The 106,294-nt window shown below is 43.1% G+C and overlaps 2 protein-coding genes across 4 annotated transcripts; both read right to left on the reverse strand.

Annotated features, from left to right (window-relative positions):
- Positions 1 to 20,392: 20,392 nt before the first annotated feature.
- PLEKHS1 (pleckstrin homology domain containing S1) lies at positions 20,393 to 44,891 on the reverse strand. Of its 2 annotated transcripts, XM_076009775.1 has the most exons (13): positions 44,424 to 44,891; positions 38,696 to 38,742; positions 34,162 to 34,250; positions 33,942 to 34,048; positions 33,182 to 33,316; positions 31,754 to 31,829; positions 30,712 to 30,816; positions 28,896 to 29,021; positions 26,579 to 26,685; positions 25,872 to 26,081; positions 24,980 to 25,081; positions 23,254 to 23,389; positions 20,393 to 20,664 (listed from the first exon to the last, which is right to left on the reverse strand). In XM_076009775.1, the coding sequence occupies exons 2-13, from the start codon at positions 38,721 to 38,723 to the stop codon at positions 20,485 to 20,487; spliced, it is 1,401 nt and encodes a 466-aa protein (XP_075865890.1). In that variant the 5' UTR covers positions 38,724 to 38,742; positions 44,424 to 44,891; the 3' UTR covers positions 20,393 to 20,484. The 2 variants fall into 2 exon arrangements, with proteins under 2 accessions (XP_075865890.1, XP_075865891.1); XM_076009776.1 differs by lacking the exon at positions 44,424 to 44,891 and having other exon boundaries at positions 38,696 to 39,102.
- Positions 44,892 to 62,669: 17,778 nt separating this feature from the next.
- CASP7 (caspase 7) lies at positions 62,670 to 106,048 on the reverse strand. 2 transcript variants are annotated; one of them, XM_012772302.3, is made up of 7 exons: positions 105,925 to 106,048; positions 96,144 to 96,253; positions 72,163 to 72,299; positions 71,624 to 71,752; positions 68,473 to 68,648; positions 67,974 to 68,103; positions 62,670 to 64,434 (listed from the first exon to the last, which is right to left on the reverse strand). In XM_012772302.3, exons 2-7 carry the CDS (start codon positions 96,251 to 96,253, stop codon positions 64,208 to 64,210), a joined length of 909 nt encoding a protein of 302 aa, XP_012627756.1. In that variant the 5' UTR covers positions 105,925 to 106,048; the 3' UTR covers positions 62,670 to 64,207. The 2 variants fall into 2 exon arrangements, with proteins under 2 accessions (XP_012627756.1, XP_012627752.1); XM_012772298.3 differs by lacking the exon at positions 105,925 to 106,048 and adding an exon at positions 105,322 to 105,634.
- Between the last annotated feature and the right edge of the window lie 246 nt (positions 106,049 to 106,294).

A 106,294-nucleotide genomic window follows, 5' to 3' on the forward strand; every position in this document is an offset into this window, starting at 1 on the left:
GCTCAGAGCATTTGAGGTTCTAAGTGGAAACCAGTGTGTGTGGGGTGTGGGAGCTCAGGGGACAGTGGTGTTGCTGGCAGCGGTGCTATCATCCAGGGCCCGGCTGACTATGACAAGGAAATTGGGTTTTGTGCTAAGGGTGATGGAATGCTCTCAGAGCTCAGGAAGTGACCCGATCCACATATTAAAGATATAAACTTGTTTCTCAAAATTCACAATAACTATAGATCGAATTGGAGGAAAGTATAATAGTTCATATTTTGTTATCTTGGTTTTTTTGCTTGGTCAAATACTTATTACCACTAATCAATTATATAGATCTTGTATTATTCTGAAATAAATAATTGCTTAATGCAATTGTTAAGTAAGTGGTAATTGCATTATCATACTTTGGGGATAACTAAAAATGTAGCCAGCAACTAGCACGGGACCCCAAGTCATAATAATAATAAATTAATATATAATATTAATTATATATTAATTTATATAATAAATATAAACCAGCAATGTCTGTAAAACATTATCAAAAGGACACACGATGAGGAAAGTGTGATCACAATGAATGAAAACAACAGAAAATGTTGTCATAAAATAGCTACTGAATTTCAGAGTTGTTAACTACATATTGTTTTTTGAGTTACTCTCCCCGAAATTATTGACACTCAGAAACCTAAAGAAAGTTAAGTAAAAATATTCTAACTAAACTAGCCTCTAATTTATCCAGTGTAAAAATGGTCTTTGACAGTAACACCAAGGGATGGAATTTCAGTGCTATACTATTTCCAAAGGATTAGAGATGCCCTTCCGACATTCCTAGTGTCCTTGAATAAGCCATTTGGTTGTACCATCCAAGAACCAAGATTTCTTACACTCATTTATGTTTTCAACCTGTAACTCCTGGTAGAATGAGGAATTCCTTAATTTTTAAGCATTGAGAAATTTATCTTAAATTTAGTCCTCTCAAATTACACTTTCAAAGTATCACTACTGCTCTGCTCTCAGTCTCTACTGAAGCTTCGTGGCCCAGTGCCCTCTCTTTCTGGGGGACATAGCAAGGAAAGGGGAGAACACTATCTTTTACCCCTAGAAGAGAGGTGGGGTGGGGAGGGGCATTAGTCACACACAGATCAAAAGGAGCCACTGATTACTAATGGATGCACTCTGGACTCTCTAGGAGAAAGAAAACAAAGTCAGTTTTATGAAAACTTCATAGAAAAGTAGTTTAGCATAGTCAGAGGCTTGGGAATCTAACACCCTTAGTTGGAATTCTTGCCCCTTCATAGCATGTTAGTTAACTCCTCTAAGCCTCAGTTCCTTCTATAAAGCGAGTTAATAATTTCCTTACTACATGGGGTGACTGAGTAATAAGTGAGAAGACTCATGCTTGCTAGGTGCTTAGCCCAGAGCAGTTGCAGTCAGCACCCTGGAAGGTTTGATTGTCCCTAGCAATGCTCTCGTCAAAGGCCCCTCCAAACTTTGATCCTGAGGAATCCTGATATGAGAGCCCCAGAGACCCTTCAGGTGCAGTTCTGATTCCTCTCCAATGGGTCTTGGAACGTGGCAATTGAAATTGCCTCAAAGATTCTGAGTACACTACAGTTTGTACAGAGTTTAGTTTGTACATCCCTTCCTGAGGATGCTTTACATTTCATTGCCATTTGGTTTTAGTTGCAGTACTTTGTGCTTGTGCTCTCAGAAAACTCCACAGGAACAGCCGAATTCCGTAATTATTTAAGCCTATTTTCCTTGTTCACTTGCCTGCCTTGAAACTTTGTATTCTGGCCATTCTCAGAACTCAGTGAGCTCTTCTGCCATTTTTTTTATTAGGTTGGCATTTTGCTTCTAGCAAACTTAGCGTGATGTACAAACTTGGAGATTTCAATTCTGAATTGCTTATAAAAACAGACTAATTCTAGCACAAATGCCTGGGATGTCATTGATATTTGCAATTTTTCTATTCAGAGAAGAATCATCATCCATCTATCCCTAATCTTTGATTGAGTTCTCCCTTCTTCTGGTCTGGATTTATTTTGTTTTAGGTATTAAATCCAGGGGCCAGAGCTAATTTGCATATTAGATTTAGATAGTCTTTCCATCTGTATCTGAGATTTGGCTTTTTACACAGTTAGTTTTTGGCTCCTGAGATAATTGTTGGGAATAAGTGCATCTTTGAGTTAGATCCCCAATAACACACCAATTAGCTGTTCTTCTAACTGTCTTCATGCTGGGCATTGTACCAACCCGGAGGTACTGGGTGTTATGCTAGGGAGACATGAGTTACAATCCTATTTTTTTTACTATCTTTACTACCTCAGAAGATTTCTTGTCATGAATCAAGCAACAGAGCTAAAATGGATATTTAACTTTATAAACTTCCAAGTGCCAGAATTCTCCAAATCACTACATTACACAAGGATTACTTGCAAAGCTATCCTTCTGTTTTGTCAGCTTTTGAAATATTAACCATGTGTGGATTTGAATCCAACAAGAGAGATGTGTTTCCTATGTACCTTGGAATTAGGAAATAGCAAGGGAACTTCACTTATAGCAAGTTGGGTCTTTCTTGTGATGAAGGGAACAGTGTGGCCATTCTGCATTTTAAAAGCCAGGATTTAATTCTGTAACATTCTTGGTTCTGTTTTGTTCTGGCTCCAAATTCCAACAGTTCAAACAAAAGCCAAGCCTTTCTTGGATTAAAATAAATGATGGGCAGTGATCTCCCTCTTGTTTGTCTAGTGCTTTATTATTTACAAATCTCTGTCCCAATCATCTCACTTAGTCCAATCCAGACCAATATGTGCAGATGTCCTGAAAGCCCTTACTCAAAGCTTTGGTAAACCAGTTTGTTATTCTCGTTCTAGAACCAGGTCTAGACCAGCTAGGAAGGTTCCTGGAGGCAGGTTGGGGTAGACTAATTCTAGCACAAATGACTGAGAAGTCACTAACATTTGTAGTTTTTCTATTCAAAAAAGAATGTTCCAACTTTTTTTTCATATCTTCATATATACTCAAATGCCATGCTTCTGCTTTCATGTGTTCTACTCAGACTTATAATCTAGTGTCCTTCCATCATAGCAGACCTGCCAGGAACAGGGAGGAGAAGAATGACTCTACATGTTTTCCTCCTTTTCAATGGCAGCATTTCAAACCATCAGATCTTTGAGCTTCTTAATGTTCCTTACTGATTCATCCAATAGATCTGGGAGCTGGGAGTCCTAGGTTAAAGTTCTTATTTTGCTACTAATTGAATAACCTTGGGCAAGTCTTTCAACTTCCTTGGGCCTTTAAATCTCACTCTCTAGATAAGGATGTTAGATCAGATGGTCTGTCACACTCCTTCCAACACTCCATGTATTATAGAGACTCTTTGAGTGTCTGCTATGAATGGGACAGAAGTCCTGGTGTCTGCTCTTCAATAATGACAGTGCAGTTGGGGAGTTAAGGCATGCAGACGAGTCAAGTGTTATCAACATAAAGCTGTGTGTTATGAAATGCCCAGGCAGCTGACTCTGCTGAGGCTCACAATTTTGATTGCAGAGCTTGAAAATAATACTTAAAGTAGTTTGTAAACAAATCTGTGAGCTCTTGGGAGGCCAAATATCATCAACAGTCTTTTGCAATTTGTTAGGGTAGGGACAGAGATGTCTGCAAACTGTAGATATTTACATAGATCAAATACAATCCTCTAAGGGGATTGTACTGTATCTCAGTAAAAACGAAATGTCCAGTCACCATATTGTAAATTTAATTCCAACTGGAATCTTTATTAAGCCTTTTGAGGCAAGAGGACATGGGGATATAAACATTTTAAAAGTCGGCTGCTCTCCAAAAGCTAGCATTCTAAAATGCAGCAGCTCTCTTTCCAGTTGCTGAAAAGATAATGTCCTATTTTAGTCACATTTAAGTAACTTTCATTGAACCATTAACTCCTTATTAGCTAGTTCTTAAAACATCAAGACAAAGTCAAGGCATGTACCAGTATTTAGAACAATGGCTATAGTTTTGGTGAGTATTCTTAGCCATACTTGATAATGCAACAGGGTCCTCATTAAATAATAGCTTTTGGTTTAAGGCTTTGCACATAAAAATTATTGCTAGGGAAGTGATCTTGAAATTCCAATATACCTGAAAGCCAACTTTAATTAAAAAAAAATAACACTTGCACACTTGAACATTTTTAAAGTAGTTTGCATTTTCATTATCTTTCCATCTAAACCCCATTTTACAAATTAAAAAACTGAGACTTATAGAGATTGAGTTGCTCAAGATCACATTTTCATAGCATGAAGATTCCTCTACCTTTAACTTTAAATTCCATGATTCTTTCCAAAGTTCTAATAATTTGAAACATAGATAAATATAGACATAAATATAGATGGATACAGATGTTGGTAAAGGGTCCAAAGTTTCAGTTAGGAAGAATAAGTTCTGGAGATCTGCTGTACAGCATGGTGACTATAAGTAATAATAACAAATAATATACTTGGACATTTCTAAGAGAGTAGATTTTAAATGTTCTCACCATAAAAATGATAAGTATGTGAGGAGTATTAATCAGCTTGGTTTAATCATTCCACAGTGTATACATATATCAAAACATCACATTGTGCACCATAAAATAAATAGACAGACAGACATATTTCTCCTAATAATTTTGCATTCTTTGGAGCAAAGAAGTCCTTGAAAAAGAAAAATTCTTCTATTCTGTGATTTTCTCCCTCCCCACCCTTTTCCAGGCTTTCGTAATCCTTGCCTTGGTTGCATGTATTGAGCTTTCCAAATAGCAGACCCAAGTATAAATTTTAGAAGAAGCCAAAAAAACACATCCTTGAGAATAATTTTTAAGAAATTCTTTAATCCTTAAAATCTTCTTTTGGTGCCCAATGTGCATTGGCCAGGCTACTTAACCAGGCCTGGCATCTGGCCTGCTTTTAAAAATTTCCCTCTACTGCTATCTGCTGGTAGTAAATTTATAATGGCATCTTTCAGAACATAGGCCATATGATTATTCATATTTCTGGGGTCAGACTCTCTGTAAGACTTAAATCAACGATTCTTAACTCCAGCTGCATATTAGAATCATATGAGATATTTTCAAAAGTATTGATGTCTAAGCTCCACACTAGATATTGTGATTCAATTTGGTTTGGGGAGGGTCACTGGTATTTTATGAAAACCTCACCAGCAAATTCTAATACATAGCTAGGGTTGAGAACCCCTGACCTAAACAATCAAATCTCAGTAGTACAGGTTAATAAGTCTAATGTAACCAAGAAAACTCTGCATTCAATTTTGTCATATCTAGACCAGTTCTCTAATTTACTTCACACCCTTAATACAACTCACTTTAGCTCTATGTGATTTTTATGGATTAAGAAAAATTGAAATCAGTTATTTCCTCTGCAAACTTTTAGGCTTTTCCTCATGTCTAAATAGGAATCCAGCCTAAAATAAATCAGCTTTATTATTTTATAACATTTCATATTATAAGCTATGATATAAAACATACTAAAAATAAAATGAGTTAAGAAAAATGTATAATTCAGAAAGCAGTGGGCTTGCATTTTATATTAACGTTCTTGTAAACTTAGCATTCTTTTGCCACGTGAGTGCCATGTTAGACTACGATATCAGAGTCTTACTTTTATAAGCAGGTAGATTGAAAAGGCAATTTATTTGAGATTGAATTTTTGTCTAGTCATAAGGAAAACTGAAAATTTGCAAAAGAAAATATATAAGCTTTAACCACACACATATCACATCATATATAGATCATATGTATTTTCACATATTACATATGAGTGGGAATAAGGATTTGATTTATTTGGAAGTGAATTTAACAAACAATTGAAAGAATATCTATTAATATTAAAATAAGCAAATGTTAAGGTCAGAAGCATCCCAGACCCCAGCTAACCCCAATCTCAAACAGCCCAAACGAAAATGTAGCGTGCTTATTCTCATAGAGCCTCATAACCATTACAGTGCTTTCTACCTTGGTAGCATAGAATGTCATTGAGACTTTTTATCATCGCCCATACCTGAAAGGCCCTGACCCTCTGACCTGCTGGACCCCCTGGTATTAGGGACACAGCAGATGCAGTATTTTCTTCTTAACTGTATGAGCTTTCTGGAAAAACAGAAACAAAAACAAAAACCAACCAACCAAACAAACAAACAAAAACCTACCTGGAATCTTTTAGCCTTTATATCTTTTCTTAGCTTTTTAAAATTTTAGAAACATAAAAATTCACAATCTTGAATGATTTTTCATTTTGATGAGGAAGTCTTGTCACTGTTAGCCTCAATGGCAATTTCTACTGGAAAAAAAATTTTAATAATGAAATATAACCCATTTTTTTAACAAGATGGATCTGAAATTTTCTCTGAACTTAAAAGATTTCCAATAAAACAGCTCTTAGAAAATTAAAGGAAATGTGAAAAAGAGGCAGAGTAAATTCAGTTGTTTTTGACTTATTGACTGATTTCAGTCTGATTGAAGTTCTGAAATTATTGTGCAATTATTTATTTTCATGGCTGAAAAATGAGTTGCAAAATTAGGGAGATATGATCTTGAAATAATTTGAAAACAACCTACTGGCCCAATCTCTCACCCTTATTTTATCTAGAAGATTAAATTATTGTCCTGTGAATTTCCCAATATTATAATTTTGGATTTAGCCAAGATTCCAAATCTGATCATTTGGAACAGATCTAGAGAGGGTTATGTGATTTAAAAATTTCTGTTAAAATTATTTTGTACAGGGAAGGACATCCTTTTTTGGTGCCCTTTGATACCGAAAAGTAAACAGCCAGTTCTAAATTCCTAAGATTAGTGTCACTATCAACCAAAATGTTATCATGGAAATGAATTTTTGTACCTGTTTCTATTAATAACAAACAAGATTACTCACAGAAATCTAGTCTGCTAGATGTAATCGTCAAATTGCCGGGAATGGAAGGCTCATTATTTAGAGGCCAGACATAGGTTTAAAGTGGAGATGGGGGAACCTAGAGAACTTACAACATATCCAAGTTTAAAAAATCAGACAAAATCCACATGTTTTGTGGTCACCCAACACCCTACTGCCTCAGGAACCCCTTTGTTGAACACACTGGTAACATTACACTCATTGTAGTTTTTTTGACAAATGCAAACTTCTGCAGGTTTTTAACCAATTTCTTGCCTTTTCCAAACTGTGCATTTTATCATTTGAATGTTAAATTCCAGAGCTCTTTATATCCAAAAGATGTCTCTAGGAAGTACCTGATAGATTCCAACTGCCTTGCAGAAATGCAGCAAAATAATGAGGCAACAAATATTTGAGCCCTTTTTAAGGGTACACATGTGGGATTGCTATTTCTCAGGACAAAAACAATTTATTAAAGAGATTATATTTGTCAGGAAAAAAAAAAGAAAGCCAAGATTACTCTGGCAACAGAAACTACACTCTGGCAAGACCCAAGATTTTAGGAATAACAGCAAATTCTCAAAAGGATTTTGATGTTGTCAACATGTTAAATATATTTAAAATTGTTAGATGATTAATTTAAAATATACATATTTAATCCATAGTATAATTATACTCAATTTTAGTGTAAGTACACTATTAATTTTTAAAATAAGGGCATAATTAACTTAAATAGTAACCAGAATACATATTAGTCAAAAAAGTTTATTTTCAATTCAGATGTCAGTCTAAAAAAAGTTTTTAGATGCCTAAAAAAATTGGCAGAAAATATATAGTCTCTTCACAGCTTCTGTGACTATTTAGAAAGAAAAATAAATACATATAAGAAAATATGCAGTCTCTAACAACTTTGTATGGAAAAGAAATCTAAACAGATCTATTATTATAATTTCTATGCTGGAGGTAATGGTTTTACCAAAATGTAAACTCCATGAGAGCAGCAATTTTGCTTCTTTTGTCTGCTGTTATAGCTCTGGTTCCTGGAATAGTATCTAGAGTGTAATAGGTGCTAGAAATATTTGTCGAGTGAATAGCTTTTCTTAAGCAGATACAAATTGGTTAGCAAGCAGAGAAGGGTAAAAATATGGACGATTTCCCAAGGTTAAAGGGCATTTAACACTTGGACCGTATCCTCACTTTCAGGTGTCAATCAGTTTGGGAGTAAGGAGGGATTTTGGTGTTGATTTTCTTTTTCCAGATTGTCAGCCCATATATTTGCAGCCACGTGCACACCTTGACAGATTGCAATGCCAGAGATGGCAACGAAGAGAAGAGTTAGGTTATATTTAATCTGTCTTTATGTCTTCAGGGTGTCTTGCACATAGTGGGTATTCAGTGCCTATTTATAGAGTTGCATTAGAGTAGGCAACTTAAGTTTTAAGTGTATCTTTCTATTTTTCTTGACAAATGTTATTCTGGGAAGGGATTGACATAAGGACTGAACACTTAGACATATTGTTATTCAGTCCTGCCACAATGATTAAGTTTGGTTTTATTTCTAGACCTGAAATGAAAAGCAGTTACCATATGGGAAAATGCTGCACAATTCCTCTCCACCTGCCAGTCATTTTCAAAGAAAGTGCCATCTGCATGATTTCCCATGTGGTTTGACAGTGGCGATCTGTCGTATTAAGGTACTTTGGTTACTAAGTATTTCAGTGTGATGCCCCTTCGAGAGCCAGGTGGGTTGATGCTTGCTGGCTAAGCTTTCCCTGTGCTGCCCCCTCATGTCACACAGCTGGGGAGACCTCAAGGCTGAATTTTCACCAGAGAGCACCACGGGGAGTTGGGCACTCGAACAGAGGGTACAGTGAGTGTACTGTCCCACCTCCTCATGACACTTTCCTCTGTCCTGCCAGTGCTTACTCTTCAGAGTGAGTGCACTGATTATTATTACTGAATGCTGACTTTCACCACACTTCCTTTTCAAATGGCAATCTTCATGGCTAGAGCCATGGGATCCAGAGTTTTCCCATCTGGAAAGACTTATGTTTTTGCTGGGTATTCATTTTGATCTTTAATAATTGGCATCCCAAGAAAGTTAATGCAGTGTGTAACAATAGCAGCTTTACCTGATGGTTCTTGAGTTTTTAAGTTATTCTCTCCTACCACACACTCTGGACACAAACCTTGGTACAGCTTTTATGTCGTGAAGTTGGGGGACAAGTTGCCTGACTGTTTTCCGTTGCAGATGGACAAAAGCAGGTGCGGATCATCCAGCTGTGGTAGTTGAGTGGTTATTTCTGAACCTCAAAGAGTCTATGACCAAAGTTGGCTTAACTTGAAGCAAGATCACTTTCAGACCCCTGAAGTCACATGGTCACAGCATTTGAGTCATTTTGTGGAATGCAGTGAGGAATTGACTTCTCAGATCATGTCATTTCTATATTAGAGGTCTAGCTTTAAATTCTATTGTTTTTTTCTTTGATACAGAGTCTCGCTTTGTTGCCCAGGCTAAAGTAAGTGCCCTGGCGTCAGCCTAGCTCATAGCAACCTCAAACTCCTGGGCTCAAACAATCCTGCTGCCTTAGCCCCCCGAGTAGCTGGGACTTCAGGCATGCACCACCAAGCCCGGCTACTTTTTTTCTATATATATTAGTTGGCCAATTAATTTCTTTCTATTTATAGTAGAGACAGGTTCTCGCTCTTGCTCAGGCTGGTGTCGAACTCCTGACCTGGAGTAATCCGCCTGCCTCGGCCTCCCAGAGTGCTAGGATTACAGGCGTGAGCCACCGCGCCTGGCCTAGCTTTAAATTCTTGAATTGCTTGGAGCACAAGGACTGACTATATGGTAGAACGAAAGCCTTTGGCCTCTAAATTCTCTGATACAATAACATATAGAAACATGTATAGTAGTGAAAGGGCTCAAAAAAAATTAGCAAAGGATGAAAAACCTGGCAGAAAGAGATAGAGGTAGAGTAGGCACATGAGAAAACGAGTCTAAAATTATAACAATAGCAAAATTTGGAACTCTCTGTTAAGCATAATAAAATTGAAAGAAATTTTGACTATGAACCAAAGACCTTGAAGAACTGTCTTCCTTTAAGAATCCCTGGGAAATGTGTCTTTGGAAAGTACTTTATGTGGCTGCCGTCTATCAGATAGAATTAAGGAAATAAATTTGCTTATTCATTGACCAGACAACTTCTCATTATTTTTCTTTCAATACAGAACAATAGACAAGTGATTAAGTTACAAGGTATTATATATTAACTTTTAAAGGGGGAAGAAATGATAATTTTCAAAAGGGAAGAAAAGTACATATTGGAAACCACCTTGATTTTATGTTGGCATCAAGATATAACAGACGAAACATGAAATCTATTGACATTGGCAAAAATGACGCGGTATGGTGAATACCCAGGAAAGGCCAAATCAAATGAGTTGTATTTGTTGGTTCACCAAAGGATAGGAATCTGGGTGAGGCAGTGCATCTCATAATGTTTTGTGTGGAAAGTTAGTTCCCATGGACTGATACTCCCAGTGACCGTAGAAGCCACCTGGATTTCCATATTCTGCCCCACAACTTCTCCCCAGTATATGCAGTCCTTCCTAGTTAGTCAAGAAAGTGAAGTCAGACCTTAGTTCTACAACTTAATAACTGTGTGACCTCTCTGAGCCCTACTTTCCCCATCAGTAAAATGGAGATAATCTAACACTTAACCTCATAAAAATTATTGGGAGGATTAAGTGAAACAAGGCTTACAATGGGCTGGACACAGTTCCTGCTGTATAGCAAGCATTCAACAGATGGTAGTTCTCATTAACATTATGTGCAGTGGTCTCTTCACTGTCATCACTATCATGCCCATTTTAAGTCATTTTCTTTGCTGTGCTCAACCTCCTCTCTCCCTCGTCTTTCCAAATGGCATTCATCCTTTAAGTCTCAATTTAAGCCCTGTCTGTTCCAAAGGGCCTTCTCTGAGTACATTAGCTTATATGCATGTTCTGTTTCTGAGGTTCTTGCATCACTTGTGGTTTATATGGTGGATTTAAGCATATAAATACAGTCTTTCTTATGTGTCATAATACTTCTTTCATGATAATTAGTCATATCTCCCTGAATGGATTTAGAATGATAGGTCTTAGAGTTTCATGAGTTCCTTAAAAGATTACAATTCCATTGTGGCATTTCCATTTTACTGATTGAGGCCTGGAGAAGGGAAGTGAATTTTCTAGGCCAAAGATCAAACAGCAACTATCCATATCAGTAGAGCTTGTGCCTTATGTGTAGTGCGTGGGCCATGGAGGGAGGCCATCTGTGTTTGGATCTATGACCTTCAGGTAGTTACTTAACCTCTCTGAGTTTCATTCTCTTTACCTATAAAATGAGGTTGACAGTACTTACCTTGAAGAGCTGTTGAGGAGATTAAATGAAATAAGTCACATAAAGCTCTTAGTACAGAGCATTGTTGAGAAGATGCTCAAAAAATCAGACCCCTTTCCATTTCTTTGTATATCTTCAGAATGAAGACAGTATCTCCTATAACTTCTAAGCTCCAAGCTGGTATTAAGCAGCACTGAATAAATACTGGGTTTATTGATGAACGAGTAAAGTGGAGGACTTTTGCTAGTGACAAATATTAGAACTCTGTTGTCCCTAGTGTCTCTGAACCACACAGCTCTAGGAACTCACCTATGTAAGCAAAACCAACTGGAAACCTGGTGTACTTGTGAGCATTATAGTTGCACTTTGAGGAAGGCTTTGCATTGTGAGATTGTGACCTCCTATTTCACTATAATTTGACATGCATTTATTATTATTCTGAGCACTCTTAGAGACTCTTAAGTTTAAATGTGATCAAGATACGACTTTGCCCACAAAGAATCCACAGAATTGTGTTTAATTAACAGATATGTTAATATTAATAAATAACCTCAATAGATTCACATGCTGCAGAGGAGTGGATATGAAGTGATGGGGAAACATGGATGGGACAATCAGTTTGGCCCAGGAAGGGGAAGCAAAGAGAGCTGTTGAGAAGGGTGGCATTTGAGCTGGACCATTTGGGTTGAATGTTTTTTAAGTAAGTAAATATTAAAAGTATCCATAGTGCTGCGATTTGCTTTATCCTTATTTTCCATTTAATTTCTATATCACAGAGAGTTAGGCAATTCTGATACAGCTTTAATGATCTGGATGATCTACACTCTCAAATCCAGCAAATTGGGAGAGAAGAATTGCAGGGGAGGGGAGGGTTGTGGATATGAAAATGCTTTGAAGATAATGAATAATGTGCAAATGCCTAATAGCCAGCATAAGACCATCTGAAGGGAAGCATCTTGCCCAAACTGATGGTGAACTAGTATCAAGTCTATTTGTATAGCTCAGTGAATAAATACTGCATTAAAAATGTTCACAGAACTGCTTAATAAATCTACAATTCAGCTCAAGTATGGCTTATGTAAACTAGTAGGAATCTTGGCAGAGTCCTTTGCAGTTTTACCTACTTTGTTTGGAAATGTAAGATGTTAATTAAAAAGAAGGTAGATGACAGCATCCAGGATGATTTGAGCTGGCAGCATCTTGCTAGCTATATGTAATTGGTTAAAACCAATTTCTTCCTAAATCTCCCTATTCGTGAGTTTGAGCCCACGCCTCCTCCACTTAGCTTATTGCGAAAGCTTCTGGTTTGCTAGCTAGGGACATCATGATTTGGTCATTTTTTAGGCTTTTCGAAGCCCTTTTTTTAAACCACAGAGTTAAATTTTATGTGGCAATATAACAGATTGCAAGACAGCCTATGAGAAATCAGGGTTGGATTAGCATATTAGGAAAAAAAATTGATCAAGGAATTACCTTTCTTTGGAGCGCAGGAAAATCGTGTCAGTCCCAAATATGCAAAAATAGCAATCACATTTTCTCAGCAATTTCTAGAAGAAGGCTTTGGAAGAGGAAGTGTAGTTTCTAGCTATGTTAGCCAGTAACCATAGCTAGCTAACAACTGATAAGTTGAGAAATACATTATTTGGCTTGGGTGCTCACTTTATTGGCATCTTTCCTTTTTCTTTATAGTCTAACTCTGCACATCCCGCCCTCATAGGCACTAAGTGCCCTTTTGTCTTCTCTTGCCATCCTTCTGCTTAAGTTAAGATTCATGCACTTTAGTGTAAATGAATCTTTAAGCCAAACCCCTGATTGTTGGGGTAATTTTAAGATTTGATGATTGTAGGAATTATTACCTGTAAAGGAGTTAAATATTCTTTTTAAGCAGGCAGTCAGATGTTTCTTATACAGGAAAAGTTTTACCAGATTCACATGAAGTAAGGTTTTAGAAAAGGGTACTTAATCAGTTCATAAGGAAGCTGCTCCTACTTTATTCTTTATCAGCTGTAAATGAAGCTGATCTCCAAGGTTGAAAGATGCCTTAATATCTGATTTCCCTACCCAAGTTTAGAGTCTATGAGGAAAATTTTTCTTTTGTATTTTTTGTACATTTACATAGCATCCTATTAAAATATACAATTCAGTCGTTTTTAGTGTATTCACAGTTATACAATGATCACCACTATCTAATTTCATAACATTTTAATCACCCCCAAAAAGAAACACATTAACAATTGCTCCCCATTCTCCCTTTCCCCCATTCCCTGGCAACCACCAATGTACTTTCTGTCTCCAAAGAGACAGAAAGTATATCTATCGTAGACATTGTATATAAACAGAATAATATAATACATGGCCTTTTATGCCTGGCTTCTTTTAGAAACACAACATTCTCAAGGTTCATTTATGTTGTAACATGTATCAGTACTCCATTATACTTTATAGGTAACTAACGTTCCACTGTATTGATATATTTTATTTATCTTTTCATCAATAGCTACTTTTTGGCTATTATGAATGATGCTGCTATGAACACGTTCAGGTTTTTATATGGACATATATTTCAATTATAAAGGGGAAATTTTTATCCCTAAACCAATTTTTATACCTGTATTCTTAATTAGGCTATCACCTCCCTTAGGGAACATATTTTATCCTTGTTAATATCACCAGTTCTTGGCACAGTGCCCTGAACTCAAAAGGTGTTCCAGAAAGTGCTGATGGTGACAACTCGGAGGGATTAGGAGGTCTACAGGACCCTTGAGAACTTCTTTGGTGCTCCAGCTACATTCCGGTGGCTGTGCACTGGGATTTTTGGTCTGTTCTAGAATATTAAGTGAATTCTATTCATTCTTCGAGATGTGACATTCCTACTACCCCAAAACCCCCTTCGAATATACTACTCCCTTGAAGCTTTTCCCAAACCAACTGGATAGGATTATTCTTTAAGACTTTTGTATTTGTAAGATTGAATTTTTACTTTAACAAAGGCTTTGGGATAATCGGACTTGCCTTGTATTAATAGTTATGTACGTGTTTATATTCTCCCCACTTGATGCTAAGGTTTAAAAGTCAAGGACTGTTTCTTATTCATCCATTGTCCAGAGGATGCGCCTCATGTCTTTGCCACCAGAGGGACGCATTCATTGCTTGTTAACTTGGACATAATTCAGAGCCAGGTGGCCATCTAGAAAGGAGGATGCAAAATGTGCTAACCAGTCATAACAGGAGCCTCTGTAGAATTCCACTGGTTTCTGGAGTATAATGTATGGGCTTTTGTAGTTATTGGGGTGGGGAGGAGGAGAGGCCCAGAAGATGAATGTCTGTTACTGACATAAGAGATGTGTGAAAAAGCTGAGTCATTCTACGCATTGGTTGTTTTCACTCGCAAGGTGCACTCCGTGCTTGCACCTGCCTGCACCACCGTCCCTTGCTGACTCATCCTCTTCCAGGGCTCAACTTCATCTCCCCTCCCAGGAGTCCTCCAGTGTAGACTCAGGCCTGTGGCTCTGAAGCCAGTCTGTCTGGTTTGCATTCCCACTCTGTAATGGATTAGCCACAGACTTGAGCAAGTGATTTAACTTCCCTGTGCTGTGGTTTCCCCATCCAAAGACCTGGGACAGTTTTGGTCTCACAGGTCTGTTTGTCGTAGAATTCAGTAGAGTGTTTGAATGGTGTCTGGCATAGAGAAGGTGCTCACCAAATGTTAGTCATGGTTAACATTTCATTCTATCACCATTTCTTTCCTTTCTGAACTCCTTTGTCACCACATGGTTTGGTAGCTAATTGTTCTCTAATTTTTCTTAGAGAGTGATTTTACTTGGTCCTTGATCATTTTTCTGGTGGTCTCGCCTATCTGAATCACACCTGAGAACCACAAGGCAAGCAAATGACAACACCTCCACCTGCTACCACCATCAAGGCAACTGAGCACCCCGAACCAGGGTCACAGAACCCCAATATCAAAAACCGATGTCCTTTACTCATAAAACCTTACCCCCTCGCTCATAGCCTACTGACTGTTAGCGTGTGCCTAGTTAGAACAAGCTGCGTCATCTGCTTCCCCAGCCCACAGCATAAGCAAAGCAGTCCAGGGTCGTTTGGCATAGAGGAAAACGGTCCTCAGTGCTCCTTAGCAAATACTTAAGAGTGTAGCAAACCTTTAGAATGCCCATAACCTTGTCCCTGAGGGAGAGGAGTTTAAGAATGCAAGAAAGTGTCAACCCATTTTAGAAAGATTATGATTACCATTATCTAGAAATTAAACTTACATGATAGTGCCTTCTCAAATGACATCAAATGAACAAGAGATCATGGTATGCTCATTGTTTTTCTTCCTCACCATGTGGTAAGCTCTTGGTTGGAGGGTTTCAGATCTTGCATTTTTTTTGTGTTCCCATCACAGCTCCCAAGTCTACGGACTACTCCGTAGAATCCTGTTAATTCTTGAGCAAACAGTTTACATTAAAAAGGCCTATACCTTGGTTTTCAAGTGAATTAGATCTGACTCCCACCCCAAATATATATATGCCTGTGTGTGTGTGTGTGTATAATCAGAGTCATTGGTGTGTATATTTTACTAGAAAACATTATCAAAATAGAATGTTTATGAATTAGCATTTAACACAATATTTAGTGATCCCTTCTTTCAACATATGTTTATTGAGCACTTGTTATGAGATATACACCGTATTTGTGTGCTAAGAATGTGGTGGAGGCCAGGCGCGGTGGCTCATGCCTGCAATCCTAGCACTCTGGGAGGCCGAGGTGGTATATTGCTCGAGGTCAGGAGTTTGAAACCAGCCTGAGCAAGAGCAAGACCCTGTCTTTACTAAAAATAGAAAGAAATTAATTGGCCAACTAAAAATATATAGAAAAAATTAGCCAGGCATGGTGGCACATGCCTATAGTCCCAGCTACTTGGGAGGCTGAGGCAGAAGGATCGCTTGAGCCCAGAAGTTTGAGGTTGCTGTGAGCTAGGCTGACCACAGCACTCTAGCCCGGGCAATAGAAGTGAGACTCTGTCTCAAAAAAAAAAAAAAAAAAGAATGATTTGGTGGTGTAAGACCAATGTGAGTTGTTCCCCTCTTGGGGGCCTGACACTGGAGTTGCTCTGTCCACTGGCACTGACTGTGGTCATGGAAATATTTCACATCTGTGCCATCCAGTGCTGCAGCCACTTGCTGCACAGGGCTCTCGAGCATTTCAAATGTGGCTAGTGCAACTGAGAAACTGAATTCTAAATTTTATTTAACTTTAATTAGCTTAGAGTTAAATAGGCACATGCATCAGTGGCTATCGTGCCTGGAAATCCAGCTCCAGCATCCAGTGCTGTGACTGCAATTTCACTTAAGCCCACTTAGTCTTCCAGAAACATCCAGCCAGAGTTGATATGGAGAATGGCCCTAAAATCCTACCAGACCCTTGATCATTAGACAAAGATTTCATTAACTCAGACATTTTAAAGAGCTTTTTCAATAAAACATATTTCTTGCATATCCACAAGCTCAACTTCACTAAAGAACTCTGAGTTAATCCAGCTGAATCTGAAAGACCTCTCCCTTTGGGCCTGTTTATGATACTTTAAATTCTTATCATCTCAAGGGAAAATCACTTGGCACAAACTCGGAAGACAAAGAGGGTTGGGGGATCATGATGCTTTGGCTTCTCAGCTTATTGAAAGAATTATTGTGGGTCCCCACCTGTCTTCTCCACCCCCATGTGCATATCCACACACACTTATGTACATGTATGTGAATGCACGGTGGTTCGCTCTCTGTAAAGAAGAATGCCTTCCTGGAATCTGCACTAACATGCTGACAGCTTGAAGTAAGGCTGGAAGGATTTGGCCCTGTGCATGTATTCCATATCTCACCAGCTGCTTCTTAGATTTCAGTCTGAATAGTTTGCAACCTTAGCCAACAGAACAAAGTGGAAACATACAGACTCCCTCTGTGGCCTATTCTAGATCTAAGAGGCAACCACTAGGAAGAGGAGGAAGGCTGGTGACTCCAAAGGCCATGCTGAGAAGTTGTGCAAGTGCAGAAAATGTGTTGGCCTGGGAGCTGGAGGCATGGCACAGAGCCGGGGAGCCCAGGTGAGTCTCTCTATGTTTCTGGGCTCTGGTTCCTTCCCCAGCAAGACTGAAGAACTGCACCAGATTCGGGCCATGGAGGTGATCGCCAAGAATAGTTCTAGTCTATTACTCCTTTTCCTCCAGAAATCTGCCCAGATAGGGCCATCCCCGGCAGGGACAGCTGGGCCAATCACTCTGCAGTTCCCAGCTCCACGTCAGAGGGAAGCTCTGGGAGGTGAAAGGTCCGGATGGCATTGTGTACCAAGGGTAAGTATGGATACGGCTGTAGTGGGCAGAATGTGAGGAGGGTGTGTTCCACCCTCTTAGCTCTGGGGAAATGATACATATATGAGCCATACATCTTTTTCTAGTCTTATAGCTCTCTGAACCATGTAATAGAAGAGGACCCCAAAACCTGGGGTCTGAGATAAATTCCTTGATTACTGCACTTTGGGGCCAGTTTGGTTATGTGCTTCTGTTGGGGCCACTACCATTGTTGTAGAAAGAGCCCAGGTTGAATCCTGGGGAAGTGTGGCTGGCCTCCAGCTCTGGAAAAGGGGAGGCCCAGAGGAATGAAACCAGGCAAGGAGGAACAGAAGGCAGATGTGACTTTGCCTAAAGCCAAAGCTATGGGTCCCTCTCTTGCCTCAATGGCTCAAGAGTGCACAGCAGCACCTAGTCAGGAAGGCATCACTTCTTGCAGGCACTGGTCATCCTGGTCCCCTAGTAGCAGAGAGCAAGGAGTGAAAACCAGGCTTCTCCCTTTGGGAAGAAGGCTCCTTTTTGGAGGTAGGGTAGGGAGTGATAGTCATTAGCGTCTTTCAGAGCTGGTGAAAACTACGGGCCCTCTCCCGTAAATGCCCCTGTGGAAACCCCAAGTCCTGCAGCCTTTCAGAGGACTCACATGGGTCTCTGTGGGCCCCCTGGGATGATGCTTCCCAATGTGTGTTCCCTGGTCCATCTGCTGTCAAATCCTCTGGGCGGGGCGGGGGTAGGAGTAGGGTTGTTAGAATGCAGATTCCAGGGCCCCATACTGAACCTACTGAATCAGAATCTTTGGGTAGGGGAGATCTTGGAATCTGCCCTGAGAGTTCCTTTGGGAACAAACCCTCCTGTGAGAGAAGTTCGGGGAGCAGACTCTGCATAACAAGTACCCCAGCTGCAGGTGGAAAGGTCTGGGATTAAGGGAGAATCAGGAGTAGGCTGGCTGCTCTCACTGCAGCGGGCTGGGAAGAGCCTGGGGTCGGGAGCCAGGGGTTCTGTGTTCTGCTCCCAGCACTCCCGGGAGCCACAGAAATGATTCAACTCCTTAGGCCTCCAGCCATTTGCCTCAGTGATGGGGTGGAAGGAACTGGCAACTAAGGGTTGTCCAGCTCTCCTTAGCATGGGGGTGCAGCCTGCTGAGGAAAGCAGGGGGAAGGCTCTTTGGGCTTGGAGCAGTGTATCCATACACATTGCTGGTTGCCAGATGGTTTTGCCTTGATGGTTTTTTATTTCCTTCGCTGTGGTGGCTTGGTTTCTCACTTATGAAAGTTTAAAAAAATACACATACATACATAAATATTTTTTCACACTTGTATATATTTTATTATAAAAGTGACATATGCTCATTGCAAAAAAAAAAAAAAATTCAAGCATTACAGAAATGCCTCTCCCTCCATGGCCAACCTTGATCATATTTCTCAGATAATTTTTTTTTAATAATTTGATATATTCTAAACTTTAATTCAAAAAAGCATGTCAGAGCAACAGTAGCACAATTAACACTACATATCACACAATGTGCTTAAATTTAAACCTCATGACAATGATGCAAGGTATCTCTCTCCCTGATTAGAGTTGGAAACATTTTATCTATACATCTGCACAAACAACAAAAATCTATTTTTTACAAAATGAGATGATATAATACTGTGCTATAACTTGATTTTTCATTCTTAATATATCGTGAATGTTTTTCCATAACTATACATGCTGAACTTTTTAACATCTACAGTGTTCAATTATATGAAATCATAATTAAGCAATCCCCAAGTGATTTTTTTTATTATTACAAACAATGGTACAGTAAACTTTTTTTTTTACAGATATCTTTGTGTATTTGTGTGAGTATTTGTGTAGGATAAATTTCTAGAAGTAGAAAAAGTAGGTCAAATAGGACATGTAGATGAAAATTTGTTTATACTTCCCTGACAATCTGGGTAACAGAAAATGAATTGTATTTGAATGTCTCTTCTAAGTGCTGAAGGTCTTTTCTAATCTAAGTCTAAATACAAGGTGAGGATCAGGACACTGGTTTCCCAGAGCTGGTTTTGGATTCTTGGCGCTGCCACTCAACAACTATGAAACCTGGAGCCCCAACGCGGGCGTGTCTTTCATCATTCTAGGCCTTGATTTCTTCACGTGAAATGACAACATGGTATGATACTGTTTCTGAAGGCTCCTTTTGCTCTAACATTTCCCGATTTGATTAGTGCTTTAGCTCTCTGCCTTTGTTTTCCTATTTATAAAAAAAGGGTTTGATTCTTTTGGCTTCCCAAGATTATCAGTTAATGCATCCATCAGTTAAGAACTATCAGACTTTGAAGTGCTAAGTAGTTGTCTTACTGCTTGTACAGCAGGCAGCTCTTTGCTGCATGTGACCTAAAACTTCCTTGACTTCTAAAGCTTCTGGGTCTTTAAGAAAACAAGATACTTACTGAATCCAGGAGGCCACTCTGTCTCAGCAGTCTGGAGGGGGTGATGAGAGGCAGGACAGTGTTTGGGAAGGCTGATCGGGTATCACTTCTCTCTTGGGAACCTTGCCTTCCTGGAATGAGTATTTCCAACTGTACGTTCCCTAACAAAGAAGGGATTGTGTGGACCACGACCTCATGGAACACGCAGCATGTATTACGTGAGGGGCTGACCCAAGCTGCATTGTGGCGTTTGGGACAAAGTCTCAGATAATAAGGCTTTCCATTTTCACTGCGTTCCATAGTCACTATCCCACTGAACCCTCTCAGCATTTCTGATGCAATAGCCAGAGAGGGGACACTTATCCCCACGGTTAAGATGCAGATGCAGAAATTCCGAGAGCAACGGCTTGTCTCATATCTCAGGGTGGCATGTCACTCTCCAGTGCTTTTCCGAGGGCCCTTTTTAATGCCTGGACCCCTCTTTAGCGCCCTCTCCAGTCTAGATGTATCCAGTGGAGGAGGTGTGACACCTTGATACCTTAAGGGGCATGTACAAGCTACAACATGGAATTTCTCCGAATTCGGGATCCTCCCGATGGTGAGTTTTACTTTCTAAAACACAAGAAAGAAGAAAATTATATGATTAAAGATTATCCTTTACGGTGGTTGGTTCTCAGTCTGTCCTCATTCACACACTTTGAAGCTGTTTTTGAAGAAAATCCTGTGATGAACTGTGACATGTGGGCCACAAGCAGCCAGGGATGACTTGTGTATTTGGGTGGAAGGTGGGTTATTTTCTGGCGTCCACTGGCCTGAGCCTTTAGGGCAGATTCCAGAGGGCATCGATGGTGTCCAGGTGGGCCCACTTGCGCCAAGACTTAAAAGAGCCTCTTGAAACTAGTGAATCAAGATGAGACCACCAGACAGGACCAAGCCCAGACAAAACTGGGAGGAAATTGAAGTTTGATGAGTTTTGCAGGAAATCTAGCTTGTTCTGCCCTTGCGCGTGCCCCCCCACACACACACCCACGCGCGCGCTCCCCCCCCACACACACACACACTCCTCTCCCCGGCCTTCTAATATCTCACATTCTCTCCCTTCACTGACCCCAGCCCATCCCCACTCACCCTCCCATTTATCTCAACTGTAGCCTGACAGGAAGGAAAGCAAATGTGATGGGCTCGGGGACTTGAAAAACATCAGGGGCCCTTGGTTGTTCCTTTATTGGTGCCACATTGCCCTCTTCCAACTTTTTCTTTCCAGGGATCAGATGTTTGAATTTTAACCGAGGATTGGATATCCATTTTAACATAAAGAAATAAGCCAGGAATGGTGGAAGTGGAAAAGTAGGGGGATTTTCTGATCTTCTGGACAGTCATGTCAGTGAGACCCCATATTTCTCAGTGGCATCCAGGAGTTGTTATCAAATAGAAAGGAGGAAGGCAGAGCCCGCACAAGAGAAATGCCGTCGCCTCCCTCCTGTGCAATGACTCCACAGTGTAGAAGGGCGGTCATGATAAACTGCAGTCAGCAACACCCAGGGAGAGTTCCTGGATCAGCTCCCAGGCAAAAACTCTTTTCTTGATTTCTAAGCCAATGTCTGGATCTTTGGGTCAGAGTACTGTTTGGTAGCTTTCAGAAGGGCTTAAAAGATTATATTGGCCACTTGGCTCCAGTGTGGATCTTTGGCAGAGAAAATATGCAACAGTTACCAGATTGTTAGACCAGGTCCCTGAAAGCTACCTCTTTTCCACCAGGCAAAATCCTATCCAGTCTTCAAAGCCCAGTCAAACACCACCTCTGAGACACCCTCCTGGCCTCCTTCAAATAGATTTACTCCCATCTACCTCTGTGCTCCTGTGGCCTCTGTTCATATTATCAGGGCACACACTGTATTGTAAGTGGCACATAACATGCTGTTTTATGCACTGATCTATGAGCTCCTTAAGCTCAGGCTGAAGCCATTTTTATAGCTCTCAAACCTAGAACAGTATCCAACATTCAGGAAATGATCAATAAATAGAGAATGAATGAATGAATGAATGTGTATATGTTCTGCCACTAACTAGTTATGTATCGTAGACAACTCACTTATCTTTACTGGTTTACTCATTTAGATAATAGGGATAGTAAAGTTTGTTCAATAGAGTTATTGTGTGATATAGAACAGATAAGATATATTCTTAATATAGATATGCTAGGTAATCATAAACTCTTAGAGTTGGGAGAAATTTGGGAGATCATCTAGTATTATGGATTTCAACAATTTTAAGCCAAGAAACTGTTTCTTCCAGAAAGCTAACAGGAAAGTCCAATATTTTGGACTTACTTTTTTTCATAAAAGATCAATGGTAAATGTGAACTTCTCCAGTTGAAGCCCCAGCAAACTGTTCCTTTCCTCTCCTCTTTTTTCACTCCCGTCCCGGGGTGCAAGAAGTAGTTTGAAAACCAACCCTCTCACTTCAGAGAGAATAAAGGGAAGCCAAGGGAAGCCCAGGGAAGGAAGGGGTTTTTCCAAGGTCACAGGGCTAGTTAGAAATAAAAGTAGACCACAGAAGGAATTAAAATGGAAACTGCACTGATGTCCAGGACAAGAGCCAATCCTTTATAAACACACATACTCAGTGCATACCCACATATAATGTTTCATTCTTACGATAACTCTAGGAAGATACAGCTATGATGATTTCTGAGATGAGGAAACTGAAGCTTAAAAAATTGAACTTGTACAACATTCCATGGCCAGTCATAGTAGAAATAAAAGTAATAACTATTAATATATCGAGCACCTAATACGTGCCAGTTACTGTTGTAAGCATGTTATTCCCATTTAATCTTCCAACGAGTGCTGTCATTATCCCTGATTTTTCATAGAGGAAAACTGAAGTACAAATTGGTTGAAGGAGTCAGTTTGCAAGCCCTGAGCCAGCCTGATTTCACATAAGCTCTTTTTGCACCTGAGGTCCTGAACCCGGGTACCTGCTCAGTCTCCTAGCCCAGTGCTCTCTCCAGACACTACTCGATGGGAAAGAATTCTGAAAGAGTCCTTCCTAAAAGAACATTCTGTTATTTATGCTCAGTGGCAGAAGAAGGAAGAATCCCATTTGTGTTCAGAGTATTTCTCAGACTCCATCTAAGACCATGATCTTGTTCCTTCTGGCACTGACTTGCCCGGACCAGGGCTGGTGAGTAGCACTCACCTCCTTCTGTATGGATCGGCTGAAAAACAAGGAAACCTCCTCCAGGCTCTGGGGCTTCAGGTCATTCACCGCCAAAAGATGATCTCCATGGTAAAACAAGCATCCCAGGCGCGGGGGGCCTTCCCACTGAGCCACACTGCGGCGGGAATACGACACGTGAGACGGAGGCCAGCTGGGAGGGCAGGGCACGCGTGGGGCCTCGCCCTGAGCTTGCTGCAATGCCTCTGAAGGAGACGACCTCCTTCTCCTGTTTGGAATATTCTTTCCTCTATCCCTGCTATGGGAGCCTACCCCTTCCCCCAAAGCCCAGCTCAAATCATACTGCCTTTACCAAGTCCTACGAAGTCCTACATTCCATTCCTTTGCTGTAATTAATGTCCCCTTCCCCTGGACTTCTATTGTATTATATGAGTACCTTATTTATTATATTTTAAATAAAATGCATTTTATATTTACTTGTTTATGTAGCTGTCTTTTTCACCAGGCTATGTGACCCTGGAAGTATGGTACCACCTTTTTGATTGTTTTGTTTTTTTAATTCTTATAGTCCCTTAGCTCCAAATAAACAGAGGGTGCTCAATAAGTATTTGTTGGAAGTGGGTACATATGATTATATAATGAATATCTAGTGAACAAATAAATGAATTGATTGATGAGCAACCCCAGTCCTAGAGAAGTCCACAGTCTTCGTCAAGTATTTATTGAGCCTTAGAGAATGGCAAATTTGGAAAAATGGAAGGTTGTGGTTCCTCTCCACTTAGAAATTATAAGATAAATAATGTGTAGCATTTACTGTACAGTGAAGGGCTTTCTTCTCTTACAAAAATGTAATCTTCCTTCAAAATAAATTACAAAATCTTTAAAAGAATGTAGAATCAGGCCAGGTGTGGTGGCTCACACCTATAATCCTAGCACTCTGGGAGGCCGAGGTGGGCGGATTGCTCAAGGTCAGGAGTTCAAAACCAACCTGAGCAAGAGCGAGACCCCGTCTCTACTATAAATAGAAATTAATTGGCCAACTAATATATATAGAAAAAATTAGCTAGGCATGGTGGTGCATGCCTGTAGTCCCAGCTACTCGGGAGGCTGAGGCAGGAGAATTGCTTGAGCCCAGGAGATTGAGGTTGCTGTGAGCTAGGCTGACACCACAACACTCACTCTAGCTTGGGCAACAAAGTGAGACCCTGTCTCAAACAAAAAAAGAAAAATAAATAAATAAAAGAATGTAGAATCAAATAAATAGTGATTAAGAAAATTCTCTGTCACACTGTCTTTTGTGTCTGATTCCCTGACAGGCAGTTTTTTACCTTCTCTCTGGAAGTCTTAGACCCTGACATGTATGCCTTTTTTCTTTTAGATCTTTGAATTTTGTTAACTTCATTAATTTTATTCATTCCTCAAATATTCATTATGTGACGATTGGGAATGATGTCTTTGGACCATATGTATGCCTGCCCATTCTTCTTCATCTTTGAGAAGTCAGAACTTGACTGCTTCCTGGACTTTTGGGTCCTCTTACACACCTTCCTCCAACCCCACCTTCCAGCTGACTCTCCTAGACAGCAATACCCTCATTTCTGCTTCAAAGACCTTCTTGTAACAACAGCAATATGGTAATCCAAGCCCCCTGGTCAGTTTTGCCAAATACAGTGTTTCAAGATATAATTATTCTCGTCGTCCTTTCCAACTCCATGTATAATCAATAACAGTCAAATCGCCGACCTACCATATCCGTCCTGAGGCTTCTATGAGAGTGAGATAGTTTATGATATCGGAATGAGAAAGGAACACATTCAGCTTCTTCACTTGGCTTTCATCAGGGATGTTGCTAGGAGACAAGACATTTGTGACAGTCATGTGAGGTGACTGGCCCTGGCTCTGAGCTATACTTTCTGAGTAGACTTTTGGCCTCCTATTTCTGAGATGATATTAAACATTTTCTAGATTGTAAAGGTTGTCCAAAACATTTGCAAGAAAAGTATAAATTTAAATTTCTGAAAAGTACTCATTAATGTCCTTCTCTACCCATCTTGGGATGTGGTAGTAGGTGGTAGGCAACAGGAAAGGAGGCAAAAATGGACTAAATTGGTTACGTAACTGTCCACATCAGGTCAGTTTGTGCATTTCTTTGCCGGAAATGATTCCATAGAAGAAGACACAGAGAAGAGTTAAAATTACAACAATCATATCAAATGCTCTTGGTATCACTTAAAACCTAAATACCCCTCTCCTGGTGGATGATGAAGCCTCACGCAACTTCTGGGTCCATAATCACACTGATGTAAAAAGCTAGGTGACATGCTACTTAGGTCAGTGTGTGTCCAAAGTTCCAGGACATGAAAGATTGCCAAAGGACAATTTTTAAAAATAGTTGAACTTGCTACGCCCAATCCAGGGACTACTTTCCCCAGCGAAAGAGAGTTATTTATTCACTCTCCTTGGCCACAATGACAGGGAGAAGTTGGTCAGATTCTTGGCTGACTTGGAGATTTTTAGGAACTGCTTTAAAATTTAAATTATACGCAAAAAAAAAAAAAAAAAGAGAGAGAGAACAAAAGCAGCAGTAGCAGCCTGCCTTGCTCTTAGGGCCCATAAAGTTTTAGAAATTAGAGCTTTACTTGATTAATATAGACAATTGCACAACAGTTAGTGAGGTTGATCTCTTCTGGTCACTTGCGGCCTGCGCTTCCGTGTTGGCAGGTGAAAGACACGAATCACTTCCTGAGCCTCGTTCTTGCAGGCGAAGCTCCTCAAACTGAGTGTTTGGAAGGGTCTGGGGTTCCTTTTTTCTGCTCTCTGCAGATCCAGGGGATGTCTCTTGGAAAAAACTACAGTGTAAGAAGTTAAAACAAACCCTTTTTTAGCATGTCTATTTACAATTTTCCGCTGTGTGTGTCAGATTTAAGCAGCTAGCAGCCATGTGAAAACTAACAAGGTCTTGAAGTCTATCCAACCACCATCAGAATCCCAGCCATAGTTAGAATCAAATCCAACAAAATTTCCCTTCTGAAAATGGATATGGAATCAAAATAACCCTTTACAGGGTTGGGAGGACAGAAGTGAGAGTGTGAAAGACATAAATGCAAAATAGAAAATAACTTCCCTAGGAGACAGAAAATGTCCTGAGGACATTACTGATGGTTTTCTGTGGGTGGAGAAACCACTGCCACATTTTCTTGTTTTGAGATTACTGAATTAAATATGTTGAACCTTGTCTGTGGTAATGTTTTGCATCAATTTATCAGCTATTAAAATGAACTGGCAGTAATTATTCCATAACAGCAGATTAGCTAAAATCAGTTTTTTAAATGGCAGTTTCACTTACCCGGATTTCATTGACACGTAAAGACGATCAATTCTTTTGGAGATCTGGTCTGGACTGCCAGGTTCAATGGCTTCATCAGGATTGTTGGCAGCAATAATATTATCCAACTATAGATAAGAGGAATAAATGTAAAGATACAAGTCTACCAATCAGGTATCTTCTTGTTCCTGGTATTATGGCTCTGCGCCCTGAAATAGTAAGTGTTAACATATCTACCACCGACCGGATGAACGTGGTTCTCGTTTGGGGTATATGCACCAACCTTACCAGAACCAGCAAAGCCTCTGGCAGACTCAAAGTCAGCTTTCTTCTCCCGAATCCCCCATGTTCCTGATACAAATGTTCTTTCTATTGGACTAAATTGCTATTTACCTTTCTGTTTCATCATTAGATACTTAACGACACGAGAGCTTTTCCCCAATCAATTCTACCACTAAATCATGGCACTTGGCTGGGTCTATGACACAGGCTACTGTGCTCTCAGGCAGCCCAGGTTGCTTGGTTGGGAAGGAGGGTGAGGGACCTAGAAGGCATGGCCCTTGGGAGGCTCTCAATAACTCCTTTAGAACGAAGACAGTCACTTGCAGCAATGGTTGTTCAAAACCCCTGAGGCCTCCTAGCAAGTTCATTGTTGACCCATCATTGGAATACTTGGCTCCAGTCAAGCCAATCTCCCGATTGTCCCCTACAAACAGTGCTCTTCCCGTCCCCACGTGCACCTGCTTCCTTTACCTGGCATGCCCCTCTTCCCTCCTGCCTGTTGGAATCGTGTTCGGGCCTGGCTGACGTCCCGCAGCCTTCTCTTCTCGCTTCAGCTACTGCCAAGTTCTCCTTTCTCTGGATTTCTATTGCCTAGTTTTGTACTGTTTTTTTTTTTGTTGTTGTTGGGCGGGGGTAGGGGGTCTTTTAGCTTAGTCTTAGCTGCTTTAATTAGACTGCATCTCACGAAGTGCCTAAAAAATGCCAGGCTTAACTGGTGCTTGACACACACCTGACTGCTTGTTGGGACTATCACAAAAGACTGCGTCCCAGGAAACACGAGCATGAACGTATTTTTGGTGAAAGAAGGGCTCTGCGCTCAAATGAGCCTGGGAAATGCTGTGCATTGTATCAGGCCTGGCTCTTTATAATGCACCACTGCATACTAAAGGCTCTGAGAATTCTGCTGCTAAGAAGCTTGTTTAACCTCCTTTAACTTGGTGTTTTCAGACCTATTTGGCCAAGAATGCTTACTCTGTAGAAACACATGTCACCATCTTGTAGAAAACCCCCAATTTGGGAAACAATGCCATCCCTTCACCCCCCTTTTGTCTTTCTATCTCTCACTTCCATTCTTTTCTCGAACTCCTGACCTCGAGCAATCCTCCCGTCTTGGCCTCCCAGAGCGCTAAGATTGTAGGCGTGAGCTACTACGACACCTGGCCAGCCATTCTCTTCTCTCTGTAGTCTGCCACAGATGTAGCTGCTAAGTTAATGTTAGTGAAAGTTAATTCAGGTTTTGCAACCTCTCAACTATGAAGCCATCACTGCCCCTATGCTACCCACAGAATGAAGTCAACTTGGCATTCAAGACCCATCGTGTTCTGACTCTTTTTTATTTTATTTCCCACTGTGCCATTCATGCACTCTCGGTTGCAGCCTAACTGAACTATTCACCGTACACATATCAATTGCCATTTCATCTCTGAAGCCTTCCCTGCCTCTGGAAGAGAGAGAAAACCTGTCCTTTTCTATTGCTCCCCGAGCCCTGTAACCATACCTCTATGTCACACTGTCACACAGCGACTGAGAGGACTGTGATCTCTGAGGGCAGGCGCGACATCGGATTCATCATTGTAGGCACCATGCCTAGTACAGTCCAGTGCCGGCGCGCAGCAGGCGGCCAGGAAGGGCTTCCAATGGATCAATAGACTGATACACGCCACCCAACTTACCACCCAGGGACCTTTGCTCATATTATTCTTGCTGCCAAGCATGCAGAAAGACTTCCCAAGTCAATCCCCCACATCCATATTTTACCAATCAAGTAAGGTCAAATCATCTCCCCTGAGCAACCTTCCCTGACCTTTTGTCTGGAAGTCAGCCTCTCTCCCCTCCCCCGTCGTGCACCCTGGGCATATTACAAGCATCTGTTCTCAGCATGGAGCCCTTTCCGTCTTGTATTATAGTCAGCTCCTATCCAAGTGTCAGCACCATGAGCACATCACTTGATTTACCTGTGTTCCCATGGACGCCACCTAGTGCCTCGTGAACAGTGCATGGCAGGGGTGCAGGAAATATTCGTAGGAATGCATGATGGACAGACAGAAGGGGTTACCTCTAAAAGAACAGCTCGAGGACTAAGGTAATGACTCTCTTCTTTTGTATCTTTAGTGGTCTCTGACAAGAAATCATATGGTAGATGAGCTGGTCTGAATTCTGGAGAACGTTTTTCCATAAAATGCTGAATGAAAGGGAGAAAAAAGAAATTAATCCTTTTTCTTTTCTTTGCAAGAGATGGAATTAAATCACACGCTTTCTGGAAAAGCCATAATAGATTATTAGTTAGGTTGAAAAGACCAGAAGATCTTCCAAGGTAATATCCAGAAGCCCACAACTTGAACTTGCCTCTGGAGTCTGGGTCACCACTGATGATATAAAAATATAAGCACATCATTCAGCCTTTTATTTTTGTTCTACCATCTGGAGCTGTAACTTAGAACAAGTGGTTTTCTCCCAGGGTTGGCATTCTAAGTCCCTAAGCTCTGCCATGGAGTACTCCCCCCCCCCCATCCTTTTCTGGTTATCATCCAAAGCCATCTGAGGAGGTAATTAACTCAGAGACACTGCACCTTTCCTCTTCCTGCTCAATATTTCTCTTTTGTGTTCTGCTCTCATACTTCTTTTGTTTCCATAGCAATGTACTTTGGTCATGTTGATCACGTGATAGGGTGAATTACTGGTTTCAAGGTGATCTAGGTTCAGCTAATTATTGCTCTCCCTTCCCCAATAGATACATGATATTCTACCACAAAGTAGCTGCTTTGTATGGTAGGAAAATTGTTATAAGTACAATTTAATTCATCCAAGAACAATGCCTTCGAGCAGGGGGTTTGGAAAAGACTCAGTATTCTCTAGGAAATCCTTGAAATAAGGTGATAAATAAAACACAAACAACCAGGTGTATTTAAGTTGTATCCATTTTTCTAGCTCCAAGCTCATGGAGCCAGATCGTCTGAGCTGAGGGTAAAGAAAGGTTCTCCACTTAATTTAAACAATAACAACAACTACCAACAAGGCAAATGGTACTCAACTGGAGCTGGTTGAAACATCACTGGATCTGAATACATAGTATGGAAAAGCAAACTGATCAATAATATTATCTCTGGGGGGGAGGGGATATCATGAGTGAAAAGCAAGAGGCACTTACTGAAAAGGATTGGCCTTCCTAACTGTTTTATGCCACTGTTTCTACTCATTAAATGAATAACTAGGATGAGATGTTTGGCGTGGTGAATTTGATATGTTACAAAAAGCTATTAAAATAGTTGGAGAGCTACCAACTGGATAAAATAGGAGGCTATGCTTCATTAGATGAGCTTGGTACCCACAGACAGGGGTAAGTCAGTGGCTAAGTCTCTAAGGGAAGAAATATTGATAGTATCCATGCAGAAGAACAAAACCACTTAGCCAGTTCATTGCTGATGTCTAAAGTTGGGAACATTGCAAATCCAAGAAAGCTGAGAGTCTGCCTTTGCCTGTGCAGTACAGACAGTACGGCAGGAAATCAAGTTGTGTTTGGGGAATCTCTTTACAGAGGGATTTGTGTGCTGTGTGTAGAAGGAAGGAAAAAGCTGCCAACCAGGCTGTGGTTTAGCCAAGGGATCTTAACCTCGCAGCCCCAGACGCACGGCAAGAGCATCTGAAATGAATGTATATATTGAGAGGTATCCGGCCAAGCAGTGAGGCTCATCTTTGGTATGGAAACAAACTACACACAGGACAACTGTCAGGGCTTAGGATCATTCTTATGGTCCATTAGGCTTTGGGGAAGGTGGGCATGGTCCAATTCAACTGCTAATTGGTGAGATTTTGAAGCATTAGCTGACTCCGAAGTGTGGTGTTCTGAGAGGGAAATAGGTAAGTATAATTACCATGTCTGGGAGACTATTTCTTGGCCAGCCGGAGTCCTGTGATGAGCTTAAAGGACCAAGGAGAGTGTCTGAAGAGGGCCTTTTATCACCCCATGAGAATTTCTCCTGCTTACAAGAAAAGAACAGTGTAATCAGGACACAGCTAATCTCTCATCTGGACCGAAGCAGCAGCCCCTCCACTAGGCTCCCTGCCTCCAGCCTCTCCCCATGGCTGTCTAATACTCATGCTGCCAGATGGCTGGTGTTATCTCACTAAAACCAGAGCTGACCTTGACTCTCTCCTGTTCCCAGCCCCTCGAGGATGCTCAGCCTGGCCTTCAGAGATGACCCACGTTTCCCTCAACCTATCTTCGCAACTGTGTCTCCCTCATGCCGTGTTCTCTTTGCTTAATCATTTGAGTCCACTTGCAGACATGCTTTGCTTTCTCCTCCCTGGCTTTCGCTTTTGCTGCAAGCATAGAACAGCCTAGAAAACATGTCAAAAATAAAACAAACAAACAAACAAAACAAACAAAAAACCCCCAAAAACCTAGAGACCAAAATTCCATCTATAAATGTCTGCCCTAAGAAAGAACTTAAAAAATTAGCAGAGGTCCTCGTAAATTTAAAATTTAAAGCTACTAGCACTTACATGAAAGAGACATTATATTAAAAAATGCAAGCAAGATGAAAAACATTTTTATAGAAACCACCCCAGACTTAGTCATTTGAAAGGAAGCTTATTATGTACCTTGAATAACAATGATTGAAAGTACTGTAGTTCTAGCTACTATTTAAAAATATTACAGTTAACTTTTCCTCCCCCCCACCACAATAAAGAAAATCTGAAGTGTCTGTATTTTAGCTCTCTTGCAAAATGCAAAAATAATTTTTTTCCTATTGTTAATCATAAAAAAATAACAGGGACGTACATGTTCTCACTTATTTGTTCCTTGTATTAATGCCAAGTTGCTAAGGAGAAAAAAAAAAAGCTACCGTTGTTTCCTGTTGAAAGAGGGTTGTGTTCAGTTACCCTGTTATTTTATTAGCGATATACAGTCACCTTTTCATTCTGATGTGGTGCTTTTATATTCCGCCAATATGATGACAGGAAGGAGACCCAGTCTTCAATCTTCTCCCTGTTGATAGGAATACACTTTCAGCCAGCGCGTGACAACAATAGCACCTGCACTCCTTTTGAACCAGAGAGGGACTCTTTTATTAACGTTAGAACAGGCAGTGAGAGCAGGTACCAGGGAAATAGGATTTTTCCTAAGTAGTTTAAATGGCCCACCTCCACGTTTGCACACTAAAATTACCTCTCATGCCACCTTTGTGGGGGAAGCTCAGAGAAATGAGCAGTAAAGTCGGAAATAACAGTAGTAATCACAGGGTTTGGGGCTTTTGGCTTTGATGCCGATTTCTTTTGTGTTCTTAAGTGAGCCCCCCAACATGTCAGCACTATTTTTGTGTAACTGTCCAGGTGTGTCTCCCCTTAAGGAATACATGTGTTTACAAATAATGTGCTTGAATGATGTTTTATAAATCACATCTTCTTTTCTGTTAACTCGCCCGGCAATTTAAAAGAAAGCATTGGGTCAATCTGCAGCAGAACAAGGTTCTTCATACTTTGGCTTTAGCATTTGTTGCCATTCCCCCACTCCCCCAAAACCAACTTTGCCTCTCACTCAAGCAGATACTTATCGATGAAGAATCCATTAGGAACCTCTGCTAGTGCCAGGAGCCTCTCTTGAAAACTGAAGATTCCATTAGGGGTGAGCATAGTCCCTCCCTAATATATGTAGCTTGCATGGATGTTGGTGTATTGGGTTCTTTTATATGGAATACATCTGGGGTGATGGTGACTGTTATGCACTGAATTTTGCACCCCCCCCCTTCACATGTTCCAGTTACAATCCCTAATAACCTCAGAACGTGACCGCATTTGGAAATAGAGTTGTTGCAGATGTGATTAGTCAAGATGAGGTCATACTGGAGTAAGATGGGCTCCTAATCCACTATGACAGGTGTCCATATAAAAAGGGGAGATTTGGACACGGAGACAAGCACACACCAAGAACACCACATGAAGTCTGGATTATGTGGCCACAAGCCAAGGGAACTACCAATAGTTAGGAGAGAATAGATCTGCCTGGAACAGGTCATTCCCTGGCACCTTCAGCGGGAGTGTAGCCCTGCCAACACCTTGATTTCAGACTTTCGGACTCCAGTACAGTGAGACAATAAATTTTTGTTGTTCTAAGCCACCCGGTTAGTTTATGGCACTTTGTTATGGCAGCCCTAGGAAACTAGTACAGTGACTTTTCAAGGTAATTAACAAGTAATGTAGACTGACAAAATGGCGTTTGAGGCTGTGGCATGGGTCTCTGTTCAGAGCATGTTTGTTGTTTATTGGTTTAGAATGTTTTGGTCTCTGGGTTGCTTTTGTGTTGCACACAGGAGATGCTCTGTGCTATCTGACTACTCTCACCTGTCATGGCTGATGAGGAAGTACTCCCTGTTAGTGGTTCTGATGGACATCACCTCATCAGGCTGACATTTGAACATCTTCTGTACAGATTGCAACTTCTCCTGGCTACTTATGCCGACTTCTACACTGGAATTTCTGTTGGATACAGACACAGAGTATTAAACCAATGACAATGCAAAAATAGAAAGAAAACGGACTACTATTTTATACTGTGATTCAAATTGAATAAAACTTTAGATCTACTTGATACATGTCTTGAAGATTATCCAATAATTTTAGAAAATAAGTTTGGATTTTGGATTCGGTCTATCATTAATTGGAAATACTTTGGTTAGCCTGAAATTTAATTCAAAACTTTCTATTTTGTTTGGATTCCGGGTGCCACAAATGATTATCTTTGCCAATTTTTTTGTACATAATTTCTTAAAGAGAGACAGCAAAGCTGATCTAAATATTTTTAAAATGCATTTTTGCCTTTATAAAATGGTAATTTCATCTGCTGCATCTTGTCCACAAATTACATGAATCAAAGACCTTCGCTGAATGCTTCTTAAAGATTTATCAACTATAACATATACTATAAAATGTTTATCTTTTGCTCAAAGTGTTTACTATTTTAGCTCCTACTCAGTCACAAATAATAAGTTTGAAACGCTTGGTTGCTTTGGTCAATGATTTAAGTTTCAATTTGTATGCAGCTTGTTAGTATTTGACTTTATAGTAGTTGTTGTTATAAAACGTTTCCTGCTTGGATACACACCGATCAATTTGAACGGAGCCTCGGTAATGATGGTCTTTGTAGTAGAAGAGAGTAAAGCCCTCTCCCTTATTCTTTAACAGGATGAAAAACCGCTTTTTCCAAGAGTTCTGAAACATAAAATAGATTCTACATCTCAGTTAAATCTCAGAGGAAACGAACGGCGTTTTAAAAATGCTCACGAGGCTGGTGGGAGGCTTACTAAATCATAGTGAATACTTACCACAGAGGAGAAAAGCGGAGGAGGTGGTGATTTAATAAAGTGATCTTGTTTGCAGACTTCACTTTTATAATAAAATGTAAATTGTTGGCCTAATAAAAGAGAGTGAACGGGACCCAGTTTGTTCTCCATTAATTTCTGAAAAGAATTGCTCTAATTGGAAAACATTGTTTATCTCTGGAACAGTCTTCAAATTATTCGGTTATTGGAAAGAACACCCATAATAACTCAGGAAAACAAAGGACCAAGTGTATGATTCTATGATTCTTATTTACTCACAGTGTGAGGCCTTCATTTATACAACATTTAGGACACCTTAATTCAGCCCGTGCTGTCTGGCTCTCTATTTCTGAAGCCTGGCATTGGCTCTCTACATATGAGCAAAGGTGGTCTCATTTCCATCGCAGCAACATGATAATTCTGCATTGCCCTTTGGCATAACAAACCAAGTAAAACCAGTTGCTATTAAAAACGAGGTGGCAAAAGGCTGTTTTGCGAAGTGGGAGCAGGTGGAGTTGCTGCAGAAGTTGGGGAGGAAGGGATGGAAAGGACAGCTACCTTGCCAGAATTACTACGTACTATTCTAATAGTTCCAAAAGCTGTGTTATTTAATACCAAATCCTGACTCTGTTTTCACTTCATAAAAAAGCTTTAAGTTTGATAATTTTTTTTTGAGAGAGTCTCACTCTCTTGCCTAGGTTAGAGTGGTGTGGCATTAGCCTGGCTCACAGCAACCTCAAACTCCTGGGCTCAAGCAATCCTCCTGCCTCAGCCTCCCAGGTAGCTGGGACTACAGGCACGCGCCACTGTGCCTGGCTAATTTTTTCTATTTTTAGTTGTTTGGCTAATTTCTTTCTATTTATAGTAGAGATGGGGTCTCGCTCTTGCTCAGGCTGGTCTCGAACTCTTGAGCTCAAGCAGTCCTCCCACCTCGGCCTCCCAGAGTGCTAGGATTACAGGCGTGAGCCAAGAAGCTTTAAGTTTTTAAGTAAAGGCTGCCTTTTCCAAAACTAAGGACAAACTAAACTCACCTGGATGTGAAAGCAAAACCAAGCTCAACAAAACCAAAACCCAAAACCCAACACACGTGTGTGGTGAAACTACCTGAAGTCAGAGAAAGAACCATTGATTGAAACAGATTAGAGGGCCATAAACAGTGCCTGTTCCATCACACAAGACTGGAAACACTTATAATTTACAGAGCATTGGGCAGAATACTCGGGAAGGTCTTGCCTCAGTAGCGAGGGATAATTAGCCCTTGGCTGAAGACTGCTCCAGATCCACCTAACAAATCACAGAAGCAAGACTTAAAAGAACAAGGACCCCTTGGTTACGACAAGGGGTCCGTCCATCCTCTGTGGCAAATGTGTCTTGCTCTTGCTTTGTAAACCTATATCTTGCTCTTGCTCTGTAAACTTATCTTGTCATTCCTCAATAAATTTGGTTTCATGCTTGCCTTAAAAAAACAAAAACACAAAAACAAGGTTGTTTGCAAGAAACTTAATTACATCCCAGAACAAAGCTCAAGATTTATAGGAATGCAAAAATATCCAGGACCTGACAAGGTAAAATTTGCAGTGTCTGGCAATCAAAGATTACCAGGCATGCAGAGAGGCAGGAAAATATGACCTATAATGAGGAGACTAATCAACAATTAAAACAGATCTAGAACTGACCCCGATGTTAGCATTGGCAGAGAAGATCATTTTTAAAGTTATTAAAACAGTTATTATCATTGTATTTTCATGAAGTTAGGTAGAGACATAGAAGATATAAAAAAGACTCAGTGAAATGTTAGAGATGAAAACTACAATGTCTCAGGGAGGAAAAAAAACCACTGATGGCTGGCCGGGCACGGTGGCTCACGCCTGTAATCCTAGCACTCTGGGAGGCTGAGGTAGGTGGATTGCTCGAGGTCAGGAGTTCGAAACCAGCCTGAGCAAGAGCGAGACCCCCGTCTCTACTATAAATAGAAAGAAATTAATTGGCCAACTAAGTTGATATATATAGAAAAAAAAATTAGCTGGGCATGGTGGCGCATGCCTGTAGTCCCAGCTCCTCGGGATGCTGAGGCAGGAGGATCACTGGAGCCCAAGAGTTTGAGGTTGCTGTGAGCTAGGCTGACGCCACGGCACTCACTCTAGCCTGGGCAACAAAGCGAGACTCTGTCTCAAAAAAACAAAACGAACAAACAAAAAAACAAAACCACTGATGGGAATGAGAATAAAGGCAGATTAAATATTGCAGGAGAAAAGTTTAGTGAACTCGAAGGCATAGCAATAGGGACTATCAAAATCAACAACAGTGAAAAAAGAATTCAAAAACATAAAAAGAGCACCAGTACACTGTGGACAATTTCAAGTGGCCTAATACACATGTAAGAGGAATCCTTGAAGTGAGGGACAGAGACAGACAAAACATCCAAAGAAATAATGCTAAAAATGTTACAAACTTAAGCTATAAACCCAGAGATCTAAGCCAGCTCAGTGAACCCCAAGATAGGATAAACAAAGGAAAGTACACCAAGGCTCATCATAATGAAATTGCTAAAACCAATGATAAAGAAAAAAAATCTTAAAAGCAGCCAGAGGAAAAGAAAGACATGATGTGTACAGAACAAGGACAAGGAACAAATATACTGACTTCTCATCAGAAACAATGCAAACAAGAAAAAGTGGAACAGGCCGGGCGCGGTGGCTCACGCCTGTAATCCTAGCTCTCTGGGAGGCCGAGGCGGACGGATTGCTCGAGGTCAGGAGTTTGAAACCGGCCTGAGCAAGAGCGAGACCCCGTCTCTACTATAAATAGAAAGAAATTAATTGGCCAACTAATATATACAAAAAATTAGCAGGGCATGGTGGCGAATGCCTATAGTCCCAGCTACTTGGGAGCCTGAGGCAGGAGGATTGCTTGAGCCAGGAGTTTGAGGTTGCTGTGAGCTAGGCTGACGCCATGGCACTCACTCTAGCCTGGGCAACAAAGCGAGACTCTGTCTCAAAAAAAAAAAAAAAAAAAAAAAAAAAAGTGAAACAATATATTTAAAGTAGTGAAAAAAATACCATCATTCAAAATTTCATATTCAGCAAAATGTATTTTAAAAATGAAGGCAATTTAGACTTTTTAGACTCATAAAAGCTGAAAGAATTTATCACTAGGAGGCTTGCGTTGTTAAGAAATATCAAAGGAAATCTTTCAAACACAAGGGATATGCAGATGGAAATCTGAATTTATACAAAGGAATGAAGAACACTGAAATGGTAACTACAAGGGTATATATATGAAAAGTTTTTCTTACTACTTAAAACATTAAAGAGTCAATTGATTGTTTAAACAAAAATAATAACATATGTTATGCAGATTATAACATATGTACAAGTAAAATGCAATCTGATGGTACTATAAAGGCCAGAAGAAAAAAATGGAAATACATTTTTGTAAAGCTCTTATATTATATGTGAATTGGTATAATACCACTGGAAGTTAGACTGCACTATGTTAAAGACATGTTTAAAGCAATCACTAAAATAACAAAACAGACATTTACAACTAATAAGCCAACAACAGAGATAAAGTGAAATCATAAAAAAAAAAAACAACCCTCAATTCCGACTCATTCTGAGGCCAGGATTACTCTTCTTGATAAAACTCTTGGCAAACTAGGAACAGAAGGGAATTTTCTCAGCCTGCCAAAGTGCTGGGATTATAGGTATGAGCCACCACACAAGTTACGATCTCTTTTAAATCCCTATTCATCTTATAGGGTCTAGCTCAAATCCCTTCTCCATAAAACCTCTCTGGATTCCAATAATTATTAATACTTACATGCTTTTTCTTCTTCAGACTCCATAGCATTTTGTATTTATTTCATGATTCCTGTCATAGCCTAATTATATGTGCTGATGTTAACTTCCCAATACAGCTACTTGCTTAACTTCCTAACAAGATTATAGACTCCTTGCAGACAATGCCTCTTATTAATTAATCTGCATATCCCTGTAATATAAAGCACAGAGACTTACTAGTAATGGGTGCTATGTAAATATTTTTTAGTTGAATTGGATAATTTAACTGATGAGTGACTTTATCCTAAGTTCTGCTCTTCTAACCACTCGCCTACAATGAGCTATGTGAATAAGCAAGAACATTTGAATACTGTACCTTGAGCTACCTCATAGTAAATCCTGTTAACAATTTAGGCAGTTTCTTTAAGAGGGAGCAACATGTAAAATTAAGGAAATACTCGCCAGTCCTTGCTGGGTCATGGTTTTTGCTATTAGCACTGTCTTCAAGCAAAAGATACAATTTGGGGCCCATGAAAAAACAGAAAATGTTAACTTTCTAGACAGGTAAACTCTTACACGATAATTAACTGAATCCAGGAAGGGATTCCTGCTACATTCTCAAACCAAGAATCATTGTCACAGAAAGCCACCCATTATTCCCACTAAGACCAATTTCTGTATCCTGGTCAGCTTAAAGGGAGTTGTTGGTCATTTTCAATAAAAAGATTTCTCCTGAGATTATGCCTGTTGGGTACCTGGACTCTTCTGAGGTTTGGATTCCATGCTGGCTGGCTGTTCTCACCTGTCAAAAAGAAGGGTTCAGTAGGTCAGTCCCCAGACAACAGTGTGTACGCTTCATTGATTAGCCACTGAATCCCCGAGCACCACCATGGTGCTCATGATGCTCATGAGAAGGGTTATGGGTCTCCCGCCTTCCATTCTCTCTTTAATATTTCCCTGCCTGGCCCTGAGGCTGAAGGTGGCCCCCGTGACGAGACAAATCCAAGCAGCTGTGCTCATGCAGTGGGTGGCTCTGCGGAGGTGTTTGTTGTACAGATGACTGAAGGCGCTGTCTTCCTTAGACTTTCTCTGTGCCTGCTTCCTAAGTGGCTCTGACGAGAGCCCTGGGGGACAGCAGCACCAAGGAGGAGAGGTAAGAACAGGGCAGAGGGCAGAACAAACACAGCTGCCGGCTGAGAGGAAGCCCAAGTCCCTTTCCATGCCAGGAGCTCACTTACTCCAGAGGGAAACTTAGGAGCCAGCACCAGGCCACCCCTGTTCTTTAGCTGCCTCAGCCACCCGAGCGGGCCCTCCTCATGCTGCCCAACCCTGGGGGCTGAGGGCGACACAGGGAAACTGAATGTGAGAGGCCAAGTCCTCGCCTGGACAGCTGCTGGTGATCTCGTGACCAACACAGGGTCTAAGAGAAGGGGACTCTCATGGGGAAAGGGCTCCAGGGAAGGGGAGATCTTTGAAACCAGGAAGGTGTTGGTGTTTAACATATACCTTCAGTTAGTAAGTCCCGCAAAATAGAAAAACAGAAGGGAGGAGCCAGGGAAACCCCAGGTACAATGGAGAGGAGACAGAAGCCCTTTACCATCCAACTGACATGGTGTTATGTCCTGGTCTTCAGCATAAACTCACTCATTCCTCCTAAGATATAGATGGTTCGTAGTGATTATCTAATATTTTATACATATATATGTATATATATACACACATTTACATACACATATATATATATAGAATTTTTTAAACAGATATGGAAAGTCTCATGATTAGGACAAGATCTCAAGTTCTCAAAGTATACTTTGGGAGGCTGTCAGAGAATCTGGGAGCTCTTTGGAGACCAGTGGGGTCCTGAAATCATACCTACTCTGCCTAGGGAAAGGTTTTCTCTCTTGAGGTGTGCTGTATAATAAATAACAGTAGTGATTATTTGAGGAAATTAGTACTTTTCTGGGGCATCTTAAAGCATATATTCAAGAACTGGTGCCCTTAGCCCTTACCCCGTGTGGTGGGCACACTCAGATGCGTTCAAGGAGCTGTAATGCCCAGGAAAGATGCCAAGCTATTGAAGCCAAAGGCTTTTGTTTCCTGGAAAAGCAGGTCTGCCAGAGGAAGAGAAATATAACCATGTTCAAACCTTGCCCACTCCCCAAAAAGGATGCACAATATAAGAAAACATTACCCCTGAGGTTTTGTATCAAATTCATGAGGTTCTTTCCAATTTCAAGAATTTTACTGCCTGAAGAAGAATGGGAGACAAGTGGTTTGCAGCCCATGACCTTTCCCTCCTCCACCCATGCTATGGGACTCTGCCGCTCCTCCCCCGCAGCACCGAGCCTCGTGAGTAACAGCACTCCAAGATCAGATCAGAGCAGTGTGCCTGAGAAGTTAGCCGTGGGTGACATATTTTAAAGCCGCGTGTTTACAGCAAGCTATTTTGGGCTGTTCTTTGTCCAAAAGCCCCAAAATCATTTTTTCTGGATAAAATCCTTAATTATTTTTAAAGTCTTTATTACAGTTTACAAACTGAATTTCCATACATTATTTCTTTTGTGTCTCAGAATGGTCCTGTTCTGAGATAGCTCGTTTTGCAAATGAAAAACTGCATCTGCAGAGAAGACTGAAGTGACTCACGCGTAGGTCCCCCACCGAAGCACCATATGATGTTCACAGACAACCCCAACCACATTCATGCTCCCTGTGCATGGCAGATGGCAAAGTCCACTTTGGAGGACGTCTCTGGCCTTCCAGTGCTCGTGAAGGGCTCCCAAGTCACGTGTCGGGACCACGCCTCCCTCTTCTCCCCACCCACCATAAAATGAGATAACAGATAAGGCATGGGGTGTGGTGGCTTCCAGTGTAAACTCTGGGGTCTGGGGTTAAGTTTCCTCACCATTTAAAAAAATTTTTTTTTTATTTCAGCATATTATGGGGGTACAGATTTTAAGGTTTCAATAAATGCCCTTTCCCCTCCTCCCCCCACAAGTCTGAGTTGCCAGCATGACCATCCCCATTATGAGAGCTGTGACTTTGGGTACATTGCGGTACCTCCCTATGCCTCCATTTCCTCATCTGCAAAATGGAGGTGAGAGTATTACCATGCTCTGAAGATTGCTGCGAGCAACACTTGAGATCATCTGTTGATCAGCACTCAATATATAACAAGAGCTTGATAAGTGAAAGTTGTTAGGTCCTTTCCAGCTTATTCTATGACTGTTTCATAATGGCTAGTGTTCACTGAGTACCTAATACATTCCAGGCCCTTCTACTCAGTAAGTCCCTCATAGAGCTATTGTTACTGAGAGAGGAGAAGGAAAGAGAAGTTTATTACTTTGCTAGCAAATGAGAAGGATGGAGATTCCTGTCTGAAAAATGCCATTGTCTTAATAATAAGCAGAAATACTGAGCTTCAGGCAATCGCTGTTCAACTACAGTTGATGATTCTAATGGTCCCATCCCATCCCAAGGTTGAAGTCAATCCTGTGACCTCCACCCAGGACCTCCCTCCACCCAGTCCAGCTGAGCCACCACCTGTTGTACAAACAACAAAAGACTTACCCTGCCCCTCCCAACCACTGGCCTTAGGCAGGGATGCAGGTTTTAGTTCTCAAAAAGGAATAGAGGATGTTTTAAAGAGAGAGAAAATATTTTTGCAGTTTTGTCCAGACCATACCCTCTGTTACAATATGAAATCTCATCAGATCCTCATAACAATACTATAAAGCTTATACTATTTTTAAAATGATACAATACCCATTTATAGACAATGAAATAGTTATTAGCAAGATTAAGTAACTTGCCTTTGATCACATAATTAAAAAAAGGCAGAGCCAGAATCCTAACTTGAGAGTTGGTCTTAACCACTTTGCTCTTCCTCCTATCTAAGAAAGAATTAAATCTTTTCATAGTTCTGTTTGCATTTCTTGTCATTGTCCCCAAACAAAACAAACAAATAAACAAACGAAACCTTTCCCTCTTTGATTTTATTAAGGAGAATCTCCCCATAGTCATTGCCTAACCTGTTCTTTGTAACATTATTTGAGATTTGATGAGTATGATATACTAAGTGGTCCTATTTCCCTCTGACTGTAGTATAGCCTGTTAATGGGAAAGAAGCCAAACTCTGTAAAATAATTTAAAAGAGGTTTATTCTGAACCAAATTTGAGGACCATGGCCTGGGGCCATGCCCAAGAAGCCTTGAGCAAGTGGACTCTCTGAGGTTGGGTTACAGTTTGGCTTTATACATTTCAGGGAGACAGGAATTACACATAAAGTCATAAATCAACACATGGAAGGCATACATTGATTTGGCCTGAGTGGTGGGACATCTCAAAGCCGGGGCTTACAGGTTACAGGTGGATTTAAAGACTCTTTGATTTGTAATCAGTTAAAGAAATGAACCTTTGCCCAAAGGCTTGCAATGTTTTAAGATAAAGAAATCTGCTAATTAGAAATAAGCCACCAGCCATTTACCCCAGACTCAAGTAATTTGTTATGCAAATTGGGGACAGGTTTGTCTTGTAGACTTAGGCCTGTTAATGAGCAACAAAGGATTTCTGGGGGTGGGGCATGACGAGGCATATCTGACCTCCTTCTCATGGCCAGTAACTCAGTTTTAGGGTATACCCTTGGCCAAGATGGGGTCCATGCAGTCAGCTGGGGGAGAGCTTAAGATTTTATTTTAGTTCATGAGTCCAAGAAATTTATCAAGAAAGAGCTCATAACAGCAATATTGTTCTACAAAATTTTCATTTTTCAACTTTGCAATTGCTTAAATTGCAAAAAAGCTTTTAGGTAGAATCAACATAGTTAAAATGTCCATACTGCCCAAAGTGATTTACAGATTCAATGTAATCCCCATCAAAATACCAACATCATATTTCACAGATCTAGAAAAAATAATCCTAAGCCTCATATGCAACCAAAAAAGAGCCTGAACACCCAAAGCAATCTTAAGCAAAAAGAACAAATCTGGAGGCATCACATTACCTGGCTTCAAATTATACTACAAGACGTTATAGTAACCAAAGCCACATGGTACTGGTATAAAAGTAGAGACATAGGCCAACAGAACAGAATAGAGTACTCATAAATAAAACCATCTACCTACAACCAACTGATCTTTGACAAAGCAGACAACAATATACAGTGGAAAAAGGAAGTTCTATTCAATAAATAGTCCTGGGAAAACTGGATAGCCACATGCAGAAGAATGAAAAGGACCCCTGTGTCTCACCATATACAAAAATTAATTCAAGATGGATAAAAGACAAATGTAAGGCATGAAACTATAAACATTCTAGAAGAAAAAGTGGGAAAAACTCTTCTAGACATTCGCCTAGGCAAAGGATTTATAGGACCCCAAAGGCAAATACAGCAATAACAAGAATAAGTAAATGGTACTTAAATTAAAAAGCTTCTGTACAGCAGAGGAAATAAGTGAATAGATAACCTACAGAATGAGAGAAAATATTCACAAACTATAGATCTGACAAAGAACTAATAATAATACTTAGAATCTGTAAAGAATTCAAACAAATCAGCAAGAAAAAACAAACAACCCACCAAAGAGTGGGCAAAAGACATAAATAGAAGTTTTTCAAAAAAGACAGACAAATGGCCAGTAAACATATGAAAAAAATGCTCAACATCACTAATCATCAGGAAAATACAAATTAACACCACAATGAGTTACCATCTTACCCCTATCAGACTGGCCATTATTAAAAAGTTAAAAAACAATAGATGCTAGTGTGGATGCAGAGAGAAAGGAATGCTTATGTACCTGTTGGTAGGACTGCAAATTAGTACAACCTCTAGGGAAAACAGTATAGAGATTCCTTAAAGAAACACATGTAGACCTACCATTTGATTCAGCAATCCCAGTGCTGGGTATCTACCCAAAAGAATGAAGACATTGTATCAGAAATACACCTGCACTTGAATGTTTATTGCAGCACAATTCACAATTATAAAGATGTGGAATCAACCTAAGTGCCCATCAATTCATGAGTGGATAAAGAAAATGTGATATACATATACCATGGAGTACTACTCAGCCATAAAAAGGAATGAATAATGTCATTTGCAGCAACTTGGATGGAACTGGAGATCATTATCCTAGGTGAAGTATCTCAGGAATGGAAAACCAAACGCCATATGTTTTCACTAATAAGTGGGAGCCAAACAGTGAGTACACACAGGCACAAAGCAATTAAAGGATATGAGAAACCAAGAAAGGGGGAGGGGGGGGATATGGGATAAAAATTTACCTGTTTATAATGAAGACTATTTTGGTGACCCACACACGTAAATCCCTGACTTAAGGATTATATAAGGTACTCATGTAACAAAAATACTTGTACCCCCTTTAATTAATATTTCAGAATAAGAAAAACAAATTAGTTTAAAAAACAGCTTCTAGATCATCACATCCTTGAGAACGCAAACCAGTCACACCAAGAAGTACTTACTGGAAGCCAGGAGGTCGCTGGTCCAGGAAAGTGCCTTGTCTCCGGGTCTCCTGAACTCACCGGAGCTCGCTCTGAGCTCTGGTGCTGGGGTGACAAGTAAGCACAAGTTCTGTTTGAAATCTGAACCAGCAGGAAGTTCTCAAACTCCTACCCTTCGGCAGATTTTACTCTTGCCCCAAATTGAAATGGAAGCTGGTGCCCAAGGGGAAGTCCTGGGCTTTCATTCTTGTGGCTTGGCGCAGAACTGCCCTTGGCGTTCCTGCTGTCTAGCATCAAAAACTGCAAGCAAATAAATAAATAATTCCTGCCAGACTTTGGACCATCGTCACAATAACTCTTATTGATAAGGACACCAACCTACTCTTGACTTCCTGCAGTGACTACCACAGAAAAAAAATCCCTTTGCTTTCTAGCCATCCATATCTTACCTATGCAAGGATTCCTTTGTACCAGATGAGGAAACAAAAGCTTGTCTTCTCCAACACACTTGTGCATGCCAGTGGTTTCCAGGAAGAGCTGCTCATTCATCCATAACAGAGGTGTTGTCATCAGCAGGGCGGCGCTGGGCATGCTCTCCTGCACAGCCACCCAACAACTCTAAAAAATAAACAGGTTGAGCGAATGACCCCTCTTACACCTGCCGAGTGCTGTCTGGCCACCGAAGGGTCTTAGGTATGTTTTCATTTATATCACAAATTGTTAGAGGAGAGGACAGAGTGCTAGTGGATGTTATCTTCTTATATTACCTTTAGAAGTGAAAGTACAGAATTTTAATCTTTATTACCCTTATTAGGGTAGCTGGGCTCAAATCAGCTCTGTCACATATTCATTGTGTGGTCTCGGTAAGTTACTTAAGTTCTCTGAGTCTGCTTCCTCATTGGCAAACTGGGGTGAATATTACTAGCTTCACAGGATCTTTATAAAAATTAAGTAAGATTTCGCATATAAAAAGCTTCTAGCGCAGTGTTTGATCCACAGTTAGCATTTAACAAATGTTATTTCTGTTTTTCTCCTTTGTACCCTATGGAAGGTACAGGTATTACTGATTCCTTTATTTAGCAAACCTAGCTGGACTTCAGGCATGCAGATATTATTCATTTAGTCTTCATGCCCTGCACAGGACTGGTTTTGCTTGATTTAGGAAAAAGTTTTTTATAATGTATTTCCTGGATGTTTCTTTAGGCCAGCTTTTTACTATTCTGGAAATATAGTCTTTAGGGTGTTTGCATTTGGTCTTTAACCAGACATTAGTTGTAGCTTTAAGTAGTTTATAAAAATCTTATGCCAATTTCTACATACTTGGGAACTACCAAGCTACAGACAGCCCATCCTTATAACAGAGACTTAACTAAAAAGGGGAAGAGAAAAAAATTACTTTAAGACTTGCGTTCCTTTGGAAAGGATACCTGTAACACAGTTAGACAGATGGATTCTCTGTTATTAGCTTGTTCCTCTGTCCATCTATCCATTCACCCACCCACCCACCCAACCCATCCTGTTCCAGGCTTTTTGTCTTATTTTCCCAAGAGTATTACAAAACCTAATATATCCCACAGGTGCCTAGGGAAACTGATCATACTGCAGATGCAACCTGTAAAATAAAAACTTAAAAGCAAACAAAAATTGGCACAGAAGCCAAATACCAGACTGGTGAAACATAAACATACCTATAACATGCAAGCACAGTTTTTAAAAATTGTCTCCAATGACATGTAAACAAGATATCAGTCAAATACCGGTTGCAATAAGCAGTCACCTGTTCATTTGAATGATCAGATGAGTTATTCCATGACTTTGCTAATTGTGCTTCTCCATCCCAAAAGTGCTCTTGAGTTCTGTTGTCCCTTACCTGAAACATAGAATGGTAATGCCTAATATTTATGTGGAATTTTTATTTTACATAGAATATCTCCTTTAATCCTAACAATCTTGCAGTATAAATATTGTTATTATTCCTAAATTTATTTATTTTATTCCTAATTTTAAAAGGAAGAAGTTGAAGTTCAGATAACTTGTGAAAGATCATGTAGCTAGCATGTGACGGGCAGAAACCAAAGTCTGGTCTATCCCAATGTCGAAGCCTGCGTGTGCTCTTTCATAGCCTACGCCACGTGAGTCCTGCGCTGTGATCGGTGGCCCTGGGCTCCCGACCTGCTCCTCTACTGACCGACTGTGTGACATTGCACAGGTTGCCAGACCTCTTGGGCTCGTCATCCCATTCTGTCCCTTCTTCAAAGAGCTCTAAGTACTCATTCAGCGCTAATTATGACGCACCCTTGAATCAGAGCCAATGGCTCACCGACGTGCAGGTGGTCTCGCTGCAGGCTGCATGCTCACTGTCCTCGCCGGTAGTAAATACGTCCTTGTCAATGACACCAGTAAAGGAGTGACACTGATCACATCACATCAAAGCATCCTTACTGTCCCTCTTCTCTGGAGCAAAGAATTCAGGCAAGGGAAATGAGGAGAAAACTGCACACAGAAAAAGTTAATAACAAGGGTGCATTTTAGATTGTGTTTAAATCATACCAGACAAAAATCTATTTTCTATCATTTGTTTGGTGCTGCTCTGAATCATATTAGGCTTGTAAAGAGAAAGGAACTGATACTATAAAGCACTTTATATAATTCCATGACTGAATCTGGAAATTGCTACTTAGGATCGCTTTGGGGTGCAAGTGAAAAAGAGACACTCAACGGTAGCGGCTCATACTTTATTTATCATCCATCATGCAAGCTGTCTGAAGTAAAGCAGTTCCAGAGGCAGTTCGATGGCTGTGATGTCAGAACACTGAGTTTATGTCTCTGATTTTCTTGGCCTTTTGCATATGGTCGTAAGCTGGCTGCCGTAAGCATCATGTTTTCACAACACGGCATCTCCAGCGGCAGGGAAGGGTTGGGGAAAATGAGCAAATGCCTTATGTACCTTCCACTTCGAGGAGGGAAATTTTTCCTACAAATCCTGAAGAAGACTTTCCATTACGTCTGATTGGGTTGGCCATATGTCACCTGAAGGAAATGAGGTTGTCCAAAAGGAAATAAGATTTCATTCGCTTGGACCAATCATGATTGTTTCTCTTGCTGTCTGAACAAATTGGGGTTCTGCTAGCCAAAGAGGAGGAGAGTGGCTATTGCAGACATCATTATCTGGCTACTGCCTCCTTCTCCAACATTATCTCTGAGCATCGTCACTGTTGGTCTCTGCATCCTGGGCACCTTGACCTCCGTATGTGCCGTTCCCCCTCTCTGGCCCACTCTCCTCCCATCTCTTCCTCTGGCTAATCACTACTCACCCTTCAGTACTCACTCAAACCAATTCTCAGTGATTCCTTCTCTCCCCCAGACAAGGCAAGATTCTCTTATGACACCTAGTCATAGTGCAATGCTAACTTCAGAACACATTTTGCCATGTGTAATGTTATATTCGTCTGATTATTTGATTAATATCTGTTTCTTCCTCTACAAGTCTTTATACTCCAGTAGTATTAACACTATCTCTGTTTCTGCTGACCAGTGTATCCCCCCCTTAAATGCCTACCCCACTCATTATTTGTTTATTTTGTGCCTACTATATGCCAGGTGTTATATTATGGGTAAATAGATAAATGAAAAGAAGAGTGTCTTTTGAGAGCTCATGATTTGGCCAGGGAGACCCCGAGAGAACTAACTCTAATATTCCACTTCCGTGGCCACACTCTGGACCTTGGAATTACCCATCTTTGTGTGACCTTTGAGAACTTTGATAACTCTGGTATCTTTCCAACTACAGCCGCCCTTGCTTACCCATTATCTATTTCCTCATTTCAGCTTTTCCAAGACCTCAAGATTCCTGACCCTTCCTCATTCTTTCCACAGGTCTACTGTGCTCAGTGTCCTTTTATAGCTGCAACTGCCTCTCGCTCAGCCCCCTGCAAAAGGAGATGAGCCAGGCTGGACTTTGCACACGAATAACCAGTGACCCTTGCAGTGTCCCTCCGCTGGCTGCCTGGTGACTCAGGGAGTGGCCTAACACATTGCTCAGAAGAAGCAATGGCAGTTAGCCAAGTCTTGTTGATATTCTCTCTTCCTTTTGCTTCTAAGTCACTTTTCTCATCCTGTTCTCTTCTGCATTGGTCTATTTCCTTTGTCTCGTTTGCTTGCTCCTCTACCTGCATGTGATCCTTGCATTTCACAATCCCCAGAGTTCCTTCCTTAGATACTAGTTCCTTCCTTTGCAAGTATTTCCCAATGTTGGAAGCACTGAGGGTCTATTGAGGTTGGTGACCATCCATTTGGCAAGGTTCCTCTCTGCCTGATGGGGGATTTTCTCTAGTGGCCTTCAGTTGTTTAGAAGCAGACATGGGGGAGCCAGAGGCTGGGGTCCGTTCCAGACTAGCATTTTTGCTGGGGAGATGCAACAGAAGGACAAAGGAGCAAAGGAGTTTAGGATACTTGGAAAGAGAGCTCAAAATGCTGAACCATGGAATCAGAGGGGCATAAGGAGGAACAAGAAAAGGAGGAAATAAAGAGACAAAGAGATGAAAGAGATGGGAGGGGGCTCCTGGGGAGGAGTCCTGGTGGGAGGTACCATCAAAGACAGATGGTAGGAGCTGGCTGGAGGGGCACGAGGTGGTGCTTGGAGAGAACAAGTTTGACTGAATGATCTTGATAGTAGAGCAAGTGTGGGGAACAGGTGTCTAAGCTGTGTGGTGTAGATGAAGGTCATTGGCCATGAGGAGGCCAAAGAACTGAGAGGCCAAGTATGGCACCTCAACTGAAGCCAAACTTCACAGAACAAATCCCTTTATTAAAAGGATTTGTTTTGTAAAATTTGGATTTAGTCAAAAGGTCTCACTCAAGGATCCAGAAAGCCAATGTGGGGAACCCCAACGCTGCAGGTCCCCCACCTCTGGGAGGTGTTTAGTCATCTACATGGATGTCCAGTCTATGGAACAAAATCCTTCTGAAGTTTCCTAAAGTTGTTTGAAACATGAGAAACAGAATAAAGATAACCATTTCCACCCACCTCCCCAATCCACATACATCACAGTGTCCATTTTTATACTTGGATCCATTTGTAAAAGTAAAAGCAATCACAGATGCCAAAGGAGGCCCCTTAGATCCACAGAAGATTGAAGTCAGATTTATCCTCATTTCAAAAGAACCCTTGGGTCCAGTTTCTGGTGATTAGGGAATGTGTACAGGTGGGAGAGGATGGCCCATGGATTTTATAGCAGGAGACAGCCAACAAGACCACTGCCAGGGGCAGAGGAAAGACAGTGGGCCTTCCTTCTTTCTCTTCCCTTCTTTTTCCTCTGTGTCCCTGAATAGTGCCAACCTGAGAAGGAGAGGGAAAAGCAGAGTAGGAGGGAGCCCCCCAAAACTGGGAACCCCATATGGTATCCTCTTTCCCACACGCCCATCACATCTGTAGGATATGGGCCAACTACAGGCACCTTCTATTTCCTCAATCCCCTGTTGGTCAATGATGGGGCTCTCCTGCTGTTCTGGATCTCAGAGCGCCCCAATTTATTTGTACTTCAACTTCTATCATAGCAGAACTAATCATCTTTCATCTCTGGGACCCAGAGAAAAAAGAGCATGTTCTATATGGGTTTTCTATGAATCGTGAATTTGAGAAATCAGGCCAAGGCCATAAAATCAGACTACACATCTCATTTAGCATCGTGTTTTATTCTTCTGTCTTTTTGTCCTGGGAGGTGTATATATATATATATATATTTTTTTTTTTTAAATGTTTTCATCTCTTTCACTTCCTATTTAAGTTGAAGGCAGTTAATAAAAAATATTTTATTTTAGCATCTATTCATATCAGTTGTGTAACAGGCACTGTTGAACAGCTGAAAAAAGAATTAAACATAGATAGGCCTTGCTCTTAGTGACCTTTTAAGGTTAATATGGCAGATAAATCTGCACAGCAATAATCAGTGTGTCGGTTAGGGTCCTAGCAGGAAACAGCATGCTCAAAGGATTTATGGAGGATTTATGGGTTATTGATTGAAAGGACTGTCTACAGAGGTGCGGGGAGGGGTAAGGGAGGCTGCGAGGGATGGTGAGGCACCCACGGTCTAGCAACAGCGGGAAGCCTTTATACCTGTAGACCTGCTGGGATGAGAGGAGGAAGAGGTGTTGCCACATTCTGATGAGGACTGTAGCCACGGGGAGGCCGCACCACAGAGGCAGTGGCTGTAGGAGGGGTACATGGTCACTGTGCAAAACCGTGGTCCAGCACGGGGAGAGCAGGGGTGGCTGGGGAGGGGGAGAAGGGGAGACGCCAGCAGAGGAGATGAAAAGGGAGCAGTCAGAGGAGTGTGTGGGAAAGCGGGAGGATGTGGTGTCCAGCGGTGGAGCAAGTGCTTCCTGAGGAGGGAGGGGTCGGCCTTGTCGAATGCTGCCAAGAGGACGAGTGAGGTGAGCACTGAGAACCGACCGCGGGATCTGGCGGGATGGAGGTCAGCGCGGCGTCTGCAAGATCTGCCGTTCGGTGGGGCTGTGTGGACCAAGAGTCTGACTGGAGTGGGTGGACCAGAGGAAGGTCCCTGGGCCGAGGACCCTCAGGGCAGGGGAGAGTGGAGGAGCACGGAGAGGGCTCTGCAGGGCCAGCCAGAGACGATCCGGAAGGAATGCGACGTGAGGAATATCGAGTGGCGAGTGCCATCAGAGCAGTGCAGACCACGGGCCACGGGGCTTCAGCGGGAAGAGCTGCTCTCGTACAGGGGGAGGAGGAGGAGAGTGAGGGAGATCTCACAGAGCAGGCGGCATCCCAGCGGGCCTTACAGGGTGACAGTTTCATTTACCACCCTCCCCCCTTCCCCTCTGCAAATGCCCCAGGGACCCACGTGACTCTTAGTGGATACACTCTTGACCCCAGTGTTGGCCACAGCCACCGTTCGGAGGCAGAGGGGACTGCAGGACAGTGCCTGGGGAGCCGGGTGACAGGCTCCCTCTCTTCCTCGGGACAGCACAGCGTGTGGGTGGGAGAGCACTTTGCTTCTAGGAGGGAGGCCAGTCTCGGAATGAAGGTGACACAGGGAAAGTCACAGAGCCAGAGTGGCAGTCTGGATGACTTGGCAAACTTTGGACCAAACTGTGCTAGATAGAATTCCATCCTTCTTGTGGATTTTCCAGTATGAGAAACTGAAATTCTCTTGACTGTTGGTTGGTTCTCATCAAGTTGTTTGTTTTGTGCAGTGGAAAGCATCCCGATGGAGAACTGCTATGGCTGGAACTTTAGGAAATGGGCCCAGGGGTGAGGATGAGGGAGAGGGAGTTTGGAAGCAGAGAAAGGATATAAAAAGGCAGGCACTCAATATAGCATAGTGTTTGCTAGCATGGAGCCAGACGCCCTGGGTTCATTCTATGCTCCGTGATCTTGCAGAAGTCACTTAACCTCTCTATGCCTCAGTTTCCTCATCTTTACAATGAGAATGAAAGTACCTACTTGACAGCTATAAGGGTTAAATGAGCTGATATTTGTGAAGAACTTAGAACTGTGCTTGGCCTGTAGGAAGCCCTTTATACGTGTTTGTCCACTAAATGAAGGACCTTGCGCCTGTAATTTACAACTGAGCTTGTGCGTGAGTCTTGTCTGAACGGAGGGGCTGGGCTCCCCGCAGAGTCTGAAGATTCTCCAAAGTGCTTTATGTCATCACAGTGTAGGGGTCAGGTCATTCTTCCCATGTTTCATGTGAGGAAACGGAGGGCTTGGGAGGCTCAAAACCATCTAAGACAGGATCTGGAAATAAATATCATGGTAGAGTTAAATCCCAGCAGACCAAGAATTAGGGCATGGAGTTTATGTTTCTGTTCTGCTGCAACTCACTGGAGACCACAGATCTGTCTGTCCCCTTTCTCTCTCTTGAGAGGTTGGGGGGGAGGGGCCAGGTGACCTCCAGGTACCTATCAGGCCTGATAGTCTCACGATAACACCACCTTAGCTGATGCTACAGTTTATGATTACACTGGTGCAGCCTCTCCTCCTGCTCATATGGAAACCCTGCTGGAGAGGCGCCATGGATATCATTGCTCTTGTTTTACCACCGGGGAGGGAGGCCAGCTGATAAAAGGCTGATATCAGGTGAGTCACCACTGAGGGGAACAGGAGCTGAATCCCATGGGGAAATCCCGGGAGCCGGTGTGGAACACCTGCTTCCGAGTGATTCCATCCAGCAGGGAGGGAAGCTGGGATATTTATAGTCCAACTCCTGCCAATCATCAGGGAACAATGATTTATTGGCACTTCTGGCCTGCCGTGTGTGTGGCAAAGTGGGCTCAGGAGACCAGAGGAACGCAGGTGCTGGCAGGGGACAGCAGGCCTGCACGATCAGCATGAGGGAACATGCACGGCCACCACCAGCACTTGCTACCGTCTCTTCTCCAAGGTGCTCCTGTCACCTTTCTCTGCAGATAGGCCTGTGAAAGGTAGTTTGTAGGTGGGCACATTGCTATTCTGAACTCAGTCACCTTACACGGCAAAAGGGACTCTGCAGTTGTGAAGTTAGAGATCTTAAGATGGAAAGATGATCCCAGCTTGCCCAGGTGGGTCTGCTGTGATCACAAGGGTCTTTATAAAGGGTAGGTGGGCAGTCTGAGGAGAAAGAAGACGCTGCTCTGATGGCTTTGAAGACAGAGCACCGAGCCAGGGGTCAAGGAATGGGGGCAGCCTCTAGAAGCTGGAAAAGGAAGGAAATATATTCTTGTCTAGAGCCTACGGAAGGAACCAGCCCTGCCGAGGCCTTGACTTTAAACTTGCGACCTCCATAACTCAAAGAGAATACATTTGTGTTGTTTTAAGCCACTAAATGTGTGGGAATTTGTTACAGCAGCAACTGGACACTAATCCAGGGAGAGTGAATATTGGGTGGATGGAAGAGCCTACAACAGAGATCTAGCAGATATATCTTAACTTATGTGAAACAGAAATCTTAATTTTCACTGTTCGTATCCCTCCCACCAAACCTGGTCCCAGTCTTAGGAAACAGCACCATTTCATCCACCTGCTTAGGCTATAAACCTAGGGGCCATCCTGGATTTCTAGCCTTTTGTCCCATTCCCACTTCAGACCTGCCAGCAAATCCTACTGGCTCTACCTTCAAGATAAAGCCCAAATCTTGATGGAGGTAATGGTTTCATAGGTGTATACTTGTCCACAAACTCATGGGGTTGTGTACATTAAATACGTACAGTATGTACAGCTTTTGACATGTCAACCATACTTCCATAAAGAGGGTTTTTAAAAAGGTAAAGCCCAAATATGATGCCTTCTCTGACTCTCCTCTACCCCCTACCCCGCCCCAACCCCAACCAGGTCCACTCCCACCTGCCACCTAGGTCCTACCTAGGTTACGACCACAACTGCCACCCACCTGGGCTCCCTGCTCCCACTCCCTCTCTCATTACTCCATTCTCGGGAGTATCTTTTACAGTAGCACGTCGGGTCCTATCACTCCTCTGCTCAAATCTCTCCAGTGGTGTCCTGTGTCACTGGAATGGCTGAAAGCCCTGCATGGTCTGGCCCTGCCTGCCTTTCACCTTTGTTTCTAGAACCCTCCTCTGCAGCACTGGCTTTCTTGATGTTTCTCAAGCAGGCCCAGGTGGTAGCTGCCTCAGGGCCTTTGCACTTGCTGCCTGTGCTGCTTTGAACCCTCCTCTTGCACGTGTCCTCACAGCCCACTCCCTCACTCCACTCAGGCTTCGGCTCAGTCTCCTCAGAGAGACCCTTTCCAGCCATTCTACCTAACTCAGCCTGCCTCTCTCCCACCCCAGTCTCAGAGCTCCTTACCTATCCTACTTTATCTTTCTTTATAATACTTCTTGCTATATGAAATTATATTAACTACTTTCCCCACTAAAATATAAACCCTATGAGGACTGAGACTGTTTTGTTATCTGCTCTATCCCAAGTGCCAAGAACAGTGCTTGGCACAAAGTTCAATAAATATTTTTTGATTGAATATATATACATAAGGTTATTTTCTTTTAGGTGTTATGGACAGTTGAGGCAAGGGGTGATTTCCCACATAGCTGTGGCTTACTCAGGACTTGCATCAGTGCATTTTTACATAACCACCCACACCTCTTACTCTTTATGCCTGAAAGAGAACTCAGTCTTCAGCTCCCACAAGTGCTGTCAAGTTAGAAGAGAAATTGTGAACCAACTGTGATTCCTTTGAAAGTGCAAATCCTCCAACACAGCCCTTTTCAATCACAGATGGGTCTTTTTGTGCTCTCAAATGAGAGGGACCATTGTTCCTATGGGTGTGTGGCTGTTAGTGCTGCTGGTTGATTAATTATAGCAAACTCTTACCTGGTATTCTTACCTAAGCTACTATTTTTAGCTCATACCCAAATCTCCTGGTTTTTAAAATGGCCATGCTATCTTGCCCTTAGTACTTATGTTATTTCAAAATATGCTTTTTAACAAAAAAGCTGATTGACTACATCTATGTTTACAAATTCCCTTCTCCCTTATTTTCTCTGTTTTCTTTCCTCCTCCCCTTCTTACAATCGGTCTGTCACTAAAGGGTGTAGCTACCTCTTTGAACCCTCCTTAGGCTTCAAAGTTTCTAAACAGTCCAACTCACCCTTTCCCAAGTATTCTACCACTGGTTAGAAGCTTGGCTGCAAACCGGAGTCACCTGGGGAGGTTCAGCAACAGTGATGGCTGGGGCCCTCAGAGAGCCTGACTTAGTTGGTCCGGGTGCTGCCTGGGCATGAGGATGGAAGAGTTCTCCAGGTGATCCGTGGGGTCACCAGGGTTGAGAACCCTCACATCTAGCCCCTCTCATGGGGTCTTCAGAATCCCTCTCATGAATCAACTCCCCAGACTCCTTGAAATTTTCCATACATCTCCTTGAATTCACGAAGACTTGCCTTTTGCTTGATGACTCAGTTTTCATAACACCCACCAAAGGAAACATCTCCTCGCATGATGTTAGAGCTCCTTGGAGCTTGCTAAGCCTTTTTTCTACATGTTACTTCTCTGGCTCTTCCCAACATCCCTGTGGGCTGGGCTCTCGGGACTAAGACAAGGCAATGGGTTCAGAGCAACAGTGTGCAGAGTTATGGCTAGGGCTTCTGGATTTACCAAAACAAACACCCCCTCCCCCAACACAAAAAATCAGCTCCACTGAAACAAGTTACATTGGAATTTCAGGTAAACAACAACTAATTTTTAAATATAAGTATGTTCTGTGCAATATTTGGGATATAGATTAAAATATTGTTTTATATGAATTGCCAGTTTAACTGAGCACCTTGTATTTCGTGTGGCAACTGTACACTCAGTGTCTCCCCTCTTCTGGAGTCCAGGCTAGTGGCTGATGTCCTGTTGCCTTTCTGGGATCTCCCAGCAGCTTGACAACCTCAGCTCTTGGCTGACAGTATCCATTCCCTCTGCATGGATAGCCATTATTCACAGAAAGAGCCTCTTCTGTGTATTAGTATCTATTCGCACCTCCTTCTTTTTCTAGCCCAATCTCCTTTCTGTGGCCTAAACTATTTATAAGGTCAGGCTGGTTTACAAAGCACAACCTGACATTTACTATTTCTGTGTGCCAGGCACGTGGTTAGTGCTTTGTGCCCCTTATTTCATTTACTCTTCACAAGACCCTGGGAGGTAGGTATCCCTTCCTAGGTACCTACATAGGACTATTTCTATTTTAAGATGGAAAAACAGAGGTCTGGAGAGGTTAAGAGACTCCTCAAGGTCACACAACTTACAAGTGCCAAAGTTGGGATTTGAACCTGGGGCTGACACCAGGGCCATTTTCTCTTAGCTAGCATGCTAGGGGAACAAGAAGAGGGTACTGAGAGCCCCATGGCTTTGCTATTCAGGTTTTCAAGCTTATTCGAGTTGGCTTTCTGAATCTCCTGGGGTTTGGAATAATCATTGGATAAACCTTTTCCATTCCACGTGGGTGGCTTGGGAGATTAAAAGTGTTGACAATATAGCTGTCCATAAGATGCATACATATTCTTGGAAACCTTATTTTTAACCTTGAAAAAAAAAAAAGTGTCACCATGGGGCTCTTGAAGAAAGACTTCACTTGCTTCAAGTGATGTCCTTGAAAAAAAAAAAAGAAAAAAAAAAAAAGACTTCGGCAGCCATTGCCAGCAAAGTAAACACTAAATCAACCCAGGGACAATGTTCTTTAAACACATTTGCTTAGGCTAAGGGGCAAATAGTTTATGCTGATTCTGGGTAACCAGCCACAAATATGTGTCAAAGAGGCTTTTTTTCCAAGTGTTCCGTATCTTTTTTGGTATAAGATCCTTCTGTGCTTTAGTGCTCCGTAAATATTTGTGCAATTAATGTATGCTGGCAAATGTCTCAAGAGGAACGCGGACTACAAAATGCCAAGCAAAATTGTAATTAGCTACACAAAAGAAAAAGAATTTGTTTCTTTCATCTCAGTGCTTAAAAACCATCAGCACTTAAGACAGCTGGGAGCTTCAGAAAAAATAATTTGCAAAAGCTGATTTTCCTAAGCTTTTAAGACTTGGTCCTATATCTTAACATTAAAAAAAAAACCCACAAAAACATTCACTTGAGTATTATTTGTTCTCTTCCCTACTTAATATTAATCTAGTTACTATTAATTGCAAAAGGTGTTATGCAGAAAAGTCTGTTTTAGAAATATCAACATAAAAATGTCAACCTAAAAATGAAGAGAGCATTTTGGGAGGAGAGGACCATGAGTGGCCCACCTTGTCTAGAAATGATTGCCTAAGTGATTCAGTGGAGAGCAGGAGAGAGGTGCCCCTGCTGAAACCAGCCGGAGAAGCCAGTGCACCCGGACCTAGTCTTGAAAAGCTCTCTGCTGGTCTGCTCCCTCCTGACACTTCACAGCCTTCCCATAAAGTTGCCCTGGGCTTGAAGCTGTGTGCAGCTTCTGGAAGAGTGCTCCAGTTCTGAGCTCACATCTGGCCTTTCGATCTGGGGATAGAATACAAGCCAGATGCCAACAGCCAATGCATTGCTGGCCCCGTGGTGGTCTTTTCCAGCAGTTTCATTCAGGCTTTGCTGCCAGTCATGCCAATCTGCAAGGGAGCCTTTTGGTATGAGTATAAAGCATGATGTCTGAGGACCACCACCTACGTCAGAACCTCCAGGCAGATTGGCTAAACATGCAGACTCCTGGTCTCCAGCCCAGAGGTATTGAATTGCAATGGGGATGAGGTGTGGCATAGGAATGTTCTTTGGGAACAGGTCTTCCAGGAATTCTCAGGCACCCTAAAGATTGAGAGTCACTAAAGAAACTCCATCTTCTACCTGTTAACTTTAATTTCCTCTCCACTGCCTTCCCCTCAGCCTTGTTGGGAAGCTGGAATAGAAGATGATGTTTCCTCTGTGAACCTCTCTCTGAATCCCCAGGAAGAAGGACATTGCTCATCTGTGTCCCAGAGTAATGTCCGCACAACTCTGTTACAGTCACTATTTTACTGGAGGCGTTTGCTCACCTCCACTGGGGTGAGCATCATTTCTGGGTCATTTATTTTTAGCCCCATTCCTATATATTTGGCTTTAGAACAACTCTTTCAATGTTTGCTGAATAAATTAATCTTTGGCATAATTCCTGTACTTCTGGGAGACCTCAGTTAAAAGTGAAGGAGCTCAGGAAATTTTACCCCAAAATATGACTCCTTGGTATAAAGGATATTTTGAATTAAAGGCCATGCATGATTAAAAAACACTGGAAGAGGCTTTCCCTCTAGGTGCATAAACCAGACTGATGTGATCAAAAGATCAAAGAGGGCAATTGACTTCCTTTCCTCTCCCTGTTATCTCAATATATTGCAGGAAAGAAGATGAAAAATGAAACCAGACCTGGCCCAAATTATTTTAAACACAATACTTTTCTCTCAGGTTAATTTAGGTTTGCAAAGAGAATCATTTACAAGTCAATCTGTCACCCTTGCCCATTTGTCCTCCCTATCACCATCTGTCACCCCTAAACAGAATTACCTGTACTCCTCATTTCCCCTCCCCTCCAAAAAGACAGGTATAAAAATATCTGAATTCCTTGGGATATTGGGTGATCACTCTTTGATTTCTCTCCATGCACATGATATTGTTAAATAAACCTTTCTGTCATTAATCTGCCTTAATAGGGAGTTGATCTTTCAGTAAACTTTCAGGGGAAAGGGCAAGTTTCCCCTCACCCCTACAAAAGCATAGACTAGCAGGTGTGTGATCAAGGAACAATCCTTGAGGCAGAAAGAGCAAGTGGAGAGTCCAGTGGAGCATCTTCCATTCTTGCCTCTCCATGAAGCTCATGTCATCGTCATCACCATTGCCATCATCACCATATTTGACATTTACCACTTAATTGATCACTTTGTGCCAGGCATTGCACTAAATACTTCACAGACATTATCTCATTTAATCTTTACAACATTACTATCCTCATATGTAGATGAGAAAACTAAAGGATTGCCTATGGTTACATGAGTATGAAATGGTCAAAAGATAGAGCTGGCATTAGAACTTGAATTGGACTCAGAGCCTAATTTTTAAACATGAATGGCTAAAAGCATCTCTGCTAAAACGTTTGATCCTGTGCTGACTAAGATCTGCCTTAAACAACTGAAGCTAGAACTAGCAAAATGGGCCAAACCTATCTTGCCCTTTAGACTTCCCTCTCCCAAATCCTTCCTGAATTTCATGCTATTTGCTTAGGTCAGACCATCAAAGCTCAAGAAATGCTCAGTATTGACTATCTGCAGCCATAACCCTACATGTCTCCAAAATTTAAATCCGTTGACATAGTTTAGCTTTAAATGCTTAAAACAACTTTGTTAGAAAATTGTAGTGCCATAAATATTTATAATGCCATATAAGTCAAAACTCACACCAAAGCCAACTCATTGTATTTGGCTTTGGTGATTTCAAATGTTGGTCACGTACTTTTAGAGGGCTGTTCGTGCATGAATCTACAAACTAATGGAGTTTCCGTGTCCACATCGGTACTATGGTGGTGGCTGGGGCTTTCCAAATATGTCCTTTAAGTGTGTTTGTGTTAATGATTTATGAATCAAAAAGAATTATTTGCCATCTAATCCTAAACAAAGCACTGAGGTCTATGCACACTGGCAAGGAGAGACAATAATTCTCCAAGTGTCCACAGGGCTCCAAGGACAGGTGGGAAGAGACACCCTCCAAGGCTTCAATGGAGAACAGTTCTACGCCAATGATAATATGCAAGGAATGGCTCCCTTAATCCCATTCTGTTTATGAGGACATTTTTAATACGGCTGCAATTCATATTCACAGACACTTTGAGAACACATAAACAATCCTATGATATCACTCAGCAGAGGCTTATTTAAAATGGAGACTAACAGAGTAGTCACTCCTCCACCCATAGATGTGGAAGCATAAAACTGAGAGTGGGGAATATGTAACAGAGGGAATGGCCTGAGAAAAAGGCAAAAAAATACTTCCTGTCTCTTCAAAACTTCCCCTACTCTTTTTGGGAACTGTGTCCTGGCCTGCATCCTGCCTCCTCCGGCAAAGAGAATGTCTTTGTGTGACAGGAGATAGCCATTCCAGATAGCCACCCAGCCATTCCAGGCCTGGGTCAGCTTCCCTGGGCGGAGGTCACAAGCTTTGGCTTTGGCAGAAATAGGGTGATTAGAATCATTAACAACAACAGTAGCCTAGAACTGAGGGTCCTCCCTTTAAAAGCTCTGTATTTCTGCTTATGTTCAGGAATTTGCATGTTGAGAAAGTCTACCATTTTCCTCCTTTGCTGGCAAAATAATAAACTTCTCTTTCCTTCTCCTCAAACCACTTGTTCTCATTCTGCTAATGTGGCCTTGATGACAAGTGCTGAGCTTTTGGTAACAAGATGGGCTTAGAAAGTTAGAAGTATACCATGTACCTTAAGGGTATCCTTGAGTTTCAACAGAGGGTTTTGCTTAGGCTTAAGAGGTCCTTGAAAACATGTCTTTCATGAAGGCTCCAAGATATATATGTTCTTTCACAATTTTTTTTTTTTTTGCTATGCTATAAGTTCCATGTTCAGTGCAGAAGGGAGACAAAAACATATAAGCGTATAACATATAAACATGTGGTCCTTGCCTTCAAAATAGAGCTTCTTGAACTTTTTGCCTAGGAATCTGGTGAAAATGCAGATTCACATTGTGGAGGACAGGGTGAGGGTCTGCATTTCTGACCAGCTCCCAGGGGGTGCTGAGAATGCCAATCCGTGGACTCACTCATGCACTCACTCCATGTTGCAAACCACCAAAACATTCACAAGGCAAATAGTGTAGAAGAGCCTTTCTATCTGCATATCTTTGAACAACTCTGAAGGATCACATTCATCCAGAAGTAAGTGATACCTGGGCTACTGCTATTTGTCCCCTGGCCTATTGACACAGACGAATTGCTGCTGTGAACAGGTGACCAGCACAGCTTCTCCCCTGGCCAGATGTTTTCTGGGCAAGGGCCTGAAAGATGAAAAGCTAGAGGAAAGGGTGTGCGCCCGGGAAGTCAAAAGGCAATCCTCAGTCACCAGAGTAGCTGGTGACAAGCTTTCAAGTGATGTGATGCAAGACTGGGGACAAGATAAAAGGTGTGTTGACCGGTGTCTATGACATTTCTCACAGAGGGGCCTTGGTTTCCTTGAGGTTTTAAATCTACAATGTGTAGATCGTGTGTACAGTGTGTCTACAATGAACTCAGCACTTTGAGACTTATTTTTGAACAATTCATAAAGATAATGGACTTATGATGGTTTATGGAAATGTGCTCAGAGAAAAAGCTTAGGGCAGAGCCTAAAGCTGTCTGTGAAGGTATTAACAGCTAAAACTTTAAATAGCCTAGTGTCCTAGTGGCATCTTGAGGAAAAGAAGGAAAAAACAAAACAAAACAAAACAAAAACAGAAATCCAGATTTGAGCCCATTATGCGGGTGAGCACGCCAGGCCAGCACTGGGACTGAAACTCCTGCACAGGGACACTTGGGCTCACAAGAACGAGAACTGGGAGTGCTCCTTTAGGGTCATTTGTCATCAGAATTTCGGAATATAAAAAGACTGGAAAGTTTAAGAATGGAGGTGTGACTGAATACCAATGTGAAATAGGATTTCTGATCTTGATAAACAAGTGCCTATGAAAATATTCGAGGACAAAGACTCTTTCTTCTTTCTTTCTTCTCTCTCCTTCCTTCCTTCCTTCCTTTCCTCCCTCCTTCCTTCCTTCCCTCCTTCCCTTTCTCTCTTTTCTTTCTTTCTCTTTCTCTCTCTTTCTCTCTCTCTCTCTCTCCCTCTTTTTTTTTGAGACAGAGTCTCACTCTGTTGCCCGGGCTAGAGTGCCGTGGCATTAGCCTAGCTCACAGCAACCTCAAACTCCTGGGCTCAAGCAATCCTTCTGCTTCAGCCTCCTGAGTAGCTGAGACTACAGGCATGTGCCACCATGCCTGGCTAATTTTTTATATATATTTTTAGTTGTCCAGCTAATTTCTTTCTATTTTTAGTAGAGACGGGGTCTCGCTCTTGCTCAGGCTGGTTTCAAGCTCCTCGAGTGATCCTCCTGCCTCAACCTCCCAGAGTGCTAGGATTACAGATGTGACCCACCACACCTGGCCAAAGACTCTTTCTTAACAATAACTTTGTATCTCTGATCAAAAGTAATATTCATTATTTATAACCTATAACTTGTTAGAGAATTAAGGAAAAAATTAACCCTGTAACTTGAGATCATTTCTTTCCCTTTAATGAAGCTTGCAAGGCAAAACAGTAGAGTGCTATGGTTTTTATTTCAAACTGCAATGCACTTAGGCATGTTTATTTCCATGATAGGTACCTTTAATAGGATAGCCTATTTTCCAAAGAACAACCTGTTAATTTTGGGAATAGTAGGGTAGATGCTTGGTGATCCTTGATTCATGATCTCCACTTAAATTCTGAACATCTGGAATATTTTAGATGGCAGGAAACCAGGGACAAGTCTAATAACTGGCCCTAATTTAGTTTTCTTATTTGAAAGAAGATACTTTTACACCATCTGATTTTTTTGCCAAATTAATAGACGGCAGCCCATCACAAACATTTTTCTAAGTTGACTAACCCTTTCTGTGAGAAGTCTTGGTTTCCCAAGTGACTATTTTTTGAGTGTAGCACCTCAAAACCATGATGTATTACGTTTTGTGTGAGGGCAAGTCAGCAGGACCATTCCTATCCTGTTTGCTTATTTCCCCACCACCATAAATAACTTTAAAAGGAAAGCAAACCAGGCTAGTTAGGAATTAAGCAACCACATTTTTAATCAATAAATACAAACATTTTGTTAACCAGTTATTAGGCAAAAAAAAAAACAGTACTTTATCAAGGATTCCAAAGATAACACCATCTTGAAAACGAAGTGCCAAAAATCTTTGCTGTCAACTCTTTCCCACTTGTAGCATGAGAGGTAACAAAAATTTATTCAGAATAAGGTTTGGAATAATCTACAAGGTTCCAGATACATTTTAAAGCTAAAACAGATTATTTTGTGCTTACGTAGATTCTCTGACAACCAAATGAATAGATGATTGAACGGGCGCACTGCTGAACATCAGGGAATGTGATCACTTACATTCACATTGTGGGCCAAGCTCACATCCAGGTCTTTTGCCTCCCCACCCCACTGGCCCTTGCTCTGGTCTGTACCAAGCAAATCACTCTTCCCAGGGCCCCTGCCAGGTGGTTTCTAGGTAGGGCTGGAATAAGAAGACTCGAGGGCAGGAGAGGCGAGGCCAGGGTATTTCTCTGTATCTGACTCAGCCCTGGTCTTGCCTCCATCTCAGGCAGTGGCTTTGTGGTTGCCATGGCTCCATTTTCCACAATCCCTTGGTGGTCCCAGCTCCCACCAGGCAGCCCTCATCATGGCCCCGGATCCTCCGATGATCTAGCTTCTAGACTTAGGAAACCATGCCTCTTCCCGTTATCCTCAGAGCCTTAGGTGTGGTAACAGATTCTTGCTATTTGGCTTCTCTTTTATCATCTATATAAGTCAATTTCCTGTATTAAGTTCTCTCTATTGGCCGGGCACAGTGGCTCACACCTGTAATCCCAGCAGTTGGGGGGGGGGGGCAAGGCAGGAGGATTGCTTGAGGCCAGGAGTTTGAGATCAGCTTGGGCAACAAAATGAGACCATGTCTCTACAAAAATAACATAAAATAAAAATTCCCTCTATTGAGGGAACAGAAACACCTAAAACGGTTTCTGTTTTCTGGACTCGATCCTGACTGATACATATTAGAGTCATTAAGTTTTTCTTCTCCTCTAATATATCTGGGAATTTATACATGAGAATCTGCCCTAAGCCAATGAAAACTCACTCAAGTCACACTCAATACCCACTTTCTACAATACAGGCCAATATTGCCTGTTTTATGTCAAACACTGGGGTTCTCTCTGCCGAGTGCAAATACGACTCTGACTCTGCCAGTGTCACCACCAGTTACAGTGGACAAAGCCCAGAGCCTTCTCCAGAGGTCACTTTTGTTGCATGTACTACGGGCAATAACAAGGTGAAAGAAATCACAAAGAGAAATGAATCTTAAGAGAAAATGACGAAGTCATCAAATGAATAACATTGTAAAAAAAAAAAAAGTTTCTGAAAATTCAGAGAACGTACAACAGCACCAGAAAGTTTCTTCCCTGTTGAATCAATAAATTTTCCTGAAATTAAAATCCTGTAGAATTTCCAGACATTCCAAGAGCATTAAAAAAAGAATCGGACTCATCGATGAATGATCCGTAGCTTCTGAGCTAGGATGCACCCTGGCCTGGATACTAACAGAAGTAGAGTTCTTTGGTGAGCATGGAGACCACGCACGGGATCTGCTTCTTCTCGTGAAAGCGCGGGTCCTCAGACTGAGACTCGAAGTGCCTGGCCACCCTGTCGTTCACCCTGGTGAGGATCTGCATGATCTCCAGGTCTTTCCCGTGCTCCTCCAGGACAGAGCAGAGGGCCTGCACGAACCAGGAGCCTCTTCCTGGGCTCCTCCATGAGTAATAGCCTGCGACAGGAGAGAAAAGAGAAGCTCAATCAGCTAATCCTGCTAGCTGCTCCGCTCACCTACGACAACAAGCTTTTCGTGTTTGGGGCTTTCACACCTGCTTTTTGAAAGTTATTTCGTTCTATTCTACACACAAGTCATCAATGAGAATTATGCCGGTGTGCTCAGAGAGCGAACATCTTTGATTTAGAGGGTTGCATGAAGATGCTCGAAAATGGGTGTCCAGCATGGAACACGACATCACAAAGGGCCAGTGTTGGTGGATGCTGCCCGGGAACCCTCCTGCATCAGTTTTGATGGATGTACCTGCGTGATACATAGCCGATACACGAGTGAGTGTGAGACCAATCTGCACATGAAGACTTCCAAAAAGAAATGTTGGAGGAGCACTCCATAACTCTGGAACCCCTCACCACCCTTTTGGGGTCAGTGCTACTTTCTAATCTAAACCTAGAGAAGGAATCTGCAGGGAACCTTGGAGAATTCTGAGATGTGTTCCTGCTGTTGGGGGATACAGAACTAGAGTTGAATCCTGTTAAAGAAATCCAGAGGCAAAAGGTGGCTAAATGTCCAACTGTCTTAGGGGTAGAGCCAGGACAGCCTGCTGCCCTGGGAGGGCTGGCACTGTCAGGGCACTGGATGTGTTTCTTGTGGACCACAGGTGGTCTATGGGAGAGGAAGCTGGCTCTTGGGTTGTCCTGGGTCTTGTCTAAAAGTCCTATTGAGAGGGCAAGGAGACCTCAGCAGAAAGAGAACGCACAAGTACCCTGGAGGATGCCAGGAGTTGAGGAGGGAGTCACAGAGCCTGACCAGGACAGAGGAGCAGGGAACACAGGAACTCGAAACCCCCCAGCTGTAATCAACTGACTGGTCCACAGCATGAGAGGCTGATGACTTGGGACTCAGTCTCCCCTTCTTCCATACTCTCCTTCCTTCCCTCTCATATTTGACCCTGAAAGAATCTAAAAAAGTGGGAGAAGAGATGAGAAAGCTGAAGGCCCCCTTAGCACCTTAGTCCTGTAGCAGTTCTGATCTGGAATTGGGAGAAATTTAAAGCCAACTCAGGTTCGGGGTTTTAGTTATTATCTCAGACTGGACATTCAGGTTACAGTATTGCAACTGTTTGTGACTTTAGAAAGTGACCACAATATTGTCTACTATCTTAGCACGAGGAACAAAGCTATGAACCTGCTGGAGTTTTCATCCAGGGGCAAGAGACGATTCCACCTCCCTCCCATGGCCCCAGTTTAAAAGGACAGTATGAGACAAAATAAAGTTTTGTTTGGTTTACATGATGAGCTTGATGAGAACTGAGTCATTACCATCCTTATCTCTATCAAATTATTATGGCACCAATGTACAATAAACAGAAATGATCTGTGTGTAAAGTGATTGAGTGTACTTAGAATTCTCCCCTGCAGCTCATAGTATTGGAAACTACCAGCACAGGGCTTGAGCTCAATGGCCTTAGTGGAATGACAATGCATTTCATTTGTGTGTGTGTAGGGGGGGGAGTCACACATTATTTCATTCAATTTAATACCTGGTGAGGGAGGCACCCCGGGCTCATATCCTCTAAGCCCTGTCCTACAGGGTCTTCAAGGTAACCACTGGAAAATATAAGTCTCATCCATCCTATGACTCCCTGACCTAAAACAGTTCCCTTATACCCCCTTACAAGGGGGAAGTTCGGGCTGCTTAGCACAGCACACAGAGCCCAGCAAGACAGGGCCCCTTGCCTACCTGTCCAGGTTTGACCCTTGCCATGCCCTGTCACACCTTGTGCTATGGACTGAACTGTGTCCTCCCCAAATTCATTTGTTGAAGCCCCACCCCACAATGTGACTGTGTTTGGAGACAGAGCCTTTATGGAGATAATTGAATAAAGTCACAAGGGTGGGGCTCTGATTCAATAGGATTGGTATCCTTGTAAGAGACACCAGAGAGCTCATTCACTCTTGCTCTCTCTCTCCCTGCCATGTGAGGATACAGCAAAGTGACCACTTCAAGCCAGGAAGGGAGTCCTCACCAGAAACCAAATGGGCCAGCACCTTGATCTTGGACTTCCCAGCTTCCATAACTTAGAGAACTAACTTTCTGTTGCTTGAGCCACCCAGTCTAGAGTACATTGCAATAGCAGCCCAAGCAGACTAACATACACTGTGGCCCAGCCTGAGTTTTACCCAATGCATCTGGCTACTTGACCCCTCAGCACTCTGTCTGGTAGGCACCCTTCTCTGATCCCGGTTTGAATTTTTCGAACTCAGTTACAGCAGCTCAGTTTTAGCATAGCCTCTCTCACCTGCCTCCCAGGAAGAGTTCACCTTCCTCCTTTAGTTCCTGCAGACTTTGCTTGGAGCACCTGCGACTCTACTACTGGGTCTGTTTACACAGACACATGCCCCTATTACCCCGTCCCCTCTCAAGAGCAGGAAGATGAAATTATTTTCTATCTTATGCCATCCTTAAAACTAGTACAGTTATCATTCTCAAAAATCTCACCTGTAGATCCCGTCAGAGCTGGATTTTCAAACACACCAACCTATTTATCATAACCTTTGCACCAAGTGCTCGACAAACCTACTATTAACAGCAGGGAAAATTCTAACTTAGTGATGTTTTACCCAAAACAAAGGAAGGATTTTCACTGAATAGACTCAGTCAGACACAGTGCTTGGTAAACAATTAGTAGGCTTGCCCATTACTGGCATTTTCTGGTACCTGTGTACAGGTTGCAGGGTAAAGGACACCTGGGCTGAGCTACAGCTCTACTGTGTACCTGACTCTCTGTCTGATCTTTGGCATGTCACTTAAGCTCACCCAAGCTCAATCACTCATAAAATCAGGACAGCAATAACACATTTTCTAACTACCTCCATAATTATCATAAGGATGACATGAGAAAAAAGAGATGAAAAAAACTGTAAGTTGTAAAGCACTGTAGAAATGTTATGTTCTGATAATTACCAATAATAATTGTAATGATGAGGGACTTCAGCTTTCCCAGAAAGAAAAGTGAATATGTCCCTGTGGTGGGAAGAACAATGGTCCCCAATGATATCTATGCTCAAACCTTGGAACTTGTGACTATGTTACCTTAGGTGGCAAAGAGGGCTTTGCTGATGTGATTAGGGTTATGGGACTGAGACGGAGCGATGGCTCTGGATAACCGAGGCGGGCTCTGTCTAATCACAGGAGTCCTTCCCCAGCTGTGGTCAGAAAGAGACCGAAGTGAAGAGAAAAAAAGGGTCAGACAGACATGAGGTTTCTGGCTTTGCAGGTGGAGGGAAGGGCCATGAGCTAAGGAATGCAGGAGGTTTGAACACGCTGGGCAAAGGAAATGGATTTGCCCCTGGAGCCTCCAGCAGGAACGTAGCCCTGCCAATCCACCGTGCTATTCTAACCTCCAGAACTGCAAGGTAAAAGCTGCTGTGTTTACAGTAATTTATTAATGCAGCAAGAGGAAACTGAGACATGCCGGAGTCTGCATTTCAATGGTGAAACGGGCTGGTGTGGTTAGGAGACAGTGGACTTGGTACCTGGAACTGTGGAGTAAGCGAAGAGAAAGTCGGCTTCCACTGGGATCTTGTACCGGGGATTAGCGTCCGTGTCGTTGATGGGCCCAGAGTCGGCCTGGATGCCGTCGTCAAGCTCAGTCCCCCGGCAAGCCTAAATGTCAATCAAAGCAGAGACCACTCCCTGGGGCTGTGCACAGAAATGTGCGCTGTTCACTGCTGGCCCCAGTGCCTAGAGCTGTGCCTGGCACATACCGGGGGCTCAATGATGACAATGTGATGAACTGATAACCGAATGAATATTTTGTCAAATGACTAAGCAAACAAAGGTGCTGCAGAGTCTTAAACCTTCATAATTTGTGATCCCATGCAAATACCTATGCTAACCATTCAGACAGAAAAACAAAATCCGCCTCTGCATACCCCAATGGAAAGAGCACACAGATCTGTAATAATGACTCCTTCCCTGTCGCTGTGTAATCTTTTCCCATTTTCATTTACATTGGATTTGAAAAGTGATTACCTGAATGAAGAAGAGTTTGGGTTTTTCTAAAAGGGTTTTGCATCTGTCCCCCCTAAAATGGGCTGTCAAATCCTTTATTGGGGTCACACCATCTTTTCCATAAATTAGATTTTCTTCTCCATGGCTTAACAGGATGCAGGCGAAGCAGGCTGAATTTGAATGGTCCTCTTCAGAAGCTGCAAGCAAACAATTTGAACAGTGAAGAGTCAGAACCCAAGTCTTGTGGGACTTGAGACGCAGCGTGCCCACAGGTAACCTGGCAGCTGCCACTGATGGTTAGAGGGGAGAGGGGAGGGGAGGTGCCGGGGACCAGGCTCCTCTCCAAGGACTGGACTTTATCTGCACCACCCTCTGAAGAGAGTCAGGACCAGTAGGGAGAAGTTAGAGGGAGGGAGAATTCGAGAATTCTCACGCAGTCTGAAAGCAGGATGGGGCTGCCACATGAGGAAGTGAGCTCCGAGTGCCACAGGCGTGCAAGCTGCCACAGTATGCTGAGCACTAGGGCGTTGAAGGGCATGGCCCTGCTGTTGGCCAGTTCTGTGACATTGGGCACCTTACTTAGCCATTTTGTGCCTTGCTTTCCTCGTCTCTAAGGTGGAGATCATAGTGCCCATTAAATGAGTTAATATTGTAAAGCAAGCCACATAAGCATCATGCAAGTATTTGTTAAAGAAAATAAAATATTATACTAACTGAAATACGCCAATCACAAAAGGACAAATACTTTATGATTCTGCTTTTAGGAGGTACCTTGAGTAGTTATGCTCACAGAGAGAAAGTAGAATGGTGGTTGCCAGGGGCTGGGGGGAAGAGGAAATAGGGAGTTAGTATTTCATAGACACAGAGTTTCAGTTATAGAAGATGAAAAGAATTCTGGAGACAGGTGATAGTGACACAGCAACAGGTGATAATGACACAACAACGTGAATGTACTTAATGCCACTGACCTACACCCAAAGGGTTATTATGGTAGATTTTATGTGTATTTTACCACAATTAAGAAAACAAAATTAAAGAAAAAGAAAGAAAAGAAAAGAAAAATGCAAGGTTGGTTGTCAATTTAGGATACTGAGGAATCACCAATCATGTACCCAGTTGGCCTAGCTTGAACTCAGTTAAGGTTCTGTGATACTAACTAACTAACTAACAAACAAACATATCCTTTCTTCTGCTCTATGATCAATGATGGAGGAAGAATAAGATTTAGAATTTCTTGAGCATCTACTATGTGTAGACACTGATGTAGGTACTTTGCACAAGTTACCTTCAATCTCTATAAGAACTGTCCCACCCCCGAAATGTAGGTGGGTTTCATTTATCTTTATTTCAATGATAAAAAATGGAATCTTGGAGAGGTTTCATAATCTTGTCCAGAGGTGGCACAACCTGCTGGAGCCTTGGAGCCAGGTGTCAAGCCCAGGGCAATGCAAAGCCCTGCTGCCTCCCTGGTCCCAAGCAGAGCAAGTGTGGCCTCTCCACTCTAGTCACTGAGACACCTGTGCATTCATCTGCATGGAGATTTTTATATTAGTTTTGATAATAGAGGTACAAGGTGATGGTAATGAAAGCTGGAATTCTTAGCTTATTTTAGGATCGGATGAATTAGGACAGAGTTGGAAAATGAGAATTTTGTCCTCAGTCGAAGTGATTACACACATAGAAAAATAACTGCTTTACTGTTTTTGAGTCAGAGTCTCGCTCTGTTGCCCAGGCTAGAGTGCCATGGCATCAGCCTAGCTCACAGCAACCTCAAACTCCTGAGCTCAAGCAATCTTACTGCCTCAGCCTCCCAAGTAGCTGGGACTACAGGCATGCGCCACCATGCCCGGCTAATTTTTTCTATATTTTTAGTTGCCCAATTAATTTCTATTTTTAGTAGAGACCGGGTCTCACTCTTGCTCAGGCTGGTTTGAACTCCTGACCTTGAGCAATCCTCTTGGCCTCCCAGGGTGTGAGCCACCGTGCCCAGCCTGCTTTACTGTTTTGATAGGATAATAAACAAGAATTCTCTGATTGTGACATGCTCTGGTCTTGGGTGGGATTCACAAGAACAGAAACTACAACTGGGACCAGCCCATAAGCCTATATAGGCTATTACACTTCTGAAAGCGTGCTCCCAAACTTCCTCCCTCCCTCCCCAAACAACAGGAGGAGCTGGTATCATGACCTGCATTTCAGGAAAGCAAAAAATTCAGGAAGATATGGTTGCCTGGCCTGGATCGCCCAGCTGTTAGAACTTGGGCCAGACTCAGGACTCCAACGCTTGATTTCTAGTGTGCTCTACCCTGTGACCTACTAAGGTACAAAAGGTCAGCTTGTAAAGATTCATCTTGGAAGAAATTAGGAAAAGATGCCTAGTTTAAAAGAAAATAAAGAGAGGGTATGGTCTTTTTCTTTTTTAGCTGCATAGCTAAGAAAAGCAGCAGTGATTTGAACTGCATTCCTATCTACTGCCTATGGGACCACGTCTGATGAATTAAAAGGATATCACCTTCAAACACTTGCTGTAAATGCCAGAGCGCCCTGTGGCATCCATGAGATAGTGTGATATAACAGGAAATGCATTTGTCCTGGAATTGGAACACCTGACTCTGGGTTTCAATGCTGCCCCTACTCATTATGCCTTCAGTATGTCTTTTATCCTCCCTGAAGCTCCGTCCTCACATTTATAAGATGGGCATGATAAAATACTGTTGGCCAATGCTGTGGGGGTTGTGTTGAAAATCTCATAAAAAATTAAGGAAATAATTTTGTGAACATGCTATATAAAAAAAAATTAAGTAGTTATGAAGTACACGGGGATTATTCTTCTCTATCTGCCACCAGGGAAACGTTTACACTTAAGCTTCCTTCTGGACAGGATAATATACACTTGTTACTTCCCAGGAATTAGCCTTTTCAAATTGTGACCATTCTGTATACACAGAACCTATTTCTCTTGCTGGATTTTAAGCTGATTTCATCTTTGTACGGAGAGACTGAAGTGTCTTTAGAGATCTGCCCACCCTGAGACAGGAATGGACCGGCCAAGAGGAAGGAAGGCAAGCTTCCCGCGCTGAAATCCCTCGGTCCTTTGAAGACGTCCTCCTGAGACTGCTGGGCCCTGCTACCCTCAGGGGCAGGAGGAAGCCAGAGGAGCATAAGCACTCACCTTGTTTAAGAAGATCTTTCATCATGGCACAAGAGCAGTCATTATAGACGACCACGTCAAAACCCAGGCTCCGGAAGCACTTGGAAAGGGCCTCGGCATCTTTGTCTGTTCCGTTTCGGACGCCCATACCTGCGGGAACCAAGCCAGAGTCCACAGCTGAGCAAGCCCTGGCTGGGCACCACGGGAGGTGTCTGCAGGCCAGGCGTGAAGTACGACCCATCCAAGGTCGCAATTGACATGAAAATGAGAAGCAAATGCAAAGGAGAGGCTAACAACTCAGCCTGCCCACAGCAGGGGCGCCTCCTCAGGGAAAATCCCAGTTCTGGTCAAAGCCCAAGAGCTCCCCTTTGCTTCAAGTCCCATGTCAACTAATATAGAAGGCAGGGCCTTAGGCTGAAGGTTCTCAATTTCTCTGCATCCCTTTCCCCGGGACATATGAATTCCACTTTGGGAGGGAGGGGCTGTCTCCCATCAATGTCTGATACAAATTGGAGAAAACGGAAGGGACCAGGAAGGGTGGCCCATGCCCACATACCCACCTGTCACCTTATCGAAGTTCTTGTTGTTTATGATGATGCATTTGCCCACCTTCTCAAAGTTCATGTTATACTGATACGTGGGCACCCGGTACCGCGCGGTCTTGACTGGTTGTTCGGAGACATTTTTCTTCTTCTTACTGGGGAAATACAAAACCAGTCAGCGGTTGTGGGAGAAGTGTGGACAGAAATGACTTCACTTACTCTTGACTTTGCTACTATTAATAGTGTGAGAGGGGGATGGCCAAGAAAGCTGCAGTGTCTTCGAGGGAAAGACCCGGGTGGACAGATGGCTGTTTCATTGTCGTGTTTAAATGGAACAACAGGATCCCCTGGGAAATTTTGCTAGATGCCAGAGAAAGACTAATCAAAATTGCCATGTGGTAGGTACCAGGACACACTCACCGGAATGGCTACAATGTAAAAGACACTGAGTGTTCAGCACCTGGAATGATCACACATTGCTGGTGGGAACCTACTTTGTACATCTGTTGTGGAAAATCGGTGGAATCTGCTAAAACTGAGAGTACACATATCTTAGGACAGAGCAGCTTCTCTGGGAAATGAAAACATGTCCACCAGAGACAGACCCACACGTGTTCACAGCAGTATTAACAACAATAGCCCCCAAAAGGAAATAATCAGTATGTCCACTTACAGTAAAATGGATAAATTGTTGAATGTTCATATAATGAAATACTACACAATAATGAGAATGAACAAACCACAACCACGCGAAGTAACATGAATCTCTCACAATACATCACGGGGTGAAAGAGCCTGCATATGAAAGGGCACCCATAAAGCTACAATAACTAAGACCTGGTATCGGACGTCTGGAGACGGTTTTCCCTGTGCTGGGAGCGTCAGGGACCTGAAGGGACATACAGACTTTCTCGAGTGTGGGTCATATTTTGTTTCCAGGTATGGGTGCTGGTTACATGCGTGTGTCCATCAGCGAAAATTCATCAATGCGTGTGTGTGCTTTTCCATGTGGATAATTTAGTAACAGCTATGTTAAAGGGGAAACAAGGAACAGAGTAATTAAAAAGAGAAATCAGGCCCCTCCCAATCTCCAGACTGGCGGTCAAGCTTGCCTCGAGCCTGGCATGTGGCACCGTGCTGGGGGCACGGGGCGCCGTCAGAGGGCAGAGCAGCACACGTCCAGTGAGGGTGGGAAGCTGCCTTGACACTGCCCACTGCAGTGTGAGCTCCAGGACGGGAGAGATTTTCATCTGTTCTGAAAATCGCTGCATCCCACACACCTAACAATGCCCAGCACATAAGGTGCTCACTAAATATTTGTCATGAGACTGAGCGAATGGAATCTTAACCCCTCCTTTTACAGATACAGAGTCCACAGGGAGGCAGGGGGGTGTGTCCCAGGCCACCCAGCTGCTGCTGGGGGGGTCGCAGAGGAGCCCTGTGTCCCTCGCATGGGTTAGAAGGCTCTGCCTGCCCTTCTCCCGCAGCTCCCAGCCAGAGCTGAAAGCAGCCAGGTGAAAGTGAAAATCCAGCGTATTGCCTGCCGAACACGGGGCCAGCGCTATCTCACTCAAGTTTCCGTGGACTCTCCTCTGTTGGGGTCTCTCAGACTCTCTGAAAGGACAGGGCCTTTCCCCTTGCCACCTCCTACCTTGCTCCGGATTCCAGATTAGCTCTGTCTGACCTTCAGATTCTGTACTGGTGATTTCCACTTCAACGTGACTTTATCCTCCACTTTTACAAGTTCAAATGTCTTTCATGATGCCTTTCTTTTTTTTTTTAGAGACAGAGTCTCCCTCTGTTGCCCGGGTTAGAGTGCAGTGGCGTCAGCCTCCTCACTGCAACCTCAAAGTCCTGGGCTCAATCAATCCTCCTGCCTCACTCAGCCTCCCCGGTAGCTGGGACTACAGCTGAGTACCATGATGCCCAGCTAATTTTTCTACTTTTCGTAGAGATGGGGGTCTCACTCTTGCTCAAGCTGGTCTCAAACTCCTGACGTCAAGCAATCCTCCCATCTTGGCCTCCCAAAGTGCTAGGATAATGTGTGAGCCACTGTGCCTGGCCCCATGAAGCCATTTTTGAGAGAGTAATATCCCAAATCTGTCCCCCTGCCTTCCCCGGGCTCCTCCCTCCCTTTGTGTTCTGTGTGGTGTTAACCTGGGGAAGAAGTGCAGTGTCACAGGCCCAGGCAATTGCAGTGCAGTTTAGGCAGAGCCATTCTTCAGCCAATGAGGTAATCCATCAGGGCAGGTGAAATTTCAGAGCTCCCTTTTCCTTATCGCTGGGAGAGTCTGCAGGTAGGAGCCAGGACTCTTGCTAAGCTGGACTCGGGGGCAGCGGGGGTAGGGTGGGGTGGGGAGAAAGGGGATATTGCAAACGAGACTCACAAATGAAACGTCTCCTGGAGGATTGGAAGAAAGCAGATGGTTGGGAGAACTAAGTGCGTGTGCCAAAATTCGGCAAACGTGAGCAGGATGGAAAGGACGAGAACATTCCAGAAGAGGGATGGTGTGGTCTGAAGAGCAGTTCAGAGAGAGGGCGGGTGATTCCACGGAGCTTGAGGCGAGGGAGTGAAGGGCTAAATGAGATGCTTCTGCCAGCACCAGTGGCTTCTCCCAGTTGGGAACAGTGGTGGCAATAGTGGCTGGCCAGGACCAAATGTCCTGCGGGGGCTTCCTCTTCAGGAGGTGAGAAGGCAGGGGTCATCAGCTTCTGGAAAGGGAGGATGGAGTCGGGGGAGAGCAGGCACAGTGAGTCGGGGTTGGCAGGGCCATCTCCTGGAAGTTACCTTACTTGGCCCCCAAGGTTGTCATTGTTTGGGGGGGTGACGGTGGGCATCAAATGACCAAGGGCATCTGGAGACCTGGAAAGGGTGAATGCTTTTTATCCATTCCCTGACAGTACCTGGGGCTTTCCTGGGCTTCCTCCAAACTGACCTTCAGACCTGACCTCTCGGGCCTTTTCCTGAGTCTTGTTCTGTCAGCCTGGAAGTCATCGAAAGTGGTGACTGCCATGCCTGCTACTGTCGCCTGGGCTTGTGTCCAAGGGTGAATCAACCTCTCTATGCCTCAGTTGCTCATCTGTGAAAGGGAGATAATAACACCCCTCCTGGAATATTTGCAGGGGTTGAGCGAGATCATATTCGTGTCTTAGACCTGATAGTCATTTCACTGTGCCAAGTTTTCTTTACACTTCCTCGCCCTGTCAGGCAGCCCGAAAGACTGCCAGACTTGGGGTCAGCCAGAGCTCTGTGTCCATCTGCCACAGTCACCAAGCCCGTGAGTTGCCGCCATGCCTTTGCAGAGTGCCAACTTCCACTCCCACAAAATGTAGCCAGCTGCGTGCAGGAGGTAAAGGCTTTTGGAGTGTCACAAAATGAGATGGGAGAGGCGGTGGAAGCAGGCACTCCCCATGACGTCTTCTCCCCCTTGGAGGACGTGAGTATCAGCAGGGAGAGTTTCTGTGATGTTCAAGGACTCGCCACGCAGGCAGGGGTAGGATTTAGTTCCTTACTGCCGCCCTGTTAATGGCCCCTACTGACAGCGTCGTCTGTGCATGTCAGAACATGTGTGCACAGCTTTTCACAGACACACGGGATCCTTGGTCTTCAACAGATGCCTCGGAGGTAGGTATGAAACGGCCTTTATAAATTGATAAAAGAGGCGGGGCACGGTGGCTCACGCCCTTAATCCTAGCACTTTAGGAGGCCGAGGTGGGCAGATCGCTCAAGGTCAGGAGTTCGAAACCAGCCTGAGCAAGAGCGAGAGCCCGTCTCTACTAAAAATAGAAGGAAATTAATTGGCCAACTAAAAATATGTAGAAAAAATTAGCTGGGCATGGTGGCGAGTGCCTGTAGTCCCAGCTACTCAGGAGGCTGAGGCAGGAAGATCACCCGAGCCCAGGATTTTGAGGTTGCTGTGAGCTAGGATGACACGGGCACTCTAGCCCGGGGAACAGAGGGAGTCTCTGTCTCAAAAATAAATAAATAGATAGATAGATAGATGGATAGATAAAAGAGTACAAGGCGAGAACTGTGATAAGGGCTTAGCTAAAAACAAGGCACAAGCCAAGATAATGACAATGATTGGCCACTGTCCCCGTTTGCTTCTCTATAGTTGCCACTCTGGAGCCATACAGCTGGTGGTCATACAGATTCTTAGCTTTAGAGCTTAGCTCCATAGATAACATCACCTTTTTGAAACCTAGGGGTACTTTCCGAGATACCTTCCAGGCCCCGCATTCCACTCAGCCCCTTAGACCACACCACCCAGACCCTTGGACTACACCGAGGAACTGACTCAACTGGTTTTGTGACCCCCACCCAACTGTGGTTCTGCCCCAAAACAGCCAATCAGCAGACTCAATTGTCTACACCAAACTGTCTTTAAAAACCCTGTCTCCCAAATTCTCAGGGAGGCGGATTTGAGAAATTTCTCCCATCTCCCCACTTAGCACTATGTGAAATAAACTCTCTTTCTCTGCCATAAGCCTTGCTGTCTGAGCGTACTGGCTTCCTCCTGGGTAGCAGGCAAATGAACCTGGCTGGGCGGCAATGGGTAGAGGGGCAATGATCATGCCCCTTTTATAGGCAATAATAACAATTAACATTTGTCAGTGCTTATATGGGCCTGTTTTCTCATTGAATCCTGACAGCAACTCAAAGAGGGAGGCAGATGTCATCATAGCCCCCTTTAAGGCGGAGTCATGGAGGCTCCGGGCAGGTAATGGGCTCAGGGCTGTGACCGGGCACAGCAGGTCCAAATACAGCTGGCTGGACCTCAGAGGTGGCCTCTTGCTCACTAGGCAATGGTGACCTCCAGATGGAAATAGCATGTTATGAGTTTCTGCATGAACCCAAACTGCGGCAGGTCACCTGCCTCCAGAGAAGGCATCCACGTTCCTGGCCCCAGGACTGACAGGGCAGGGCCCAGGTGACCCTCCAGGGGAAGTTTACTTAGCGATCCATCCTGCCCCACAGAAATCAACTGAATGTGCCACCCACCCAGGCTGGGTTGGCAGCTGGCTCAGGAAAAAGGAAGGTGTGTTGGGAAAGCCAAACGCTAACCTCTTACAGTCCCAGCTTTCTCACTGGTATTGTAAAAACAGGCCAAGCAAGTTATCACCATCATGATCCAGTGGGATAAGAGGTGTGAAAGTGCTCTGAGATAAATCCAAGATAAATCCAGTGTACTTATGCCACTGTTCCTTATTAGTACCTGCCACCTACCGGCCAGGAGCTTTATAAAATCTCTGCCTGTTCTCACAGCTATGCTGATTTTGTACAGATAAGGCAGTTCAAGTTCAGAGCTGGGATGTGATTCCTAGTGATCCAGCCCCACAGCGTGTGCTTTCTCTACTATAATACTGTTTGTTCAAAGAACTAACATTGTCTTTGATATTAAAATTCAGGACAGGACTTACTCATGCCTTCCAGGTTATTTGGGGGGAAATTGGAGTATAATCTGTGACCTTTCTTAAACTGGGTCTCCTGACCCCATTAACCCCTCAACAAAAGCAGCTTCAGGATGAACTTTGTCGGCCTTCTCCCCAACCCTTCAGAAAATACCAGGATGGGATACGAGGAGAGAAAACTGAATAGGTACAGTAGGATTTTTAACATATCAATTGTAATTCACAGCAAGATTCCTGGGTCCTGTAGCTAATTTAAGGTCATTCAAATACCCTAAGAGTAGCATGAAGCCTGGCCTGCTGGAGGTCACAGTTTATGCAACAAAACCCTTTAAGGGATAAAATTCTACTTTTATCTTCTGCAATACAGATCTCTATGACAACCTCCAAGTAATAACCAAGCTGTGTGGTTTTTTTTTTAAACTGCGATTAACTCATCCTCAGTGATGAGCAAAACAAAACCAGCAAGCATGTTTTTTAAGACAAACAGGGTTAGATATAAGTTACGTGAAAAATAAAAGAACTCTGCTTCTATCAGAATAGAATTTGGAAAATTACTGGTTTTTTTTAAAAAAAGAACACAATAGGGGAAGAAAGACACATTTTAAAGAAAACACTGTCCATGGTTATGAAAAGTACCTTAAAATCGAATATGAAATCCGATTCTTCCCTGGCAAATATCTCAAAAGGGCAGTACCCAGCCTGCCCCTAAATTGAACTCTTATTTTTCAAAATGAACTTTTAATATCTGCTGCCTCCTTCTGGATTTGAGTCAGTCAATATTCATTTTTCCTTTTAACCAAAATAGCTTACCTAGCCTGCCCCTAAACTGAACTCTCGGTTTTCAAAATAAGCTTAATATCTGCTTCCTCTTTCTGTATTTGAGTCAGTCAATATTAATTTTTCCTTCTAACCAAAATAGCTTTTTGTTAAACCCAGGGCTTCCCAGACCACAGATGTGCATTGGAGAGAGATTATCAACTCAATCTCGTTGAATCCATCCTCCTAAGAAGAGCTGGCCTCGGGGAAACTCCATCCACAGCTTAATTTTGAGGAAGCGAACCCTGATGATCAGCTTAAAGCATGAAACCGGAGACAAATAAAAGGTGGAAATGATAGTCGAGAGAAAGCACCGGAATAACAGGAAGGAGGGGAACTAAAGTCCACTGCATATAGATACATCCTGCAAGAATGAGAGTCCAAGAGCTTAGTCTGAGCCCTAAGAGCTGTGATGTTTGGGGCACCTTCTTTCTCCTGGGATCGTCCCCCTTTCACCCCCACTGTCCCTTGGAGCCTACGATGAGAGGTGAGAGCCACCATGTTAGGAGAAAGTGATTTCCCATCCGGCCCCCTGACCCTGTGGCCATTACTGATTGGTCCAGGGGCATCTGACCACCAGGCCAGGCCAATCAGGCCTCTTCCCTGGGAATTTGAGAACTGCAATTGAGAAAAGGGGTCAGTCTCTGTCAAGGTGGCTAAAATGACAGTTGTTGGTGGCCACGTTTCACTGAGTGGCCTGAGGAGCCAAGATGACGGATTGGCAAAGTGGAGGCAGAACCAAGCCAACGGATAAGAGAAATGTGGGAATGGAAGAGCGGAGCAGAGCACGGTTGAGCCCAAGATTCCCGTAGCCTCAGTCTTCCTTTAAAAATATAAATCAGATCCAACATCACCACTTAAAACCCTTGCAGGGCTCCCTATGGAACTTTGTTCTAGGGTTCCTGGAGATCCGTCAGGATCTCCCCTGCTGGCTGTCTGCCCCTGTCCCTGGGGTGGTGCTGCCCTGCTCTGACAGCTCACAGAGGCTCACAGGGTGTGGGACTCAGGAAAGCCAGGGCAGGCTCACACTCTGCTGAGCTGGCGTTGTGCAAGGGTCCCCTGTCTCTGCACACGACAATTCCAGTTCACTGAGCAGCTCACTGGGGCAAGGCCTAAGCCACACCATCTCCTGACCTGACATCTACCTCCTAGCTGGCCTCTCTTCAAAGTGAGCTTTTAAATGAATAAAAACAATAAGCCCAGGGCGGGTATATACATACATAATGAGTGAGATGTGCACCATCTGGGGGATGGTCATGATGGAGACTCAGACTTTTGGGGGGAGAGGGGGAAATGGGCATTTATTGAAACCTTAAAATCTGTACCCCCATAATATGCCAAAATAATAAAAAAAAAAAAATAAAGCCCAATCACATTAGCTCTCTGCTCAGAGCTGTCCAGTGGTTTCCCCATGTATGGAGAAGGAACTCCAGGGTCCTGCCTACAGCCCACACGGCCTACGTGAGTGACAACCCTCATCTCTTCCCACTCTTTCTTTCCCTGCCTTATTCCACTTTAGAAAACCTGCCCAGCTTGTGCCTGCCTCAGTGCCTTTGCTCCTGCCCTTCCCTCTGCCTGGGCTCACAGCTCCAAGAGTCCCAAGCCCCGTCCTTCACTTCACTCCGATCTCTGCTGCCCCCTCCGCCCTCTGCCTCCACCCCCGCCAAACAGTCATCCTCTGTGTCCCGTCCCTGTTTTAACTACAGAGCTATCGTCATCTCCTACTAGAGCGCAGACTCCATGAAGGCAGGACCTGGACTAGTTCACTGCTGTTCCTCCAGCTTCTGGAACAGTGCCTGGCACACGGTGCTCGGTAATGTTTTGTGAATGAGCGAAGAGCGTTTCATGCTGAAGGAATCTCACAGGCAAAGGCCAGGACAGCCCGCGGCTTACCCAGGTGCAGGCCTGCCTCGACAGAGCCGCCTCCAGCCCGCGGAGCGGCAGGGCGTGGCCGAGGCGGGTGAGGGAAGGGCACACGGGTGCCTGCCCTGCGACTTTGCCAATTCTTGTTGCAAGGCTGCCGCAGAGACGTTAACGAGCTAGAGACTTGGGCTCAAAGACCACGGGTAGGAAGGAAACTGATTTCTGAGAACTAATCCAGGGCAGCCCCCAGCTGCTGATTCTGCAGGAACACAGGACAGTGGTGTCACCTGAGTGTTTCTTTTGTGTGGGTGGGACATCTAATACTACTGGAAAACACTGCTGGACGGACATGCTTCCTTCCCTTATTTCCCGCGACTCTCTCGTTTCCAATGTCAAACCTTAATAGCACACCTCAATGGAAAGAGCCGTCCGCACACATAGGTTTATTCAATTAGTCTCTCGCCTTTAGCCAGGTATAAAGTGCCAGCTCAGTCTCCACTCCCTGGCTGGACCACAAAGGGAGGATCTCTAATCAAAATCACACAGCACTGTGAACAAGAATGAGGAAGCTCTCTGTGCTCCAAGGTGGGATGGTCTCCAGTAAGCAGTGTTAAGTATGGAACAAAACAAATGTGCAAAACAACGGGAACAGTAGGCTGCTTTTTGAGGAAAACCGAGAAGAAAATGAAATGTTTTTAGATTTGCTCACATTTGCATAAAGTGACACTTGAAGGATGGTATAGTCGATAAATCCATGGATTCTGGGGCTGGACTGCCTGGGTTTGAATCCCTGCTCCAATGCATAGCTGTGTGATCATGGACAAGTTACTTAACCTCTCTGTGCTTTCAGTGTTCTCATTTGTAAAAAGGACAAAATGACAGCATCTACCTCAGAGCTTCTAAACAAGTTTACATTCGTGCAGCACTTAGAACAGTGTGTGGCCTGTAGTAAGTGGTAAATAAATGTCATGGTTATTACTGATGTTATTCTTGTATATCATTAAGGCTGGTTACCTGTGTAATGGGGAACACAGTAGGCAAGAGTAGGAGGAAGGATTTTGACTGTGTATCTTTTTTATTATATGCAAATAAGTTAATTATTTAAAACGTTAAACTAAAATTTACCATTTAATAGTTAAAAGTCACTGTAAATAGATTTCAAGATCTGGCCTATTTTGAAGATTACTGAATTCACTTTTTGGCTCCATACACACCCCATTTTTCTGTGGCTTTACCCTTCTCCTTAGCCTTTTAAATTTCTTACTCTTCTGTGTGCCAATAACAACAATAATAAATACGGTTATAATAAATACCATTTTGGATCACTTACTGCTTTGCATACACTATCCCATTTAATTGTTAAAATAATTCTGTGAATCATTAACCCCATTTCACAGAGACAATCAGCTTGTCTAAAATCACATCACTAGAAAGACCTAACACCAAGTCTCCTATTCCACGGTTGCTCACCTCCGTTGAAATTCAGATTCCCAGGCCTTGCCCCAGCCCTAGAGAATGAGAGTCTTGGGCCATCCTGGGCATCTTCCTGGACATGCTCAGACCCTCTGAAGTTGGAGGGCCATGGCAAGAGGCTGTCTGCCTGCTGCACTGCATGGGCTTGTTGGCTCAGCGGGATCCTCAAACTACGGCCTGCGGGCTGACATTTATCCGACCCGCGGGGGTGTTTCTGCCACCGGGCCGCTGCCTGTCCTGCTTAGCAGCCGACTCGTCCCATCCAGGGCTCACAGTGCGCATGTATGGAATGTGCGCCGCACTCTCCAACGGCCCTCCAGTGGTCTGAGGGACAGTGAACTGGCCCCCTGTTTAAAAAGTTTGAGGACCCCTAGCTCAGACCTTTGATTGCTGTCTCTGATCTCATTTTAAGACCCTCAGCTATTTCCAGAGCCCCTGGGAGCAGAGATGCTGGCTCCACGTTCCTGCCTGGTGGCTATTCACATGCCCATGCAGGGCAGGGACACCCCCCCCCTAGTCTATTGCATCAAACGCCTCTCCACGTGGGCGTGGTCCTTTGGCCCCTTGGCTCTGGGCCAAGAGGTGGAGCCGGGCATGCCTCAGGAAGCACTGCCTTCTGGAAGGTGCCCCTCGGCAGAAATGCGGGTGTATTTAGGGTCATGGGTAAGATTTATGACTCTCTGTGAAACCTGCAAGGTCTCCTAGTAGTGACAGCTGGGCTGAACATTAAACTGAAATTAACCACCAAAATGCTTCCAGGAAATGTCACTGCAGGCCTGTCTTCCTTAGAGTCTCCTTTGTTTGTAACAAAACATTTGGAGTTCCCAGGGCAGCCTGTGTGAGCAGTAACACACTGTCACAGCTAGAGGAGGGATGCTTTGTGACCCCAGTCTTAGCAGACAGGAAAGAGTTACCGTCTGTTTGGAAATCAGCTGCTGGAGCCAAACAGATCACCAGATAAACAACTGCTATTGGACAGAAGAAAAGGCCTTAAGGGCTCCAGGGAGACTGTGTTAATTAATTAGCCAACTGCAGAAAGAAGGCAACAGTCCACAGCTCAGCCCGGCAGGTTCTCCCAAGGGTGGGCACCAGGCAGGGGCATAAGGAGGGAAACAAGAAGCTTTTGAAGATCTAGATTAGAAACTTCTCCTGCTGAAAACCAACCCCAAAGACAAGACTTTCTAAAAGTGGCTGTTCTTGTTGCTGCAGGTTCCTATGGCCTTTCTGCAGAAGATGCTGGAATATACGAGAACTGCTGTCACACAGACCCCCGACAGGGGTTTAGGAGCAGAAATAAAAGCCCGCTGAGGTTGTTTCAAGTCCAGATCAACGGACACAAGTCTTTCTCCCGAAGCTGATGAACGGTACAAACGGTGGAGGAACCATTTCAGATTATTTCTTAAGTCACCATGAACCAGGGTCATGAATACTTTCACAGGCAAAAATGAATCCACAGCCATTATCCTGTTGATTCCGTAAACTACAGACAAGAGGCAGAGAAAGACAAAGCAACTAAAACTGGCCAGGGTATTTTTTAAGCCAGATTCTATCACTTCCTATTCTATCCAACCCTGCTTTTCTTTTCTACCTTTGCTAATCCTCTGCTGATATACCTAGCTTTGTTTTGGCCCTTTTGACATTTGGAAGACTTTCGCCAAGATTACCCTGCTGAGAAGAAACACAGGACTCTTGTTTGGGGACTTGCCATCAAGTGCAAAGTCCGTGGCAAATCAGCCTGGTGAATTGAAAGTTCTAAATCCTCTTAAAAGCTTGTGTGTTCCACAATTAATCGCTGATTAAAAAAAAAAAAAATCTGGCTACTACATCACCGTAGTTAGTGCCAGACAAACAAGGTCACGACAAACTATGATATCCTCGCAGAACGACTTATTAAGTGCACTGAAGTGTGCACTGAAATGCAGCAGGAAGTTAATTAACAGAGCAGGCTGAATATGGTGCTGCCTACCCATCCTCACTGTTTCTGCGTGTTACACTTCCTCACCAAGGTGGCCAAGGACCATTATCTTCATTTCCCAGATGTATTCAGCTCAGCACAAACCTCACTGGCAACACAGAGAATGCCAGCATCGACTATCTGGGAGGAAGCAGATTATCCTAATTTCTCAGGCAGAGCCATTTCTTGCAATCTCAGATTTCACAGTGTGGGGCCAGCTCAGTGATTTTCACTACAACAAAGCCAAGAGTCAAAAAAGTACAACCAAGCTCTGACAGTTATTTACATGAAAAGGCCTCCTTAAAGAGCCTATAGCAACTCATCCCAGGAAACAGCACAGGACAAAAACATTCTGCATGCTTTACGATGAAGTGACAAACCTTAGAAAGTGTACGATGGATTTAAACAATCCACTCTGGGTGCACGTATAATTTTCCCCACCATTGGAGTGGATAAATATAGGTTTTATCCTCTTACAGATCCCCTGGGCTGCTCGAAACGTGAATTATGCCTTTCTATATTTGGAAGGGAATATAAGCATGCAAACCCACTCCTATTTATTTCCTAAAGCATCTCCACGAATAAGGTTCCCAGTAGCTCTGTGTGCTTGCAGACATTCGTCAGCATGAAAGTAAACACACCACCAGGCTCTCCTCTCCCCAGGGCTGTTTCATTCGGAACTAGAGCTCTGGTTTTCGTAGCTGCTTTGTCTAAATATTTTTGGGATGATTCATTCACGGTTTCAACATTTCAGCAGAGGGCATCCCCACAGTCCGAACATACCAAGGCACAGAGCAAGACAGAGAGGGAGAGAAAGAGTGCGGGCAGTACCTAGCGTCTCCGTCTGACAGCAGCCCCCTTTGCATCAGAACCAGGCTTCGCTCTGCCACGACAGGGAGCGAGTTTCCTTCTTCTCTGTAATAATAAAAGCTCAACATGCTTGGAGCTCGGCAGGGGACAGGAGACTGGCACAGGCCGCCTGGCCCTGAAGGCCTGTGACTGAATCAGCAGTGAACTGCACGCTGGAGTTTTCCATAGGACCATTCAAACTCGGGCTGGGAAGGTCACACTGGCCTCCCCCTTCTCTGCTGACCGGCAGAAATGCCCTGGCTCCCCATTGTGGCACCCCCCAGCCCGGGACGGCTCCCTATGGAAAAAGCAACTTTCTATGAGCATAGGGTCCAGAGGGAAAAAAAAAACCAAATTTCCACAACAGGCAGTCAGGAGCACAATCTTTAAAAGTGAAAAACTGGAAACAACAGGGGAATGGCTAAGCAAAAGGTGGAGTGTCAATAGAATAAAATATCACATAGCTACTTAAAGTTGATGAGCGTGCACACATGGTCAACCCACTGAGGCGCCAACTCTACAAAAGGCTGCGAAACAGCACACACACGAATGGCAGAATATGTACAACTATATGTACGTAAATGAACAAAAAAGGGAAATGAGTTTGTGGTGAATCAAATAGTTCATGTCCATTGGGCTATTTTTCTCTTATAAAGGTACTTAAACTAATAATACAAACAACAGAAGACTATGGAGTCATACTGAATCCTTTAATTTGCAAATGAGGCATATAAACATTTTCCAATGGCCTTGCATAAAATGAATGATCCAGGGTCACTATACTTTCCCATCCCAACTCTCCAAATGCAACAAGCAATATGTGCACACACAAAACCCCAAACTCTCATTAAGCAAACTGCACTATGATGCTTTTCTTAATTCCCTGGTTCAGGGTCGCAGTCTCAGACTTGATGAAATAAAGTCACAACACTTGCTACCCTGGGCAAGCCTCATGATCAGTTCACCTGCCATCCTCAGGTCTGTGCACAAGAGAGAAAACTGGCTGTGTACATTTTTCTCTGAAACTCATTTTGCAAAAATACACTGACATGGAGACATAAACTCCATTTAAAATAGGCTAAGGAGAAGAATAGCTCCCCTGTCCCCAAATTTACCAACCTCCACATTTCCCTCTTCCCCCTAAGAAAAGCTATACTGAGGCCTCTGACAATAAAAATTGACAAAGGACTTTAAAAAAAAAATCACCCAGGGGAAATAAAGGGCTGAAATGTCGTTAAATAACCCCATAGATTGGGCGGAAGGTACAACGATGTATCTGTGTTATGGCTGCAGGGTTCGGCATTTAGACCAGCTGATATACTTCAGTCCTCAATCGTACAAAGCCACTTCATCCATCTTTTTCACTTTCAGCTGAGCAGCATACAAACCCACCGTCACAGATCCTTGCCAGACAGAAAACCAGCAAGCTCAAGGGGTTTAAATGTGCAAAGCCCTACATGTGTATACGTTTCTTACTTGTGGTCATCACATGTTCACGTGAGAAGCAACCCGTTGTATTTTCATAGTATTTTTCTATTAGCCACACTTAATTTTCCTAAACTAACAGTGTTTTAAATTTCTATTACTATGAAAACATGATTATTTGTCTCCTTCTCCTACTTTCTCTTTTCCTCTTCATTTTTCCCCTCTAGAAAGGGCAGCATCCTAAACTAGCTGGAGGTGTCTTGCACATGTGGAAGCCACAGCTTTGCAGTTTCTAGACCCTGTGACTGTTTTGGCAGTGCCTGCTCACTGCTCCTGAAACGTGCATCTGGCCCTCTCGGAAAGTCCTGTTGGAACAGCTGTCCACGTCACCCCCCCCCCTTCAGCTGAAGTGAAGCAGAAAGGGAGCAATTTACATGAAGAATTAAATTTGCTGATCCACTTGGGTGGAAGAAAAAAACCTGCTCTGTGGGTGGATTATGCAGTTGAACAGCTCAACACCGCCACAGCTGTGCGTGGCACTTGCTGTGTGTGAGCAGGGAAAGTCCTGGACCCCAAGTTACGGCTGAGTCTTGGTCGTGGTCCTACTGGGTGACTACACTTAACCTCTCTGGTCTTACTGTCCTGGGTCAGGAAGGAAATTAGATAAATGCTCTTTTAAGGGGTCTTTCAGTTTTAACATTATGACTCTACGACTGCTTCCTCATCAGGCACATTCAGGTAATTCAGGAAGCTGACATTTACTTTAATTCTCACGACAATCCTGTGGACAGATATTAACATCTCTTTTATGCAGAAGAGGAAACTGAGGCTCTGAAAGGTCATGTGACTTGCTATAGTCCCTCAGCTAGCGAGTGTGAGGCAGCACCAGGATCTGACTCGACTCTACCACTTCTATGACTTTATGTGGTACTACCACTGCTTCAAAAATGGCATTAAATCTTTATTACTTTATACAGATTTGGGAGATAGGCATCCAATATTCTGACAGTTGAAACTGAAGGCTTCCTTTATGCAAAAGTAAATGCCCTATACTTTAATGTTCATATTTTTTTAAGGGGACTCAGACCTGGTCTTTTTCAATCAATAAATGTCACTGCACAGCGTTTGCTTAATTTGGAACATATTCTTTGGAACAAGGTCTGCCTTCTTTGTTCTTGTCTCTAACTCCAAAGCATTGCTTCTTCTGACACATTCTCTCCACTCTCCGAATGAAAAGGCATGTCGCCTTGGTCTATCCTGTAGTTACACAAATAACACATATTTAAAAATAGGGACCTGCTTACATATAACACTCACTGGTGGAGAAGCCCAAGGTGCAGCCAGGAGAGAGAGCTGTGACCAAGTGGCATTTATTAACCACCCTCCAGGGGGACAAAGGCTGGAAAACAAAGCTCATGCCAAGGACAAGGCTCATGTGATGGAAACAGTGCCTCAAAAACTGGAAGTTTATTGAATATTGAGAATGAGCCTTTTCTCCTGCCCTCTTCCACTGCTGGCCTGGACGATAAACAAACCCCTCAGCAGGGACACAGGAGCCCCCCCCAGACCCTGGAGGAAACCTGAGACTGTTCAAAAAATCTGTTTGCTACCTTGTTTTGTATTGCCTTGAATTCTGACCTTGAGCACAGCTCAGAAAGGAGCCTCTGGTTTCTCAGGTTCCTAGAAGAGAACATCTCCTGGCTGCTGGCCAGGGCTTGGTCTTGGACCTGTGATGGCTTCCAGGGCCTATGCCATCAAGACAGACTTACCCTGTGCGGGGCTTCCGCCCACTGTCCTAGACAGAAGCTGCATCAGTAGCCTGGCCTGGCCATCATTTCCACCCTGGCCCTGAGGCTCTGCCAGTCCCCTGGTACCCCACGGCCTTTTTCTGACAACTCAAGTTCCAACTCCTCTAGCTCTCCCTGTCCTTCCCCTTCCCGACCTCCTACAGCTTCTTCCATCGTATCCTGCAATTCAGCAATTAGTTATTATTGTCTGCAGCTGTGCCTAAGCATTTGGTAAAAACCTGACTTTGTATCTAGGGCAAGGACTACATGGTTAACTCAGATGGCAGGTCACCTTCCCTAGGTGCTCGAGGGGTACCTTTCCATCACAAGAGACCCCTCTTCAGGTGCACAGATGACCCTAGACCTTGTTCTGGAGACTATGGTGCACAACGAATGTAGACTATTCCCATACTGATCTCCTCTAAATGATTTTTTAAAAACCTGAACACTTTACTAATTTTATAACTATCTTGAATATTTTTTATGATTTTTTTCTGACTTTCTGTGTTTTCTAAATGCCCTTCAATAATCAGAAAATTAGAAAAACATCTTAATTTTTTTTTTTTAAGAAAAGTAAAAGAACAGGCTCGATTACTTAGGGCCCATGGAATGGAAATAAAACGATGCTGTGCTGCCATCTAGTGGCGGTGAGGCAAAAGAGCCACGACAGGTCTGAGGGCTTAGAACTAGAAAGAATATCTGGGGCCTCCCACCTGGCTTTTGTGGGAATGGGGGATTTCTGTGTCCCACAGTCCTCGCGGCCTCCGGGGCAGGGAAGGAGGGCAGACTGGTCTTCGGCTAGAGACAGGTGGGGGCGCCACTGCCTCCTCCACTGCCTTACCTGTGATTCTGAGCACCTTGGAGAGGGCAGCTGGCCATGGGATGAGGGAAGGGGCCTGCACCAGCTGCAAGGAGGTCCAGAGGAGCCAGCGACTCTCCCACGCATTGCACCCCCTACTCTGACAAGGGGCACATAGAGCCCCTGAAACCACAGAGGGGACCCTGGGGATATTTACTGTTGATTTTGATAATATGAAGCTTGATGTCAACATGAGTCATGCATACAAAAGGTACAATGGACTGGCATGTAGATCATCCAGGCTTATTTACCTTTCCAAAGGACTTAAAGAGGGGTTGGGGGTGGAGCAAACTATCCTACAAGCCACATCTATTTTTACAAAATAAAGGGTTTTTTTTGACTTCTAAGACTTTCCTAGAGGTGCAAATGCAGACTTTTATGGAATTGACCAGATCCTCAACTTCCGTTTGTATTTTCTTCTAAACTGGTTGGAGACCCCATTTTCCCTTTCCCATGCTCCCATCTCTCACTGTATAAAAGAAGGGCAGACTTCCTCACCCACCCTGAACCTTAGTGACACGGTGTTGAAATCATAAACAAGTAAAACACCTGTATCTGAGAGTCTCCTTGAATCAGGCACTGGGGTGGGGCTTCCTGCTTATTCATGAATCTGATAAGGGCGAGATATGGCATTAGAAATGGGGGTATTGGCCGGGCACAGTGGCTCACTCCTGTAATCCCAGCATTCTGGGAGGCCCAGGTGGAGGATCATTTGAGCTCAGGAGTTCGAGACCAGCCTGAGCAAAAGTGAGACACTGTCTCTACTAAAAATAGAAAGAAATTAGCTAGACAACTAAAAATATATAGAAAAAATTAGCAGGGCATGGTGGTGCATGCCTGTAGTCCCATCTACTCGAGAGGCTGAGGCAGGAGAATTGCTTGAGTCCAGGAGTTTGAGGTTGTTGTGAGCTAGGCTGAAGCCACTGCACTCTAGCTGGGGCAACAGAGTGAGAGATTCTGTCTCAAAAAAAAGAAAAGAAATTGAGGTATTTGGCAGCACATTGGGCTGTCTGAAATTCAATTACAGGCACATCTCAGAGATATTCCAGGTTCAGTTCCAGACCATCACAGCAAAGCAAACATCATGATAAAGCAAGTCGCTTGAATTTTTTGGTTTCTCAGTGCATGCAAAAGTTATGTTTACACTAGACTGTAGTCTATTAAGTGTGCAATAGCATTATGTCTAAAAAAAAGTATGTATCTTAATTTAAAAATACATTATTGCTTTCAGCAATCATCTGAGCCTTCAGCAAGTTGTAATCTTTTTGTGGGTGGAGGGTCTTCCTTGATGTTGATGGTTGCTGATTCATCAGGGAGGTGGGTGCTGGGTTGGGGGGTGGTGCGTGGCATTTCTTAAAATAAGACAACAATGGAATTTGCTGCATTGATTGACTCTTCCTTTCACAAAAGATTTCTGTGTAGCAAGCAATGCTGTTTGATAGCAGTTTACTCACAGTAGAACTTCTTTCAGAATTGAAGTCAATCCTCTCAAACCCTGCGGCTGCTTTATTGACTATGTTTATATAATATTTTAAACCCTTGGTTGTCATTTCAAAAATGTTCATAGCATCTTCACCAGGAATAGATTCCACCTCAAAAAACCAATTTCTTTGCTTACCTACAGAAGCAATTTTTATCATGAGATTACAATAATTCAGTCACATCTTCAGGTTCCACTTCTAATTCTAGTTCTCTTGCTATTTCTACCACATCTGCAGTTCCTTCCTCCACTGAAGTCTTGAACCCCTCTAAGTCATCCATGAGAGTTGGAATCAATTCTTCCAAACTCCTGCTAATGTTGATATTTTGATCTCCCATAAGTCACAAATATCCTTAAAGGTAGTTTGAATAATGATCCTTTCGAAGTTTTCAATCTACTTTGCCCCAGTCCATCAGAGGAATCACTATCTATGCAGCTATAACCTTAAGAAATGTATTACTTAAATAATAAGACCTGAAAGTCAAAATTACTCCTTGATCCATGGGCTGCAGAATGGATGCTGTGTTACCAGCCACAAAAACAACATTAATTTCCTTGTACATCTCCATCAGAGCTCTTGGGTGATCAGGTGCATTGTCAATGAATAGTAATATTTGGAAAGAATCTTTTTTTCTGAGCAATAGGTCTCAACGGTGTGCTTAAAATATTCAGTAAACCATGCTGTAAGCAGATGTGCTGTCATCCAGGCTTCATTGTTCCATTTTCAGGGCACAGGCAGAGTAGATTTCACATAATTCTTAAAGGCCCTAGGATTTTCAGTATGGTAAATGAGCATTGGCTTCAACTGGAAGTCACCAGATATATCATCCCCTAAGAAGAGACTCAGCTTGTCCTTTGAAGTTTTGAAGCCAGGCATTGACTTCTGTTTCCTTGCTAAGAAAGTCCTAGATGGCATCTTCTTTCAATAGGAGGCTGTTCCTTCTACATTAAAAATCTGTTGTTTAGTGTAGCCATCAATTATCTTGGCTAGATCTTCTGGATAACTTGCTGCAGCTTCTACATTAGCACTTGCTACTTCATCTTATATTTTTATGTAATGAGACGGCTTCTTTCCTTAAACCTCATGAACCAACCTCTGCTAGCTTCCAGCTTCCCTTCTGCAGCTTCCTTACCCCTCAGCTTCATAGAATTGAGGAGAGTTGGGGCCTTGCTCTGGATTAGGCTTGGGCTTACGGGAAGGGTGTGGCTGGTTTGGTCTTCTGTTCAGACCACTAAAACTTTCTCCCTATGGGCACTAAGGCCATTTCACTTTCTTATTATTCCTGTGTTCACTGGAGCAGCACTTTTAATTTCCTTCAAGAACTAGTCTTTGCATTCACAGTGCGGCTAATGGGCACTAGAGACCAAGCTTTCAGCCTAACTTGGCTTTTGACATGCCTTTCTCACTAAGCTTAATCATTTCTAGCTTTTGATTTAAAGTGAGAGACCTGTGACTTTTCCTTTCACTGGAACACTTAGAGGCCATTGTAGGGTCATTAATTAAACCAATTTCAATACTGTTGTGTCAGGAAATAAGGAGCTCTGAGGAGAGGGCATGAGACTGGGAATGGCCAGTGGCTGGGGCAGTCAGAACTCACACAATATTAATTAACTTCACCATCTGATTTTTATGGGCTCGGTGTGTAGTGCCCTAAAACAATTACAATAGTAACACCAAAGATCACTGCTCATAGCTCACCAGAACAGATAGAATAAGGAAAAGTTTGAATTATTGTGAGAATTACTAAAATGTGACACAGAGACATGCAGTGAGCACAGACTATTGGGAAAATTGTGCCAAGAGACTTGTCTGACACCGGGCTGCCAGAAACCTTCGATTTTTCACGAAAAATTTTTTTTGTTTATCTGTGTAGCACAACAAAGCAAACCACAATACAACGAAGCAGGCCTCTATATACTGAAAAATATATATGATAGAATGGACTAGAAGTGATGATGGGTCTTGTTTAATGACCTTTCCTCTTTCATCCTCTGATTATTCCCAAAGATTTTTCACTGTTGCCCTTGAGTCCCGTGAGAACAAAACAAACACTGATCCTGGGAGGTAAACACAGGGCAGGGCTCTGTGCCCTTTCCTTCCTCCTTTCCTCCAACCGTCCATCTGTCCATCCATCCATCTACCTGTCCAGTCAAGAATTAGAATTTAAAAACGAGATGATTGTCTCAAGGATACCTAATAACACATTTATTTATTTATTTTTAAATTTCAGAGTATCATGGGGCTACAAATGTTTAGGTTACATATATTGCCTTTGTCCCACCCAAGTCAGAGCTTCAAGGGTGTCCATCCCCCAGATGGTGCACACTGCACCCATTTGGTGTGTATATAGCCATCGCCCCCTCTCCCCTTCCACCTGCCTGACACCTGATGAATGTTATTTCCATACATGCACATAAGTGTTGATCAATTAATACCAATTTGATAGTGAGTACATGTGGTGCTTGTTTTTCCATTCTGGTGTTACTTCACTTAGTAGAATGGGCTCCAGCTCTATCCTGGATAATACTAGAGGTGCTAGATCACCATTGTTTTTTTTGTGGCTGAGTAGAACTCCATGGTATACATATGCCACATTTTACTAATGCACTCATCTATTGATGGGCATTTGGGTTGTTTCCACATCTTTGCAATTGTGAATTGTGCTGCTATTAACATTCAAGTGCAGATGTCTTTTTTATACAATGTCTTTTTCCCCTTTGGGTAGATGCCCAGTAATGGGGTTGCTGGATCAAATGGTAGTTCTCCTTTTAGCTCTTTGAGGTATCTCCATATTGCTTTCCATAGAGGTTGTGCTAGTCCGCAAGAATTTATGAAGAAGACCCCACAGGCAATCACAGCAACAACAAAAATAATTAAATGGGACCTGATCAAATTTAAAAGCTTCTGCACAGTCAAGGAAACTATCATGAGAAAAAATAGACAACTTACAAAATGGAAGAAAATATTCACATGCTACACATCCGATAAAGGCCTGATAACTAGATTCTATATAGAATTCAGGAAAATCAACAAGAAAAAAAAATCAAACAACCCCATTAAAAAATGGACAAAGGACATAAACAGAAACTTTTCAAAAGAAGATAGACTAATGGCCAAGAAACTTATGGAAAAATGTTCAACATCTCTAATCATCAGGGCAATGCAAATCAGAACCATGAGAAATCACTTAACTCTAGTGAGAATGGCTTTTGTCAAAAAGTCCCCAAACAATAAACGTTGGCATGGAGGGGGAGAGATAGGAACATTCATAGACTGCTGGTGGGACTGCAGACTAATAACACATTTATTGAACTGAAGAATGGTCTCAGACCTTTATCAGCTGGTGTGGCTAAACCAGGTGTCCTCAAACTACAGCCCACGGTCCACATGCAGATGTTTTTGCCTGTTTGTTTTTACTTCAAAATAAGGTATGTGCAGTGTGCACAGGAATTTGTTCATAGTTTTTTTTAAACTATAGTCCAGCCCTCCAATGGTCTGAGGGACAGTGAACTGGCCCCATGTTTAAAAAGTTTTGAGGACCCCTGAGCTAAATGGTTTGAGAAGAAGGGCTGGCTTTGCCAACCAGATTATACAGCAGTCAATTTCCATAAATGAATGAGCTACCCTAGCAGCTCCAACGTCTTGACAAAAATACGTTTTAAAAAGCATATGGTTTAAAAGCATTTTATAAAAAAGGAAACTGACAAAGGTTTATTAATGCTATTTTATCTTTTTTGGAATATTTTGAGTAAAACAGGTTGCCTCTAAGTAAAAGAGAAAGAGATTCAATTAACAATTTTTTGAGAAGTTCTGATATAGCTTTTTTGGTGTACTTTCCAGAAACTGAAAAAATAAATGCCTCTAAAGGGTGAATAACAATTTCCTTTGTAAGCTAGATCATTTCCAATTCTTTACCACAGCTGACGAAGGATCTAATTGAGTTGTCATTTTTTTGGCACAGAACTCAGAAGGAATTCAAAGAATTAAGTGACATTACTATAACAAAACTCCTACTACTCCATGTATTTATTCATGATTTCTCAGTGCTTCTATTTCCTAAACTGAAAAATATGAAAAAGAGGCAATATGGAACTCTATTTTTTTTATTCCATCAATCAGTATTATTTGTCCATTTATTTATAAACTACTTTCTTAAAAGCCCACTCATTCCATTATAATTTGCAATTTCAATGCAACTTCTATTTAATTATCTTGATGAGTAATGATTTAAGAATACTAATGATTATTAACATTTATTTTTCAGATCAACTGTGAATTAATAATAGCTGAAACAGTAACTTAGTCTAGGAGAAATTTCTTTTAATATTCATGGAGAAATGTCTTAAAGTTTATATATATATGCATACATGTATATGTTAGAGATATGTGATGAAGTGATTAATAAAAGACTTTCAAGCAAGTAAATCTATTACATCATAAAATATGGGTGAAAAGAGAATGAAAAAAACTAATTTCAGGGGACAAAAGAAACAACATAAAAACTAGCTGTTAAAGGGGGGTTATTCGTGCATCTTTTAATAGGTAAAGGTAGTTATAAAATCACTATGGATTTAGATCCCACTGGATACATTTCAAGAAATGATTTTTTCCAGCCTCAGAAAGGATATAAAAAAAAGAAATGATTTTTAAATGTCAATATTTATAACACACCATTCATTTTCATAATTTCTGGGAAGTATATTAAAGGGCTTTACTAAGACTCATAAAATGAGTGTTAAATGATTCCTGCTTCTCTTTCACTTAGAGGCAACTTGCGTAACCCAAATACTCAAAAATGGTTGGGAAAAATGAAATATTAATACATCCTTTGCAATTATCTTGACAAAAAATTTGCATGTCACCTTGAAATATATAAGTACATTATTTTGGGGATATGTGAGCAAAATCATTTGAAGACAATTGTTCTAAGAGGCCTTCCTTTGAGATATAGCCTTAGAGGTTTAGCCTGAACCAATTTATCATAGCTTTGGAATGCTTCCAAGAGTTGATGATGTATTTTCTGGTCACTTCACTGGATATCCTTGACCCTGGCAAACAACAGAATTTGGGTCCACAAGGTTGGGGCCCTCCCACTTTTCTGAGTCCTGTCTGGGATGACAGAATCTGAAGCTCTCTCTGGGGTGTTGCAAGGAGCCAGGCTACCCCTCACCACCAGCTCGTCCCCTCCTGAGCGCTGCCTGGGGGCACTCCCCAACCTCAGCCTTTGACCCCTTGCCGTCCCTCCCAGGTGGCACTTGGAAACAAGGCAGCGTGATGCTTGTGACCCGTGCACGGCTCCTGCCTCTTGTCAGGGAGCTCCACTCACTGCTCATCCATTCAGCTGACTGGCGCCAGTACCATCTGGGTTCTCATCTCAACTCTACCATTCACTAATTGTCAGCAGAAAGGCAAGCTACTACACTCCTTAGAGCCTCAGTTTCCCTAAGTGTTAAATGGTAATAACAACAGAACCATCTTCTGGGATTGCGTGGACTAAATTTAATAATACCGTGCAGGCATATAAGAGTTTAATCAATGAAGCTATTCACATTATTATTAAATGTAAAACTTAGAATTTTAAAAGTGAACTCAAGACAGGAAAAGGTACAAACCAGTAAACAGGATGTACCCCCCCCCCACGTTGCAAATGGAGTGCCTCTCAAGGCACAAGGTGGGAGTGAGTCACCCTAACACTTCCCGTCCCTTGGCTCCTGGATTCTGTGTTTTAGTCAAGCTGGGTCCCACTGGCGGCAGCAGCCCTGGTTCTGCTCTGAAGGTGCCTGGGAATCCCCTCTGCAGCCCCTCAATACTGGGAACTGCCACCAGACACACCTCGCTGAGCAGGAGACCCCTGCAGCTTGGTTTCCCCCATTCCTGGGTTTGCCCCAGAGATAAGAAGCTACACATGGGGACCCTAGTGTTGTCACATACAGCCAGCAAGATCCTGTGCAAACCTCCTGTGCACAGCATGAACCTCCTTCCCTCAATGTCCTCTCCCACAGGTGGGTGGAGGTGGCAGAGGTGTGTCAGGCCAAAGTGGCCTAGGGTCACTGATCGACCCAGCAAGGGAGGAAACTTACCTGAAGAGTGATGGCACAAATGAGGAGCGGTCTGGCTTGGCGTCCACTGAGTCGTTATTTGGCAAATCCCCAGCTCCCTGCTCCCCAACGTGGCCCTGATCGTCTGCCATCTGGGAGAAGAAAAAAAACGCCAGAAAGTTGGTATTCAATTTTCTGTGCTATATTTAAATGATACTCACTAAGTGACACAGTTTTTAATTAAGCCCAGGGGTGAGTGAGCAGTCTTGCATATTTAAGCTCCAAGGTTACTATACCATCAATACCTTCAAATTCATGAATGCCAACTATATTCTAGGCATCATTCCAGAGACTGGGCACACAGCAGCGAAGGAAACGAAGTCTCTGCCCTCAGGGAGTATCTAAACCAGCACCCACAAGCTTGTTAAACGTCCACCGTGCACGAGAAATGGTGGAAGGTCTGTCAAGGTTTGTAACAAGAAACTTCCCCTAAATTCTTGGCAGGTCACAAGGGGCGCATACACAGTTCAAAAAAAGCAACAACCTGACTCTCTTTCTGTTTCAGGTGATTTTACATGGTTCTACCCAAGATAGATTTCCATCAACTTATGCTTCATTCAAGAATGTTCAAGAGATAGGCGGGGTGTGGTGGTTCACACCTGTAATCCTACCACTCTGGGAGGCAGAAGCAGGAGGATTGCTTGAGCTCAGGAGTTTGAGACCAGCCTGAGCAAGAGCGAGACCCTGTAGTCCCAGCTACTCAGGAGGCTGAGGCAAGAAGGTTGCTTGAGCCCAGGAGTCTGAGGTTGCAGTGAGCTATGATGACACCACTGCATTCTACCCAGTGCAACAGTGTGTGACTCTGTCTTTAAAAAAAATGTTCAAGAGATCCCCCATTAACTAAAAGTTCTAATCTAAACCCATCTCTTTTAGCTTTTAAGGCCCTTCCTGATCTTGTCTAGAAGTCAGTACACATGGCCCATCATTTGTTTTTGAAAATAGAGTTTTATTTGGACATAGCCATGCCTGTTCATTTACATATTGTCCTTGGTGGTTTTCTATCTACAAGGTTAGGCATGCTGAAAACAATCAAGAGTTTTAATTTTATTTCCTTTATATATAGACTTAGTTGCCTTTCAATATATATTGTATTGGCATAACACTCATTTAAATATTTTCAAAATTAACAAGAGAAAAGTTTTACAGAAAAAGACACATTTACTCTGCATGTGGTATTAAGCCTTAACTCTTTTGCTAAAGTTAACCTTGAATGTAGGATATATAATGATGAAACAGTATATCCACTATTAAAAAAAGAAAGAAGAGATACCAGCATGACAGCAGAATAGGAAGTTCTAGCCTTCATCCTTTCACAGAAATACTGATTCTGACAATGACCCATGGACAAGAATATCTTTGCGGGAGCGTAGGAGTGTGGAAGCAGTGAACAGTATAAGAACAGTTGCACTTTACCCACATAGCCCCTCCCCCAAGGCAGCGCAGCTCAACCCCCACAGCTCACAATTCTCCCATGGGAGGAAAGTGAGAGTGAAGCAAGTGCTCAGCCTGACAGGAAGCTGCCTAGGAGACCCACTTCTGTCTCTACCTACCCAGAACACTGAGAACACTAGTCCAGCATGACTGAATCATCTGAGGTAGGTAGGAGCAGAGAGAAAGAGCTCCAAGACTGTACAGCAACCAGTGTGAGTTCTCAAAAACCATCTGGAGACCCTGCTATCTGGCTCATGGACTCTACCAGGAGATCTTCCTAATGAACCATGCAGGACAACTGGCCCGTGGACCCCTCCAACCAGCCAAAGTGCACCTCAATGCATGACAACCTGCACACACCTACAGATGGTGCTTGGATCTGAACAGCAGGTGTGGATCTTAGCAGCCAACTCAACTCTGATGGACTAAGACACATAGCCTTGGACACTTCAGGGCAATGCCCTAGGTAAAATAAACAGGAGGCTCTTGGCACCAGGCCTGGCTTTGCAGGATTGATAGAAGGGACACAATCCTTAAGACCTCCTATCCCTCAAGAGGGAATAAGAGGTGTGGAGCAGGTGCACCCACAGAAGAGGTCTGAAAGATTCCCAGAATCTCTAGCTGGATTCACTGGAGAAGGCCTTTCTCTCCCAAAGCCAGTCAATAAAGACTAGAAGAGGTGTCTGCTGCTTCAAATGTAAAGACACAATGCAAGTCTTCAAGGAATGCAACAATCAAGGAAATATGACACTACCAAAAGAATAAAATAAAGCTCCAGTGGATAATCCCAAAGAAATGGAGATCTATGAATTACCTAACAAAGAATTAAAAACAATTGTCTTCAAGAAGCTCAGTGGGTAATAAGAGGACAGACAACAAAATGAAGTCAGGAAAACCATACATAAACAAAATGAGAAGTTCAACAAAGAGAAATAAACCATAAAAAAGAGCCAAACAGAAATTCTGGAGCTGAAGAATACAATGGCCTGAACTGAAAAATTTAATGAAGAGCTTCAAGAGCACACTGGATCAAGCAGAAGAATCAGTGAATTCAGCTGGGCCCACTGGCTCACGCCTGTAATCCTAGCACTCTGGAAGGCCAAGGTGGGAGGATCGTTTCAGCTCAGAAGTTCAAGACCAACCTGAGCAAGTGCAAGAGCAAGACCTCATTTCTACTAAAAATAGAAAGAAATTAGCTGGGCAGCTAAAAATATATAGACAAAATTAGCCAGGCCTGGTGGCACATACCTGTAGTCCCAGCTGCTAAGGAAGCTGAGACAGAAGGATTGCTTGAGCCCAGGAGTTTGAGGCTGCTGTGAACTAGGCTGATGCCATGGCACTCTAGCCTGGGCAACAGAGTGAGACTCTGTCTCAGGGAAAAAAATAAGGATCAGTGAACTCAAAGACTGATCACTTGAAAGAACTCAGCCAGAGGAATAAAAGAGAAAAGAATAAAAAGAAGTGGAGAAAGTCTATGGGACTTATGGGACACCAACAAGCAAACCAATATATGCAGTACTGGTATCCCAGAAGGAGCAGAGAAGGGAGAAGATGCAAATATACGCAAATCAATAAATGAGATACAACACATTTATAGAATGAAGGATAAATATCATATCATCTCAATAGAGTCAGAAAACACATTTAATAAAATTCAACATCCTTTCAGATAAAAACTTTCAACAAATTAGATATACAAGAAATGTACCTCAATATAATATAGGCCATATATTAGCCCACAGCTAATGTATTCAATGGTGAAAAGCTGAAAACTTTTCCTCAAAAATCAGGAACAATATAAGGATGCCATCCATCATCACTTCTATTCAATATAGTACTGGAAATCCTAGGCAGAGAAATTAGGCAAGACAAAGAAATAAAGGGCATCCAAATCATAAGGGAATAAAATTATCTGTTTGCAGATGACATGTTCTTATATATAGAAAACTCTAAGAATCCACCAAAAAACCTTTAGAGCTAATAGACAATTCAGTAAAGTTGCAGGATACAAAATCAACAAAAACATCAGCTGCATTTCTATACACCAACAACAAACTATCTGAAAAAGAAATTTTTAAAAATCCCATTTACAATAACATCAAAAATAATAAAATGTTTGAGTATAAATTTAACCAAGGAAGTGAAAGATCTGTATACTAAAAGCTAAAAAACACTGATGAAAGATATTTAAGTAGATACAAACAAATGGATAGATAGTCCATGTTAATGGATTGCAAGAATTAATATTGTTAAAATGTCCACACTACCCAAAGTGATCTACATAGTCAATGCAATCCCTATCTAAATTCCAATGGCATTTTTCACAGAAATAGGAAAAAAATCCAGTCCTAAAATTCCTGTGTAACCACAAAAGACCTCAAATAACCAACCTTGAGCAAAAATAATGCTGGAGGAATTATACTGCCTGACTTCAAATTATATTACAGAGCTATAGTAATCAAAACAGTACAATATTGGCATAAAAACAGACACATAGACCAATGGAACAGAATAGAAAGCCTAGAAGTAAAACCACACTATACAGGTAACTAATTTTTGACAAGGATATCAAAATAGGAAAAGGCTAGTCTCTTCAATAAATGCTGTTGAGAAAACTGGATATCCACATGCAAAAGAATGAAATTGGACTCATCTTACACAACACACAAAAATCAACTCAAAATGAATTAAAGGCTTAAACATAAGACCTGAAATCTTAAAATTCCTAAAAGAAAACATAGGGAAACAGTTCCTTGACATTGGTCTTGACAATGAGTTTTTGGACATGACACTAAATGCACAGGCAACAAAAACAAAAATAAATGAATGGGATTACACCAAACTAAAAAGCTCTACACAGCAAAGGAAACAATCGACAAAATAAAAAATCAACCTACAGGATGAGAGAAAATATTTACAAACCATATATCTGATATATCTGATAAGGGGTTAATATCCAAAATATGCAAAAAACTCACAGAATGTAATAGCAGAAAACAAATAACCCAATTAAAAAATGGGCAAAGAACCTGAATAGACATTTCCCTAAAGACATACAAATGCCCAACAAGGTACTTGTCACTAATCATCATGGAAATGCAAATCAAAAGGACAATAAGAAGATAACAAGTGTTGGTAAGGATGTGGAGATAAAAGAACCCTTATATACTGTTGGTAGGAATGTAAATTGGTACACCCTTTATGGAAAATAGTATGGAGGTTCCTCAAAAAATTAAAAATAGAAATACTGTATTATCCAGCAATCTGACTTCACGGTATATATCCAAAGGAATTGAAATCAGGATCTCAAAGAGGTATCTGCACCCCCTTCTTCACTGTTAACATTATTCACAGCATCCAAGATATGGAAACAATCTAAATGACCATCAATGGATGAATAAAGAAAACATGGTGTATATGTGTGCGTATGTGTATATACAAATACACATACACACACAATGGAACATTATCTTGCCATAAAAAAAGAAGAGAATCCTGCTATTTGTGACAAGATAGATGGACCTGGAGGGCATTATGCTACGGGAGATAAGCCCGACACAGAAAGACAATTACTGTGTGATCTCAGTTATATGTGGAATCTAAAAGACTCAAACACATAGAAGCAGAGAACAGAACAGTGTTTTCCAGAAGTAGTGGGGAGGAGGAAATGAGAAGAGATAGTCAAAGCGTACGAAGCCTCAGTTATACAAGATGAATAAGTTCTGGAGATCTACAATACAGCACAGTGCCTATGGCTAACAACACTACATTGCACACTTAATATGGTATCTTACAGTAAGTGCTCTTACCATATACACAAAATAATAATAGTAAAGGACACAGGTATAAACTTTAGGAGGTGACAGATATGTTGTTGGTGGTGATGATTTTATGGGTATATACTTATACCCAAACTTAAGATATATGCATTAAATATGTACAGCTTTTTTATGTCAATTATACCTCAATAATGTGAGTTTTTTTTTTTTTTTTTTTTTTTTTGAGACAGAGTCTCACTTTGTTGCCCAGGCTAGAGTGAGTGCCGTGGCGTCAGCCTGGCTCACAGCAACCTCAATCTCCTGGGCTCAGCGATCCTACTGCCTCAGCCTCCCGAGTAGCTGGGACTACAGGCATGCGCCACCATGCCCGGCTAATGTTTTGTATATATATATATTTTAGTTGGTCAATTAATTTCTTTCTATTTTTGGTAGAGACGGGGTCTCGCTCAGGCTGGTTTCGAACTCCTGACCTTGAGCGATCCGCCCGCCTCAGCCTCCCAAAGTGCTAGGATTACAGGCGTGAGCCACCGCGCCCGGCAATAATGTGAGTTTTTTAACACATTGACTGCCACACACAAAAAAAATCAGAAACTTTTCCTTGGGGCCACAGGATTTTATTATGAAAATAGAATAAAAACTTTGAGTGTAATTTAAAGATAAATATAAATAGAAAAAGAAATATATTGACTTCTATTCATTTAATCCACATTTTTAGAATTAAATTGTCAATAAAAACATCAACAAGTAAGATTTTACATATGCTTCACACGGCTCCTGGGGTCAAAACTGGAGTGAGTGAAATACAACTCTCATGGCAGTTAATGTGCTAAAAAAGGGAAGAGGCTGGGTGCAGTGGCTCATGCCAGTAATCCAGCACTTTGGAAGGCTGAGGTGGGAGACTCTCTTGAGGCCAGGAGTTATAGACCAGCCTCAGCAACATAGCAAGACCCTGTCTCTACAGAAAGCAAAATTAAAAAATTAGCCAGGTGGGGTGGTACCCACCACTGTAGTCCTAGCTACTTGGGCTAAGGCAGGAGGATCACTCAAGCCCAGAAGTTCAAGGCTGCAGTGAGCTATGATAACATCACTGCACTCCAGCCTGGGCGACAGAGCAAGACTCTGCTTCTTCAAAAAATAAAAAAAAAAAAGAAGAAGAAGAAACGACTCGAAGCAAAATGGCTCCTAAGAAAGCCAAACATATTGAGAAGAGTTTTGGAGACTCCTCTTCACTCATTCAATGAATATTTACTGGAAGTTCCATGAATATTTACTGGAAGACCAGGCCCTGAGCTAGGAATCAGGGACACACCTGTGAGCAAACTGACCTGGTCCTGCCATGCAGGGAAACAGATGTTGATAAAAGCAGGCATCGATGTCAAACTGCAACTGAGGTGTGGGCCATGATGGTAAACAATTTGTGCTTATACCAGGGACATCAATGAGCCTCAGAGGGACTAGGGAAAGTTCTAAGGGGAGGAAATGTCTGACCTGAGATCTGAACAGGGGCAGCCGAGAGGGTAGGCTGGGGCAATGCAGGCAAAGGGAACTGTGCACTCATTAAACATCTTAAAGGAAGGCGCTTCACCTCTGCATCCTTCCCAGCCATTAGGAGAGAGCCTTAGAATTAGCCACAGAGATGTAAAGTTCAGGCTGATTTCTATGGCTCCATGGTGGGATGCTTTCTACAGCTTTCCCTCCAAACACTAGGCCATTAGGTCTTCTCTCTGAAACCTACAGCAACCTTCTGGGTTAATGCTGAGTAGTGGCTACGGCAGTAGGAAATGTCCTTTCTAACATTCTAAGTCAGCCAGAGTGGGTCTTGACCCTATTAAATCTGTAAGGCTAACCATTCGGTTACCTTCTTATTCCTATGATTCTGGGCTTGGTTTCTGGAAACATCCAAAGAGCAATCATGGCTCAGGGTGGTGACCAAGTAGAGATGCCTAACCTCAGTCACGTCATCGCAGTCAGGCCAAGACTTGGTTTTACTCCTTATTTCCTTTCATCCTCACAGTCCACCAAGAAAATCCAGGCTTAGCTCGGTTCTGCCCAGCTTCCTGGAGCGGGCACATCTGGCATTATTTTCTTATATACGTCCCCTTCTTAAGGCCTGGGTTGCAAAGAGCAGTCTTTCTAGAGATATTGCTTATCCCACTGTTAAATTTGTCTAACTTCTCTTTAAATGAATTAATACATGATGCGCTTGAAGCACTAACAATGCCGGGCATATGGTAAGTCTTGGTTAGTTATTGCTATTATAATTATTACTATTATCTACTGGGACTGTAACTGTTTGCAGATTTAGACCTTATCTTAATCTTAATCATCCTTTTTTTTTTTCAGTCATGGAAAAGCATCAGGTACATGGCAGGTACCTGATAAATATTTCTCTATAAATGTAACTAAAATGTATTTTGAAATCCTTCATTGACCTGAATAAACTGCTGACCAAACAACAGAACCAAAGGGACCCAGGAGGTGTTTGAGAGCCCAGAGATCTGAGATTGAATCAGTTCCTCCAAGTTGTTAGACATGGGACCTTGGAAAAAGTACTCAACCTCCTGGAGCCTCAGTTTCCTCATCTGTAAAATGGGAAAACAATGGCGCTTAAGTCACAGGTGGCTTTGAGAATGAATGAATGAAATAATACATGTAAAATGCTAGGCACAGTGTGGCACATTCAAAATAGTCAATAAATATTAATATTCCCTATTACCCCCAGTGTTGGCAAGACTAAGAAAACATTCAACTGCCAATCTTTCCCAATATTATAAAACCACATCCGTATTTTAAAAAGCTTTTGTGGAGACTGAAAAAAAAATTCCTGTAGTGATTATTTCTAAACATGGTTAATAGGTGCCACATGATGGGGCAACTGGTGCATAGCTGGGTAAGAAATCACTTCCCAGCTATTTTCTAAACTTGTTATTTTCAAGAGATGAGAAATGGACTGACTGCAGCTACTTACTGTAAGAAGTGACATCATACAATTTGTGCCCCAGTTCTTGTCCAAATAAAGATAATCTTCATAAAGGCCTCAAAGAGAAGCAGCTTTGAGACCTCCACCTCCCACCTCTAGCACCTGGTACGGGGTGAGGGGTCTGGGCCGTGCTCCACCGTGTCACCTGAGGCTCACGGCACTGCTAAGACACTGGAGCCTTTACCCCCGTCTTGTAGAAGCTTCAGTTTCTTCAGAGAGATTAAGTAACCTCTCTAAAATCACACAGATTACAGGTGGCAGAAGGTGGACTGTGAACATAGGTGACAGCAAGCAGTACAGTAGGGAGGATAAAGGTTAAGTGGCCAGGACCCAGAAGGAGGAAGTAGCCAGTAATTTTACTGCCCCATGAGTTGCAAAACGGTTTCCGGAGAGTCCACACGACTAGGTGTCACCTTCCTTCTACCCCTTAGGTACCTCCAAGAGCACAGCAGGAGGATATACTCCCGCCAACAATGATGATAGCAGTTCCAGCGCACTCAGCCTTGACCGAGGCACTGCTGTGCACCATAATCCCCCCTCCCATCCCTGGTGCAAGTCAGCCCGGGATCGCCCCGATTCTCATTTATAACAGACGACGCACAGACTGGGCCAAGGTCCCACAGGTGGCAGGCAGTGGCATGGGGACTGGAAGCCAGGCCTGTCTGGCAAGGGAGCCCTCGCTGCTACCCGCTGTGCCAGATAACAAACCTCCTCCATCCCTTCTAAATCCACTCCTGCTTCTCTTCCAGATCCCAGGGTGCAGGCTGTTCCCAGCCCTCGGCCAGAGGGAAGGGAGGGCGAGCTGAGCAAGGCAAGCGATGGCGGGGGCAGAAAGAGCCCTCTCCCTAAAGTTTCGGCGCCAGCTGTCGGGACTACTGTCCCGACTCAACCCGACTCCCGCGGGAGAGCAGGAAGCGGGGCAGGAAGGTGGGGGGGAGGAAGCGCGGGCGGAGGCGGGGACCGGAGTTACCGTTCCCAGGTCGCGAAGCCGGTGCGGTCTCAGTCGTTCCGCAGCGAGGGTCTGGGGCAGCAGCCGGGAAAGCGAAAGTAAAAGCCCCAGCGCTGCGGAGGGAGGGGCCCCCCGGGGCGGGAGCTAGGCCAGGCGGGGCCGCTTGCGCCGCCCCGGGCCTCAGGGACAGTGCGCTCCGCAGAGGGGGCCTCATGCAAAGTCACCCAAGGGCGCCCTCTGCAAAGCGGGCCCGCACACAAAGTGGCCCGGGCCGCCACGCGCGTCTGCAAGTTGGCCGCGCGCACGGGGGGCGCGCTAGGCGAAGTTCGCGGCGATGCGGGGGATCCCGCCGGCGCGCGCGGCCCGGAGGGCACCCCCTGCAAAGCGGGCCGCACCCGCTCGGAGGGACCCGAAGAGCGCAGATTTGGCGGCGGCGCCCAGTGATGGGGCGCCTGTCATGTCACCTCCACTTCCCCCGCCCTGGGTCTAGACCTCGACTAGGCCTCCGCACCAAGACGGGGATCCAGGTCCCATAGCCGGCGGGCTCTCCCCCCGCCAGACCCGCGACCCCAGCCGGTACTGTCGCGCCCCCTGGGGCTCTGCGCCAGCATGTGCCCGCATCACCTCGCCCGAGGCCCGGCCCGAGGGGCCGGCGGTGCGATCGCTGTGGTCTTCCGGCCTCCGCGACCGCGCTTTGCTGGGCGCCCCCTTCGCGCGGGCGGAGGACGCTAACTGCGCTCTTCGAGCGACTACCCAACCCCGCCAGGTCGCGGCGGAGAGGCGCCAGAGCCATCCAGGAAATATCTGTTGCGCGCCCCCACGTGTCGGGCACAGGGTGCCGGGCTGTGAGCGTGCGAGACAGCGCGTCCGCCATCCCAGCTCCCCGACCCTGCCCGCACCTCACAACCCTCCACACACACGCCCTCCCCACACACCCCTTCCCCACACACCTTTCTTTACCAATGAAAGACCTCCAATGCCTTTCTCCACAAGA

This window comes from Microcebus murinus, chromosome 14, assembly GCF_040939455.1.
Source record: "Microcebus murinus isolate Inina chromosome 14, M.murinus_Inina_mat1.0, whole genome shotgun sequence".
Classification (NCBI taxonomy): domain Eukaryota; kingdom Metazoa; phylum Chordata; class Mammalia; order Primates; family Cheirogaleidae; genus Microcebus; species Microcebus murinus.

What these genes read in the sequence shown, in the direction of transcription:
- PLEKHS1 (XM_076009775.1), bottom strand. Translation starts at nt 38,723, where the DNA reads ATGGAATCCAAACCTCAGAAGAGTCCAG. An exon ending in CACCACATCAGAATGAAAAG is followed by an intron (nt 30,817 to 31,753) that starts GTGACTGTATAT and finishes TCTTGTAAGCAG; the next exon opens with GAGAAATTCTCATGGGGTGA. An exon ending in GAAGCCTCAGGACGGATATG is followed by an intron (nt 23,390 to 24,979) that starts GTAGGTCGGCGA and finishes TTCCCGCCGCAG; the next exon opens with TGTGGCTCAGTGGGAAGGCC.
- CASP7 (XM_012772302.3), bottom strand. Translation starts at nt 96,253, where the DNA reads ATGGCAGACGATCAGGGCCACGTTGGGGAGCAGGGAGCTGGGGATTTG. An exon ending in GAAAGATCTTCTTAAACAAG is followed by an intron (nt 68,649 to 71,623) that starts GTGAGTGCTTAT and finishes GTTTGCTTGCAG; the next exon opens with CTTCTGAAGAGGACCATTCA. An exon ending in CGCTTACTCCACAGTTCCAG is followed by an intron (nt 64,435 to 67,973) that starts GTACCAAGTCCA and finishes CTCCTGTCGCAG; the next exon opens with GCTATTACTCATGGAGGAGC.